Source organism: Pinus tabuliformis, chromosome 1_2 (assembly GCF_031772625.1).
Source record: "Pinus tabuliformis cultivar Carrire ecotype Pingquan chromosome 1_2, CPIR1, whole genome shotgun sequence".
NCBI classification, from domain to species: domain Eukaryota; kingdom Viridiplantae; phylum Streptophyta; class Pinopsida; order Pinales; family Pinaceae; genus Pinus; species Pinus tabuliformis.
The window spans coordinates 548110237-548254415 of NC_142298.1; positions in this window are offsets into that span (position 1 = coordinate 548110237).

The following is a 144179-nucleotide window of genomic DNA, read 5'->3' on the forward strand; positions in this document are numbered from 1 at the left end:
TAGAGAACAGAGGTTGCAAACTCTGCCTCTAGATTTACTAGCAACAACCCCAGCGACTTAATCAAGCGGGCCTGTTCGGCAACAAACAAAAGAACCTCCAGTAGTGATAAAGGATCATAAAAAGGAACAGGAGGAAAGGCAGAGGAAAGAGAAAGAGAAACAGAGGAAAGAACAAGAGGAACAACAGAGAAGAGAGCAAGAGGAAAGACAAAAGAAAGAACAAGAGGAACAGCTAAAGAAAGAGCAGGAAAAAGAACGGGAAGAGTCCCAAGCCGAAAAGGAGAAACAAACCACCACCGATGTCAATGTAGACACTAACATAGACCCCAAACTATTCCAGGAATGGCAACAGTTTCATTCCATCATCAGTGGATTGGAATGTTCAAAAGATGGGGACACTTCCAAGACAAATGATACGCAGGACATCACTTCACCTCCGGTTCTATGTGGAACCAGCGGCCCACCCATTTCTAAGGACGTTGAAGTAATACCAAAGGACCCCTCCAACCAAATCGTTCTTCAGGTAGAAGATATTCCTCCCCTAGATGTTTTCTACAGCCTAAGGCATAGAGCAGTTGTAAAACGATCAAGGAAAAGACGAAGGACTGATCAACCTTCTATCTTTCCAGAGCAAACAGTCACGGGTAATGTAGTATGGAAGGAGGAATTGGACCCCTCTGATGACCTAACAAAGCTGTCACAGTATGCAGGAGCCTATTCCGTAGCAACAATTGACAAGGCATCAGAGGTAAGTCTTCTACTGAAGACTAAAGACCAAGAAATTTTTGCAATACAGGAAGAATTGACCGAGACAAAGCAGAAGGCAGCACAAGTAGAGGAGCAGTTGCTGGTACAACAGCAAATGAATGATCAATTAACCCAACAATTGCAGGAAGAAAGGCAAAGGATTGACCAAAATGCAATCCAGAAACAAAAGGAATTGTCGGAAGCATTGACACAATTGAGAGCAGCAAGTGAACAAATGATGAAAACGAAAGATGAGCAAATCGCTCAATTGTCATCACAGCTTGAAATAATCAAAGGCGCTCCAAAGGTGGATGAGTTCAGAAAGGAAGCCTCACTAATAAACAATGCATTGATATCACAAATTAGGCTCCTTTGTCAACAACTCAATGAGGCAGAGTCATTGTGTGAGTTAACTACATCCATTAATCAGCAGGTAGAGAAGGCGAGGAATGAGTTAGACCAGGCTGACGAGATCATAAGTGGATATCTTGGCTGGCAAGATTCTGATGAAGGGAGAGAAGCAAATTTTCCCAAGATTTCAGAAACATATAAAAACATACTTTTTACAGAATGGCACACACAGGTAATGAAAGCAGAAAGGGTGGCTTCAAGGTGTAAATCAACCTCCAGCAACCTAGTTGATCTGGTTAACAACACTCTCTACTTGGCAAATATGATCTCCCAATGTACGCCAGGAAAGATAACAACAACAAACATGTTGGAGCAAACATGTTATCCTGACTTGGAGGAAAAGGGGAGATTAATCGCTTGCGTTAACATTTTGACCTTCGATGCATATTGGCTTTTCCTGATTAAGCCCCACACACAGAGAGTCGCCCTTAAGTGTTTGACAGATGCTATCGGGTGTATAATTCCCGACATTCAGGATGCCACCTATGCTGCCCAGCTCAGTTCGCTTCTCAACAAACCACCTGAAGTAGAGCCAATGCTTGCGACAAGTCAGCTCAGGTTTAAAGGCAAGCAGCCTACCTGATAAATTATGTCACCGATTGCCAGATCGCTCCAGGAAATAGGATCAATATTTATTGATGCCAATTATGTAGGATTTCTGTTTATTAGATATTTAGATTAGTTTATTATTTATAGACCCTTTCATTGTTTTGGAAAGGGTCGTAAAGTTTTGTAACAGACTTAATAGACTGAACTTTGCACTATTGTGCTTCAGTCGATATTCTTTTATGAAACTGGGCCAATTGTTCTTAATTTAACAAGGAAGCTTCTTTATGCAATTGTGCACTATTGTCGTTGTTGAGGATGTTTTTGCATTGAAGAAAGAACTACAAATAGCGATTGATATCCGGGAGCGTCAAGCAGCTCATATGGTATTTCTATCTATGTCTGAATTCATTCCTTTTATATGAATTGTTATGTGATTATTCTTGCTATTGTTGATTATATGCATGCGCTGTAATAGCAGATCTTTATTCATTCCACTATTGGATGTCTTACGATGTGCCTTTTCCTTTCAATCATGCATGTGACAATGATATAAATGATAAAGTGTGGTAATTTTGTTTTAATCGCTCTGTTTAACTATTTAGGCACAACAATATTGAATGAATTAATATCTATGCCTTAAAGATGGAGTCATCTATATGCATGTCTTTAGACACAGACCATCAAACGCTACGCTTTAAAGTTCAATGGGTCCCCGGGATAGATCATAGTTATTATATTCTTGCTGATAGTTTTAGTTATTCGCTCATCGCTAGCGTAGTTTATAATCACCCATCCATCCCATTTATCCACTTCTGGGAAACTGGTCCCATTATCCCCAGTCGGAGCCACTATTCCAAACGGAAAAGGAGCTGTACTAAGGTCCGGACCGGGTGGTTATCCCCGATGTTGTTGCAGCGATTTTCGAGGCATCAACATTTTTGGTGCTAGAAGGAGGGCCATCAACTGTGAATGGCACATAAGTCAAAACCTATAAGCCATTCTAAGAGTAATTCTCCCTCCGAATCCCCTAAATCTTCCCATTTGCATACTGGTTCGCCGGTACCCAAACAAGGAGAAGGGGAATCAACTACCACTGCTCAAACTCATCATACTCCAGAACAATTAAGTCTTGAATCACCTGAAGTCCAGTCCCTTATCCACAAACTTCAGAGCTTCTCGATTTCACCACAGAAATCTGAGGTATCACAAAGCAGTGCGACTTCGCAGTTCAATTTAACTCATCCTCTCACCAGACTTCAGAGCGAAAAACTCGGTATTGAACCCACTGAGTTCCCTTTACCCGAAAGGAAAAAGGCGAAGAAAATTACTGAAGGATCTGATAGTGAAGAGCTTTCATCCACGTCCTCCATTGCATCTTCCTCTCTGCAAAGTCAACCATCCACTTCCCCATTACATATTGTCATTCACCAGGGATTAGAAGCCTCAACATCCCAAACTACTCACTCCTCAGCATTAATTTCTTCCCATACATCTGGAATTCCAACAGTAGTATCAACCACTACTGCTATTATAATGGAAGACCCATGGACCAGGCCAGGTGCAGTCAACATGCCTGCACCATTGCATCCTTTACCAGATGCTCCTGAAAAATGGCTACCTAAATTTAACCCATATGATGGGACCCAGGCTGAAGAGCACATTAATAATTTTATGTTAGCAGTTAACTTGAAAGGAGTGACAGAACAAGATGTTGTTGTTAGACTCTTCCCTTACACCTTGCAAGGATCAGCAGGATCCTGGTATTTTTCCTTACCCTCTGGTTTAATTACCATTTGGAACACTTGCCAAGAGCAGTTTCTTACCAAATATGGAGATGATAGGTCCTTAGCTACTTTAATAAACGACCTCTCCAATCTGAGAATAGAGCATAGGGAACCAATAAAGGAATTTAACGCTAGATTTAATAAACTCCCGAATAAAATCCCTACAGCTTCCAAACCAAGTGAACAAATTCGAAGCGAATGGTATATTACCACCCTACCTGCCAATATAGCCATTTTTGTAGACAGGGCTGGCAAACCTACCTTAGCTGAAAACATGAGAGAAGCACTTGCTGTGGAAAAGCGTATCAATGCTCTAGAGAAGAAAGCTGCTTTGGAAGACAGAAAAGCCAAAAAAGTCTCATTTAAAGAAGATTCCAAGAAGAAAACCCCAAAAGACCCATATGACATGGAGGGTTTGCAAAAAGTCCTAAAAACTTTGTCTAACGAAATGGTTGAAATAAAGAAGCAGGTGGCCGAAACCTCAAACAAAAGACCATTTAGAACTTATAGGAAAACTGAAACAAAGCCACCGAATGTCATATCTAACGCAGATTCAGAGCAAGAAGAAGAGGAAGAGGAAACAACCTCACAAACTGATGCTGAAGAAGAAGTAGTTGAATGCCACAGAATGTGGGATTTTATACTCCCTAACTCTGATACCGATAACGAAGAAGAAGCCTTCCCGGTTACTACAAGAAGTAAAAGTACTTCTGAACCTGCCCAGGCAACTTCAAAGAAAAGGAGTGCAGCTGCTACCACAACAAAGGAAAAAGTTCCCCCAAAGAAATCACCTGTAGTAATTCCCCAAAACCAGCCTTCAACTTCTAATTCTCCTTCAACATCCAAAACATTAGTGGTATCCGATTCAATGGAATATAACATTGTTGATGACATGAAGAAAACTAAAGCAAACATAACTATGTTTGAACTTAGTAAATTAAAGCATCAAAAAAAATTACTTCTTAAAGAATTGAATGTTGTTCCCTCTACACCCCTTCCCAGTGCAAAAGCTGCTAATGATTCAGGCCAACCTCCTCCAGGTATGGTTGAAGTTACTGATTCAGTTCTAATCGGAGATAGCTCTAATTCTCATACTCCACCCTTCCTACTGAACTATGAGATTTATAACAGAAACCTGCACAACTGTTTAATTGACTCAGGGGCATCATCCAATATAATGCCAGCTTCAGTTTGCTCTAAACTGAACATTGAACCCCAGAAGTCTGCTATTCATATTGTACAGTTGGACAGGACCAAAGTGCAGGTTGTGGGAGAAATTAATTCCGTAACTATCAGGTTGTCTGCAGATCCTAGAGTTGTACAGAGGATTGACATCCTAATAGCCGATATACCTGAATTTTACGGTTTAATTTTGAGTATGGATTGGTCCGAAAAATTGCATGGGTATATCTCCACTGATTGGTCCCATATGTGGCTTCCCTACAAGGGCAAGCCAAACCAAATAAGGATCGATCGAGAGAAACACATGACCCACACAGTTACTGAATTTGAGCAAGAAAACCAACCTGTAGCATTCAACAACAACATTTTTGGGAATTATTCGTCAGAGTCATTTTTTGGCAAATTTGTTGCCCAACCATCTCCTTTTTCAGTCAATCATTTTACATCTCATATTGAAAAATTTTCACAAACTGATAAGTCTAGATGTTTTAATGATGCTGAGGAAAATGTAAATACTTTTGTTAATACCTCTTTATTTTGGTCTTTATATTTTGATGGCTCTAAGTCCAGCGAGGGCTCAGGAGCAGGTTGCATTCTGGTTAGTCCACAAGGAGAAAAGACAATGCTGTCTTGTAGGTTAGAATTTGAATGCACTAACAACACAGCCGAATATGAAGCTTTAGTCCAGGGATTATATAAAGCAATCAGCCTTAAAGTGCAATATCTAAAAGTATTCGGCGATTCGGAAATTATTGTTAAACAGGTGAGGAATGCAATTCATTGCCTTTCAAATCACCTCAAGCATTATCAATCACTAGTACAGGATCTTACCTCACACTTTTCAGCATTTAACATTTCCTCCATTCCTAGGTCGCAAAACTCGGCAGCCGACCTATTAGCCAATGTAGCTTCCAAGCTTCTACCTTCTGAAGACTACAGCCCTGATAGATTTTCTGTAGAATTACTTTTTAGGCCTTCAATTCCCGACAATGTCACTAATTTGAGAGTTTTTAACCATGATGAAGATATTTTACAATTTCTAATTTCTGAAAAGTCCTATGACGATCAAATTATTGAAGAAAATGACCATGATCTGCAAATGAAAGAAACACCTCAGGAAAATTCAATTCCTAAAACAGTGGTAAAGCTCGAAGATCTTTATGATATCAAAGACAAGTTTAAACATGTAGTTAATGCAAAGCTCCAAAGTTCTACCCTTAGGTTTGAATTGATAAATCTAGGTACTGACCATGCTCCTCAAAACATTAATTTAGGATTAGGACTTTCCTTGGAAGAGAAGGAGGCATTCATTAAACTGTTAAGAAAAAACAAATAGGTCTTTTCTTGGAAGTATGATGATTTGAAGACATATGATACATCCATTATCCAGCATACCATTCCTATGCTTCCTGATCAGAAACCAATTCAGCAGAAGTTAAGGAAAATACATCCAAATTTAGAGAGCCAGATAAAGTCGGAACTTAGAAAACTCTTGAAAGCCAAGATTATTTTTCCTGTCCGACACTCAAACTGGGTCTCTAATATGGTGCCAGTCAGAAAGAAAAATGGCGACATTCGAATTTGTATTGATTTCAAAAATTTAAACAAAGCAAGCTTGAAAGAAAACTTCCCATTACCAACTATGGAGCAAATACTCCAGTCAGTAGTAGGCTCTGAATTGATGTCCTTTCTTGATGGATTCTCAGGATATAACCAAGTTTTGGTTCATCCTGATGACCAACTTAAAACCACATCCAGAACAAAATGGGGAACATATGCGTATCAGAAAATGACTTTCGGACTTATAAATGCAGGGGCGACATTCCAGAGAGCTACGGATATAGCCTTTAGAGGGTTGATTAATAGAACATTAGTCGTCTATCTAGACGATATTACTGTATTCTCTAAGAAGAGGTATAGTCATTTGCATGATCTAAATCAAATCTTTCAGCGTTGCAAAAGATATGGTATTTCTCTTAACCCAAAGAAGTCTTTCTTTGCTCTTGATCAAGGAAAACTCTTAGGTTTTATTGTATCCAAAGATGGCATTTATATCGATCCTGATCGGATCAAGGAAATCTTTGAAATCCCTTTCCCACAAAATAAAAAGTCGATGCAGTCATTTTTAGGCCAAATCAATTTCGTTAAAAGATTTGTTCCTGATTTTTCTCAAATTATTTTACCACTTCAAACAATGATCAAGAAGAATTCAGTCTTCAAGTGGGGATCAGCAGAAAATCAAGCTTTTGATGTAATCAAACAATCAATAATCAATGCCCCAGCCTTGAATACTCCAAATTTTTCTAATCATTTCACATTGTATACAATTGCACCCGACGTATCTTATGATGCAGTACTCACGCAACTAAATGAACACAATTTGGAAGCACCCATTTCGTTCTTTAGCTCAAATCTTCAGGGTGCCGAATTAAATTACTCCGATGTAGAAAAACAAGCCTTTGCTGTATTTAAAGCAGTCAAACATTACAGACCCTTCCTTTTGAAAACCCATACAAAAGTGATAGTTCCTTTCCCGGCAGTTAGGCAACTATTAATCCAAAAAGAGCTGGGTGAAAAAAAGGCAAATTGGGTCACAGCGCTTCAAGAGTATGACTTAGAAATTAGGCCAGCAAAGATTGTTAGGGGTCAAGGTTTTTGCAGGATATTGGCAGGAGCATCAAACATTCCAGAATCAAGCGATACAGATCAAACTCAAGAAATCAATCTAATAAGTGTTACTGATTCTGGATCTCAATATGCAGATTTAATATTTTATTTAAAGAATGGTTATGCTCCACCAAATTTGTCTTACAAAAACAAAAGCGCCATTAGGTTAAAAGCGAAGAATTTTACAATTATTGATGACATGCTTTTTAGGCAGAATTATGATTCTATCTTGTTAAGATGCCTTGAGAAACCTGAAGCCCAAAAGGTTTTGCAGGAGTTACATGATGGACCAGCAGGAGGACATTTCGGAGCTGACACAACAGCTCACAAAATTATTCATGCTGGTTACTATTGGCCTACTTTGTTTAAAGATGCCCACGAGTATGTAAGGAAATGTCTCAATTGTCAAACTGCTAGTGGAAGACGACGTAAGTCAGCTTTCCCTCTGCAACCAATCAACATTGAACAACCATTTGAGCAATGGGGATTGGATATCATAGGGGAAATCACTCCATCGTCTTCAAAACAACATAAGTATATCCTTACTGCTACCGATTATTTTACTAAGTGGGTTGAGGCAATCCCTTTAAAGACAGAAAATTCTGAAACAATCATTGAATTCATAGATCAATTCATTATTACCAGGTTTGGTGTCCCAAACGCTCTTGTTTTTGATAATGCATCTTAATTTTCAGGGAATGATATGTTTGATTTCGATTTCAAAAGAGGATTTAAGTTAAAATATTCTGCTAATTATTATCCCCAAGGAAATGGTTTAGCGGAGTCCACTAATAAGAATCTGATTAAAATCATTAAGCGAACTATCGAACAAAATCAGAAAAATTGGCACAAATCCCTAGTGTTTGCATTATGGGCTGATAGGATAACATAGAAAGCCTCTATTGGAACTTCTCTGTTTAATCTTGTGTATGGAAAAGAAGCAGTACTGCCCACAAATCTTGTGCTTCCTTCTTTAGCACTAGTTCAATTCATTGAGGAAAATCCTTCCTCTTCTATTCAGCTTAGACATGACCAAATTCTAAAATTAGAAGAGGAAAGAGAAAAAGCCAAGGTTATCCACACCAAACATCAGCAAGTCATCAAAGCAGCTTTTGATTCAGTCTCATCCGGTTCAAAACAATTTCAATTCGGTGATTTAGCTGTGAAATGGGACAAAGCCCATGAGGACAAGGGTAAACACTCCAAGTTCCAGAAGTTGTGGCTTGGACCATTTCAGATCTGTGAAAAGATAGGCCATTCAACCTTTATATTGCAAGATTTATCAGGTTTGAGAGATTCTCTCCCTGTTAATGGCCTTATCTTGAAGAAATTCTTTAACTGAGGAGGTAACCCCTTCTCCATTCATTTCAGTAGGATTTTATAGTTTGTAGGATTTTTAGAAAATAAGGTTGTGAGATATCTTCCATTGACCTTTTGTTGTGTTTGAAAAGTTTTCCCACAGAACTAGTATGAACATTTTCTTTTAAATAATAGAACTTTTAACCAAAAAGGATAATTTCTGGGAAATTAGATATCATTATATTTTGAAATCACAATTCAAGTTTTGTCAACTCCTCTCAAAGCATAGAAATATTGTAAATCATTTTTTGTTTTCAAATTTGTCTCAAAAGGTAATCAATATCAAGATAGAAATCAATCCAATTTCAACATCTTCAACTCTTACCATGTCATCCATTTACTCTTAAGGAGAAGATTGTTCATCCCATTCACTAAAGTTTGTGATTTTTCAGAGTGTAATTCTAAAATATAAGATATTAAAGATAAGAGGTCTTATTACAAGCCTGCTTACCATGTTCATAGAGAAATAGTTTATCTGACATTACCAATACTGCAAACCAAAACAGGGTAATGTCTTGAAATTACAAGACAAGGGGTCTCATCATGAGCCAGCTTGTTCAGTTAGACTACTATCAGTGAATGGCATTGTCAATAGCTGGCCACCAAACCAGGACAATGGCTTTTTATCTTATCAACAACAGAAAAGGAAATGAAGTACAAAATATGAAAAGATATTTTGAATTCATTTTGTTAATCACACTCTTAATTGGATGGGACAATGGACAATCACATGGTTAAAAGGTATCCCTGTCGAAACTATAGATGTTTGCTGGCAGCAGAGGCTCTACCTATGACAGATGAGTTTACTATAAAAGCTGATTTGGAAAGATATTCTATTTTATCATTATAAACCAATAAAGGCCTATTTTGAACTTAAAATGTATTTATTTTCTTAAAAAAGAGGAAGTCAACAAAATAGTTTCATTTTCCTCAGAATACATAGAAATCTAGTTATATTAGAATTTTCCCCTTTGATTGAAACTCTATTTTTGAAAAAGCTTAAGTATTTCTATTATTTCCAGAGATAACTAGTTATTGGAGGTGAAGGGGGTAGTAGAAGAGGAGGAGGTTGAGGTGGCGGATGTGGAGGAGGGGGTGGAGGTTGAGGTGGTGTTGTGCTCTACAACAACCCCCCATTTCATATCATTTTTATTTATAAATATTAACATATGAAATGGGTCCCTTTAAATATTAATTGGTATCAATACTTTTATTGTTCAAAAACCGATAATCAAATCAATTCATTTTATAAAACCTTTTTGAAAAATCCATTTAAAGAAATAAGGCAAATCTTTGTCATTGCGATAAAGCGATCGCAAGATCGCATATCGCAATGACATCAGAAATATAAATAAGCGGCACATTGATTTCTGCCGATGCGATATCGCAATCGGCGATCGGCAAAACTCCATGCACATCTTAAAAGCGCCCCATGCCATTAGCCCCGATGCGATGCGAAATCGGCGATCAGATATCGGCGGTAATCCTCACTTAAGTCTTAATATGCTCAAAGCTTTTCCCCCGATGCGATGCAATCGGCAGTCGGCAATTGGCAATATCCAATGCACATCATTAAGGCGTGCAAGTCATACCCCCGATGCGATCCGATATCGCTATCGGATATTGGCGATACACTATATGTGCACTTTATAATCCTCATCCCCCGACGCGATGCGATAAAGTGTAGTTTTCAATAAAAAGCCGTTAAGTGATAGGATATCACAATTCATTCATATTTAAAGCTGGATCGGTTAAGCAGCCATTTACCTGCACTCAACCGCCAAAACGCCCACTGCACGCTTAAGTGAATCATTCAGCCGAATAACGATATAATGGGCATTTAAAGGATGACAGGTTTTTAAACGGCCAATTAATGAGATCATAATTCTTAAAAATCTTTCCATAGATTGTGTCTGCGCCCATTTTCTAAAGCTAAATCCCTTATTACGCACCTATGCTTACGTTCTTATCAATTGCTATTTTTCATTGCTATCTCTGTATTACGCACATTGGTCTCTCTATGCAGAATCTATCCGAAAGAGAAAACTCAAACAAGATGGGGAAGAAATCAAAGAAGACCGTAGGTGCCTCCACTACATCAGCAGTAGGTCAAGCTCTGGTGGACAAGAAAAAGGGCTTAATTTCTGATACTACATGCACGGGCCTCACCAGAGTCACTTGGCAAGGCACTTACAATTTGATTGAAGCCGAACAACCAAAAAAGACAGTAATAGAAGCTACTGCGGATCCTACTCGCAAGTCTGATTGCACTCTCAAAGATTTAGCCGACTCTTTCCTTCACAGAATAGCGGCTAGGGAGCAAATTTTCCCATACACAGATGTAGTGTGGTGGGCGATTCAAGAAATCCCAATTTTGGACAGAACTTTCAACACTAGAGATGGGAGAATCTTCGGATCGTTCAGGCCGGATGATCTAAGACAAATGTATCATTTGCCCGAGCCAGAGAAGATATATAATAAAGCATTCCTGGAGAAGTTTGCAAATGAAAATGAAGTTGAATCTGAACCCATATGGGATTGGAGACAAAATCCAGCCAAACACAAGCACGAATCTTCGGGTAAGTACTCAGTCGACTCTCTGGCTTCTCCTTATTGCTATGCGGGGATAATGATGTGTAGGTTATGGGGATTGCATGACTCTACTAATTCTACCATAGAGATGGTTCCTCTAATGGAGGCAGCTGTAAACGATATAATTATGGATTGGGCCACCATCCTTTCTGACAAATTAGCACAAGCTGTGCGTGACTTTAGACATCAGACTATCGTCACAGAAAGGAAAATTCCCCCATTTTATTACAGTGCATATAACTTAGATACACTATGTTTCAATTCTGAATTCCCTGTGCTCAGCTGGAGGTGGACGCCACAAGATCCCACGACCATCCACATATACCATCAGAAACTATGGAAGACCTCTTACAAGCACCATCTATACCAAGTCTGCAATGGCTTTATGGTGCCTATTTACTATTCTATTTTTGACAAACCCATTCCCAAGATTTCATATCAAGCTTTGTTTGATATAACAGCGGTAGCAAGTTGGTTTGGGGAGGAGAGATTTACCTACATAAGAGTTTTCGGTAGCCAAGCCGACCCACATGTTCTCCCTTTGTATATACCAGATAAGTTGCTAGCAAGAGAAATTGCCTATCAGATTATGGCCGAGAGTGTTACACAAACTCTCAAGAAAGAAAAGAAGAGGGGCTGGCCCTCTTTTCCTTTCAGGTGTGGTGTCTATGCTCTGCATGATCTCAAACATGCAGAAAAGGAAGCCACAAAGCTTCAATCTTTAACTCTGGCGACTATCCCAAACAGGCCATATGATCCAAGCAAAGTTGCCTACAATGCGCTAGAGCACGCCACATTAACAAAATTCGAGCACAAAGAAGATTGGTTTGACGAACTATTCGTTGCAGCCGAAACAATAGGTCAAGCTAAAGAACTTGCTCGATTGAGATATAATGATGAAGGGCTGACTGAGTTCAATAAGCTTAGAGAACAGAGGTTGCAAACTCTGCATCTAGATTTACTAGCAACAACCCCAGCAACTTCATCAAGCGGGCCTGTTCGGCAACAAACAAAAGAACCTCCAGTAGTGACAAAGGATCATAAAAAGGAACAGGAGGAAAGGCAGAGGAAAGAGCAAGAGAAACAGAGGAAAGAGCAAGAGGAACAACAGAGAAGAGAGCAAGAGGAAAGACAAAAGAAAGAACAAGAGAAACAGCTAAAGAAAGAGCAGGAAAAAGAACGGGAAGAGTCCCAAGCCGAAAAGGAGAAACAAACCACCACCGATGTCAATGTAGACACTACCATAGACCCCAAACTATTCCAGGAATGGCAACAGTTTCATTCCATCATCAGTGGATTGGAATGTTCAAAAGATGGGGACACTTCTAAGACAAATGATACGCAGGACATCACTTCACCTCCGGTTCTAAGTGGAACCAGCGGCCCACCCATTTCTAAGGACGTTGAAGTAATACCAAAGGACCGCTCCGACCAAATCATTCTTCAGGTAGAAGATATTCCTCCCCTGGATGTTTTCTATAGCCCAAGGCATAGAGCAGTTGTAAAACGATCAAGGAAAAGACGAAGGACTGATCAACCTTCTATCTTTCCAGAGCAAACAGTCACGGGTAATGTAGTGTGGAAGGAGGAATTGGACCCCTCCAATGACCTAACAAAGCTGTCACAGTATGCAGGAGCCTATTCCGCAGCAACAATCGACAAGGCATCGGAGGTAAGCCTTCTACTGAAGACTAAAGACCAAAAAATTTTTGCAATACAGGCAGAATTGACCGAGACAAAGCAGAAGGCAGCGCAAGCAGAGGAGCAGTTGCTGGTACAACAACAAATGAATGATCAATTAACCCAGCAATTGCAGGAAGAAAGGCAAAGGATTGACCAAAATGCAATCCAGAAACAAAGGGAATTGTCGGAAGCATTGGCACAATTGAGAGCAGCAAGTGAACAAATGATGAAAACAAAAGATGAGCAAATCGCTCAATTGCCATCGCAGCTTGAAATAATCAAAGGCGCTCCACAGGTGGATGAGTTCAGAAAGGAAGCCTCACTAATAAACAATGCATTGATATCACAAATTAGGCTCCTTTGTCAACAACTCACTGAGGCAGAGTCATTGTGTGAGTTAACTACATCCATTAATCAGCAGGTAGAGAAGGCCAGGAATGAGTTAGACCAGGCTGACGAGATCATAAGTGGATATCTTGACTGGAAAGATTCTGATCAAGGGAGAGAAGCAAATTTTCCCAAGATTTCAGAAACATATAAAGACATACTTTTTACAGAATGGCACACACAGGTAATGAAAGCAGAAAGGGCAGCTTCAAGGTGTAAATCAACCTCCAACCACCTAGTTGATCTGGTTAACAACACTCTCTACTTGGCAAATATGATCTCCCAATGTACGCCAGGAAAGATAACAACCACAAACATGTTGGAGCAAACTTGTTATCCTGACTTGGAGGAAAAGGGGAGATTAATCGCTTGCGTTAACAGTTTGACCTTCGATGCATATTGGCTTTTCCTGATTAAGCCCCACACACAGAGAGCCGCCCTTATGTGTTTGACAGATGCTATCGGGTGTATAATTCCCAACATTCAGGATGCCACCTATGCTGCCCAGCTCAGTTCGCTTCTCAACAAACCACCTGAAATAGAGCCAATGCTTGCGACAATTCAGCTCAGGTTTAAAGGCAAGCAGCCTACCTGATAAATTATGTCATCGATTGCCAGATCGCTCCAGGAAATAGGATCAATATTTATTGATGCCAATTATGTAGGATTTTTGTTTATTAGATATTTAGATTAGTTTAGTATTTATAGACCCTTTCATTGTTTTGGAAAGGGTCGTAAAGTTTTGTAACATACTTAATAGACTGAAGTTTGCACTATTGTGCTTCAGTCGATATTCTTTTATGAAACTGGGCCAATTGTTCTTAATTTAACAAGGAAGCTTCTTTATGCAATTGTGCACTATTGTCGTTGTTGAGGATGTTTTTGCGTTGAAGAAAGAACTACAAATAGCGATTCATATTCGGGAGCGTCAAGCAGCTCATATGGTATTTCTATCTATGTCTGAATTCATTCCTTTTATATGAATTGTTATATGATTATTCTTGCTATTGTTGATTATATGCATGCGCTGTAATAGCAGATCTTTATTCATTCCACTATTGGATGTTTTACGATGTGCCTTTTCCTTTCAATCATGCATGTGACAATGATATAAATGATAAAGTGTGGTAATTTTGTTTTAATCGCTCTGTTTAACTATTTAGGCACAACAATCTTGAATGAATTAATATCTATGCCTTAAAGATGGAGTCATCTATATGCCTGTCTTTAGACACAGACCATCAAACGCTACACTTTGAAGTTCAATGAGTCCCCGGGATAGATCATAGTTATTATATTCTTGCTGATAGTTTTAGTTATTCACTCGTCGCTAGCGTAGTTTATAATCACCCATCCATCCCATTTATCCGCTTTTGGGAAACTGGTCCCATTATCCCCAGTCAGAGCCACTATTCCAAACGGAAAAGGAGTTGTACTAAGGTCTGGACCGGGTGGTTATCCTCGATGTTGTTGCAGCGATTTTCGAGGCATCAACAGGTGGTAGAGGAGGAGTTGGAGGTGGAGGGATGTGGAGGAGGAAGAGGAGGAGGTGGAGGTGGAGGGATGAGGAGGAGGAAGAGGAGGAGGTGGAGGAGAAGGTGGTGGAGGAGATGGAGGTGCAGGAAAAGGAGGTGGTGGAGGAGGATGTGGAGGAGGATGAGGAGGAAGAGGAGGAGGAGGAGGAGGAGGGTGTGGAGGTCAAGGCTGTGGAGGGGATGGGTGAGGTGGAGGATGTGGTGGAGGAAGAGGAGGAGGAGGGGAGGTTGGAAGTTGAGGTGGTGGATGTTGAGGAGGGGGTGGAGGTTGAGGTGGTGGAGGAGGATGTGGAGGGTGAGGTGGAGGAGGAAGAGGAGGTGGAGGTGGAGGTTGATGTGCTGGAGGAAGAGGATGTGTAGGTAGAGGAAGAGGAGGAGGCAGAGGCAGAGGTGGAGGAGGTGGAGGTAAAGGAAGAGTAGGTGGTGGAGGAGCAGGAGGAGGATGTGGAGGAAGCAAAGGAGGAGGAGGAGGTGGTCGAGGAGGTGGAGGTGGAGGTGGAGGAAGAGGAGGAGGACAAGTAGGAGGAGGCATATGTAGAGTTGGTGGAGGAGGTGGAGGTGGAGGTGGCGGAACAGGAGGTGGTGGAAGAGTAGGTGGTAGAGGAGGATGTGGAGGAGTAGGAGGAGGGGGCGGAGGTGGAGGAGGAGAAGGTGGTCGAGGAGGTGGAGGAGGAGGAGGAGGTGGTGGTGGAGGTTGAGGTGGTCGATGTGGAGGAGGGGGTGGAGATTGAGGTGGAGTTGGTGGTGGAGGAGGAGGTGCTGGAGGTGGTGGTGCTGGAGGAGGAGGAGGAGGAGGTTGAGGAGGAGGAGGTGGTTGAGGATGATGTGGAAGTGGGGTTGGAGTTGGATGTGGAGGTGGTGGTTGGTGGGGTGGAGATGGTGGGGGACGGGGTGGAGGTTGAGGTTGTGGAGGTGGTGTAGAAGGTGGAGGTTGAGGTGGTTGAGGAGGAGGAGGTGGTGGAGGTAGAAGTGGAGGTGGTGAAGGAGGAGTAGGAGGAGTAGGTGGTAGAGGTGGATGTGGAGGAGGAGGATGAGGAGGATGTAGAGGAGGAGGACGAGGTGGTTGAGGAGGTGGAGGTAGAGGAGGAGCAGGAGGAGGGTTGAGGTCAAGGTTGTGGAGGAAGAGGAGGTTGTTTATTAAATATGAAGCCTTATGTCTTCCTTTTTTTGTTTACTTGAGAAACATAGGATATTAGGAATCATGTATGGCTTTGTTTATTCTTTTGGTATTCAACATATTTTGTGAAATTATTATTACTTTTTTTATATATCTAATAGTTTAAAGAAAAAAATTTAATTTCCAGTTCACTTTCTGGGATGAACGAAGATTCTTGGCTTTTTAGATAATCCAATATTTATCTTGTATTTTATTTTAAAATGTTTATCAAGAAAGGTAAATATGTTCTACTTGGGAAAGGCTAAAGGAGAAATACATGGAATTACTGGAGGTTGAGAGATTGTTCAGTGTATTATGATTTTTGAAGTTGAAATCCCTTGATGATACTTATTCTGTGACATGTTATACTAAGTAATGAACATTTTTCTTTGTGGGCTATATTCTTGAATTCGAAAATTATGGATTTATAGTGAGTTTGTCTTAATATATTTTTTTATCATATAGGAAATTAACTTTAATTACATATTTTGTTGTTTAGTCAATCTGGTTGCGCATTTTGTGTTATTTCAAAAAATTGTGTATTGATCTACAATTATTACAGTTTTGATTGTAGAAGAAAACACAATAGTTGCTATAATAGTTACACAAACGAAGGCATTGAGAAACTTATAGATGGTGTTGAATGCCCAAATCCTAAATATGTTGGTTTATTTGAAGGGGAGTAATTGGATAACTATTTTTCTATTAGAGAATCAATGCATAAGAAGGAAAAATCACTTGATATAGAGGTTCATTGAGGGAGAAATAACTTGATGTAAAGGTTCATTGAGGGAAAAATAATTAATGTATTTTAAGTTCTAATTCATATCAAATATTGAAGGAATTATACATCTTCATGATGTCATTGAATTAGAAAGCACAAATTAATTAAATGAAAACTATCCTTCACTTTACTTATTTATTGTTTACATTGAATTTCTACTTGCCATCAATATTTTCTAAATGTCTCGTATGAAATTTTATTAAGTATTAAAGAAATTTAACATCTCCTTGATATTAATGAGTGGAAAGAAAAAAATTTAACAAAGGAAAAAATATTTTAATTTCAAGTTTTTTCCCTTTATAAATGTTAAGTTGATATAAAATTCCCCCTAATTTGGGTGGCAATTGATGGTTGTCCTGAATGCATTTATCATCACCATGCATTCACACGGAAAGTGGCTCTCATCCAACTTTTATATGCCCACTTAGTATGCTAATCCATCGATTTTCATGATGCCTAATCCACTACTCCATATCCTATGTGTGATCTCCTTGTACTTAACAATAATGCCTCATTCACTTGCTTGGTGATGGAAATATTATGTATTTTTAAATATTTCTTGGCTCTTTTGTCACGCCACTTGTTCATGATTCGTCACTAAAACAATCATACTCTTATTTCCTTCCAAAAGAAAATCTACAATTCCCTCAATGATTCTAAATTCTGCTCCTCATTCTCCCACTTAATACTATGGTTCACAAGAGTAGATGTGTAAGCAATGGAGGCGATGGATGTGATCGTGAACGTCATCCCCATGCTGTAGATTTTGACGAAAAAATCTAATTTCCTCATTTCAAATATTCATGAAGGCATACCACACAATGTATCCTCCATGGAAGCTGATGAATTAAGGAACATAGGTGGCGGGCATTAGGCCTCAAAAGTTTACTAGCCAGACAATTATGGAAGAAACAACAAGCCAAAGAAGCTTCCATAAGGAAGGTTGTTAATTCTAATGTATTAATAGTCTCCACGAATCTCTATGGGACCTTATATACTCCTTCGACATCTCCTTGTCGCCTATCCCACTCTCCCATTCCCGCACTAGCTCCCAAGATGGCATAGACTCCCTTCCAATCTCACACACTTCCGTTGGGCCCTTCCCCTTCGATCATGATTGATGATATGCAACTGAAATGTCAAGTGAGTGGAGTAGCTAATAATGCACAACCACAACAAGCTTTGAGTTCTTATGGTTTTCTTATCGTTGAGGACGAGCTAGAGGATGCACTAGCACAATTGTGGCCCAATAGCACACTTGATGGCTCAAAAACCTCCAAAGGAAAGAAAAATGTTTGAAGCGTCTTTTTGAATGACTTGTATTCTTAGCCCTAAGGAAAATTCTCTCATGCTTTTTTTGTATTACGATAACCAGTTATGTATGCTACTAACTTTGGATTTGTCCATGAATAGATATTTCTTTCACCCTAGCTTTCAAGCAATGACCTATTGGTTTTCCCATGGTGGGAAGATGGTCTAAAATCTAGCTCCACAGAAGAACTGACAATATTATGGTTGTGTAAATTTTGTACATCATTTTTGCTAATTTGAAGTTCTTGACATTCTTACAAAAAAAGTGTATAAATTTTTTTTCTTTAAGGTTCACATTGAAATATTCTATATATTATCAACTTCAAAATATTATTTCTTAATATGTGTAGAGTAGATATTGAAATATACTAGTTGGAATGAATATTCAAATATTTTATCCAATTTCGGTACTGAAATAATTTTAAATAAATGAATTACACATCTTCCCAATATTGAAAAGAAAAAAGAAAACAATAATTTTTTTGAATTATTTTATATCTCTCAAATTGAAATAATATTATGTTAGTTATGATGGACATTAAAATATTTCTTTTATTTACTTATTATTTAATAATTCAAATGTCATCTCAATTTCATCTTTGCTAGTTAAAGAATTACATATCTTCATTGTACTAAAGAAATAAAAAGAAATTAGATATTTATTATCATTATTATTAATTTGATTTTTTTAATGTAAATTTTAATTATTTTCCTATATGACTAAGTTACAAAAAATAATTTATGTAACATAAAAACACTAAAATTAATTTTATGTTATAAATATTTTTTTATTGTTACGATTTTTGTGTGTACAAGAAACTAAATATAAGTAAACTTTAATTCATAAAACTATAAATAATAATTCACTATTCAACACTAAATACACATTTCAAACTTTCCCGATTATCATTTATCATTTTTAAGATAAAAAAAAATCATATCAAAATTTTGATTTTCTTAAAAAAATAATTTAAATTTAAAAATAAATATCATGTTAATAATATAAAATATTTAGGCCGATAGAACTTCCTATGCATCAACAATCATCAACACTTTTACCCTGCTCAAGATGTCGAAGGTATATATGTATTGTCCATTTTATTAATCTTGTATTGTTTCTTGGGAATGACTGAAGAATTATTTATAGGTGCTTTAACAGTTAATTGATGTGCAGAAGATGGTGTTTAAATCGACAATAGACGATAAGAAAAGCAAAATGAGGGCCATGAAGGCTGTTGTAGGGTCTGCAGGCATGGATAATCATTACCTTTATTGCATATATAGGCAAAATATTTTCCATCGATTTACTAGAGTTTTGATGTTTCATACTCCTTTACTAATGTTGTGATTGCTCTATTTGAGTGGACTCTATTGAAGTCAACAAGGAGGTAAAGATAACTGCTATGGGAGAAACATATCCTGTGTATCTTGCAAAAAAATTAAGGAAATTGGGCTACAAAGCAGATTGCTGAGCGTAGGTCCTGCAAAGGAGGAGAAAGAGGAGAAGGAGAATATACCTATTGTGTAGCATGTGAATCCCAGTTTAGGAGGTGGAGGAGGAGGGGTAGGGGGTTGGAGGTTGACGCAGATAAGGTGGTATGGGGGTTTGGAGGTTCAGGTGGTGGAGGAGGAGGAGGATGAGGAGGAAGCGGAGGAGGAGGTGGTGGACATGACGATGGAGGAGGAGGAGGAGTTTGTGGAGGTGGTGGGGGATGAGGTGGAGGTTTAGGTTTTGGAGGTTGTGGAGAAGTTGGAGGTGGAGGTGGAGGCGGTAGTGGAGGAGGAGATGAAGGTGGAGGTGGTGGAGGAGGTGTATATGAAGATTTAGGTGGAGGTGGAGGAGTAGGAGGACATGGTGGAGGTGGAGGTCGTCAAGGAGAAAATGGAGGCGGAGGTGGAGGAGGAGGAGGAAAAGGATATGGAGGTGGAGGCAAAGGTGGAGGAGGAGGTGGTGGAGGTGGAGGAAGAGTAGGTGGTGGAAGAGTAGGTAGAGAAGGAGGATGTGGTGGAGGAGGAGGAGGAGCAGTAGGAAGTGCAAGAGGAAGAGGAGATGGTTGAGGTGGTGGAGCGGGAGGAGGAAGAGGCAAAGGTGGTGGAGGTGGAGGAGAAGGAGGCAGAGGCAGAGGTGGTGGAATGGTAGGTAGTGGAGGAGGATGTGGACGAGGAGAAGGAGGAGGATGAGGGTGAAGTGGATGAGGGGGAGGAGGAGGTGGAGGAGGGGGAGAAGGGGGTGGAGGTAAAGGTTGTGGAGGTGGAGCTAGAGGAGGAGGACGAGGTGGAGGTGGAGGTGGAGATATGCAAGTTAATCTAAGATTCACGTCTTGAATACAAATATTATATTGCCAATATCTTCACTACAAGAGGAGTTGGTGGAGGTGGTGGGGGACGAGGTGGAGGTTTAGGTTGTGGAGGTTGTGGAGAAGGTGGAGGTGGTAGTGGAGGAGGAGGTGCTAGAGATGGAGGTGGAGGAGGTGGATATGGAGATGCAGGTGGATGTGGAGGAGTAGTAGGACGTGGTGGAGGTGGAGGTGGTTGAGGAGGAAATGGAGGTGGAGGTGGAGGTGGAGGATTAAAAGGAGGTGGAGGTGGAGGAAGAGTAGGTGGAAAAGGAGGATGTGGAGGAGGAGGAGGAGGCAGAGGCAGAGGTGGTGGAGGTGGAGGAGGAGGAGGTAGAGGCGGATGTATGTTTCAATCGTACATATATTGTAATTTATGGTTGTTACTAATCATAAAACTTGTGAACCAAATTTCCCTTTTAGATAACACTTATGCTTGGTTGATTAAGTTGTCCATATGATATTGTGCAGTGATTTGTTGAACATCTTTTGGTAAATTTTGTGGTTATAACATCTTTGTCATTGTAAAACGACACTCTTGGGTTGTAGTCACACACACTACAATCGTTGCACTGGGGGAATATGTATAAAGTGATGTTTTGATATATAGTCATCATTTCCCAAGTATCTCTAAGTTTTCTTTAGGAGTTGGTATGTGTCGTGAATGGTTCCATGTCAAAACTCAGCTTATTCACCCCTCACCTAATATTCTGGACTTAGAAAAATATTTGGCTTCAAAGTAAACTCATTAAGGTGAAGAGCACACAAGCACACTATGAAGCCTTGATGGGGAATCCTTCGTTATTTTGAAGAGCACCATGCACCCTCCAAGGGCACAAGACTCAAAATAATGGGTTTTCTACTCGAAATCTCAATAAAGCTTTGTATCCCACCTCTAAGATGAGGTAGCAAATGAGCCATAGAATGATTCTGTATATTTAATGAATTAAGGCCCATTCATCCTCCAATTGCCTTCCAACAAATTTTAATGTTGAATCTTGAATTTCAAATTGTTAATAATGTTAGAACTCTCTATGTTTAGAGTTATAGTATTTCTATTGAATTAATTCCCTTACCCTTTCCCGAAAATGTCTTCACAAATATTATTCATTAGAAACGAATGATACAAAACAATTTAACCTAACCTAAACAAAAGAAATGGTACGGTAAAGTCAAACAACTGTTGCAATAAATAAATTCATAGAAGTAAGATATAAGTTTTGCTTCTCTATTCCTAGAACTACAAATGAACTTCACTTCCAATACCAAGTTTGCAGGTAAATCACAAAAAAAAAGTGTGACAATCTACAAAGTTCCAAAAGATATTATCTTCATGGAATCTAATTCAAGGATATTTTACTAAGAACTCAACTCCTTGGGTCTATTTCAGACATAATGAAAATCAAAATATGGATCATGCATAGCCAAAGTTCTAAATATGTAACCATTTCATGCATTGCAAAATTTTCAGGAAAACTAATTTAGGGATATTTTAACCAAAATTCCTACTCTTTGGGTTATTTCAAACAACTAAAAATTAAAATAAGTACCATCAGGTAAGACATACTAAGGTAGTTTTGTTTTCATTAGTTTTTGCCTTGTTTTGAATTTCCCGTTGGGCATAACTAGAGGGCTCAACATGTAAACATTTCTTCTATTTTGCGAGAAAAAATATTTTGTTCTTGTTTCCAAAAGGGAGTATAGGTGCTAAGGAAAACAGCTCAAAAATAAAAAAAGAACCTAAAAGAAGATGATAAAGGATGCATCTAAAGATGCCGAGAACTACTTGTATAGACAATGCAAAAAGATATTTATGATTACCATACGTTGTAAGTAGAAGTAGTTGTTACAATTTAGAATAGGTTCTCTTCAACTAAGTGTCAAATTTAATGGTGAAATGACTAAACAAATAAAATCGAAAGATATACCATGTATGCAACTCTAGAGAAAACAAAATAACATTTTATCATTTTGCTTCATTGCAACACATTAACTTTTGAACATGACAAGATAACAAAATTCCAAATGAATGATTCCAAGTTATGCCATGTAAGGGATATATGTAGTCATGACATAGAAATGTTTGTTATAGGTAATCAATAATGAACGATAAAAGTTGTTGTGTTAAATTACTAAGCATTGTATTTTATCTACATAGTAAAAGGATTGAAATTATTTGTAATCTATCATGCCTCAATCTTGTAGAGTACCAACCTAATAGCATTTTATGCAATGATATTTGTTACTATGACTTTTTATAAATTATAAGAGAAATAATTAATTATTGAAAGATGTTGTGTTAGGCTAATAATGTAGCTTAGTTGTTCACTTTTGTTCAAAATTAGATACTCCAAATAGCATTTTGAATTAATGAATCTGCCAAAAAATAGGAAAATTCTATCAAACAAGACATTGACCACCATCCCCCCAAAAATAGGAAAATATTATCAAACAAGACATTGACCACCATCCAACATAGTCACGCATACACAGGGCTTGCCATTACGAAAACCGGATCTATCAAACAAGACATTGAGAACCATCCAACATGGCCACGCATACACAGGGCTTGCCATTACAAAAACTAGATCTATATCCACAATATATACGAACACCAACAATATTCCTATAGCCAACATAGCTCAATTCCTTGACATCAACGTCTACAACGAACATTGAGTATCATAATAGTTTGCATGAATATTAAATAGGAACATGCAATCAAGCAAATTCAATATGATTTTAATTTTAGTGCTTGTAAGGCTGATGGTGAAATACATACTCAAAGAAAACTATTAAGCACATATGATTGAATAAAAAATTGGGTAGGAAAAAAAATCATAAATTTCAAAAAGCCATATCAAATTGAGACATTGAGAATAGTAGCCATGCAAAAGTGCAAAAGCCCTGAAAGCTTGCTTTCCTACTAAAAGTTTGTTAAGCCTTCTGTAGTGTGCATATCTTATTAGGAAATTAAGCAAAAAAATAAAATGTTTCTCATTGGACTAACTATAAAAATAAAAAAACAGTGATAATTAAAAAATATAAATACTAAATAATAGTTAACTAATATATATATATATATATATATATATATATATATATATATATAGATAGATAGATAGATATATATATATATATATATATATATATATATATATATATATATATATATATACTTCTTTATTGGCAAGATGCGTGTTTGAGAATAGCATTAATGGAAAGAAAAAAACAAACAAAAAAAAGCACAAACCCATCATTTTCCAATATAGAAAGTGCAAGAAATGAAATTTAGAAAAGCAAAAGCATCAACCCATCCTTTTGCGAAAAAAGAGAAAAGCGCACGAATTGAGATTTAGAAAGAAAGAATGAACTCTTAATTGAATGGAAGAGAGAGCCGAGATTTTCTCAATGATTCTAGAGGAAGTATAAGTGGGAAAACTCCATAGTCATTGAAGGAAGTTGGGGAATTGAATTGAGTCTTATCATTTGTCAAGATCCTCCTCCTCTGTCCATATCTATATTTTTTATTTTTCATTGTTTTTTGAGAGACTGTATAATATGTCTCTCAACTTAAATTTATTAATACTTAAATAATTTTAGGCTAAAAATATATTCCGGCCACTCATTTAAGATGAGTTACTAGTTCGGCTTCCAGAACAAATATTTATATAATTTTTCCTTAGGTTCGGCTTCCAGAACAAGTATAAACTCATTTTTTCATATTAGTATAAAATCCATATTAGTATAAACTCATTTTTCCATGTTAGTATAAAATCCATTGAGACAAATTTCAACCAACCGACCTAGGATCGAAATCTGAACTAGAAGCCCGAGATCAGGAGACAATGCTTATTTTTTATGGAGCACAAGAACTATTCAATTAATTACTTGAACACTATCCTTCATTGTCATTTTCGATAGATTTCAAGGAAACTGCACTAGCTATATGGTGGCCCAGCATGTAAAACAACATTAATGTTTGGACCTCATCTCATCTCATCTCATCTTTGGAGGAGATAAACTTCCATCTTCATTTAAATAGTCTAGTTTCTAGTGAAGCCCAAAGGAGATCGAATCCTTCCTCCAGCTGTGCAACCCAGATTATTGAAATTTGACTGTATAGAAAAAAAAATCCCCTACGGACTAAGAGATTGTTCCATCGTTTCTATTTCTATTTCTGACAAAGAACTATTCAATTACTTGAATATTATCCTTCATTGCCATTTTCGATAGATTTCAAGGAAACTACACTAGCTGTATGGTGGCCCAGCATGTAAAACAATGACAATGTTTGGACCTCATCTCATCTCATCTTCGGAGGAGATAAGCTTCCATATTCATTTAAATCATCCAGTTTCTAGTGAAGCCCGTAGGAGATCGAATCCTTCCTCTAGCTGTGGAACCCAGATTTTCGCAATTTGACTGTATAGGAAAAAAAAATCCCCTACAAACTAAGAGATTGTTCCACTGTTTCTATTTCTTACCAAGGGATCAAGTTCAGCCAAATCTAACATCACCCAAATAAGGGTAGTCAAATTGAAAGCAATCCATCAATGCCACAAAATCTTTACTATCTAACCAAACAAATAATGGGTCTGTTCATCCTTTTTCAAATCACATTTGGGCCCATTTGTTTTATCTATAAAGGATTTTTGTGTGAGATTTCCTTCCCTTGAGGGGGTTAGAAAGAGGACTCAGAGGGATACTGCCGGACATAATTTCAGAACTTGGAGACCTGAAATTACCAAGTTATAGTTGTTTGAAGATCAAGTTCCTAAAATCATGAAAAGGCGATATGGGGAAATTTGATGGAAAGGATCCGGTAAATTGGATACTACAGATTGTGCAATATTCTGATATTCATGAGGTTCAACTATTAAAAAACGTACATCTTGCATTTTTATATTTAGAACCAAATAAATTTTTATGGTATAAAGTGATTTGTTCTCGTAAAGTACTTGTTACTTGTCAATTTTCACAGAAGAGATGATAGCACATTATGAGAATAAAAAGAGCAACACCTTCTTTAGCCAATTGATAAATCTCGAACAAAAGGGTTCAATGGTAGAGCACATTGAGGACTTTCAAAAATTAAATTTAAGGGTAAATGATACTCCAGAGAAGAAAAGGATTGATGTCTTCATCGGGACTTTAAAGGATAACATTCAACATGAGGTTCGTCTATGGGAACCTGATTCATTGGAGAAGGAATTCACGTTGGCAAGAAAAATTGAAAGTGAAATTATGGAAATAAGGAATCCCACCACTCAAGAAGTGAAAGATGACATCGAGAAAGAAGAAATGAAACTGACCATATCTTGTAATGCATTGGCCGGAATTACCACTCCTCAAACTATCAAGATAGAAGGACATATCAAGAAAAAAATGTTCAAGAAGTGAAAGATCACGTCGAGCATCAAGAAATGAATCCAACCATATATTTTAATGAATTGGAAGAAATTATGACTCCCCAAACTCTCAAGATAGAAGGACATATCAAGAAGAAAAAGATTCAAGCAATGAAATATCACATCGAGCATCAACAACAATTTATCCAACTTTTAAAGGATAATGCCACTTTGGTGCAAAATCGAATGAAAACTAGGCATATCAAAATCACAGTGAAAGAAGTTTTGATGTAGGAGATTGGGTATTTTTACGACTACATCTCAAGCAAGCTATTTATGAGAAGGAAATGTTGGCAAGACTACATGCACTTAAGAAATGGCAACCTTACCTAATGGGAAGACATGTCAAGGTAAAAATGGTTCATGATAGTCTAAAATACTTTTTAGAACAAATTAGAAGAATAGAAAAATGGGTCACAAATATGTTGGGTTATGACTTTGAAATTATCTACAAAAAAGGGAAGCAAAATATTGTTGCAGATGCACTCTTAAGAAAGGATGAGGATGTGGAAGCATTGTTTTGTATTATTTCTATTATCCAACCATATTGGATAAATGAAGCAAGGGATGAATGGAAGAAGGATGAAGAAGTGTGGCCACTCATTCAAAAGTTGCAGAAGATCCCAGTTCAAACAATATTGCCAGAACTTGACGAGTAAGGAAAAATCATATTGGAGCTTGGGAAGTCACAAAAACAAGAACCCGACAGCTACGAAATCGATTAATTTCAGAGTATCTCATCAAGTGGAAGAACTTACCCGTTGAAGATTCCACATGAGAGGACAAGAATTTTATACAGAAACATCAAGAACTACTCAAGCGTTGAGGACAACACTTTTTGAAGGAGAGGGGCATGTTAGGTCCCTATACGACTATTGTAACACCTTATTGTTATTAGTAAAACTCACTTATTATATCATTGTGCCCATTTAATCCCCATATTGTTATCATTGTTCCCCATAGAAGCCCACTATTGTTATTATTGTGCCCTTACATTATTATTGTTATGTCGGCGCTGATTATATTATGACCCCTTAGACTCCTATATATAGAAAGGAGGTGTTGTCATTTGTATCATCGAAGAATTGTTCATTTGTGTAATGTAAAGGAGGTTTCCCTCTCGAAGAGGCTGAATTCTAAGCCATTGATCTATCTTTTCTATCTTTTTGTGAGCTGGTTTCATAACATTTTGACCATAAAAATTCCTAGTCTTTCGCCAATAGCCCGGATAAAGGAGAGGCTAACTTGCTGACATCTTTTATAAATCTATGATAGTATCCAACTAAACCTAGAAAGCTTCTAACATCTATCTATTTTTGCAGAGGTGGGACCCTCTGGATGATGGCTATATTATTTGGGTCCACCTGCAGTCCTCTCTGGGATATTGAATGACCTAGAACAGTCCCTACCATCATTAAGAACTCACATTTTTCGAGACTAAGGGACAGGTTCATTTCAATGCATTTGTTTAGCACCTTTCCCAAGTTGGACAGAGCCTCCTGGAAGTCACACCCATAGCGTGTAAAATCATCCATATAAATTTCTAATGCATCATGGACTAGCTCGACAAAGATACTCAGGGCTGCCCTCCGGAAAGTGGCAAGGGCATTGCATAGACCAAAAGGAAGGACCCTATAAGAAAAAATACCCCAAGGATAGGTGAAGGTGGTTTTATACTAGTCCTCTGGGCTAATATGGATATGATTGTACCCACTAAACCCATCTAGGAAAGAGACAAAAATTCCTTTCCATGCCATCTAGCACTTGGTTAATTAAAGGAAGAGGGAAATGGTCATTTTTTGTTGCTTTGTTTAACTCTCTATAATAAAAAAAAATCCTCCACTTCCCATTTTTCTTTGGAGCCAACACCAAAGGAGAAACCCACTCACTATTTGAGATAGGGTAAGTGAATCCTACATCCAGCGGCTTTTGCAGTTTCCCTTTAACTATATCCTTAAGAGTTGGATTCATTCTCCTTTTGGGTTGTCCAACTTGTTTGCAACCTTCTTAGATATAAATCTGGTCAGTATACACCGAGGGGTGTACTCCCTTCATTTCCTTGTAACTCCAAGCAAAGGCATCCAAATGTTCCCTTAGCATGTTCCATAATCTTTCTTCTTGGTGTACAAAAAGAGAGGGGTTGATTTTCAAAGTTCTTTTAGGGAAAAATTCTATTGTTCTGACATGGGCACAGTTTGAATCAACTAAGCATAGTTAATCTAATGGTTACTCTTGGTTTCCTTTACTACTTCCTCTAAGGACAAGGTGTCGGGAGTTGGACTTTGGAGTATGTGTTCAATCAGATCATCTTCATCTGGTTGTCCTCCTCCCATGGCTATTTCTAAGGTATAGAGTTGGGCTTAGTAGATTTCATCTTCTTCCTCCTCTTCTAGCCATAAAGGTAATTCATGTTGTAGAGATGGTTGAGCAAGAGGTTAAAAGACTAACTACTTGGATATATGCCCATTTTTTATAGTCATATTTCCAACCTTGCAGTCGATGTAGGCATCGACAGTGCCTAATCGAGGCCTCCAAAGTATGAGAGCATAACCAGTAAGCTTGGCCTTAGGTTGGAGAACTAGGAAGTCTACAGGGTACTCCCAAGAGACAATGGAGACCATCACATCCTCAACAATCCCCTCAGAGGTTACTATGGAACGGTCTGCAAGTTGCAAGGCTATTCTGGTCTTTTTTAATGAACCCTGGAGATTGAGAATGAGCATGGTGTCCTTAGTCAATACATTTATGGTAGCCCCAAGATCAATCAAAGTGTGTGGTACAATGGTGCCATTGATGTGCACATCTACTACAGGGCTTCCAAGGTCCAAATACTTTGGGCAAATTACTTGCCGACCATTAAGTCAGACAATTGTCCAATGACATTAATGGTAGGGGTGTCTCTTTTTCTCCTCCCTGGATGTTTGAAACACTTCTCTTTAATCAACTTATTGGAAATGGGTACATCCTTAATGGCTTGGAGAAGTGGAATTTTGACACATAGATTTTCAATTCACCGAGAAGTTCATTCTCTTTTTGGGTAGGTTTTATTGGATGAGTCAATCTCTCAGGAAATGGTGGTGGATTCAACCTAGGCATGCTTTCCTCTCTTTCCTCCTCACTCTCCCTAGGTGGAGGTGGAGATTGGTTGTTCGGGAGTACTGTCCAAGATCTTAGGTTGATTTCTTGAATCTCTACACCATAAGTATGATAAGATGTCTCTCCACTATACACTTGTTGTGCCTGTATATTGTTCGGGTTTAGATTTAGCTAGGTAGGAATATTTGGTTGTTTGGGTGGAGCAGGGTGTAAAAGTTGTGGTTGAGTAGGAGGTGAAGGAAATAAACCTGGAGCATTGTTATAAGGGGGCCTCCACCCCTCAGGAGGTGCATTTCACTAAGGCTGTGTCAGAGTATATGGCTAAAATGATTGGCTGGTTGGCTGGGAATGGTACTGTGGTGAAAAAGACCAAGGAGGAGGTGTAGACCACGAGGGATGAGCAGGGGGGCCTAGTGGGCTCTAGTATTGCAGCAATAATGCTGCAACTCTTGGAACTCCATTCTTTAATTTTATCAACCCGGTAGTTCTTAACAAACTTGGAAGCGATGGTGCTGTATGCACAAGTACTAGCTCTTGCCACAACTGTCACTTGGTCAGCTGGCACAAGTCCGCTAGGGGCTTAAGCCAACTTCTATGAGCTCTTAGAAGAAGCTTTTTAACTGATGGATCAAATTTAACTCAAAGGAAGCTAATCTACTTGCGGAAAGAAACTAAAAGCCAAAAAGAAGCGCAAACCCTAGCAAACCCTAATTCTACCAGCTAGTCCTACTGGCGCAAAGGAGCGAATGCAAACTACGGAAAGAGATGCCATTACTTCTATGAAGGTAAAATACATGTTTCTACACTGCCTCTAGCTGAAGAAAACATCTTTTTGTATTTTTCACTGTTATTAGAATTATCATGCATGTGCTTTTAACTGGATTTTCACTGTGCAGGGGTGGATCAAGGAGGGGAAATTCTTGGAAAAGGTTGGGATGGTACAGAGAGGGCCTAAGGGGTCCCTAACACCCTTCCAGAGAGTTTCATAGAGTTTGGCTATCAGGAAACCTCATTCGTGAGCTTCTATAGGAAGCCTGCAGGGGTTCTACAGGATGTTCTGTAATTTTTCTACAGGATGTTTAAAAATTGGATTTTGGAGGATGGGTGAGTGAGGTAAGGTGCATGAATTGATAGGGAGGCAGGGTAGGGGCCTGAAATGACCCAAAGACTAATGGATAGAATTGAGGAGAAGGTGTAGATGGCTGGACTTGTTCCAAGAAGACTGAAGTAATGCTGCACAAAAGGTAGGGTTGTGAGGGCAGTATGGCAACGTGAGGCAAGAAACCAAGTTAGGAGATGGAGAAGATGGGTTTGAGGGAGTTTGGGTAGACAGAGAAGTGGTACAGGTGCTCTTTAATATCCCTGCACCCGCATCAGTAAATAAACATCAAGATCCAATAACTGTAACCAAGCAAATTCTTAACAATTACTTGAAATTCTTAATGATCTAGCGGAAGCAAAGTGCATATAAAGCTTCGGAGGTAAAATTATCAAAATTACCGATCAAACACCTGATGAAAAACGCGGACTACAGAACCCCAACTTTATATTTCTGATCACAAACGAGACCCATTTAGAAACTGTCGAAACTCCGCTCCCTCTGTCCCAGCCCCATGACGCTTGATCCATGGAACACACAAATCCCGTGGAACTGCAGGATTCGAACCCGTGCTTCATGGAAAGGAAATCGTCAAAAGGTTTCTCTATGTTGCAGTGCCAGTTGGGCTCATAGTCTGCAAAAATCATGACCATCGTATGAAAGGCCTCGAGACTCCATGCGAGACTGTAGAGCACAAAATGCTTGAGCTGCCATCGTCCGAATTCTCCCATCCATTTTTGAAGTGAGAGTTCATTTTTTTTGGTTCTTTTAAATTTCAATTCTGGCTTTTCTCCTTTCTGGAAAAGGATGGGTTGATGCTTTTGCTTTTCTCAAATTTCTATTCTTGTGCTTTCTATTTTTGAAAAAGGATGCCACGTAAATGTTTTTGCTGCCAAGTTCATACTTTAATTTCTATTTTTGTGCTTTCTATTTTTGAAAAAAGATGCCACGTAAATGTTTTTGCTGCCAGGTTCATACTTTTTCCGTCCACGTTGGGCTAATTCTTTTGTTGTGAGGTTCATTTTGTTGCCATGCTTTAGGGCTTTAATTTATATTTCGTTTTATTTATTTATTTATTTATTTATTTGCAATTTATAATTCAGCGTTCATCTAATTTTTATTTTAAAATTTTATTTATTTTTGGGATGTTTGCAGTAGGGTGTTGAAAGACTTTAGGATCCAAGAGTTTGATGGATATGTTATGTTATTTGTTTTTTATTTATTTAATACTTGTTATATGAAATTTTTTGGATATTAATATTATTTTTTATTTAAAATTGCAAAGCAATATGTATTTAGAGTAAGCGTCTTGACAAATTTGCAAAACCGATTTTAATAAGTTTTAAAAAGGGCAAGTGGAAAATTGTGTGTGTGCAAATCTTTACAATGAGGAGTGTCCTCCTTGATATATCAGAATATAGGAATTAGTGTAGCCATATAAATGAAATGGCTAGCAAACTCAAATGAACATCAAAACATTCACCTCTCGATATATTTCACATAGCCAAGCCATAAAAATTTCTATTTATTACTGGAGTAGGATTCTTGTCCATTTTACTTTTCTAGGAAATAAACTTACTAAGGGCTTTTAGAAATGTAACTGAATATTGTTTATCAATCCTAATGTAGTTGGATTTGAGATCTAACATGACATATGAGGGGGTTGGGTGGATGGGAATTTTTTAAACCAATTTGTGTCAACTCAACTCTAATGTAGTTGGATTTGAGATCTAACAACATATGAGGGGCTTGTGTTGATGGGAATATTTTAAACCAATTTGTGTCAACAACAAGTCAGATATATATTTCTATGAATTATTATTTAGTATTTACATTTCGTCTACTCTTCCATTGTTATAGTTAGCCTAGTGAAAAACATTTTTTTATGCTTAATTTGCTAACAAGATGTAGCACTGTACAGGACTTGAACATTTTTAGCATGCCAACTTTCCCTCTTTTGCATGGCTACTATTCTCAACGTCCCATTTTGATATGGCTTCTTGAAACTTATGTTTTTTTCATACCCACATTTTAATTTGGTCTTAGGTATGTTCTTAATAGTTTTATGAAAGTATGCATTTCACCATGAACATTACACGTACTTAAATTAAAATCGGATTGAATTAACTTGATTGCATGTTCCTATTTAATATTCATGCAAACTACTTGATTGCATGCTCCTATTTAATATTCATGCAAACTGGTGTGGTAATCAATGGTCATTGTAGACATTGATGTTCAACCTTTAAACCCGGTATTCGAAATGCACTTTATTTACAGTTCTAGGGATAAAGAAGTAAATGGCATCTCTTACTTTTTTGAATTTCTTCATTGCCACTATTGTTCAACTATATCACACCAATATCTCTCTCCTCTCTCTCTCTCTCTCTCTCTCTCTCTCTCTATATATATATATATATATATATATATACGATTTTTTTTTTGAGGTTAGGTTTGTTTTGTATCATTAGTTTCTAACAAGTAGATATTTGTGAAGACATTTTCTAGAAATAGTTAGGGAATTAATTAATTCACTAGAAATACTATAACTCTAAATGTAGAGAGTTATAACATTATTGACTATGTGAAAGTCAAGATTGAAAAGTAAAATTTGTTAGAAAGCAATTGCAGCGTGGATGGGCTTTAATTGATCAAATTTACAAAATCATTTTATGCCTTATTTTCTACCTCATCTTACAAGTGGGATACAAAGATTATTGAGATTTGGAGTAGAAAAACCATTATTTTGAGTTGGAGAGCTCATACACCATTGATAATGGGAGGGAAAATATCTGACATGATGGTATACATCTTTCTTGGTGATGTTTAATCTTTCTAGCAAGCAAGTAGAGGATGGTTGTTTCGTAGGTTATTATAACATCTAAAATGAATCAACTCTTCACTTGGTTTTGTGTCTGAGGGATAAAAATCCATATCATGGTCAAAACTACAAGTTACTCTTGAGGGTTAGAGGTTAGATACCTTTAACAAAGTTCAAGCCACAGTTCAATACAAGGAAACATTTTCTTGAGATCGTAAAAGATTGATATTTGTTAGAAAGAAGTGAGAAGATGATAGCATTGTGGCCAATTATAAAATTTATAAGAATCTATACTACTTCTTTTCCTTAATCTTCAAGGAGGTAAGAGGGACAACAATATTTAATTTATTGCATTCTCTTGCAAAGACATGAATCCTTTGTAAGCAGCAACATATAGTAACTGTTGGCTAGAACATGAACTCAACCTTCAATAAACCAGGACATGGACTTCAAATCAGTCCTGAGCTAGATATTCAAAGACATAACTCATCCCTGAAACATGGCCTTCAAACATCAGAGAGTGTCCTCTGAAACTCAACCTTCAAACCACATAACTCATCCCCTAAAACTCGGCTTTCGAAATGAAAGTATTCATCCCTAAAAAACATAAAGCAAACATACAAAAAGTTCTGCCCAAGGAAAAATCCAAAAATCCTTCAAAATATTTGCCAAAGATCTTCCATAGAAAACTACTTCAACACAGATGCACTTCACTTCTTCTTAGTTCGTGAGGTATGAAATTCAGACCTTCTCCCTAGCTCTACTAAAACTAGAACCAAACTATTGAGTCGAGTGGTTAGAGAAGCTCATTTTCACACCTATTTATTTTGTGTAATTCCTATTTCATTTGGACAACCTTTGACATCAACAACAACCATTTTCATCACTCACCACTTCTAAGTTAAGAAAATGAAGAATCTTATGTTCTACATGCGTTGTGATGTCCATATGAGTGAGCCGGTAATAGGTCTAGTTTTATGGTGATTGGCTTGCAAATACCCATTAGATGAAATTTCAAATGTCAGTGGAATGAGATTATCCTTGTTCATGTTCCAATTTTCTCTCTCCCATTTGATTACTGCCATTTGATGGGATTACATTTGTTATAATTCTGGACCCCATTACAAGCAAATTTTCTGCCATAACACTGATACCAATATTCTTCGTCATGATTTGGCCTTGCTTTCCTCCATCCCAAGTTACCAAACCCTATATTCAATACGATGTTCATATCATCTAACCTCATATCGAACTCATGGATTCCATGCTGAAGAAAAGAAAAATCCTTTGTCATATGTGCATTGTAACCTAAAGGTATAATTCACTGGACGAAACCAACACATTGATCTGAAGAAAAGAAGAAAATAAGCATTAATGGGAGAGATATTGGCCTCTAAAGGTTGGGAGAAGAAACTATGGTGATGTGAAGCATTTGATCTTAAAATGAAACATGGTCCTAGAAAGTAAGGCCTCAAAATAAAGCAGTCATGTCCAGTGATTCCCAACAGCGTAAGGCCCACCACCCTTGTTGCTATGCTACTTCTTGATGCCATTGATCCTACTCCAAAATTTTACACCCCTTGGGTTTAAGCTCATTTGTGAGAAATTCCTAGTGGTGGTGATAATATATTTTTCCTTCTCTTTTTCGCTCCACACATCCTTGGCTACCACCCTTAAATGTTAATCAGGTGCTCAATATTTAGCTAAAAAATCAAAATTCTCATAATGGCTCAAAACCTCAATGACCACGCCCGTCTCAGAAAAATGATATGAACGCAACTCGTTTAACTGAAAATCGAGTTCGTATGAGGAAGATATCGCGTTTTGTCCGCTTTTCCAAATAGAAGAAATTTAAAAAAAATGCACAGTCAACAGTCTGTACTGCTGACGTGGCAAGTGACTGTGAAAGGTCAACATTGGTCAACAATCCAATTAGGCTTTGACAAGTGTCATATTTTGGTTGGTTATCAGATGTGGTGACATGGCATGATTTGTTTGGTTAATGGAGGACCAATGAGGAGGGGACAAGTGGCAAGCCTAGAGGTCACCACATGTCCCTCCCCAAAGGTCAGTTCAGTGTGCAGTGAAAAAAATTTTGTGGCATTCCAGGGGGTCGAACACGGGACCTGTACCAAATGACTGCAACACATTTCCATTACACCACCGCATTAAAACTTAACCATTATGTTTACTGCACCTATTTCAAGTTTAATGTAAATAAAGTTGGGGGTTAGGAGGGCCAGCCCGTAGGCCGACCCTCCCATCTGAATGCTTTGGTGGTGGTTACAGTTATATGTATTCAATGGTCACCATAAAATGTGCCACATAAACCATAACCATTAGAATTATGCCATTGCATGTGTCTACCTCCAAGGACACCACCGGAGTTAATAGTTAGTAAAACTACGGTTTGTTTTAATCACGTTTAGTGGTTAATGAAGCGTGTTTTAAAATTAATTAATTCCAGTTTAACTTGCCGAAAATACTTGTAGACCTCCAAAATTGGTGCTAACTCAAGTTTTAGTGGAGTTAACTGGATTTCCTCCAGTTTTAGAGGAGTTTTCCTAGGGAAAACTATTTTTACCACAACTGGAGCAAAATTTGACCAAATTGAGCTCAAGAAATGTGTTCCTAGCTAATTTGAGCATTCTGAACACATTGAAGAAGGTTTAAGGAGCCGTAGAGCTTTGTAAACAACATTTTTTTTCCATATTAAGCTAATGCAGAGGCCCAGGCCATGGAAGTTGGACCAAGGAGATGTAGCCCAGGATGGGTGAAATCCTTCATCGAAACAATGTGTTAAGAGTTCATGTTGATGGTTTAATGTACTTTTCATTTATTTTTTTCAACACTTGTTTTTAATGCGATTTGTCTCATGTATTTCACATAAAACTTGATAAAATTTACATGTTTCCAATCAAGAACACCATAACAGAACCATACACATGAAGCAATTGAAAAGAATTTGTTTATAATTCTGAAATTGAAATTAGCACAACAAAACTAACATTTAACAATAGATCAAGTAGCTCAACAAGTCGAGTTTAGAGAGTGGCAGAATGTGAAAAACTATCAACTTCCAATTTGAAAATGCAATCATTGAAATCACAGTGAACTAAGTGGAATATTCAAAAATCATGAGAACTTAGTCAATTATGACTACCCCTCATGGAAATGGTCATAGATGAATTATTTACTTAATGTAGTTGAATCCCAAAAAATGATATCTAATATAATGCACTGCGAAAACCCCTCAATACTTAAATAGCTCAATATTCTAAATAATAGTTTTGAAAGACTTTGGATTCATGTAGAATGTCTTTATAGGATAAAAAATGACAATATACAGGTAGGTCGATATAAAATTTATGAGATAGGAAAGTTGAAACACTACCCACAATATAATTTTCCAACTACAATAGTTTTTTTAACCATGGTAGTATACCTTCTCTATAAATAATTTAAACTCAAGATGATGTTCTTGTAGAGAATGTTCAGTAATGTTACTTGGAAAATATTTCTTACATTGAAATCAATCCACTAGACTTTTCAACGACCAATCATTTACATGAGTCCATAAACAAAGATATCATAAATTAGGTAACTCACAACAGTTGTAATAGCCAAAGAATATACTTATATAAAAGACACCATAGATTCTTAGCGTAACATAATCAAATTAGAAACATGAACATGTTGACAGGTATGCTATTTTTTGAACTTAATTAAAAAGAAAAATATGTATCATTTAAAATATAAAATAAACTTTACATGAATTTTATAGTATGTAATTGTGGTTTTCCAAAAGGAAAATGACACATGTATTCCATGTGAAAATGCATATCAGTGGATTCCAAAAATAAGTTCATAAGTTTCGTTCATAACACTACCAACTTCCCCCGATGGGGGTGCACATGCATTGGTACAAATGGCATGAGATCGGCCATCCAGGCTTGCCTCCCCTCCATGCGAATATTAACGTTGCGGTGATGACAAGACCTGATACTTACTCCTCCAGCATGACACTCCTCCTCAAGCGCTCTAAGGATAAATGTGAACCTTTGTACATGAGTTGCCTCAATTCGACAATTTGGGCAATGAGTTTGGGTGGTAAGGAGTTTGATAACGATCGGGTTTGTCTTTATGGTGCCTCACTGGGGCTCTCGCCTTGGGTGAGGAAGGAAAAAGACACTTGTAGTAGCTTGAAGTGGTTCGACATCAGTCTCCTGGTCTGTCCTTGGAACCATGGTACAGAAACAATCACGGTCTGGTTCTTCTCCCTCAATTCTATTGGAAACAAATCCTTTTCATCACTCTACTAGCTCCTGGACCCTCTCCCGCTTGAGCGGACCACCACAGGTCTTTATAGGTGTGTGGATTTTTATTTGGCATTCTGTATTTTATGCTTTGAGGTCGGGTCTCGCCTTTGGCCCGAATGACATTTCAGTCTCTTGACCAGCATTTGGGGGTGGGCTTTATGTTCATGTGTGCCATTGGGGTGGTGTCTCAGAATTATTTTACTCTGGAACCTATGTTGGGCAAACTGGAGCCCTTCTCACCTTCCTCGTAGTACTATAAGGATAGTGGCTCATCCCTTCTCAGGTCTATGGGTCTGGAGTATATTGCCTCCCTTGCAGGTATTCGACAACTTTCTTTGCAGGCTCCCCCTGTTGTTAGCTGCCACCATCCGTGCATATAGAAATGTTATGCCAACGGGGCCTCCCTCCCCACGAGTGGGGGAAGCACACCCAGGCAGGGAACCCTATACTAGGCCATCACTTATCCTCAGCTACCTCTTCTAGTTGGGAAATAAAGCATGTTGAGGCTCTTTCCCCAACTAATTCGATAGGCCTCCTAGTATCTCATGCCTCTATGAAATCGACCGCAGAGCAACTGCAACACATAAAAATTGACATTGACATTCTCCGCGACCACAGGTACAAAGACTGCAATGAAAAATTTGCCTATCTCAATGACATTCAATACAGCTAGAATACCATTCCAGAGTAGTTGGACAACCTCCTGCATAGCTAGTGTCACACAAACAACCATCTCTGTAGCTTAAACGTACGGGTGGAACATATTGACTTCCACATTCATAACAGTGTTACAAAAGAACAGATTATTTTATTAAGTGTTTATAAAAATAATTTAATAAAGTGTTATAAATCCTAAACCCTAAACCCTAACTATTTTATAACATTTTAACAAGCATTTTGTAACTTTAATTTAAGTGTTTATGAAAAGAATTCATTAAAGTGTTATAAACCTCTAAAACCTAAACCATAAATGCTAAACCCTAAACCTCAAACCCCCAACCATAAACTCTAAACACTAATCATTCTATAACCTTTTAAAAAGTGCTTTGTAACTTTTATTTAAGTGTTTATAAAAAGAATTTATTAAAGTTTTATAAACCCTAAACTATAAAACCTATGTACTTTATAACATTTTAAAGGGCATTTTGTAACTTTTATTTATTTGTTTGTTAAAAACATTTACTAAAGTGTTATAAACCCTCAACTGTAAACCTTAAACTCTAGGCATTTTATAACATGTTAAAGTTTATTTGTAACAGTTATTTAAGTGTTTATTAAAATAATTTACTAAAGTGTTATAAACCTTAAATCCTAAGCCCTAAACCTCGAACCCTAAACCCTAAACCATAAACCCTAAATTTTTTATAACATTTTTAAAAGCGTTTTGTAATTTTTATTTAAGTGTTTATTAAAAGGATTTTCTAAAGTGTTATAAACCCTAAAACATAAACCCTAAGAGAGAGGGATAGGGGAAGAGAGTTAGAGAGAGAGAGATATAGGGAGGGGGGAGATCTAGAGAGAGAGAGAGAGAGGAGGAGGGAGAGTGAGAGAGAGTGGGTAAGAGAGAGGGGGGGAGAGGGAGACAGTAGGGAGGATAAGGAGAGGGAGAGGGGGAGGGAGAGAGGAACAAATAGAGATATGTGGGTGCAGAGAGGGGGAGCGGGAGCATGAAGGGGAGAGAGCGAGAGAGGGGGAGGGGAAGAGGGACCAAGAGAGAGACAGGGAGAGGAGGAGAGAGAGTGTGAGAGGGAGAGGAGCAGAGAGAGAGAGAGGGGAGTGGGAGAGGAAGAGAGTGGGATAGGGATAGAGAGAGGGAGAGGCAAGGGGAGAGGGAGGAGGAGGCAGAGGAGGAAAGGGAAGGAGAGGGTGATGGGAAGAGGGAGATGGAGAGGGAGGTAGAAAAGAGGAGAGAGAGAGAGAGAGAGTGGGTTAGGGGGAGAGAGAAGGAGAGTGGGAGAGGGAAAGAGAGGGAGGGAGAAAGAAGAGGGGGGGAGGGAGAGGGGGAGAGAGAGAGGGTGTGAGATAGAGGGAGGGGGTGAGAGAGAGAGAGAGAGAGAGAGATATGAGGGGGAGAGAGGAGGATAGGGAGAGGGAGTGGGGAAGAGGGGAGGGGAGAGGGGAAGGGAGAGGGGCAGAGGGAGAGATAGGTGGGGGAAGAGAGGGGGAGAGGGAGAGTGGAGCATGAGTGGGAGGTGGAGAGAGTGAGATAGGGGGATGGGGAGAGGGAGAGAGAGGGAGAGAGAGAAGGAGAGGTAGAGAGGAGAGGGAGAGTAGGAGACAGAGTCGAAGAGGGTAGCGTGGGGTGAATATAGTGAGAGAGGGGGTGAGGGAGATGGAGTGAGAGGGAGAGGGAGACGGGGAGGGAGAGGAGGAAAGAGTATGATAGGGGGAGGGGGAGAGGGATAGTGATTGAAATAGCTGGAGAGCAGAGGGAGGTAGGAGAGGAAGAGAGAGAGAGACAAAGGGAGTGGGAGTAGGAGGGGGAGAGAGAGGAAGGGAGCGAGAGGGAGATGGAGAGAGGGAGAGAGAGCGAGAGAGGGAGAGAGAGGGTCGAGGGGGATGCATAGGTTGAGAGAGATGGAAAGGAGAAGATGGTGGGAGTGGGGGAAGGCGAGACGACGAGAGAGGGGGAGAGGTAGAGAGAGAAGAAGAGGAAGTGAGAGGAAGAGAGAGAGTGAGAGAGAGGAGGGAGGGTGGATAGGGAGAGAGATGGAGAGAGGGATAGAGCAGGGAGGGAGGAGATTGATAGAGAGGGAGAGGGAGAGAGAAAGAGATAGGTAGATGGGGGGAGAGAGAGAGAGAGAGAGAGAGAGAGAGAGAGAGAGAGAGAGAGAGGGAGGGAGAGGGAGAGAGGCAAAGGGGGTTGGAGAGGGGGAGAGAGAGTTAAAGAGTGCGATGGGGAGAGAGAGGGAGAGATAGAGGTTGAGGGAGGTGGGGAGAGACAGAGCTAGAGATAGAGGGGGATGGGAGAGAGAGCAAGAGGGGTATGGAGAGAGCGGAGAGGGACAAAGAGGGAGAGGGAGGGGCAGGAGGAGAGATAAGGGGAGAGAGAGGGAGAGGGAGAGGGAGAGTGGTGAGGGAGAGAGACGAAGAAGGAGGGGGAGGAGGAGAGAGAGAGAGAGATAAGGGGAGAGAGAGGGAGAGGGAGGGGGAGGAGGAGAGAGAGATATATATAAGGGGAGAGAGAGGGAGAGGGGGGAGAGAGGGGGGAGGAGAGAGAGAGAAAGAGGGGGGAGAGAGTGGCAGAGGGAGAGGGGGAGTGGCAGAGGGAGAGGGGGAGTGGGAGAAGGAGGGAAAGAGAGCTGGAGAGGGGAAAGGGGACAGGGGGAGGCAGAGAGAGAGAGGAGGAGAAGGGCGAAGAGAGGCATAAAGGGAGAGAGAGATAAAGAGAGAGAGGAGGAGGATGAGGAGAGAGAGAGTGGGGGAGAGAGAGGATGATAGGGAAAGGTGGAGGGAGAGGGGTAGAGAGGGAGATGGTGAAGGGATAGAGGGGAAGGTAGGATTGGGAGAGTGTGAGCTAGAGAGGGAGGGGGAGAGAGCGATAAGGGGAGAGAGAGAGGGGAGGCAGAGGCAGTGAGAGACCAAGAGAGAGATTGGGAGAGAGGGAGGGGTTGGGGAGTATAATGGGAGAGGGGGAGATGGAGACAGAGAGAGAGAGGGAGATGGAGGGAGAGGGGGAATGAGATGAGGAGAAGGCAAGAGATGGAGACAGAGAGAGAGAGAGGGTGGAAAGGGGAGAGGGAAGGAGATAATGAGAGGAGAATGGGAGAGAGAGAAAGCAGGTGGGAGGGGGAGTGGGGGGGAGCGAGCTAGAGGGAGAGGGGGAGAGGGAGGGAGAGAGGGAGTGAGATGGAGGGAGTGGGATAGAGAGAGAGAGAGGTGGGGTAAGTGAGGGGGAGGAAGAGAGTGGGAGAGAGAAGGGGGTGAGAAAGAGAGAGAGGGAGAGAGAGAGAGAGAGATAGTTGGAGAGGGAGACGGAAAGGGGAGGAGAGCAAGAGAGGGGGAGTGGGAGAGGGAGATGGAAAGGGGAGGAGAGCAAGAGAGGGGGAGTGGGAGAGGGAGAGGGAGAGAGACAGGGAGAGGGAGGAAGAGCATGGGAGGTGTAGGGAGAGAGAGAGAGAGAGATAATGTGTGTGTGTGTGTGTGTTGGGTCCCTATAATCCTAGTGATTACCCCATTAATATTGTAGTTGTATCCCTTATTAATATTTTTGTTCCCTTATTGTCCCCATATTGTTATTACTATGACCCATAGAATCCCTCTATTGTTATTTTTGTGGCTTTATATTATTATTGTTAGGTCGGATGGGTTATATTGTAACTCCTTAAACTCCTATATATAGAAAGGAGGTTTTGTTATTTGAATCATTCAATAATTGTAATGTAAAGGAGGTTTCCCCCTCGAAGAGGCTGAATTGTAAGGTGTGGATCTCTCTTTTCTATCTTTTTGTGAGCTGCTTTCATAACATTTGGTATCAGAGCTTTGGATTCTAGGGTTTCGCTCCTCCAAACAGGTCATCGTGGAATTTTTGCTATAACTTTTTTTCTGCGATGTTTCAGAAGATTAAAAAAAAAAAACCATTTGAGAAGAAATGGTGTTAAATTTTGGATCCAAATTTCAGAGCTTTTCGTATTATATTTGCGGAGATATGATCTAAGGAATTTGGTCTTTTTGCAGACTCCTGAATTACATTCCAAACAGGTAACCTGGGGAAAATCATCATAACTTTCTCTTTGAATATCGGATTAAAATTTCATAAGAAGGTATAGAAAGAGGATGCACTATAGCTTCTTGTATATCTTTTTTAGATCCTAGTCTTCCACAATGTATAAGGTTCACACCACAACAATTGGAAGAAAAAAGTAAAGAAGGACTTTGTTACAGTTGTGATAGAAAATACACTAAATGTCATAAGTGTGCTGAGAAGAAATTATTCTACATAGATTGTGAAGAGGAAGAAGAAAAGGAGCAAGAAAGGTCAAAAGAAGAGGATATACTCTAGGAACAAAGCCTAGATAAAGAAGAAATGAATCTGACCATATCTTGTAATCCATTGGCGAGAATTACCACTCCTCAAACCATCGAGATATAAGGAAAAATCAAGAAGAAAAAGGTAATAGTGTTGATTGATTCAAGAGGTACCCACAATTTTATTCACTGTAATGTAGAAAAAGAAATTAATTTCTTCTTATATCCAGCACCAAAGTGTCAAGTGATGGTTGCAAACGGAGGAACAATAAATTTCTCTAGAAAGTGCCATAATATCAAGCTATCCATGGGAGAATATGTATTGACTAGCCCAATGCTTTCCACTGCAATGGGAGGTGTTGATGTTGTACTAGGAGTCCAATGGCTACAATCCTTGGGTACAATAGCTTTTAATTTTCAAGAAATTTTCATGAAATTTTCTCTGGAAGGAAAGGAATTTAAACTAAGGGGTATTTCAGGGTTTAGGGCTTAGTGTTTGAGATTTATAACACTTTAGTAAATTTTTTTAATAGGAATTTTAAAAAAGTTACAAAGCCCTTGTTAAAATGTTATAAAATGTTTAGGGTTTGGGGTTTAGGCTTTAAAATGTTATAAAATTCTTAGGGTTTAGGGTTTAGGGTTTATAAAACATGAGTAAATTCTTTTAATAAAAACTTTAAAAAAATGTAACAAAAAACTTGGTAAAATGTTATAAAATACTTAGTGTTTAGAGTTTAGGGTTTCATGTTTGGGGTTTAAAATGTTATAAAATGCTTATGGTTTAGGCTTTAGGGTTTAGGATTTATAACACTATAGTAAATTATTTTAAGAAAAGCTTAAAAAAGATATAAAAATCTTCTTAAAATTTCACTAAATGCTTAGGGATTAGGGTTTAAAATTTTGTAAAATTATTAAACCCTTTTGTTTGAGACTTGTCAATTGGCTAAAAAAGGTGTTGCTTTTTGTATCCTCATAATGTGCTATCAATTCTTCCGTAAAAATTGCCCAAGTGATAATTTGTCTACCCGAGCAAAGCCATTTATACCTCACAAACTGATTTGGTTCCAAATATAAAGTTGCAATATGTACCTTTTGTGTGTTTTTCACATTATTGAGATTGAAAAATTGCTCCATCTGTAATATACATGTTGCGGGATCCTTGCCATCAAACTTCCTCATATTGATTTTTGGAATATGGTAAGTCTTTGATCCCACATTAGAGTCTATGAAATCATGATCATTTTTTTTTTGCATCATGAGTTTCCTTTAAAACCTTTTCATCATTAGTAAGTATTTCTTGTAGAAACTTTGTCAAATTTGTCTTCAAATCTTCCATGCCTGTTTTCAAATCTGTCTTCAAATCTGCCATGTCTCTCTTCAAATCTGTCTTCAAATCTATCTTCAAATCATCCATATTAGCTTCCATGCCCTTTATCTTAGATTCCATTCCATTTGTCTTAGCTTTTGTTAGCTTTTGTGAGCGTGACATTTTTTGCACTTGTTCTTGTAATTTTGATATATCATGTAGCATTTCTTCCTCTTCTTCATGAGTCATGCTAGGGCTTTCAGGTTTCTTACTAGGTGTTTGCATTTTCTTTGATCGGGGCATCCGCTACTGATAATAATGCTCTACTATTCCCTTTGAATTCCTTCAAAATAAATTTTCAAACCAATCTTAAGCAAAAATTTAAAAGAATCTACACACCTTTTTTCACTTTGTAGGAGCTCAATATTACCTCTGATGAATCTCTGTAATTTTGGATCATCCAATTCTTAAATTGTGACCTGTATTAGCCCTCTGTGTCCTCTTTCCAATGCCACCAGTCTGATCCCAATTGGATTCTCCAAGGAAGAGTTATGACAAATCTCCCATAGTGACCTGATTATAGACTAGTTTAGTAGAGCAAACTTTTACGATGTGCCACGTGTCCTTGTTTCAACCTTTGGCTCTGAAAAATATATACAAGAAACTACAGTCTGTCCTCTTTCTGTACCTTCTTACAAAATTTCAATCCGATGCTCAGAGAGAAAGTTATGAGAATTTTCCCTAGGTCACTTGTTTGGAATGAAATTCAAGAGTCTGCAAAAAGACCAACTTCCTCAGCTCATATCTCAACAAATATAGTGCGAAAAGATCTGAAATTCAGACGCAAGATTCGATGTGATTTTATCAAATGGGTTTTTTTTTTTCAGCTTCTGAAACATCACAGAAAAAAAGTTATAGCGAAAATTCCACGATGACCTGTTTGGAGCAGCAAAACCCTAGAATCCAAAGCTCTGATACCAAATGTTATGAAACCAGCTCAAGAAAAGATAGAAAAGATAGATCAACTCCTTAGAATTCAGCGTCTTCGAGGGGGCAACCTCCTTTACATTACATAAATGAACAATTCTTGGACGATTCAAATGACAAAACCTCCTTTCTATATATAGGAGTCTAAGGAGTCACATTATAACCCAGCCGACCTAACAATAATAATATAAAGCCACAAAAATAACAATAGAGGGATTCTATGGGGCACAATAATAAAAATATGGGGATAATAGGAGCACAACAATATTAATAAGGGGTGCAACTATAATATTAATGGGGTAATCACTAGTATTATAGGGACCCAACATCTTGCCTTAGCTCAAACTATGGAATTTTGCCAAAAAAACAAGGAGACTTAATATTAATAGATCAATTTATTCATGAAAACGTTTGATCCAATTGATATTTTCTTATATAATAATGTAGTGATTGATTCATGTTCATTTTCTTGAAATTTTATATTTTAAAGTGGATAAATATGTTTATTTTTAAATATGTATTATGATCATTTGCATTAAAAATTAAAAAAACTCCTCTTTGCTTCAAGATTCCAATCTCTACTAATAGGGTCAACCACGTGAAGGTGGAAACCTACATGCCCCAAAAACGTTTCATTTTTGATATGGGGTCTTTTAGATATCAACATGCGAAGATGATTTAATATGTTAATTGATTAATGATGTTAATGGATATTTTTCAATATATTGATTTAATATGTTAAATTATTAATGATTTTAATGGATATTTATTAAAAAATACTAATTTATCAACATTAATGCAAATAAATTATCATAAAATTTTGCATTAATCACATTATGTTGTGGTAGTAATATTTATTAAAAATAGGTATTATATTGATTTAATATGTTAAATGATTAATGATGTTAATGGATATTTTTTAAAAACATATCAATTTATTAACATCAATAAAAATAAATTATGATAAATTTTTGCCTTAGTCACATTATTATTGTTATGGTATTAATATTTATTAAAAATAGCTACTAATTACGTTTTTTTATCTTAAAATGTTATGTTATCAAAATATTTATGTTTTGTTGAAAATGTTAAATTAACTTATTAACCTTATATATATATATATATATATATATATATATATATATATATATATATATATATATATATATATATATATATATATATATATATATATATATTAACTGGTAGTTAAAAAAGAAAAAAGAAAAAATACAAATCTCATTATAATTAAAACTCAATATAATAAATAAATATTAAAATATTGTACAATAAAAAGATAAGACTTAATTAAAGATATATAAAATACACACATTCAAGTTTATAATTAAATTCATGGCTAATACAAATCAACATAACAAACACAAGCATTCATTGACAAAACACTTTGTAAACATACTTAATCAATTTCAAATAAACAAAGATACAATATACAATTTCAAATGCAATGGAATATAAAATTTGAACACACAACATATAAAACCTACTATGCACTATTTACACTATAAAATTAATTGCAATCACAATTCAATACAACAAACAGTATTACAATTTCAAGTCACCTACAATACAAATATTCATAAATAAGCGCACACACACATACACATATATATCCAATTTCAAATAAAGAAACATACAAAGCACAAGTCAAAATAAACAAACATACAATATACAAATTCAACTAAACACACAACATACAATTGTAATAGTGTGTTTGTTTGTTGTATTGAATTGTGATTGTAATTAATTTTCTAGTGTAAATAGTGAGTAGGTTTTTACTTTGTATATTGTGCGTTTGCTTATTTAATATTGCAATGGCATGTTTGAGTGTTTGTATTTGTATTGACTTGAAATTGTATGATATGTGTTTCCTTATTCGGAACTTTATATTATTTGTATTTTTATTTGTATTTGTATTTTGTGTTTGATATTTTAAAATTTAAAATGGTATATTTGCTTATTTAAATTTGTATTGTAGGTGTTGTCTGAAATTGCATATACATGCCAGAATATGTTTGTCGAATGTTTGTATGTGTAGGTGGCTTTGTGAATGTTTGTAAATGTATGTCTTTAAATTTTATATTCCATTTCATTTGAAATTATATATTGTATTTTTGTTTATTTGAAATTGATTAAGTATGTTGACTAAGTGTTTTGTCAATGAATGATTGTGTTTGTTATGCTGATTTGTATTAGACACCAGTTTTATTGTAAACTTGAATGTGTGTATTTTATATAGATTTAATTAAGTCTTATATTTTTATTGTATAATACTTTAATGTTTATTTATTATATTGAGTTTCAATTATAATGACATTTGTATTTTTTCTTTTTATTTTTTAATTGTATTTGGTTAAAATAAAAAAAAGTGCCCACACACACACATAGATATCAAATTTCAAATAAAGAAACATACAGTGTACCAGTCAAAATAAACAAAAATACAATATAAAAATTCAACTAAACACACAACATACAATTGTAATACTATGTTTGTTTGCTGTATTGAATTGTGATTGTAATTAATTTTGTAGCTGTAAATAGTGTGTAGGTTTTTACTTTGTATATTGTGTGTTTGCTTATTTAATGTTGCAATGGCATGTTTGAGTGTTTGTCTTTGTATTTACTTGAAATTGTATGATATGTGTTTCCTTATTTGGAATTGTATATTATGTGTTTTTGTATTTGAAATTGTATTTTGTGTTTGATATTTAAAATTTTAAAATTGTATATTTGCTTATTTAAATTTGTATTCTAGGTGTTTCCTAAAATTGCATAAACATGCGAGAATATGTGTTGTCAAATGTTTGTATGTGTAGGGGGCTTTGTCAATGTTTGTGAATGTATATGTTTAAATTTTATATTCCCTTGCATTTGAAATTGTATATTTTATCTTTGTTTATTTCAAATTGATTAAGTTTGTTTACCAAGTGTTTTGTCAATGAATTCTTGTGTTTGTTATGTTGATTTGCATTAGGCATGAATTTTATTATAAACTTGAACATGTGTATTTTATATAGATTTAATTAAGTCTTATATTTTTTGTGTATAATATTTTAATGTTTGTTTATTATAATGAGTTTTAATTATAATTAGATTTGTATTTTTTCTTTTTATTTTTTAATTGTGTTTGGTTAAAATAAATAAACACACACACACATATATATCCAATTTCAAATAAAGAAACATACAAAGTACAAGTTAAAATAAAAAAACATACAATATACAAATTCAACTAAACGCACAACATACAATTTCATGTCAATAAAAGAAAACACTAAAATATTCTTATGAAACTTTAAAGAAAAGTAAATTCGTAATATAAAAATTATAATCTACATTATACATGCGCATTCAAATTCATAATTCAATACAACAAACACATGATTACAATTTCAAATTACATACAGATATTTGTAAATAAACATTCATACAACCATTCACGTATATATGCAATTTCAATAAAATAAACATACAAAATACAAGTTTAAATAGGCAAACACAGAATATACAATTTCATGTCCAAATACAAAAGCAAATAATCATTGTCAAAACCACTCATATATAAGCAATTTCAAACGAGAAAACACACACTTCAACTAAACACACCGTCAAAACCAGTGACATATACATACAATTCAAGTAAACACAAGCTTACAGAATTTGAATTCAAAATATCAAACATAAATACATAAAACATTTGCAAAATCACAAACATATATATACAAATTCAAATAATGTTACATGCAATTCAAGTAAACACAAGCTTAGACAATTTGAATTCAAAATATCAAACATAAATACATAAAACATTTCCAAAATCACAAACATATATATACAAATTCAAATAATGTTATCACTCTCAACATTTAGAGTTATAATATTTCCAGTGAATTAATTAATTCCCTAACACTTTCTAGAAAATCGCTTCACAAATATCTACTCATTAGCAACTAATGATACAAAAAAAACCTAACCTCAACAAAATAAATAAAAATTGGTATGATATAGTCAAACAATATTGGCAGTAAAGAAATTCAAAAAGATAAGAGATACCTTTTTCCTTCTCTATCCCTAGAACTATAAATAAACTTCATTTCAAATACCAAGTCTGAAGGTTAATAAGAAAAAAGGTGTGACAATCTAAAAAAGTTCGCGAAGACTAACTCAAATATATTTTACTAAAATCTGGTACTCCTCTGGGTTGTTTGAAACACAATGAAAATTAAAAGTGGTACCATAAGTAATGCATACCTAGATATCTGTTTTTCTTAGTTTTGAATTTTCCATCATGCATAGCCAAAGTGCTAAATATGTAACCATTTCTAGTATTGCGAAATTTTCATGAAAACTAAGTTAAGTATTTTGTGGTGAAAATTTCTACTCTTCAGGCGAATAAAAATTAAAATAAGTACCATAATGTAAGACATGCTAAGGTGATTTTTTTATTACTTTTGTGGCAATTTCAAACAACTAAAAATTGAAATAAGTAGCATAATGTAAGACATACTGAGGTGGATTTTATTTGTTATTTTTCACTTGTTTTGAATTTCCCATTGAGCATAGATGAAGGGCTAAGCATGAAATATCATTTCTTTTATTTTCAAAGAACAAAATATTTTGCTCTTGTTTTGAAAAAAGAGCATATTTGCTGAGGAAAACCACTCAATAATAAAAAAGAACCTAAAAGAAGAAAAGAAAGGATGCATCTAAGGATGCTAACAACTAATTGTGAAAACACCACAAAAAGATATGTATGATTACCACACCTTGTAAGTAAAAGTAATTGTGAGAAATTGAAATAGAATCTCTTCAACTGAATGTCAAATTGGATGTTGAAATGATTAAAAGAAATGAAACCCAAATGATATACCAAGTTTGCAGCTCTTGTTGAGACAACAAGGAAGAAAATTTTATCATAATGCTTAAATGCAACACATTAACTCATTTTATCATAATGCTTCAATGCAACACATTAACTCATTTTATGATAATGCTTCAATGCAACACATTAACTCATTTTATCATAATGCTTCGATGCATCACATTAACTCAATTAATCATAATGCTTCAATGCAACACATTAACTATTGAAGATGACAACATAACAAAATTCTAGGTTTTTCCATGCAAGGGAAATATGTAGTCATGACATGGAAATTTTTATTACGGGTAATCAATGATCAAAGATAAAAGTTGAACTAACTTATAACACTATGTAGCAAATTGTGTGAAATTACCAAACATTGCACTTTATCTACATAGTAAAAGGTTTGAAATTATTTGTAATCTATCATGCCTCAATATTGCATGGTATCAACCTAATAACACTGTATGAAGGATATTTGTTACCATGGCTTTTTGTAAATTATAAGGGAAATCGTTAATTATTGAAAGATGTTGCTTCAAGCTGATAATGTAGCTTAGTTGTTCATTTTAATTCAAACAACTAGAATCGAATAAATGAATCCCAAAAAATGAGGAAAATACTAACAAACAAGACAACTTCATCAATCACCAAAAACGTATCGAGAATATATACCTAAACCAACATTCTTCCTATAACCAACTGAGCTCATTTCCTTAATATCAAGGTCTACAATGAGCATTGACTACCACAATAGTTTTCATGAATATTAAATAGGAAAACACAATCAGGTTAATTCAATTGGCTTTTAATTTAAGCATGTGTAATGTTCACGGTGAAATGCATAACCTGAGAAAACTATTAAACACATACCTAAGATGGAATCAAAGTGTGTGTAGGAAAAAAAAATCATAAATTTCAAAAAGCCAAGCCATATCAAGTTGGGACATTGAGAATAGTAGTCATGCAAAAGAGGGAAAGCTCACCTGCTAAAAAAATGTTCAAGTCTTCTACAGTGTGCACATCTTGTTAGGAAATTAAGCACAAAAAAATGTTTTTCACTCGGCTAACTACAAAAATGGAAGAGTAGTGATAGTTGAGAAATGTAAATACTAAATAATAATTCATAGAAATATATATCTGACTTGCAGTTTACACAAATTGGTTTAAAAAAATCCCATTCACCCAAGTGCCTCATAGGTCGTTAAATCTCAAAAATCTCAAATCCATCTACGTTAGGGTTGATAAACGATATTCAGTTACATTTCTAAAAGCACTACGTAAGTTTCTTTCTTAAACAAGTAAAATGGACAAGAATCCTATTCCAATAATAAATATAATTTTTTTATGGAAGACAATTTTTTTTTAGTTTTAAATACAAATTTAATTAGGAGTTTTAAGATGTTCATGATGTTTTTTTGGCTTGGCTATGTGAAATATATCATGACATGTGTGCTTTGATGTTCATTTGAGTTTGCTAGCCATTTCATTTATATGGCTATACTAATTCCTATATTCCTATCAAGACCAAAGACCCTATCAAGACCAAAGTGCATGATTCATTATAAAGATTCGCACACGCGCAAATCCACTTGCCCTTTTTAAAACTTATTAAAAACATTTTTGCATATTTATCAAGATACTTACCCTACATACATATTGCTTTACAATTTTAAATAAAATATTATATTAATATCCATTAAATTTCATATAACAACTATTAAATAAAATAAAAAATAAATAACATAATATATCTCTCAAACTCTCCAATCTTGAAGCCTTCCCACACCGTCATTCAAACATCCAAAAAATTAAATAAAATGTAAAAATGAAAATAAATAAAAACTGAATTATAAATTGCACATCCATATAATAATGAGTAACGAAAAAAACAAAAACATGAATTGAAGCCCTATTGCATCAGCGTGAAGGCAAAAGGCATGAACCTGCCAACAAAAGCATCTGCGCAACGTGGACAGAAAAAACATGAACATGGCAACAAAAGCACCAGCGTGGACGGGAAAAACATGAACATGGCAACAAAAGCATCAGCCTGCACGGAAAAAATTATGAACGTGGCAACAAAAGTATCTGGGTGGACGAAGGAAGCATGAACCTCGCAACAAAAGCATCAACGGAAAAAGCATGAACCTGGAAACAAAAGCATCAGGTTGGATCGAAGAAGCATGAACCTGGTAACAAAAGCATCAGCGCAACGGAAAAAACATGAACATGGCAACAAAAACATCAGCGTGGACGGAAAAATCATGAACCTGGTAACAACAGCATCAGGGTGGACGGAGAAAGCATAAACGTGGCAACAAAAGCATCAGTGTGGACGGAAAAAGCATGAACCTAAACGGGAAAAGCGTGATCCTGGCAACAAAAGCATTTACGTGGCATCCTTTTCAAAAATAAAAAGCACAAGAATAGAAATTTAAAAAAAAAAAAGCATCAACCCATTCTTTCCAAAATAGAGAAAAGCATGATTCTCGAACAAAAAAGCATTTACATGGCATCTTTTTCAAAAATAGAAAGCACAAGAATTAAAAAAAAAAGTGAAAAAGGGCATCAGCCCATTTTTTCCAAAATAGAGAGAAGCGCCATAATTGAAATTTAAAAAAACAAAAAAAACATGAACCCTTGATTTAGAGGCCGTAAAACACTCTTATAGCCGATTTAGAGGCCGTAAAACACTCTTATAGTCATTGAAGGGAGGGAGTTGGGGAATCCCTATATTAAGCTTTTATCGTTTTTTCTCTTATCTCTGGTAAGCTTGTGTCAATGCCCTTTGTGTTTTGGCTCTATTCTGTATCGACGTTAAGTAGGAGTCGTTTGTGTTTTGGCTCTATTCTGTATCGATGTTGAGGAGGAGGAGGAGGAGGAGGTTCTCTTATCTCTGGTAAGCTTGTGTCAGTGCTGTTTGTGTTTTGGCTCTATTCTGTATCGATGTTGAGGAGGAGGTTGAGGAGGAGGAGGAGGAGGAGGAGGTTGAGGTTTAGTTTATCATTTTTTCTCTTATCTCTGGTAAGCCTATGTCAGTGTCGTTTGTGTTTTGGTTCTATTCTGTATCGATGTTTAGGTCTGGGATAGTTTGTGTTTTGGCTCTATTCTGTATCGATGTTTAGGTCTGGGACAGTTGGGGGGAGGAGGAGGAGGAGGGGGAGGAAGAGGAGGAGGAGGAGGCGGGGGAGGAGGAGGGGGAGGAAGAGGAGGAGGAGGAGGCGAGGGAGGAGGAGGAGGAGGAGTAGTTTGTGTTTTGGCTCTATTCTGTATCGATGTTTAGGTCTGGTATAGTTGGGAGGAGGAGGAGGAGGAGGAGTAGTAGTAGTAGTTATATCTCAAAAATGGTATGGATCAAATTCAACTTTATTTGGTTTCATTTCAGTGTCTATTAGGTTCATCTCTACTAATTCCATTTCGTAATATTTTATTTTTGTTAGTTGCATTATAAATTATTTGGATGAATGAAAGGTTCACGTTGCAAGGAAATGAATCAAAGAAGAAAATACGAAGTTTCCTAGCCTATCTAGATTTGAGTTAAGTTGTTTAACAATTTTTGGGCTAATACAAATCAAATATATCTCAGAAATGGTATGGATCAAATTCAACTCTATTTGGTTTCATTTCAGTGTTTATTAGGTTCATCTCTACTAATTCCATTTCGTAACATTGTATTTTTGTTAGTTGCATTGTAAATTATTTGGATGAATGAAAGGTTCACGTTGCAAGGAAATGAATCAAAGAAGAAAATACGAAGTTGCCTAGCCTATCTAGCTAAAGAAATGAAATCGAATCCCAATGCCTATCTATCCTTTTGATTAGTTTAAACATAGTACTTTAGCAATTTTAATATTGAATTTAAGCCTCTCCTTCCTTATCAATAATTTCTAGTTTTGCTTCATTCTTTCAATTGGCCTTTGTATGCATGTTTCTAGCTCTAGCTTGACCAATTTATCTTATCCCCTAGGAATTCAAGCATCATTAGCTCTGTATTGTTTTCTTGTATAACGCCTCTTCTTCTTTATTAGATTAACCCATCGTTGTGTAGTGCGTTCTTTGTTCCTTTAACCTATGGCTTGGTTGTTTGTTTTTCCGTTTTTCTTGGTAACGTGTTCTGTCATGTGCATCACCATGGATTTAAGGCTATTTCCTCCTCGTGCTATGTGCATCAACCATGGATTTAAGGCTCTATTTCCTCAATAATTTTACCCTTGTGCCGACTGTATCAAGCATGGATTTAAGGCTGTGTTTCCTCAATAATTTTATGAGTCATGGATTTAAGGTTCTGTTTCCTCCTCGGATGTTTCCCACATACCATTTCTATTAAATTGAATGAAATTTTCATTTAGGGCTCTATTTCCTCCTCAATAATTTTACCCGTCATAGATTTAAGGCTCTTTTTCCTCCTCAATAATTTTACGAGCCATGGATTTAAGGCTTTGTTTCCTCCTCACATGTGTCCACAATACGAATGATTTTTCATTTAAAGCTATGTTTCCTCCCCCCATAATTTTAACCATACCATTTCTATCCACCTGTGTACGAACGCATGTCTTTGGATTCAGATTCAACTTAACTACCTGTGTACGCATGTCTCTTTGTATTGTGTTGTGTGTCAATTAAACCTACCCACCAATGAATTTATTGGCTGCTCAAACTCAGTAATGGAACCAACTTCCTGCTTCTATCATCTCAAGCATCTCGAAGTTACCCTTCCTTTCTTTTGACAGGTTTATTAAACCTTCCAATTAATATATATATAATATCCATTTTAAAATTAATAATATACATACATAAAGCTCAGCTCTGCTCTGTGAGTTACTGGTTTATTCTAACTTGTATTCAGTTCAATTCAACTCTTTTCATCAATGGAATTCTTAGTTATATATGTATAGCCGTTCGACTTCTTTGGGGATTCTACCATTCCTATCATTTTTTCGGGGAGATAGTTTAAGCCACATAAACTGGAATAGCACATTGCATACATTTTAAAAATTAAATTAATTATATCATTAATTACAATATATAATTGTAATTTATACTATATATATTTTTATTTAAATTATGTTTATTATTTTTTGAGTTATTTCATGAATAACAATATTTGTTTATTTATTTATGATGTGTATATTATTGCAGGTTTGTTTCTAGGAATGACTCATAAATAACTCTTTTACATATATATATTTTTACTTAAATTATGTTTATTACTTTTTGGATTATTTCATGAATAAAATATTTGTTTATTTATTTATGATGTGTATAATATTGTAGACCTAGGAATAAGAAGGTAAATTTGTTTTCATTATTTATATATATGATATAAATCATTATTACTTTTATATGGAAATAAATTGTTATTTTGTTTATATTATTTATAGATGTGATATAAATGATTATTACTTTTATATAAAAAATAAACTGATAATTTTGTTTTAATTATTATATATGCAATGTAAATGATTATTATTTTTATATAAAAAATAATTTGATAATTTTCCATATATCTTGTTAAAAGTATACATTTTTGTCTAATATTTATGTGGTATTATATACATATTTATTTAAACGAAGGACTTCACCTTTAGTTTTTCTATTATTTATGTGGTATTGCATGCAAATTTATATCATTTACTTACATGAAGGACTTCACCTTCTAGTTTTGCTGAAAAGGTTTTTCCCAAAGTAAATATTGATATAGTTATATATTATTCTTTTCTCAAATATTGTAAGAGAATTATGCACACAATTATTAATAAAGTTATTTTTTATGGAAGGGGTTAAAAATAGTCCTTCCAAGTGCTCAAGGAGGATGGGGCCCATTCTTCTTTGAGTAGTGTAGTATTTCTTGTTTGTGTTGACTGTATTTCTTTAAACTCATATGCATCACAACACATTTTTTTAAAATGCATTTACTTTACAACACTTATATTTGAATCATGTCATCTTACAATTAAATGATCATCCATTCATATTATAACACTTATCGCAATTGAATTTAAGCCAAAGCTCACTTACATTTAAAAATGTTTAATGTTTTTTACACAAATACAAATTATGCAATCTTCCACAATGCATTGAAACGCCCAAAATATCTCTCTAATTAACAAGACCTTCATATTGGATTTTTTTTTTGGCCCTTTTCTATTTCATTGGTTTCTAAAGCTTTTTATATTATATTATTTTAAATATTTATATAATTAGATAAGAGTATACACATATAATTTAGCTTCTTATACATGGTTAAATTCTGAATAGTAGGATACATATTTAGTTATTCGAATTTCTATATATATGTTTGTGATTTTAAAAATGTTTATGTATTTATGTTGATATTTTGAATTCAAATTGTGTACCATCTTTGTTTATTTATTTGAAATGGTCAAATCATGTGTTTAGTTGAATTGCATGTATATGTGAGTGGTTTTGACCATGTGTTTAGTTGAATTGCATGTATATGTGAGTGGTTTTTACCATGTGTTTGGTTGAATTGCATGTATATGTCAGTGGTTTTCACTATGTATTTAGTTGAATTGTGTGTTTGTTTGTTCGAAATTGCTTATATATGACTCGTTTTGACAATGATTATTTTTTTTGTATTTGGACACGAAATTGTATATTCTGTGTTTGCTTATTTGAACTTGTATTTTGTATGTTTATATGATTGAAATTGCATATATACATCAATGGTTGTATGAATGTTTATTTATGGATATAATTTAATTTGAAATTGTAATTATGTGTTTGTTGTTTTGAACTATGAATTTCAATGTGTATGTATAATGTAGATTTTAATTTGTATATTATGAGTTTACTTTTCTTTAAAGTTGCATAATCATATTTTAGTGTTTTCTTTTATTGACGTGAATTTGTATGTTGTGTGTTTAGTTGAATTTGTATATTGTATGTTTATTTATTTCAACTTCTACTTTGTATGTTTATTTATCTGAAATTGGATATGTGTGTGTGTGTGGGGCGCGTGCTTATTTATGATATTTGTATTCTATGTGACTTGAAATTGTAATAGTGTGTTTTTTGTATTGAATTGTGATTGTAATTAATTTTCTAGCTTAAATAGTGAGTAGCTTTTTACTCTGTATATTGTGCATTTGCTTATTTAATGTTGCAATGGCATGCTTGAGTGTTTGTCTTTGTATGACTTGAAATTGTATGATGTGTCTTTCTTATTTGGAATTGTATATTATGTGTTTTTCTATTTGAATTTGTATTTTGTGTTTGATATTTAAAAATCTAAAATTTTATATTTGCTTATTTAAATTTGTATCCTAGGTGTCGTCTGAAATTGCATATACATGTGAGAATATGTTTTTTCAAATGTTTGTATGTGTAGGTGGCTTTGCAAATGTTTGTGAAGGTATGTGTTTAAATTTTATATTCCATTGCATTTGAAGTTGTATATTGTATCTTTGTTTATTTGAAATTAATCAAGTATGTTTACTATGTGTTTTGTCAATGAACTCTTGTGTTTGTTATGTTGATTTGTATTAGGCATGAATTTTATTATAAACTTCAACGTGTGTATTTTATATAGATTTAATTAAGCATTATCGTTTTATTTTATAATATTTTAATGTTTATTTATTATATCGAGTTTTAATTATAATGAGATTTGTATTTTTTCTTTTTCTTTTTTAATTGTATATAATTAAAATATATTTCTATCATTTTGAAAATGTATAAATTTAATTAAAAACCACAATATAAATACTAATCTTATTTAATAATTTTATTTTATTTTTAAATCATATTTTCAACAATATTATTATTATTATTATTATTATTTTTTTCCTCGCAGTCACCATTTTCCATCTAAATATTAATAAGTTAATTTGAATATTTGCAACAAAACATAAATATTTTGATAACATAACATTTTAAGATAAAGACACGTAATTAGTAACTATTTTTAATAAATATTACTACCACAACAATAATAATGTGATTAATGAAAAATTTTATTATAATTTATCTTCATTAATGTTAATAAATTAATATGTTTTTAAAAAATATCGATTAATATCATTAATCATTTAACATATTAAATCAATATAAGAACTATAATTAATAAATATTACTACCACACCAATAATAATTTGATTGATACAATTTTATAAGAATTTATTTTCATTAATGTTAATAAGTTAGTATGTTTTTAAAAAATACCCATTAACATCATTAATCATTTAACATATTAAATAAATATAATTAAATCATCTCCACATCTTGATATGTAAAAGAGCCCATATACAATGAACTGTTTTTGGGGCATATAAGTTTCCACCTTCACGTGGTTGACCCTATTAGTATAGATTATAATTTCGATGAAAAGAGGAGCTTCTTTATTTTTTAATGAAAATTAGCATAACACATATTTAAAAATAAACATATTTAGCCATTTTAAAATAGAACATTTCAAACAAATGAACATGAATCAATCACTACATTATTCTATACGAAAATATTAATTCAATCGAAACTTTTCATGAATAAATTGACCTATTAATATACTAAAGTCTTATAAAGTCTAAACCTTAAACCTGAAAACCTAAACCTTAAACCCTAAACATGAAGCATTTTACGACATTCTAAAAAGAGATTTGTAAGTGTTATTTAAGTGTTTATTAAAATAATTTACTAAAGTGTTATAAACCCTAAACCCTACACCCCAAACCGTAAATCCTAAACCCTAAACCCTAAGCATTTTATAACATTTTAAAAAACATTTTGTAACTTTTATTTAAGTTTTTTATAAACCCTAAAACCTAAACTATAAACCATAAACTCTTTGACCTAAACTAAAACCCCAAACCCTAAAACCTAAATCCTAAACCCCAAACCCTAAACCCTAAGCCCTAAACCCTGAGCCCTAAATCCACTCTATCTCTACTTCTCTCTCTCCCTCTCCCCACCCCCCTCTCTTTCTCTCTCCCCCTCCCTCTCGCACTCCCCTCTCCCTCTCCCCCTCTCTTCCCCCACCTATCTATCTCTCTGCCCCTCTCCCTTCCCCTCTTTCCCACTCCCTCTCCCTATCCTCCTCTCTCCCCCTCATATCTCTCTATCTCTCTTTGTCTCTCTCTCTCTCACACACACCCTCTCGTTGTCTCACACCCTCTCCCTCTCCCTCTCCCCCTCCCCCTCTCTTCTTTATCCCTCCCTCTCTTTCCCTCTCCCCCTCTACTTCTCTCTCCACCTAACTCTCTCTCTCTCTCTCTCTCTCTCTCTCTCTCTCCTGTTATCTCCCTCCCACTCCTTCTCCCTCTGCCCATTTCCCTCTCCTTCCCTTTCCTCCTCTGCCTCGTCCACCTCTTGCACTGTTTCTCCTCCTCTCCCCGTCTCTCTCTCTCTCCCTACCCCTCCCCCTCTCTCACTCTCTCCCCTTCATTCTCCCGCTCCCCCTCTTTGCACCCATATATCTCTCTTTCTTCCTCTCTTCCTCCCTCTCCCTCTCCTTATCCTCCCTACTTTCTCCCTCTCTCCCCTTCTCTCTCTCACCCCCTCTCTCTCACTCTCCCTTCTCCTCTCTCTCTAGATCTCCCCCCCTCTCCCTCTATCTCTCTCTCTAACTCTCTTCCCCTCTCCCTCTGCCCCCCACTCTCTTCCTCTCCCTCTCTCTCTCTCTCTCTCTCTCTCTCTCTCTCTCTCTCTCTCTCTCTCTCTCTCTCTCTCTCTCTTACCCCCTCTATCTCTCTTTTCTCACTGCTCTTCCGCTCTCTCTCTCTCTCCCGCCCCACACTCTCATTATCTCTCTCACTCTAATTATCACCATCATATCATCAAACAATCTAAAGCATGCCATTTAGCAAAAAAAAACATCTTATCAATTAGAAATCAATAATCATCGTATTATCTAAGAAATCCAATCACTATATCATCTAACAAACAATAAAACAAATACATACATAAACATATACACGTTAAATGTGAAAATAAACATATACACATTAATGTGCAAAAAATGTCAACATAGTATTATCTTTCAATGCAATCTTATTATCCAATTAGCAAAAGCATAACCATCATGTCACATAAACAAACAAAAAATACTTTTATTTAAAAAAGCACATAAAGTACACCAAGATATACATATCATTACAAATAAAAAACAATGTCTATACATAAATATCGGTGTGATGTCATCTAACAAATATATCATATTATAAAAAATACAATTTATGGGTACATTGAAAAAAACAATTAAGCCTCTTTTCACATTTAAATAATCAAACACATCCATTTCACATATCTTATAAAAATAAAGTAGTTCTACTCATGAATAAATTATTTTATATCATCCAATTTCCAAATATAAATAATTACATATATATCCTTTTACATTATAAACAATCAGTCAAAAATTAAAAATTTCAGTTCACAAAAATACTCCTTTCATTATTATATAATTTCAAATCAATAAATAAATATACAAACACAAATATAACTAAACAATTCAAATATTATTTTATTGGGCAAGTAAAAAAAATGTTGGAGCAATAATCTTGCATGGATTTGGTGGCATGGGAAAGACTACCATTGTGGATGCTGGGTTTGCATACCTGTTTGATGCAAACAGAAAAGGATGTAAATTTTCTTTTGTTAAATTGTTTGACAATAGAGCATCAACTCTTATATATATATATATATATATATATATATATATAACAATTTAACAAAAGAGAAAAATCAATTAGGAGAGAGGCACCACAGAACATAATGTTAATGAAGGTTGATGTTGCCATTCTATTGAACAATTTTTCTTTCATTCTAGTATTGGTGTTTTTTTCTCACTAATAAGAAAGATGAAAATACAACAACAATACATAAATTCCTTATCATCACAGCAATTACTATAAATTATAAATTATTTGAATAAATTGCGATACAAGAAAATAAAGAAAAGCATGTCAATTTGAACATTATTTTCATTAAAAAAAGTAGGCAAACACATTTAAGATAAACTGGACATTGATTTTATAAGAGATAGATGAATCCACTGGATCAAAGAAATTTCTTCTCCAAAAAAACCCTCCCAATGGTATCTTCGACCATTATTGCAATCTTCTGTCATGGATATCAGGTGAGACGACCCAATAGTGAGACTGTTAGTCCCCGTTTCTCTTGAAGGATCGAGGGACACAGAGGATTTGGGATTTAATTTTAAAAACAAAGAAAATCGGAGCAAAAACCCATTGCATTTCAATTTTAAAAGAAGATAATAAGTGCTAAAAAAGAAGACAGAATGAAGCTATGTCAATGAAATTAAGTGATTATCTGTAACCTATATTCAGAGTGATTGAATACAAAGAGTTGGAAAATAAATTTACCAGATCCAAGCCAAACGATATGATGGAGGATGCGTCCCTCCCTTGGCTTTCAAGTTCAACAGATTCAAAAAAATTTGATTGAGTGGAGGGAGTCCATCGAAATCAAAATCCAATCTGAAATCCCTCTCCCATCTTCAATGTGACCCATTTTACGATTCCCAGTGCCCACCGCACAGATACCTCTAGCAGATGAGTTCACAACAACATGGACCGTAGGCTCTGAGGAATTGCTTGTCTAGAAAAATGCTTCCAGTGGCCACTGTTGGCATATTCTAAGATGGTCATCTCCCAGATCCAACAGTGAGATTGGCAGGAGGCAGAGGATCTATGACAAGCTGAGGGATTGCAAATGGAAGTTATGACTCTGTGGAGTCAATTGGGTTTTGTTGATTACTAGCTGCATAGCCATCTGCACATAATATTTTTGTAGAAGAGGCACAATATTTTTCAATTTCCGTCTCTAAGAACATAACATTAGAGATTTCTTCATCTTTTGAAAGCCATTAGTACGGCCAACACCACCCAGCACAATTTTCTTAAATATCCATTCCCAAAACCTTGTGGACATTTATGCACCTTTTCAAATGAATTAAGTAATCAGTATGGTGTAACATCCCATACCCAATTCTCATCGCTGTTTTGACTTGATCCAGACTTTTTTTTATACTTCACCTTTTGCTCCAAGCTGCTTTTTAATGATGAACTGCACCTATTGAGAAAGAAATCAGGGTCAGAAATGGAACTCAACTCAAAGATTCATATGCATGAGAATCCTAGTCATTAAACACATTTCCCCGGAGTCAGAAGGCTGTTCAAATTTCCCACATAGACATCGTTCAATACTCCTCCCAAAATCTGCAGGTGGTGCCAATTGTTACTAACCCAGAGGTAAAATCATGTCATGGGAACTTGGATCCATGACAGGCTGAGGATCCTTTCTCTCGATCTCATTTCGATTTCTGTGGAATGATGGATCATCTATGTAGATGATCTTATTTAAAAAATACAAGAAAACAACTAGACACATAAAAAAACACTTTAATTCACTTTACAGAAATCGAGCTATGTTAATGAAATTTCCAAAATTAAATCAATTTCTCTCTCATTCATTCAGGTCTACCAGAATCATTTACGCGTCATGGAGAGTCGAATGCCTCAAATAAGCTACAAGGGATGAACTCAAAGGTTGATAGTCGAGAGGTATGGAAAACAAACATTAATGGTTGTCATATAGGGGTTTTTGTGAGTGGTGGATTTGAGAAAATTGTTGAGAATCCAAATTCCAGGCCATTCTGTGTGATGGAGAGTAGAATGCCTCAGACAAGCTACAATGGATTAACTCAAACGTTGACAATTGAGAGGTATAGTACGCAGACATTAATGGTTGCCATATAGGAGTTTTTGTGAGTGGTGGATTTGAGAAAATTGTTGAGAATCTAGATTCCAAACCATAGTTCTAAGCTTTTTGTTCACATCTTCCTCTTTTATTTATCATTTGTATTCATTCCCATATAAATGCACCCCACAGAAACATCATCTATTTCAAAACTACATAAAAAGGAAGAGCTAATCATAGTTTACTGCAAAAAAGTGTGAGATGCTTTTCTTGAAATTTTCGTAGAAACAGTTGGGTTTTCTTTTCAAGAAATGATTTCCAAGAAATTCTCTACACAACCATGTCATCGGTGCAAATTTGGAAGGTTCAGACTTGAATTTTAATTTTTGGTAAATAGTACTTTCTGTAATCTTGGGCACGCATTTTCTGTAATATTGGCCACGCATTTTCTGTAATCTTTGCCCATGCCTTTTCTAGTCCACTGCTTCTGGCGATTAGCCATTCAATTAATATTGCATGGTTAACTGGAGAAGCATTGATCATAGAGAGACAACTCGTTATATTTTTCTATATCTCGTTGTTATATTTTTCTATTTCTCTGTTAACGCATTCGATATAATTGACGTTTTTTTGGCTGCAGAATTTAATTAATAGTACATGTTAACATCAGAAGCAGTAATTATAGATAGACAAAGCTCGTTATATTTTTCTATTTCTCTCTTAATTCATTTAATATAATTGATCGTCTTTATTTAGCTTCAATATCAATATAATCAAATTACTCTATTTATGTTTTATTAATTTTTCAATTGAAAATCGAAAGATTTTTTTATTGGAAGTTATATTTTACACAAAAAGATACTTTATGTAATATAGCTTAGTGTAAGTTCTTTTTGGTTCTGTTCTTTCTACTATCAACCATTAATATTTCTTCAAAGTTACTATAAATGACAGAAAAGAGCTAGTTATATTTCTCTATTTCTTCCATTTTTATGTATTCAATAATATATATATTGCATATTTTCATTTAGGTTTCAGCGTATTTTTTATATGTCTTTATTTAGGTTTCAATAGTAATAGATTTACTCTTAAGTTTGATATGCATTTTTTAATTTGAAAATCACAAGTTTTTTATATCAAATTATATGTATACTCTTTCAAAAGTGATTGGTAACTCAAAGTTAAGATGAAGTCAAACTTAATTAGATCGATAAACATGTTTCTTCTAAAATAGAATAGGGATTCCAAAAATTTAATTTAATTATTAATTATTATTAGATTTATGTTAGTACCATTAAATATTCGATGACTTTTTTAGTGGTATAAGCAAATCAAGGACTCAGATTTATGTGCAAGGTAGTTATGCTCTTTTTGTCATTTTAATGAAATTGATTAATTAACAAAATATCATATGAGCAAGTTTCATATTTAATGAGTTAGAAGCCATGACTTTGGCCCATGGTATTTAGCATTCCCTATTTATAGAGTAAGAAACTCCATAATAAAGTTTATATAAATATTCATTGATAAAAATCTTCTTCTATGCTTTAAATAAATATATCATTAACCTATAATAATAATAATACTAATAATAATAATAATAAAATAGTTAATTTCATAATTTTTTAAATCTTACCAACGTGAAATGTATTAACATTCACTAGTCATTTAACTAATATAATTGTGCTATTACCTAAATTTCTATTAAAAATGTGTTATTTTTTTTTATATTGATAATTGAAATACATTTTAAATATTTTAAAGCTACATTAATACTAAAGGTTTTAAATATTTGAAAATACATTTTATAGTGAATTACTACAACATTTACCACTTTTTGTTAATAATATGGAGAGTGAAATAATTTATCTTATTTTGGTTATTCGATTTGTGTGTTTAAATTTTTTTTAGTATAGTCTTCTCAAATAACATGCACACTTTTCTTTGTATGGTTTAAAGTGTACAAAGAATTTTGTTTTTTTTGCTTCTTACGTTGCCTTGCTATTTTTTTGTTGTAGTTTTTAGATATATTTTGTTAGTTTTTTTTAGTTTTTATACAATATTGAAAAACTAAAATTTTATCCTAGAAACAAGAAAAAAAATTCTTAGTTTAGAGAATGTATTCCTTAATAATTGTTCTCCCTTGTTGTCTCAACAAGAGCTCAATACTTGGTATATCCTTTGGGTTTTTTTTTTAATCACTTCACCATCCAATTGCCATTTAGTTGAAGAGAATCTATTCCAATTTGTCACAATTACTTTTACTTACAAGGTATAGTAATCATACATATATTTTTGTGTTGTCATCACACTTAGTTGTTACCATATTTACATGCATCCTTTATTTTCTTGTTTTAGGTTCTTTTTTATTATTGACTGGTTTCCCTTAGCAGTCTATTCTCCTTTTTCAAAACATGAACAAAATATGCTTTTCTTTGAAAAATAGAAGAAATGATTACATGCTTAGCCATTCAAATGGGAAATTCAAAACTAATAAAAAAAGTCACCTTAGTATGTCTTACCTTATGGTATTTATCTTAATTTATAATTGTTTGAAATACAAACAAACAAATCAAAAAACCCACCTTACTATGTCTTACCATATGGTACTTATTTTGATTTGTAATTGTTTTTAATAGCCCAAAGAGTAGGAATTTACAGTAAAATATCCTTAACTTAGTTTTCGTGAAATTTTTTGAATACTAGAAATGGTTACATATTTAGCTCTTTGGCTATACATGATGGAAAATTCAAAAGTAAGAAAAACATATATCTTGGTATGTCTTACTCGATGGTACCCATTTCAATTCTCATTGTGTTTGAAACAGCCCCGAGGAGTACTAGTTTTTAGTCAAATATCTTTGAGTTAGTTTCTGCGAACTTAATATCTTTTGGAACTTTGTAGATTGTCACACCTTTTTTTTTAGATTTACCTTCAAAGCCAATATTCGAAATGAATTTTATCTGTAGTTCTAGGGATAGAGAAGGAGAAGATATATCTCTCTCCCCTCTCCCTCGTGATCCCCATCCCCCTCACTCTAGCTATCTCTCTCTCTCCCTCCCTCACCCTCTCTCTCTCCCTCCCTCTCCACCTCTCCTATCTTTCTCCCCCTCTTCCTCCCCTATCCCCAAACCTCTCTCCCTCTCACTCCCACTCTCCCTCCCCCTCTCTACTCTCTCATACTCCCTCCCTCCATATCGCCCTCTCTCTCTCTCTCTCTCTCTCTCTCTCTCTCTCTCTCTCTCTCTCTCCACCTCTCCCTCTCTCTCTCTCCCCCTCTCTCCCTCTCCCCCTCTCCCTCTCTCCTCTCTCCCAAGATCTCCCTTCCTCTCCCTCTCTCTCTACCACTCCCTATCCCCCTCTCATGTCATTTCTCCTTCCCCTTCCCCCACCCTCTCCCTCTCTCCATATCGCTCCCCCTTTCCATACCACCACCACACTCTCTCTCTCTCACACACACACATTATCTCTATCGCTCTCATTATCTCTCTCTCTCTCTCTCTCTCTCTCTCTCTCTCCCCCTACCCCTCCCCCTCCTCTTATTCCCTCTCTCTGTCTCTCTCCCTATCACTCTCACACTCCCCCTCTCTTGCTCACTTCCCCTTCCCATCTACCTCTCCAACTATCTCTCCCTCGCTCCCTCTCCATCTCTCTATCTCTCTCCCTCTCACTCTCTCCCCCTATCTCTCTCCCATTCTCTCCCTTCCCCTCACTTACCCCACCTCTCTCTCTCTCTCTATCCCACGCCCTCCATCTCGCACCTCCCTTTATCTCCCCTTCTCCCTCCCCCTCTACCTCCCTCCCACTCCCCCTCTCTCTCTAGCTCCTTCCTTCCTACTCCCCCTCCCACCCGCTCTCTCTCTCTCTCCCTCTCCCTCTCCCTCTCCCCCTCCCTATCGCTCTCCCCTTACTATCTCCCTCTCTCACCCTCTCTATCTCTATCTACATCTCCTACCTTCTCCTAATCTAATTCCCCCTCTCCCTCCCTCTCCCTCTCTCTCTCTGTCTCCATCTCCCCCCTCTCCCATTCTGCTTCACCACCCCTCCCTCTCTCTAAATCTCTCTCTCGATCTCTCTCTACCTCCGCCTCCCCCCCTTCTCTCTCCCTCCCCCTCTCCCCCTCTCTCACTCTCTCCCCCTCGCGTTCCAGCTCGTGCTCTCCCAATCCTACATTTCCCCACCCCCTCTCTCCCCCCACCTATATCCCTCTCTACTCCTCTCCCTCCCACTCTCCCTATCATCGTTTCTCTCCCCCCTCTTCATCTCCTACTCATCCTCCTCTCTCTCTCTATCTCTCTCTCCCTTTATGCCTCTCTCTCTCTCCCCCTCTCCTCCTCTCTCTCTCTGACTTTCCCTCTCCCCTATCCATCTCCCTTCCCCTCCTTCTCCCACTCCCCCTCTCCATCTCCCACTCGCTCCCCCCTCTTTCTCTCTCTCTCTCCTCCTCCCCCTCCCTCTCCCTCTCTCTCTCTCTCCTCCTCCCCCTCCCTCTCCCTCTCTCTCCCTCATCGCTCTCTCGCTACCCCCTCACTCTCTCCCCCATCCCCCTCTATATCTATCTCTCTCTGTCCCTGCCTCCCTCAACCTCTGTCCCTCTATCTCTCTCCCCATCTCCCTCTTGCTCTCTCTCTCCCGCTCTCCAACCCCCTTTCGCTCTCTCTCTCTCCCTCCCTCTCTCTCTCTCTCCCCCTATCCCTCTACATATTTCTTTCTTTCTCCCTCTCCCTCTCTCTATCTCTCGATCTCCTCTTTCCCTCCTCTATCCTTATCTCCATCTATCTCCCTCTCCACCCTCCCTTCTCTCTCTCGCTGTCTCTCTTCCTCTCACTTCCTCTTCTTCTCCCTATACCTCTCCCCCTCTCCCGTCATCTCGGCTTCCCCCACTCCCACCCTCTCCCCCTCTCCATCTATCTCAACCTAACCCTTCCTGCCCACCCTCTCTCTCCCTCTCTCCCTCTCTCACTCTACCTCTCGCTCCCTTCCTCACTCTCTCCCTCCTACCCCCACTCCCTTTGTCTCTCTCTATCCCTCTCCTCCATCCCTCCGCTCTCCCATTATTTCCCCCACTATCCCTCTCCCCCTCCCCCTATCATACTCCCTCCTCCTCTCCCTCCCACTTTCCATCCTCCTCCCCCTCTCCTCCCTCTCCCTCTCTCACCATATCCCTCTCCCCCTCTCTCGCTCTCTTCACCCCACACTATCCTCTTCGACTTTGTCTCCCACTCTCTCTCTATCCTCTACCTCTCCTTCTCCCTCTCCCTCTCTCCCCCTCCCGCTTGTGCTCCCCTCTCCCTCTCCCCCTCTCTTCTCCCACCTATCTCTCTCCCTTCCCCTCTCCCTTCCCCTCTTACCCACTCCCTCTCCCTATCCTCCTCTCTCCCACTCATATCTCTCTCTCTCTCTCCCCCCTGTTATCTGCCTCCCTCTCCCTCTTCCTCTACCCATCACCCTCTCCTTCCCTTGCCTCCTCCTCTTTCCCCTTCCCTCCCCCACCCTCCCCCACCCTCTCCCCCACCCTCTCCCCTTCATGCTCCCACTCCCCCTCTCTGCACCAACATACTCCCCCACCCTCTCCCCTTCATGCTCCCACTCCCCCTCTCTACACCAACATATATCTCTATGTGCCTCTCTCCCTCCCCCTCTCCCTCTCCTTATCCTCCCCACTGTCTCCCTCTCCCCCTTCTCTCTCTCACCCCCCTATCTCACTCTCCCTCCTCTCTCTCTCTAGATTTGCATGCAATACCACATTTAAATATTATAGAAAAATTGCATATTTTTCATAAAATATAAAAAATTTTATCAATTTCTTTTTTATATAAAAATAATAATCCTTTCCAAATTATATATTTCAAAAATGAAAATAAATTTTACCTTTCTTCGCACGTTTCCTAAAAACATATGTAAAACCGTTATATCTGAACCATTTGCAAGAACAAACCTACCATATAACATATAAATATAAGGAAAAAAATGTGAAGGAGTTATTTCTGAATCATTTGCATAAACAAACTTACAACATAGCATATAAATATATAACATATAAATATAAGAAAAAAAATACACATAATAAAACGCACGATAGGTTTCTCCACCCAATGTCCGAAAGTAAAAGTAACAGAGAGATAAATATCATTTTATCTGGCTTTAACTATCTCCCGGAAAAGCATGGCAATCTGAACATTATTTTCATTAAAAAAAGTAGGCAAACACATTTAAGATAAAATGGACATTGATTTTATAGGAAACAGATGAATCCACTGGATCAAAGAAATTTCTTCTCTAGAAAAAACCTCCCAATGGTATCTTCGACCATTGTTGGAATCTTCTGTCATGGAGATCAGATGAGATGGTCCAATAGCGAGACTGTTAGTCCCCGTTTCTCTCAAAAGATCCATGGACACAGAGGATTTGGGATTTAATTTTAAAAACGAAGAAAATCGGAGAAAAAAACCATTGCATTTCAATTTTAAAAGAAGAAAATAAGTGCTAAAAAAAAGGCAGAATGAAGCTATGTCAATGAAATTAAGTGATTATCTGTAACCTATATTCAGAGTGACTGAATACAAAGAGTTGGAAAACAAATTTACCAGATCCAAGCCAAACGATATGATGGAGGATGCGTCCCTCCCTTGGCTTTCAAATTCGACAGATTCAAAAAATTCAGATTGAGTGGAGGGAGTCCACCGAAATCAAAATCAAATCTGAAAGCCTCTCCCATCTTCAATGTGACCCAGTTTACCACTCCCAGTGCCCACCGCGCAGATACCTCTAGCAGATGAGTTCACAACAACATGGACCACAGGCTCTGAGGAATTGCTTGTCTAGAAAAATGCTTCCAGTGGCCATGGTTGGCATCTTCTAAGATGGTCATCTCCCAGATCCAACGGTGAGATTGGCAGGAGGTAGAGGATCTATGACAGGCTGAGGGATTGCAAATGGAAGTTATGACTCCATGGAGTCAATTGGGTTTTGTTGATTACTAGCTGCATAACCATCTGCACATAATATTTTTGTGGAAGAGGCACAATATTTTTCAATTTCCGTCTCTCAGAACATAACATTAGAGATTTCTTCATCTTTTGAAAGCCATTAGTATGGTCAACACCACCCAGCACAATTTTCTTAAATATCCATTCCCAAAACACCACCCATCACAATTTTCTTAAATATCCATTCCCAAAACCTTGTGGACATTTATGCACCTTTTCAAAAGAATTAAGTAATCAGTATGGTGTAACATCCCATACCCAATTCGCATCATTGTTTTGACTTGATCCAGACTTTTTTTTATACTTCACCTTTTGCTCCAAGCTGCTTTTTAATGGTGAATTGCACCTGTCGAGAAAGAAATCACGGTCAGAAATGGAACTCAACTCAAAGATTCATATGCATGAGAAGCCTAATCATTAAACACATTGCCCCAGATTCAGAAGGCGGTACAAATTGTCCACATAGGCATCATTCAATACTCCTCCCAAAATCTACAGGTGGTGCCAATTGTTACTAACCCGGAGGTAAAATCATGGTGCCAATTGTTACTAACCCAGAGGTAAAATCATGTCCATGGAACCTGGACCCATGACAGGCTGAGGATCCTTTCTCTCGATCTCATTTCGATTTCTGTGGAATGATGGATCCTATATGCAGACGATCTTATTAAAAAATACAAGAAAAAAACTAGACACATAGAAAAAACACTTTAATTCACTTTACAGAAATCTAGCTATGTTAATGAAATTTCCAAAATTAAATCAATTTCTCTCTCATTCATTTAGGTCTACCAGAATCATTTACGCGTCATGGAGAGTCGAATGCCTCAGATAAGCTACAAGGGATGAACTCAAAGGTTGATAGTCGAGAGGTATGGAAAACAAACATTAATGGTTGTCATATAGGGGTTTTTGTGAGTGGTGGATTTGAGAAAATTGTTGAGAATCCAGATTCCAGGCCATTCTGTGTGATGGAGAGTAGAATGCCTCAGACAAGCTACAAGGGATTAACTCAAACGTTGACAGTCGAGAGGTATAGTACACAGACATTAATGGTTGCCATATAGGAGTTTTTGTGAGTGGTGGATTTGAGAAAATTGTTGAGAATCCAGATTCCAAACCATAGTTCTAAGCTTTTTGTTCACATCTTCCTCTTCTATTTATCATCTGTATTCATTCCCATATAAATGCACCCCACAACAACATCATCTATTTCAAAACGACATAAAAATTCCAAGCAATCACTCGTGTATGTCAAAAAGGCTGTGATCCGTTAAAGGAAGAGCTAATCATAGTTTACTGCAAAGAAGTGTGATATGCTTTTCTTGAAATTTTCTTAGAAACAGTTGGGTTTTCCTTTCAAGAAATGCTTTCCAAGAAATTGTCTACACAACCACGTCATCGGTGCAAATTTGGAATGTTCAGACTTGAATTTTAATTTTTGGTAAATAGTACTTTCTGTAATCTTGGCCACGCATTTTCTGTAATCTTTGCCCACGCCTTTTCTAGTCCACTGCTTCTGGCGATTAGCCATTCAATTAATATTACATGGTTAACTGGAGAAGCATTGATCATAGAGAGACAGCTCGTTATACTTTTCTATATCTCATTGTTATATTTTTCTATTTCTCTCTTAATGCATTCGATATAATTGACGTTTTTTTGGCTGCAGAATTTAATTAATACTACATGTTAACATCAGAAGCAGTAATTGTAGATAGACAAAGCTCGTTATATTTTTCTATTTCTCTCTTAATTCATTCAATATAATTGATCGTCTTTATTTAGCTTCAATATCATATAATCAAATTACTCTCTTTAAGTTTTATTAATTTTTCAATTGAAAATCGAAAGATTTTTTTATTGGAAGTTATATTTTACACAAATAGATACTTTATGTAATATAGCTTAGTGTAAGTTCTTTTTGGTTCTGTTCTTTCTACTATCAACCATTAATATTTCTTCAAAGTTACTATAAATGACGGAAAAGAGCTAGTTATATTTCTCTATTTCTTCCATTTTTATGTATTCAATAATATATATATATATATATATATATATATATATATATATATATATATTGCATATTTTCATTTAGGTTTCAGCGTATTTTTTATATGTCTTTATTTAGGTTTCAATAGTAATAGATTTACTCTTAAGTTTGATATGCATTTTTTAATTTGAAAATCACAAGTTTTTTATATCAAATTATATGTATACTCTTTCAAAAGTGATTGGTAACTCAAAGTTAAGATGAAGTCAAACTTAATTAGATCGATAAACATGTTTCTTCTAAAATAGAATAGGGATTCCAAAAATTTAATTTAATTATTAATTATTATTAGATTTATGTTAGTACCATTAAATATTCGATGAACTTTTTAGTGGTATAAGCAAATCAAGGACTCAGATTTATGTGCAAGGTAGTTATGCTCTTTTTGTCATTTTAATGAAATTGATTAATTAACAAAATATGATATGAGCAAGTTTCATATTTAATGAGTTCAGAAGCCATGACTTTGGCCCATGGTATTTAGCATTCCCTATTTATAGAGTAAGAAACTCCATAATAAAGTTTATATAAATATTCATTGACAAAAATCTTCTTCTATTCTTTAAATAAATATATCATTAACCTATAATAATAATAATACTAATACTAATAACAATAAAATAGTTAGTTTCATAATTTTTTAAATCTTACCAAAGTGAAATGTATTAACATTCACTAGTCATTTAACTAATATAATTGTGCTATTACCTAAATTTCTATTAAAAATGTGTTATTTTTTTTTATATTGATAATTGAAATACATTTTAAATATTTTAAAGCTACATTAATACTAAAGGTTTTAAATATTTGAAAATACATTTTATAGTGAATTACTACAGCGTTTACCACTTTTTGTTAATGATATGGAGAGTGAAATAATTTATCTTATTTTGGTTATTCGATTTGTGTGTTTAAATTTTTTTTAGTATAGTCTTCTCAAATAACATGCACACTTTTCTTTGTATGGTTTAAAGTGTAGAAAGAATTTTGTTTTTTTTTTCTTCTTACTTTGCCTTGCTATTTTTTTATTGTAGTTTTTAGATATATTTTGTTAGTTTTTTTAGTTTTTATACAATATTGAAAAACTAAAAGTTTATAGAAAATTCTTAGTTTAGAGAATGTATTCCCTAATATTTGTTCTCCCTTGTTGTCTCAACAAGAGCTCCATACTTGGTATATCATTTGGGTTTTTTTTTTAATCACTTCACCATCCAATTGCCATTGCGTTGAAGAGAATCTATTCCAATTTGTCACAATTACTTTTACTTACAAGGTATGGTAATCATACATATATTTTTGTTGTCATCACACTTAGTTGTTACCATATTTAGATGCATCCTTTCTTTTCTTCTTTTAGGTTCTTTTTTATTATTGATTGGTTTCCCTTAGCAGTCTATGCTCCTTTTTCAAAACATGAAATGCTTTTCTTTGAAAAATAGAAGAAATGATTACATGCTTAGCCCTTCAAACGGGAAATTCAAAACTAATAAAAAAAGTCACCTTAGTATGTCTTACCTTATGGTATTTATTTTAATTTATAATTGTTTGAAATACAAACAAAACAAATCAAAAAACCCACCTTAGTATGTCTTACCATATGGTACTTATTTTGATTTGTAATTGTTTTTAATAGTCCAAAGAGTAGGAATTTACAGTAAAATATCCTTAACTTAGTTTTCGTGAAATTTTTTCAATACTAGAAATGGTTACATATTTAGCTCTTTGGCTATACATGATGGAAAATTCACAAGTAATAAAAACATATATCTTGGTATGTCTTACTCAATGGTACCCATTTCAATTCTCATTGTGTTTGAAACAGCCCTGAGGAGTACTAGTTTTTAGTCAAATATCTTTGAGTTAGTTTCTGCGAACTTAATATCTTTTGGAACTTTGTAGATTGTCACACCTTTTTTTTTAGATTTACCTTCAAAGCCGATATTCGAAATGAAGTTTATCTGTAGTTCTAGGGATAGAGAAGGAGAAGATATATCTCTCTCCCCTCTCCCTCGTGATCCCCATCCCCCTCACTCTAGCTATCTCTCTCTCTCCCTCCCTCACCCTCTCTCTCTCCCTCCCTCTCCACCTCTCCTATCTTTCTCCCCCTCTTCCTCCCCTATCCCCAAACCTCTCACCCTCTCACTCCCACTCTCCCTCCCCCTCTCTACTCTCTCACACTCCCTCCCTCCATATCGCCCTCTCTCTCTCTCTCTCTCTCTCTCTCTCTCTCTCCCTCTCTCTCTCTCTCTCTCTCTCTCTCTCTCCTTCTCTCTCTCCCCCCGCTCTCCCTCTCTCTCTCTCTCTCCCCTCTCTCCCTCTTCCCCTCTCCCTCTCTCCTCTCTCCCGAGCTCTCCCTTCCTCTCCCTCTCTCTCTACCACTCCCTATCCCCCTCTCATGTCATTTATCCTTCCCCTTCCCCCACCCTCTCCCTCTCTCCATATCGCTCCCCCTTTCCATACCACCACCACACTCTCTCTCTCTCTCACACACACATACTCACACACACATTATCTCTATCGCTCTCATTATCTCTCTCTCTCTCTCTCTCTCTCTCTCTACCCCTCCCCCTCCTCTTATTCCCTCTCTCTGTCTCTCTCCCTATCACTCTCACACTCCCCCTCTCTTGCTCACTTCCCCTTCCCATCTCCCTCTCCAACTATCTCTCCCTCGCTCCCTCTCCATCTCTCTATCTCTCTCCCTCTCACTCTCTCCCACTCTCTCCCTCCCCCTCACTTACCCCACCTCTCTCTCTCTCTATCCCACTCCCTCCATCTCGCCCCTCCCTCTATCTCCCCTTCTCCCTCCCCCTCTACCTCCCTCCCACTCCCCCTCTCTCTCTAGCTCCTTCCCTCCTACTCCCCCTCCCACCCGCTCTCTCTCTCTCTCTCCCTCTCCCTCTCCCTCTCCCTCTCACTATCCCCTTTCTATCTCCCTCTCTCACCCTCTCTATCTCTATCTGCATCTCCTACCTTCTCCTAATCTAATTCCCCCTCTCCCTCCCTCTCCCTCTCTCTATCTATCTCCATCTCCCCCCTCTCCCATTCTACTTCACCACCCCTCCATCTCTCCAAATCTCTCTCTCGATCTCTCTCTACCTCCGCATCCCCCCCTTCTCTCTCTCGCTCTCCCTCTCCCCCTCTCTCGCTCTCTCCCCCTCCCGTTCCAGATCGTGCTCTCCCAATCCTACATTTCCCCACCCCCTCTCTCCCCCCACCTATATCCCTCTCTACTCCTCTCCCTCCCACTCTCCTTATCATCCTTTCTCTCCCCCCTCTCTCTCTCCTACTCCTCCTCCTCTTTCTCTCTATCTCTCTCTCCCTTTATGTCTCTCTCTCTCTGCCTTTCCCTCTCCATCTCCCTTGTTGTCTCAACAAGAGCTCCATACTTGGTATATCCTTTGGGTTTTTTTTTAATCACTTCACCATCCAATTGCCATTGAGTTGAAGAGAATCTATTCCAATTTGTCACAATTACTTTTACTTACAAGGTATGGTAATCATACATATCTTTTTGTGTTGTCATCACACTTAGTTGTTACCATATTTAGATGCATCCTTTATTTTCTTCTTTTAGGTTCTTTTTTATTATTGACTGGTTTCCCTTAGCAGTCTATGCTCCTTTTTCAAAACATGAACAAAATATGTTTTTCTTTGAAAAATAGAAGAAATGATTACATGCTTAGCCCTTCAAATGGGAAATTCAAAACTAATAAAAAAAGTCACCTTAGTATGTCTTACCTTATGGTATTTATTTTAATTTATAATTGTTTGAAATACAAACAAAACAAATCAAAAAACCCACCTTAGTATGTCTTACCATATGGTACTTATTTTGATTTGTAATTGTTTTTAATAGCCCAAAGAGTAGGAATTTACAGTAAAATATCCTTAACTTAGTTTTCGTGAAATTTTTTCAATACTAGAAATGGTTACATATTTAGCTCTTTGGCTATAAATGATGGAAAATTCAAAAGTAAGAAAAACATATATCTTGGTATGTCTTACTCCATGGTACCCATTTCAATTCTCATTGTGTTTGAAACAGCCCCGAGGAGTACTAGTTTTTAGTCAAATATCTTTGAGTTAGTTTCTGCGAACTTAATATCTTTTGGAACTTTGTAGATTGTCACACTTTTTTTTTAGATTTACCTTCAAAGCCAATATTTGAAATGAAGTTTATCTATAGTTCTAGGGATACAGAAGGAGAAGATATATCTCTCTACCCTCTCCCTCGTGATCCCCATCCCCCTCACTCTAGCTATCTCTCTCTCTCCTTCCCTCACCCTCTCTCTCTCCCTCCCTCTCCACCTCTCCTTTCTTTCTCCCCCTCTTCCTCCCCTATCCCCAAACCTTTCTCCCTCTCACTCCCACTCTCCCTCCCCCTCTCTACTCTCTCATACTCCCTCCCTCCATATCGCCCTCTCTCTCTCTCTCTCTCTCTCTCTCCCTCTCTCTCCCTCTCTCCTTCTCTCTCTCCCCCCCTCTCCCTCTCTCTCTATCCCCCTCTCCCTCTCTCCTCTCTCCCGAGCTCTCCCTTCCTCTCCCTCTCTCTCTACCACTCCCTATCCCCCTCTCATGTCATTTCTCCTTCCCCTTCCCCACCCTCTCCCTTTCTCCATATCGCTCCCCCTTTCCATACCACCACCACACTCTCTCTCTCTCGCACACACACATACTCACACACACATTATCTCTATCGCTCTCATTATCTCTCTCTCTCTCTCTCTCCCTCTACCCCTCCCCCTCCTCTTATTCCCTCTCTCTGTCTCTCTCCCTATCACTCTCACACTCCCCCTCTCTTGCTCACTTCCCCTTCCCATCTCCCTCTCCAACTATCTCTCCCTCGCTCCCTCTCCATCTCTCTATCTCTCTCCCTCTCACTCTCTGCCCCTATCTCTCTCCCACCCTCTCCCTTCCACTCACTTACCCCGCCTCTCTCTCTCTCTCTCTATCCCACTCCCTTCATCTCGCCCCTCCCTCTATCTCCCCTTCTCACTCCCCCTCTCTCTCTAGCTCTTTCCTTCCTACTCCCTCTCCCACCCGCTCTCTCTCTCTCTCCCTCTCCCTCTCCCTCTCCCTCTCCCCTTGCTGTCTCCCTCTCTCACCCTCTCTATCTCTATCTGCATCTCCTACCTTCTCCTAATCTAATTCCCGCTCTCCCTCCCTCTCCCTCTCTCTCTCTGTCTCCATCTTCCCCCTCTCCCATTCTACTTCACCACCCCTCCCTCTCTCAAAATCCCTCTCTCGATCTCTCTCTACCTCCGCCTCCCCCCTTCTCTCTCTCCCTCCCCCTCTGCCCCTCTCTCGCTCTCTCCCCCCCGTTCCAGCTCGTGCTCTGCCAATCCTACATTTCCCCACCCCCTCTCTCCCCCACCTATATCCCTCTCTACTCCTCTCCCTCCCACTCTCCCTATCATCGTTTCTCTCCCCCCTCTCCCTCTCCTACTCCTCCTCCTCTCTCTCTCTATCTCTCTCTCCCCCTCTCCTCCTCTCTCTCTGCCTTTCCCTCTCCCCTCTCCATCTCTCTTCCCCTCCTTCTCCCACTCCCCCTCTCCATCTCCCACTCGCTCCCCCCTCTTTCTCTCTCTCTCTCCTCCTCCCGCTCCCTCTCCCTCTCTCTCCCTCATCGCTTTATCCCTACCCCCCTCATTCTCTCCCCCATCCCCCTCTATATCTAGCTCTCTCTGTCCCTGCCTCCCTCAACCTCTCTCTCTCTCTATCTCTCTCCCCATCTCCCAATTGCTCTCTGTCTCCCCCTCTCCAACCCCCTTTCGCTCTCTCTCTCTCCCTCCCTCTCTCTCTCTCCCCCTATCCCTCTACCTATCTCTTTCTTTCTCCCTCTCCCTCTCTCTATCTCTCGATCTCCTCTTTCCCTCCTCTATCCTTATCTCCATCTATCTCCCTCTCCACCCTCCCTTCTCTCTCTCGCTGTCTCTCTTCCTCTCACTTCCTCTTCTTCTCCCTCTACCTCTCCCCCTCTCCTGTCGTCTCGCCTTCCCCCACTCCCACCCTCTCCCCCTCTCCATCTATCTCAACCTAACCCTTCCCGCCCACCCTCTCTCTACCTCTCTCTCCCTCTCTCACTCTACCTCTCGCTCCCTTCCTCACTCTCCCCCTCCTACCCCCACTCCCTTTGTCTCTCTCTCTCCCTCTCCTCCCTCCCTCCGCTCTCCCATTATTTCCCCCACTATCCCTCTCCCCCTCCCCCTATCATACTCCCTCCTCCTCTCCCTCCCACTTTCCATCCTCCTCCCCCTCTCCTCCCTCTCCCTCTCTCACCATATCCCTCTCCCCCTCTCTCGCTCTCTTCACCCCACACTATCCTCTTCGACTTTGTCTCCCACTCTCTCTCTCTCCTCTACCTCTCCTTCTCCCTCTCCCTCTCTCCCCCTCCCACTTGTGCTCCCCTCTCCCTCTCCCCCTCTCTTCTCCCACCTATCTCTCTCCCTTCCCCTCTCCATTCCCCTCTTACCCACTCCCTCTCCCTATCCTCCTCTCTCCCACTCATATCTCTCTCTCTCTCTCCCCTGTTATCTGCCTCCCTCTCCCTCTCCCTCTGCCCATCAACCTCTCCTTCCCTTGCCTCCTCCTCCCCCTCCGCCACCATCCCCCACCCTCTCCCCTTCATGCTCCCACTCCCCCTCTCTACACCAACATATCTCTCTATGTGCCTCTCTCCCTCCCCCTCTCCCTCTCCTTATCCTCCCCACTGTCTCCCTCTCCCCCTTCTCTCTCTCACCCCCTCTCTCACTCTCACTCTCCCTCCTCTCTCTCACTAAATCTGCATACAATACCACATTGAAATATTAGAGAAAAATTACATATTTTTAATAAAATATAAATTTTTTTATCAATTTTTTTTTTATATAAAAATAATTATCCTTTCTAAATTATATATTTCAAAAATGAAAACAAATTTTACCTTTCTTCGCACGTTTCCTAAAAACATATGTAAAACCGTTATATCTGAACCATTTGCAAGAACAAACCTACCATATAACATATAAATATAAGGAAAAAAATGCGAAGCAATTATTTATGAATCATTTGCATAAACAAACTTACAACATAGCATATAAATATATAACATATAAATATAAGAAAAAAAATACACATAATAAAACGCACGATAGGTTTCTCCACCCAATGTCCGAAAGTAAAAGTAACAGAGAGATAAATATCATTTTATCTCGCTTTAACTATCTCCCGGAAAAGCCTGTACGAATGGTAGAGGGCCGCCGTTTCAAATCTACGAGGAGGAATTGAATTGAATCCCAAAGAAGGCAAATGTAATGTAACTGATTCGGAAGATTGAAGCGAAAGAGGGCTATATATAACGGAGGATTCCCAATTGACACGAAATTGATTTTAAAGGATTGAAGTGAAAGATGGCTATATATAACGGAGAGTTCCAATTGACGCGAAAGAGCTGAGTTGATTTGGATTATTTTTAATTTAATTGAATAAACCAATGATAGATTAATAAAGAGCAACTCACATAGTAGTACGTATTATTAATTTGAAAACCTATATTACATATATAACTGAGAATTGCGAGTTGACGCGAAAGAGCTGAGCTGGATTGTATTATGCTTAATTTAAAAGTTGAAAAAACCAGTGATGATCACTGATAAGAAAGAGTCAGAACCTCTGTCTTAAATCCATGGAAGATGCACACGAAGGCACAAGGATAATAGATATTATTAAGAAGGAAACAGAGGCCTAAATCCATGATCCATGACTGATGCACACAGCACAAGGGAAATAGAAATTACTAAGGAGGAAATGGACGCTTAAATCCATGGCTGATGCACAAGAGTAATAGAAATTATTGTGGAAGAAACATAGACTTAAATCCATAGCTGATGTAGAAGGGTAAAATTATTGAGGAGGAAACAGAAGCTTAAATCCATGGTTGATGCACTATGGGTTAAACTATTTATAGAAGAAAACCACAAAATTGATACACAACACATTAAACCACAAAAGTTATAGAAGAAAACCACAAACTAAACTAATACACAACACATTAAACCCAAATACAAAACCTAGTCCCAATGGTGCTTGAATTCGTAAGGGATAAATTGGTTAAGCTAGAGCCAAAAACGTGTACACAGGGGGATTGGGGCAAGGAAGGAAATATGAAATGTAATAGAAATTATTGACGAGGAGGAAGCAGAGCGTTAAATTTAATATAAAAATCGTTAAAGCACCCTGTTTAAACTAATTAGAATGAGAGATACTAATACAGGGCCATCTCTAAATACCTGAAATTGGGATTTCATTTCATTTCTTTACCGAGGTACGCTTTGAACAGAAGCAATGTCAACTACCTCTTTCGTTCATTTCCCCGCAACGTAAGCACCAAACAATTTACAAGCCAATGAAATGGAATTATTTCAGCAGACTAGAGTAGAGATGAACATAAATACTGAAATTAAATAAAATTTGATTCATACCATTTCTAAGAAAATACAAGGCCGAAGGAATCGAGGCCACTATGTACAGATATCTCCAGCTGCCAGAAAAGTAGGAGAGAGCTGGAAGCAGAGCTATGCCGAGGGAAAAGAAATACAAAGTCGACATGCCAACTCGTCCTCTCTTAGACGGCCCGACGGGTTCAGCTGCCAAAACGAAGGACGACAGCCCAACGCAGCCAGTGCTAATTCCCGTCAATAAACGGAGAATCAAATAAACCCAGAAATTGGGCGAGAAGGCCGTCAAGAAACCGAGGATGGCGTTGCAAACCAAACTCAGCACTCCCTTCCCTCCCAACGAAGAATCAGACAATTGCCCCCGCATCAGTAAATAAACGTAAGTAAATTCTTAATGATCTAGCGGCAGCAAAGTGCATATTCGGAGGTAAAATTATCAAAATTACCGATCAAACACCTGATGAAAAACGCGGACTGCAGAACCACAACTTTATATTTCTGATAACAAACGAAACCCATTCAGAAACCGTCGAAACTCTGCTCCCTCCGTCCCAGCCCCATGACGCCCGATCCATGGAACACACAGATCCCGTGGAACTGCAGGATTCGAACCCTTGCTTCATGGAAAGGAAATCGTCAAAAAGTTTCTCTATGTTGCAGTGCCAGTTGGGCTCATAGCCTGCAAAAATCATGACCATCGTATGAAAGGCCTCGAGATTCCATGCCAGACTGTAGAGCACAAAATGGTTGAGCTGCCATCGTCCGAATTCTCCCGTACATTTTTGAATTGAGAGTTCATTAATTTTTGGTTCTTTTAAATTTCAATTCTGGCTTTTCTCCTTTTTGGAAAAGGATGGGTTGATGCTTTTGCTTTTTTCCAAATTTCTATTCTTGTGCTTTCTATTTTTGAGAAAAGATGCCACGTAAATGTTTTTGCTGCGAGGTTCATATTTTAATTTCTATTCTTGTGCCTATTTTTGAAAAAAGATGCCACGTAGATGTTTTTTCTGCCAGGTTCATATTTTTTCCGTCCACGTTGGACTAATTCTTTTGTTGTGAGGTTCATTTTATTGTCTGAAGGGAAATATCAAACGCACATCTTGCCAACAGGGCTTTAATTTATATTTTGTTTTTATTGATTTATTGACAATTTATAATTTATAATTCAGTGTTCATCTAATTTTTATTTTAAAATTTTATTTATTTTTCGGATGTTTGCACTAGGGTGTTGAAAGACTTTAGGATCCAAGAGTTTGATGGATATGTTATGTTATTTGTTTTTCTTTTTAATTTAATACTTGTTATATGAAATTTTTTGGATATTAATATTATTTTTTATTTAAAATTGCAAAGCAATATGTATTTAGAGTAAGTGTCTTGACAAATTTGCAAAACCGATTTTAATAAGTTTTAAAAAGGGCAAGTGGAAAATTGTGTGCGTGCAAATCTTTACAATGAGGAGTGTCCTCCTTGATATATAAGAATATAGGAATTAGTGTAGCCATATAAATGAAATGGCTAGCAAACTCAAATGAACATCAAAACACTCACCTCTCGATATATTTCACATAGCCAAGCCAAAAAAAATCATGAACATCTCAAAACTCATAATTAAATTTGTATTTAAAACTCATACTTAATTTGTGTCTTCCATAAAAAATTTCTATTTATTACTGGAGTAGGATTCTTGTCCATTTTACTTTTCTAGGAAATAAACTTACTAAGGGCTTTTAGAAATGTAACTGAATATTGTTTATCAATCGTAATGTAGTTGGATTTGAGATCTAACAGCATATGAGGGACTTGCTTGGATGGGAATACTTTAAACCAATTTGTGTCAACAACAAGTCAGATACATATTTCTATGACTTATTATTTAGTATTTACATTTCGTCTACTCTTCCATTGTTATAGTTAGCCTAGTCAAAAACATTTTTTTATGCTTAATTTGCTAACAAGATGTAGCACTGTACAGGACTTGAACATTTTTTAGCATGCCAACTTTCCCTCTTTTGCATGGCTACTATTCTCAACGTCCCATTTTGATATGGCTTCTGGAAACTTATGTTTTTTTTCATACCCACATTTTAATTTTGTCTTAGGTATGTTCTTAATAGTTTTATGAAAGTATGCATTTCACCATGAACATTACACGTACTTAAATTAAAATCGGATTGAATTAACTTGATTGCATGTTCCTATTTAATATTCATGCAAACTACTTGATTGCATGTTCCTATTTAATATTCATGCAAACTAGTGTGGTACTCAATGGTCATTGTAGACATTGATGTTCAACCTTTAAACTCGGTATTCGAAATGCACTTTATTTACAGTTCTAGGGATAAAGAAGTAAATGGCATCTCTTACCTTTTTGAATTTCTTCATTGCCACTATTGTTCGACTATATCACACCAATCTCTCTCTCTCTCTCTCTCTCTCTCTCTCTCTATATATATATATATATATATATATATATATAGACTATATCATACGATTTTTTTTTTGAGGTTAGGTTTGTTCTGTATCATTAGTTTCTAACAAGTAGATATTTGTGAAGACATTTTCTAGAAATAGTTAGGGAATTAATTAATTCACTAGAAATACTATAACTCTAAATGTAGAGAGTTATAACATTATTGACTATGTGAAAGTCAAGATTCAACAGTAAAATATGTTAGAAGGAAATTGCAGCGTGCATGGGCTTTAATTGATCAAATTTACAAAATCATTTTATGCCTTATTTTCTACCTCATATTACAAGTGGGATACAAAGATTATTGAGATTTGGAGTAGAAAAACCATTGTTTTGAGTTGGAGAGCTCATACACCATTGATAATGGGAGGGAAAATATCTGACACGATGGTATACTTCTTTCTTGGTGACGTTTAATCTTTCTAGCAAGCAAGTAGAGGATGGTTGTTTCGTAGGTTATTATAACATCTAAAATGGATCAACTCTTCACTTGGTTTTCTGTCTGAGGGATAAAAATCCATATCATGGTCAAAACTACAAGTTACTCTTGAGGGTTAGAGGTTAGATACCTTTAACAAAGTTCAAGCCACAGTTCAATACAAGGAAACATTTTCTTGAGATCGTAAAAGATTGATATTTGTTAGAAAGAAGTGAGAAGATGTTAGCATTGTGGCCAATTATAAAATTTATAAGAATCTATACTACTTCTTTTCCTTAATCTTCAAGGAGGTAAGAGGGACAACAATATTTAATTTATTGCATTCTCTTGCGAAGACATGAATCCTTTGTAAGCAGCAACATATAGTAACTGTTGGCTAGAACATGAACACAACCTTCAATAAACCAGGACATGGACTTCAAATCAGTCCTAAGCTAGATATTCAAAGACATAACTCATCCCTGAAACATGGCCTTCAAACATCAGAGCATGTCCTCTGAAACTCAGCCTTCAAACCACATAACTCATACCCTTAAACTCAGCTTTCGAAATGAAAGTATTCATCCCTAAAAAACATAAATCAAACATACAAAATGTTCTGCCCAAGGAAAAATACAAAAATCCTTCAAAATATTTGCCAAACATCTTCCATAGAAAACTACTTCAACACAGATGCACTTCACTTCTTCTTAGTTCATGAGGTATGAACTTCAGACCTTCTCCCTGGCTCTACTAAAACTAGAACCAAATTATTGAGTCGAGTGGTTAGAGAAGCTCATTTTCACACCTATTTATTTAGTGTTTAGATTTTGTGTTAGGGTTGACTTGTCGACTAGTCGGGATGACTTGTTCAACTCGCATAACATATAGTGAGTATCAAAAAATTCATTTATCCTCAAATTTTAGGAGTTATAAGGAGTTCCATATATAATTGGAAAGGTCTTGGAAAAAACTTTCTAAACATATATCTTATGCTCCCATTTGAGCTGGGTATTTGGAGAAAATTAACCTTTGAAGATAGAGTACCTAATCAGTTGGGTCATATTGAAAAATATTTTATATCTCCTCATTCCTATGCAATTAGAGGGAGTTCCATATACCGTTGGAAAAGTAGCATAATATATTATTTGACTATGTAATTCCTATTTCATTTGGACAACCTTTGACATCAACAACAACCATTTTCATCACTCACCACTTCTAAGTTAATAAAATGAAAAATCTTATGTTCTACATGCATTGTGATGTCCATATGAGTGCGCCAGTAATAGGTCTAGTTTTATGGTGATTAGCTTGCAAATACCCATTAGATGAAATTTGAAATGTCAGTGGAATGAGATTATCCTTGTTCATGTTCCAATTTTCTCTCTTCCATTTGATTACTGCCATTTGATGGGGATTACATTTGTTATAATTCTGGACCCCATTACAAGCAAATTGTCTGCCATAACACTGATACCAATATTCTTCGTCATGATTTGGCCTTACTTTCCTCCATCCCAAGTTACCAAACCCTATATTCAATACGATGTTCATATCATCTAACCTCATATCGAACTCATGGATTCCATGCTGAAGAAAAGAAAAATCCTTTGTCATATGTGCATTGTAACCTAAAGGTATAATTCAGTGGAGGAAACCAACACATTGATCTGAAGAAAAGAAGAAAATAAGCATGAATGGGAGAGATATTGGCCTCTAAAGGTTGGGAGAAGAAACTATGGTGATGTGAAGCATTTGATCTTAAAATGAAACATGGTCCTAGAAAGTAAGGACTCAAAATAAAGCAGTCATGTACAGTGATTCCCAACAGCTTAAGGCCCACCACCCTTGTTGCTATGCTACTTCTTGATGCCATTGATCCTACTCCAAAATTTCACACCCCTTGGGTTTAAGCTCATTTGTGAGAAATTCCTAGTGGTGGTGATAATATATTTTTCCTTCTCTTTTTCGCTCCATGCATCCTTGGCTACCACCCTTAAATGTTAATCAGGTGCTGAATATTTAGCTAGAAAATCAAAATTCTCATAATGGCTCAAAACCTCAATGACCGCGCCCATCTCGGAAAAAGGATATGAACACAACTCGTTTAATTGAAAATCGAGTTCGTATGAGGAAGATATCGCGTTTTGTCCACTTTTCCAAACAGAAGAAATTTAAAAAAAATGCACAGTCAACAGTCTGTACTGCTGACGTGGCAAGTGACTATGAAAGGTCAACATTAGTCAACAATCCAATTAGGCTTTGGCAAGTGTCATATTTTGGTTGGTTATCAGATGTGGTGACGTGGTATGATTTGTTTGGTTAATGGAGGACCAATGAGGAGGGGACAAGTGGCAAGCCTAGAGATCACCACATGTCCCTCCCCAAAGGTCAGTTCAGTGTGCAGTGCAAAAAAATTTGTGGCATTCCAGGGGGTCGAACACAGGACCTGTACCAAATGACTGCAACACATTTCCATTATACCACCGCATTACAACTTAACCGTTATGTTTACTGCACCTATTTCAAGTTTAATGTAAATAAAGTTGGGGGTTAGGAGGGCCAGCCTGCAGGCCGACCCTCCCATCTGAATGCTTTGGTGGTGGTTACGGTTATATGTATTCAACGGTCACCATAAAATGTGCCACATAAACCATAACCATTAGAATTATGCCATTGCATGTGTCTACCTCCAAGAACACCACCGGAGTTAACAGTTAGTAAAACTATGGTTTGCATTAATCACGTTTAGTGGTTAATTAAGCGTGTTTTAAAATTAATTAATTCCAGTTTAACTTGCCGAAAATACTTGTAGACCTCCAGAATTGGTGCTAACTCAAGTTTTAGTGGAGTTAACTGGATTTCCTCCAGTTTTAGAGGAGTTTTCCTAGGGAAAACTATTTTTACCACAACTGGAGCAAAATTTGACCAAATTGAGCTCAAGAAATGTGTTCCTAGCTAATTTGAGCATTCTGAATACATTGAAGAAGGTTTAAGGAGCCGTGGAGCTTTGTAAACAACATTTTTTTCCATATTTAGCTAATGCAGAGGCCCAGGCCATGGAAGTTGGACCAAGGAGATGTAGCCCAGGATGGGTGAAATCCTTCATCGAAACAATGTGTTAAGTGTTCATGTTGATGGTTTACTGTACTTTTCATTGATTTTTTTCAACACTTGTTTTTAATGTGATTTGTCTCATGTATTTCACATAAAACTTGATAAAATTTACATGTTTCCAATCAAGAACACCATAACAGAACCATACACATGAAGCAATTGAAAAGAATTTCTTTATAATTCTGAAATTGAAATTAGCACAACAAAACTAACATTTAACAATAGATCAAGTAGCTCAACAATTCGTGTTTAGAGAGTGGGAGAATATGAAAAACTATCAACTTCCAATTTGAAAATGCAATCATTGAAATCACAGTGAACTAAGTGGAATATTCAAAAATCATGAGAACTTAGTCAATTATGACTACCCCTCATGGAAATGGTCATAGATGAATGATTTACTTAATGTAGTTGAATCCCAAAAAACGATATCTAATATAATGCACTGCGAAAACCCCTCAATACTTGAATAGCTCAATACTCTAAATTAATACTTTTGAAAGACTTTGGATTCATGTAGAATGTCTTTATAGGATAAAAAACGACAATATACGGGTAGGTCGATATAAAATTTATGAGATAGGAAAGTTGAAACACTACCCACAATATAATTTTCCAACTACAACAGTTTTTTTAACCATGGTAGTATACCTTCTCTATAAATAATTTAAACTCAAGATGACGTTCTTGTAGAGAATGTTCAGTAACATTACTTGGAAAATATTTCTTACATTGAAATCAATCCACTAGACTTTGCAGCGACCAATCATTTACATGAGTCCATAAACAAAGATATCATAAATTAGGTAACTCACAACAGTTGTAATAGCCAAAGAATATACTTATCTAAAAGACACCATAGATTCTTAGCGTACCATAATCAAATTAGAAACATGAACATGTTGACAGGTATGCTATTTTCTGAACTTAATTAAAAAGAAAAATATGTATCATTTAAAATATAAAATGAACTTTACATGAATTTTATAGTATGTAATTGTGGTTTTCCAAAAGGAAAATGACACATGTATTCCATGTAAAAATGCATATCAGTGGATTCCAAAAATAAGTTCATAAGTTCCGTTCATAACACTACCAACTTCCCCCGATGGGGGTGCACATGCATTGGTACAAATGGCATGAGATCGGCCATCCAGGCTTGCCTCCCCTCCATGCGAATATTAACGTTGCGGTGATGACAAGACCCGATACTTACTCCTCCAGCATGACACTCCTCCTCAAGCGCTCTAAGGATAAATGTGAACCTTTGTACATGATTTGCCTCAATTCGACAATTTGGGAAATGAGTTTGGGTGGTAAGGAGTTTGATAACGATCAGGTTTGTCTTTATGGTGCCTCACTGGGGCTTTGGCCTTGGGTGAGGAAGGAAAAAGACACTTGTAGTAGCTTGAAGTGGTTCGACGTCAGTCTCCTGGTCTGTCCTTGGGACCATGGTACAAAGACAATCACGATCTGGTTCTTCTCCCTCACTTCTATTGGCAACAAATCCTTTTCATCACTCTGCTAGCTCCTGGACCCTCTCCTGCTTGAGCGGACAACCACAGGTCTTTACAGGTGTGTGGATTTTTATTTGGCATTCGATATTTTATGCTTTGAGGTCGGGTCTCGCCTTCGGCCCGAATGACATTTCAGTCTCTTGACCAGCATTTGGGGGTGGGGTTTATGTTCATGTGCGCGGTTGGGGTGGTGTCTCAGAATTATTTTACTCTGGAACCTATGTTGGGAAAATTGGAGCCCTTCTCACCTTCCTGGTAGTACTATAAGGATAGTGGCTCATCCCTTCTCAGGTCTATGGGTCTGGAGTATATTTCCTCCCCTGCAGGTATTCGACAACTTTCTTTGCAGGCTCGCCCTGTTTTTAGCTGCCACCATCCGTGCATAGAGAAATGTTATGCCAACGGGGCCTCCCTCCCCATGAGTGGGGGAAGCACGCCCAGGCAGGGCACCCTATACTAGGCCATCACTCGTCCTCAGCTACCTCTTCTAGTCGGGGAATAAAGTATGTTGAGGCTCTTTCCCCAACTAATTCCATAGGCCTCCTAGTATCTCATGCCTCTATGAAATCGACCGCTGAGCAACTGCAACACATAAAAATTGACATTGACAGTCTCCGCGACCATAGGTACAAAGGATGCAATGAAAATTTTTCCTATCTCAATGACATTCAATACAGCCAGAATACAATTCTAGAGTAGTTGGACAACCTCCTGCATAGCTAGTGTCACACAAACAACCATCTCTGTAGCTTAAGGTACAGGTGGAACATATTGACTTCCACATTCATAACAGTGTTACAAAAGAATGGATTATTTTATTAAGTGTTTATAAAAATAATTTAATAAAGTGTTATAAATCCTAAACCCTAAACCCTAACTATTTTATAACATTTTAACAAGCATTTTGTAACTTTAATTTAAGTGTTTATGAAAGGAATTCATTAAAGTGTTATAAACCTCTAAAACCTAAACCATAAATGCTAAACCCTAAACCTCAAATCCCCAACCATAAACTCTAAACACTAATAATTCTATAACCTTTTAAGAAGTGCTTTATAACTTTTATTTAGTGTTTATAAAAAGAATTTATTAAAGTGTTATAAACCCTAAACCGTAAAACCTATGTACTTTATAACATTTTAAAGGGCATTTTGTAACTTTTATTTATTTGTTTGTTAAAAACATTTACTAAAGTGTTATAAACCCTCAACTGTAAACCTTAAACTCTAGGCATTTTATAACATGTTAAAATTTATTTTTAACGGTTATTTAAGTGTTTATTAAAATAATTTACTAAAGTGTTATAACCTTAAATCCTAAGCCCTAAACCTCGAACCCTAAACCCTAAACCATAAACCCTAAATTTTTTATAACATTTTTAAAAGAGTTTTGTAATTTTTATTTAAGTATTTATTAAAAGGATTTTCTAAAGTGTTATAAACCCTAAAACATAAACCCTAAGAGAGAGGGATAGGGGAAGAGAGTTAGAGAGAGAGAGAGATATAGGGAGGGGGGAGATCTAGAGAGAGAGAGAGAGAGAGGAGGAGGGAGATTGAGAGAGAGTGGGTAAGAGAGAGGGGGGAGAGGGAGTCAATAGGGAGGATAAGGAGAGGGAGAGGGGGAGGGAGAGAGGAACAAATAGAGATATGTGGGTGCAGAGAGGGAGAGCAGAAGCATGAAGGGCAGAGAGCGAGAGAGGGGGAGGGGAAGAGGGACCAAGAGAGAGACAGGGAGAGGAGGAGAGAGAGTGTGAGAGGGAGAGGAGCAGAGAGAGAGAGGGGGAATCAGAGAGGAAGAGAGTGGGATAGGGATAGAGAGAGGGAGAGGCAAGGGGAGAGGGAGGAGGAGGCAAAGGAGGAAAGGGAAGGAGAGGGAGGTAGAAAACAGGAGAGAGAGAGAGAGAGAGAGAGAGTGGGTTAGGGGGAGAGAGAAGGAGAGGGGGAGAGGGAAAGAGAGGGAGGGAGAAAGAAGAGAGGGGGAGGGAGAGGGGGAGAGAGAGAGGGTGTGAGATAGAGGGAGCGGGCGAGAGAGAGAGAGAGAGAGAGATATGATGGGGAGAGAGGAGGATAGGGAGAGGGAGTGGGGAAGAGGGGTAGGGAGAGGGGCAAAGGGAGATATAGGTGGGGCAAGAGAGGGGAAGAGGGAGAGGGGAGCATGAGCGGGAAGGGGAGAGAGAGAGATAGGGGGATCGGGAGAGGGAGAGAGAGAGAGAGAGAGAAGGAGAGGTAGAGGGGAGAGAGAGAGTGGGAGACAGAGTCGAAGAGGGTAGCGTGGGGTGAATATAGTGAGAGAGGGGGAGAGGGAGATGGAGAGAGAGGGAGAGGGAGACGGGGAGGGAGAGGAGGAAAGAGTATGATAGGGGGAGGGGGAGAGGGATAGTGAGGGAAATAGTGGGAGAGCGAAGGGAGGTAGGAGAGGAAGAGAGAGAGAGACAAAGGGAATGGAGGTAGGAGGGGGAGAGAGAGGAGGGGAGCGAGAGCGAGATGGAGAGAGAGCGAGAGAGCAAGAGAGAGGTTTGGGGGGGATGCATAGGTTGAGAGAGATGGAAAGGAGAAGATGGTGGGAGTGGGGGAAGGCGAGATGACGAGAGATGGGGAGAGGTAGAGGGAGAAGAAGAGGAAGTGAGAGTAAGAGAGAGAGTGAGAGAGAGGAGGGAGGGTGGATAGGGAGAGAGATGGAGAGAGGGATAGAGCAGGGAGGGAGGAGATTGATAGAGAGGGAGAGGGAGAGAGAAAGAGATAGGTAGATGGGGGGAGAGAGAGAGAGAGGGAGAGAGAGAGAGAGAGAGGAGGGAAAATGAGTGAGAGAGGGAGGGAGAGGTAGAGAGGCAAAGGGGGTTGGAGAGGGGGAGAGAGAGTTAAAGACTGAGATGGGGAGAGAGAGGGAGAGATAGAGGTTGAGGGAGGTGGGGAGAGAGAGAGCTAGAGTTATAGGGGGATGTGAGAGAGAGCGACAGGGGAGAGAGAGATGTAAGGGGAGAGAGAGAGAGAGAGAGGGAGGGGGAGGAGGAGAGAGAGATATATAAGGGGAGAGAGAGGAAGAGGGGGGGAGAGAGAGGGGGAGGAGAGAGAGAGAAAGAGGGGGGAGAGAGTGGGAGAGGGAGAGGGGGAGTGGCAGAGGGAGAGGGGGAGTGGGAGAAGGAGGGGAAGAGAGTTGGAGAGGGGAAAGGGGAGAGGGGGAGGTAGAGAGAGAGAGGAGGAGAAGGGCGGAGAGAGGCATAAAGGGAGAGAGAGATAAAGAGAGAGAGGAGGAGGATGAGGAGAGAGAGAGTGGTGGAGAGAGAGGATGATAGGGAAAGGGGGAGGGAGAGGAGTAGAGAGGGAGATAGGTGGGGGGAGAGAGGGGAAGGGGGAGAGTAGGATTGGCAGAGTGCGAGCTAGAGAGGGAGGGGGAGAGAGCGATAAGGGGAGAGAGATAGGCGAGGCAGAGGCAGTGAGAGACCAAGAGAGAGATTCAGAGAGAGGGAGGGGTGGTGGAGCAGAATGGGAGAGTGGGAGATGGAGACAGAGAGAGAGAGGGAGAGGGAGGGAGAGGGGGAATGAGATGAGGAGAAGGAAAGAGATGGAGACAAAGAGAGAGAGGGTGAGAGTGGGAGAGGGAAGAAGATAATGAGAGGAGAAGGGGAGAGAGAGAGAGCAGGTGGGAGGGGGAGTGGGGGGGAGCGGGCTAGAGGGAGAGGGGGAGAGGGAGGGAGAGAGGGAGGGAGAAGGGGAGAGAGAGGGAGGGAGTGAGATGGAGGGAGTGGGATAGAGAGAGAGAGAGGTGGGGTAAGTGAGGGGGAGGGAGAGAGTGGGAGAGAGAAGGGGGTGAGAGAGAGAGGGAGAGAGAGAGAGAGATAGTTGGAGAGGGAGACGGAAAGGGGAGGAGAGAAAGAGAGGGGGAGTGGGAGAAGGAGAGGGAGAGAGACAGGGAGAGGGAGAGGGAGAGAGACAGGGAGAGGGAGGAAGAGCAGGGGACATGTAGGGAAAGAGAGAGAGAGAGAGAGAGATAATTTGTGTGCGTGTGTTGGGTCCCTATAATACTAGTGATTACCCCATTAATATTGTAGTTGTATCCCTTATTAATATTTTTGTGCCCTTATTGTCCCCATATTGTTATTACTATGCCCCATAGAATCCCTCTATTGTTATTTTTGTGGCTTTATATTATTATTGTTAGGTCGGCTCGGTTATATTGTGACTCCTTAAACTCCTATATATAGAAAGGAGGTTTTGTCATTTGAATCATTCAATAATTCTAATGTAAAGGAGGTTTCCCCCTCGAAGAGGCTGAATTATAAGGTGTGGATCTCTCTTTTCTATCTTTTTGTGAGCTGGTTTCATAACATTTGGTATCAGAGCTTTGGATTCTAGGGTTTCGCTCCTCCAAACAGGTCATCGTGGAATTTTTGCTATAACTTTTTTCTGCGATGTTTCAGAAGCTTAAAAAAAAATCATTTGAGAAGAAATGGTGCTAAATTTTGGGTCCAAATTTCAGAGCTTTTCGCATTATATTTGCGGAGATATGATCTAAGGAATTTGGTATTTTTGTAGACTCCTGAATTTCATTCCAAATAGGTGACCTGGGGAAAATCATCATAACTTTCTCTTTTAATTTCGGATTGAAATTTTGTAAGAAGGTACAGAAAGAGGATGGACTGTAGCTTCTTGTATATCTTGTTTAGATCCAAAGGTCGAAACAGCGACTCGTGGCATATCGTACAAGTTCGCTCTACTGAACTAGTCTATAATCAGGTCATCTTGGGAGATTGTGCATAAATATTCCTTGGAGAATCGAACTTGGAGCAGTCTGGTGGCATTGGAAATAGGACACAGAGGGCTACTACAGGTTGCAATTTTAGAACTGGATGATCTGAAATTGTAGAGATATGTCAGATTCAATATCGAGCTTCTACAAAGTGAAAAAAGGTGTGTAGTTTTTTTTAAATTTTTGCATAAACTTGGTTTGAAAAATTAGTTTGAATCTGTATTTGATGCCCCAAGGAAAGAAAGTGCAAACACTTAGTAAGCAACCTAAAATCTCTAGCATGACTTATGAATAAGAGGAATAAATGCAACATGATATATCAAAATTACGAGACCAAGTGCAACAAGTGTCACTTGCACCAAAAACAACAGAATCTAAGATGGATGGTTTAAGGAAAGATGTAGAAGCTAAGATGGATGGTTTAAAGAAAGGTGTAGAAGCTAAGATGGATTGTTTAAAGAAATGTGTAGAAGCTAAGATCGATGGCATGGAAGCTAAGATGAATGGCATGGATGCTAAAATTCATGGCATGGATGACAAGATGGAAGAATTGAAGGTAAATATGAATAAGTTGCTACAAGAAATGGTCACTAATGGTGAAAGGGTAGTAAAGGAAACTCATGATGAGAACAAAAGAAATGTTAATCATGATTCCATAGACTCTAATGTTGGATCGAAGACGCACCATATTCCAAAAATTGTTATGAGGAAGTTTGATGGCAAGGATCCCGCAACATGGATATTACAGATGGAGCAATTTTTCGATCTCAATAATGTGAAAAACACTCAAAATGTACGTATTGCAACTTTATATTTGGAACCAAATCAGTTTGTATGGTATCAATGGCTTTGCTCTCGTAAACAAATTATCACTTGGGCAATTTTTACAGAAGAATTGATAGCACATTATGAGGATACACAAAGCAACACTTTTTTTAGCCAATTGATAAGTCTCAAACAAAAGTCTTCAATAATGGAGCACATTCAGGAGTTCCAAAAATTGAACATAAGGGTAAAAGATATTCCAAAGGAGCATAGGATTGATGTGTTCATAGGTACTTTAAAGGATACTATCCAACATGATGTTCGCCTTTGGGAACCTGATTCATTAGAGAAGGCATTCAGGTTAGCAAGAAAAATGGAAAGAAAAATTATGGCAACCAAGAAGCATACGACTCACAACTATAAAGATGGAAGTGTTGTTTCCCCTAGTCTTCCACAATGTATAAGGTTCACACCACAACAATTGGAAGAATAAAGTGCAGAAGGACTTTGTTACAGTTGTGATAGAAAATACACTAAAGGTCATAAGTGTGCTGAGAAGAAATTATTCTACATAGATTGTGAAGAGGAAGAAGAAAAGGAGCAAGAAAGGTCAAAAGAAGAGGATATACTCTAGGAAAAAAGCCTAGATAAACAAGAAATGAATCTGACCATATCTTGTAATGCATTGGCGAGAATTACCACTCCTCAAACCATCGAGATAGAAGGAAAAATCAAGAAGAAAAAGGTAATAGTGTTGATTGATTCAGGAGGTACCCACAATTTTATTCATTGTAAGGTAGCAAAAGAAATTAATTGCTTCTTATATCCAGCACCAGGGTGTCAAGTGATGGTTGCAAACGGAGGAACAATAAATTGCTCTAGAAAGTGCCATAATATCAAGCTATACATGGGAGAATATGTATTGACTAGCCCAATGCTTTCCACTGCAACAGGAGGTGTTAATGTTGTACTAGGAGTCCAATGGCTACAATCCTTGGGTACAATAGCTTTTAATTTTCAAGAACTTTTCATGAAATTTTCTCTGGAAGGAAAGGAAGTTGAATTAAGGTGTATTTCAGGGTTTAGGGCTTAGTGTTTGAGATTTATAGCACTTTAGTAAATTCTTTTAATAGCAACTTTAAAAAAGTTACAAAGCGCTTGTTAAAATGTTATAGAATATTTAGGGTTTAGGCTTTAGCCTTTAAAATGTTATAAAATGCTTAGGTTTTAGGGTTTAGGGTTTATAAAACATGAGTAAATTCTTTTAATGAAAACTTTAAAATAATGTAACAAAACACTTGATAAAATGTTATAAAATGCTTAGTGTTTAGAGTTTAGGGTTTCAGGTTTGGGGTTTAAAATGTTATAAAATGCTTATGGTTTAGGGTTTATGGTTTAGGATTTATAACACTTTAGTAAATTATTTTAAGAAAAGCTTAAAAAGATATAAAAATATTCTTAAAATTTCACTAAATGCTTAGGGCTTAAGGTTTAAAATTTTGTAAAATTATTGAACCCTTTTGTTTGAGACTTGTCAATTGGCTAAAAAAGGTGTTGCTTTTTGTATCCTCATAATGTGCTATCAATTCTTCCGTAAAAATTTCCCAAGTGATAATTTGTCTATGAGAGTAAAGCCATTGATACCTCACAAACTGATTTGGTTCCAAATATAAAGTTGCAATATGTACCTTTTGTGTGTTTTGCACATTATTGAGATTGAAAAATTGCTCCATCTGTAATATCCATGTTGCGGGATCCTTGCCATCAAAGTTCCTCATATTTATTTTTTGAATATGGTAAGTCTTTGGTCCCACATTAGAGTCTATGAAATCATGATCATTTTTTTTTTTCGCATCATGAGTTTCCTTTACAACCTTTTCATCATTAGTAAGTATTTCTTGTAGAAACTTTGTCAAATTTGTCTTCAAATCTTCCATGCCTGTTTTCAAATCTGTCTTCAAATCTGCCATGTTTCTCTTCAAATCTATCTTCAAATCTATCTTCAAATCATCCATCTTAGCTTCCATGCCATTTATCTTAGATTCCACGCCATTTGTCTAAGCTTTTGTTAGCTTTTGTGAGCGTGACATTTTTTGCACTTGTTCTTGTAATTTTGATATATCATGTAGCATTTCTTCCTCTTCTTCATGAGTCAAGCTAGGGCTTTCAGGTTTCTTACTAGGTGTATGCATTTTCTTTGATCGGGGCATCCGTTACTGATAACAATGCTCTACTATGCCCTTTGAATTCCTTCAAAATAAATTTTCAAACCAATCTTAAGCAAAAATTTAAAAGAATCTACACACCTTTTTTCACTTTGTAGGAGCTCGATATTACCTCTGATGTATCTCTGCAATTTTGGATCATCCAATTCTTAAATTGTGACCTGTATTATCCCTCTGTGTCCTCTTTCCAATGCCACCAATATGATCCCAATTGGATTCTCCAAGGAAGAGCTATGTCAAATCTCCCATAGTGACCTGATTATAGACTAGTTTAGTAGAGCAAACGTTTACGATGTGCCACTTGTCCTTGTTTCAACCTTTGGCTCTGAAAAATATATACAAGAAAGTACGTTATGTCCTCTTTCTGTACCTTCTTACAAAATTTCAATCCGATGCTCAGAGAGAAAGTTATCACAATTTTCCCTAGGTCACTTGTTTGGAATGAAATTCAAGAGTCTGCAAAAATACCAACTTCCTCAGCTCATATCTCAACAAATATTGTGCGAAAAGATCTGAAATTTGGAAGCAAGATTCGATGTGATTTCTTCTAAAATGGGTTTTTTTTTCAGCTTCTGAAACATCACAGAGAAAAAGTTATAGCGAAAATTCCACGATGACCTGTTTGGAGCAGCAAAACCCTAGAATCCAAAGCTCTGATACCAAATGTTATGAAACCAGCTCAAGAAAAGATAGAAAAGATAGATCAACGCCTTAGAATTCAGCGTCTTCAAGGGGGCAACCTCCTTTACATTACATAAATGAACAATTCTTGGATGATTCAAATGACAAAACCTCCTTTCTATATATAGGAGTCTAAGGAGTCACAGTATAACCCAGCCGACCTAACAATAATAATATAAAGCCACAAAAATAAAAATAGAGGGATTATATGGCGCACAATAATAAAAATATGGGGATAATAGGAGCACAACAATATTAATAAGGGGTGCAACTACAATATTAATGGGGTAATCACTAGTATTATAGGGACCCAACATCTTGCCTTAGCTCAAACTATGGAATTTTGCCAAACAAACAAGGAGACTTAATATTAATAGATCAATTTATTCATGAAAACGTTTGATTCAATTAATATTTTCTTATATAATAATGTAGTGATTAATTCATGTTCATTTGCTTGAAATGTTATATTTTAAAGTGGATAAATATGTTTATTTTTAAATATGTATTATGATCATTTGCATTAAAAATTAAAAAAACTCCTCTTTGCTTCAAGATTCCAATCTCTACTAATAGGGTCAACCACGTGAAGGTGGAAACCTACATGCCCCAAAAACTTTTCATTTTTGATATGGGGTCTTTTACATATCAACATGCGAAGATGATTTAATATGTTAATTGATTAATGATGTTAATGGATATTTTTCAATATATTGATTTAATATGTTAAATTATTAATGATTTTAATGGATATTTACTAAAAACATATTAATTTATCAACATTAATGCAAATAAATTATCATAAAATTTTGCATTAATCACATTATGTTGTGGTAGTAATATTTATTAAAAATAGGTATTATATTGATTTAATATGTTAAATGATTAATGATGTTAATGGATATTTTTTAAAAACATATCAATTTATTAACATCAATAAAAATAAATTATGATAAATTTTTTCCTTAGTCACATTATTATTGTTATGGTATTAATATTTATTAAAAATAGCTACTAATTATGCATTTTTATCTTAAAATGTTATGTTATCAAAATATTTATGTTTTGTTGAAAATGTTAAAATTAACTTATTAACCTTATATATATATATATATATATATATATATATATATATATATATATATATATATATATATATATATATATATATATATATATATATATATATATATATATATATATATATATATACTGGTTAAGATATAAATATATCTTAATCAGCTAAAAAAGAAAAAAGAAAAAATACAAATCTCATTATAATTAAAACTCAATATAATAAATAAATATTAAAATATTATACAATAAAAAGATAAGACTTAATTAAAGATATATAAAATAGACACATTCAAGTTTATAATTAAATTCATGGCTAATACAAATCAACATAACAAACACAAGCATTCATTGACAAAACACTTTGTAAACATACTTAATCAATTTCAAATAAACAAAGATACAATATACAATTTCAAATGCAATGGAATATAAAATTTGAACACACAACATATAAAACCTACTATGCACTATTTACACTATAAAATTAATTGCAATCACAATTCAATACAACAAACAGTATTACAATTTCAAGTCACCTACAATACAAATATTCACAAATAAGTGCACACACACACATACACATATATATCCAATTTCAAATAAAGAAACATACAAAGCACAAGTCAAAATAAACAAACATACAATATACAAATTCAACTAAACACACAACATACAATTGTAATAGTGTGTTTGTTTGTTGTATTGAATTGTGATTGTAATTAATTTTCTAGTGTAAATAGTGAGTAGGTTTTTACTTTGTATATTGTGCATTTGCTTATTTAATATTGCAATGGCATGTTTGAGTGTTTGTATTTGTATTGACTTGAAATTGTATGATATGTGTTTCCTTATTCGGAACTTTATATTATTTGTATTTTTATTTGTATTTGTATTTTGTGTTTGATATTTTAAAATTTAAAATCGTATATTTGCTTATTTAAATTTTTATTGTAGGTGTTGTCTGAAATTGCATATACATGCCAGAATATGTTTGTCGAATGTTTGTATGTGTAGGTGGCTTTGTGAATGTTTGTAAATGTATGTCTTTAAATTTTATATTCCATTTCATTTGAAATTGTATATTGTATTTTTGTTTATTTGAAATTGATTAAGTATGTTGACTAAGTGTTTTGTCAATGAATGATTGTGTTTGTTATGCTGATTTGTATTAGACATCAGTTTTATTGTAAACTTGAATGTGTGTATTTGATATAGATTTAATTAAGTCTTATATTTTTATTGTATAATACTTTAATGTTTATTTATTATATTGAGTTTCAATTATAATGACATTTGTATTTTTTTTTTTTCTTTTTTAATTGTATTTGGTTAAAATAAAAAAAAGTGCCCACATACACACATAGATATCAAATTTGAAATAAAGAAACATACAATGTACTAGTCAAAATAAACAAAAGTACAATATAAAAATTCAACTAAACACACAACATACAATTGTAATACTGTGTTTGTTTGTTGTATTGAATTGTGATTGTAATTAATTTTGTAGCTGTAAATAGTGTGTAGGTTTTTACTTTGTATATTGTGTGTTTGCTTATTGAATGTTGCAATGGCATGTTTGAGTGTTTGTCTTTGTATTGACTTGAAATTGTATGATATGTGTTTCCTTATTTGGAATTGTATATTATGTGTTTTTGTATTTGAAATTGTATTTTGTGTTTGATATTTAAAATTTTAAAATTGTATATTTGCTTATTTAAATTTGTATTCTAGGTGTTTCCTAAAATTGCATAAACATGCGAGAATATGTTTTGTCAAATGTTTGTATGTGTAGGTGGCTTTGTCAATGTTTGTGAATGTATATGTTTAAATTTTATATTCCGTTGCATTTGAAATTGTATATTTTATCTTTGTTTATTTCAAATTGATTAAGAATGTTTATCAAGTGTTTTGTCAATGAATGCTTGTGTTTGTTATGTTGATTTGCATTAGGCATGAATTTTATTATAAACTTGAACATGTGTATTTTATATAGATTTAATTAAGTCTTATATTTTTAGTGTATAATATTTTAATGTTTATTTATTATAATGAGTTTTAATTATAATTAGATTTGTATCTTTTCTTTTTATTTTTTAATTGTATTTGGTTAAAATAAATAAACACACACACATATATATCCAATTTCAAATAAAGAAACATACAAAGTACAAGTTAAAATAAACAAACATACAGTATACAAATTCAACTAAACACACAACATAGAATTTCATGTCAATAAAAGAAAACACTAAAATATTCTTATGAAACTTTAAAGAAAAGTGGATTCGTAATATACAAATTAAAATCTACATTATACATGCGCATTCAAATTCATAATTCAATACAACAAACACATGATTACAGTTTCGAATTACCTACAGATATTTGTAAATAAACATTCATACAACCATTCACGTATATATGCAATTTCAATAAAATAAACATACAAAATACAAGTTTAAATAGGCAAACACAGAATATACAATTTCATGTCAAAATACAAAAGCAAATAATCATTGTCAAAACCACTCATATATAAGCAATTTCAAATGAGCAAACACACACTTCAACTAAACACATCATCAAAACCAGTGACATATACATACAATTCAAGTAAACACAAGCTTACAGAATTTGAATTCAAAATATCAAACATAAATACATAAACCATTTGCAAAATCACAAACATATATATATATACAAATTCAAATAATGTTATCACTCTCAACATTTAGAGTTATAATATTTCCAGTGAATTAATTAATTTCCTAACACTTTCTAGAAAATCGCTTCACAAATATCTACTCATTAGCAACTAATGATACAAAAAAAACCTAACCTCAACAAAATAAATAAAAATTGGTATGATATAGTCAAACAATATTGGCAGTAAAGAAATTCAGAAAGGTAAGAGATACCTTTTTCCTTCTCTATCCCTAGAACTGTAAATAAACTTCATTTCAAATACCAAGTTTGAAGGTTAATAAAAAAAAAGGTGTGACAATCTAAAAAAGTTCCAAAATATATTAAGTTCGCGAAGACTAACTCAAATATATTTTACTAAAATCTGGTACTCCTCTGGGTTGTTTGAAACACAATGAAAATTAAAAGTGGTACCATAAGTAATGCATACCTAGATATCTGTTTTTCTTAGTTTTGAATTTTCCATCATGCATAGCCAAAGTGCTAAATATGTAACCATTTCTAGTATTGCGAAATTTTCATGAAAACTAAGTTAAGTATTTTGTGGTGAAAATTTCTACTCTTCAGGCGAATAAAAATTAAAATAAGTACCATAATGTAAGACATGCTAAGGTGATTTTTTTATTACTTTTGTGGCAATTTCAAACAACTAAAAATTGAAATAAGTAGCATAATGTAAGACATACTGAGGTGGATTTTATTTGTTATTTTTCACTTGTTTTGAATTTCCCATTGAGCATAGATGAAGGGCTAAGCATGAAATATCATTTCTTTTATTTTCAAAGAACAAAATATTTTGCTCTTGTTTTGAAAAAAGAGCATATCTGCTGAGGAAAACCACTCAATAATAAAAAAGAACCTAAAAGAAGAAAAGAAAGGATGCATCTAAGGATGCTAACAACTAATTGTGAAAACACCACAAAAAGATATGTATGATTACCACACCTTGTAAGTAAAAGTAATTGTGAGAAATTGAAATAGAATCTCTGCAACTGAATGTCAAATTGGATGGTGAAATGATTAAAAGAAATGAAACCCAAATGATATACCAAGCTTGCAGCTCTTGCTGAGACAACAAGGAAGAACATTTTATCATAATGCTTAAATGCAACACATTAACTCATTTTATGATAATGCTTCAATGCAACACATTAACTCATTTTATGATAATGCTTCAATGCAACACATTAACTCATTTTATCATAATGCTTCGATGCAACACATTAACTCAATTAATCATAATGCTTCAATGCAACACATTAACTATTGAAGATGACAACATAACAAAATTCTAGGTTTTTCCATGCAAGGGAAATATGTAGTCATGACATGGAAATTTTTATTACGGGTAATCAATGATCAAAGATAAAAGTTGAACTAACTTATAACACTATGTAGCAAATTGTGTGAAATTACCAAACATTGCACTTTATCTACATTGTAAAAGGTTTGAAATTATTTGTAATCTATCATGCCTCAATATTGCATGGTATCAACCTAATAACACTGTATGAAGGATATTTTTTACCATGGCCTTTTGTAAATTATAAAGGAAATCGTTAATTATTGAAAGATGTTGCTTCAAGCTGATAATGTAGCTTAGTTGTTCATTTTAATTCAAACAACTAGAATCGAATAAATGAATCCCAAAAAATGAGGAAAATACTAACAAACAAGACAACTTCATCAATCACCAAAAACGTATCGAGAATATATACCTAAACCAGCATTCTTCCTATAACCAACTGAGCTCATTTCCTTAATATCAAGGTCTACAATGAGCATTGACTACCACAATAGTTTTCATGAATATTAAATAGGAAAACACAATCAGGTTAATTCAATTGGCTTTTAATTTAAGCATGTGTAATGTTCACGGTGAAATGCATAACCTGAGAAAACTATTAAACACATATGGAAGATGGAATCAAAATGTGGGTAGGAAAAAAAAAATCATAAATTTCAAAAAGCCAAGCCATATCAAGTTGGGACATTGAGAATAGTAGTCATGCAAAAGAGGGAAAGCTCACCTGCTAAAAAAATGTTCAAGTCTTCTACAGTGTGCACATCTTGTTAGGAAATTAAGCACAAAAAAATGTTTTTCACTCGGCTAACTACAAAAATGGAAGAGTAGTGATAGTTGAGAAATGTAAATACTAAATAATAATTCATAGAAATATATATCTGACTTGCAGTTTACACAAATTGGTTTAAAAAAATCCCATTCACCCAAGTGCCTCATAGGCCGTTAAATCTCAAAAATCTCAAATCCATCTACGTTAGGATTGATAAACAATATTCAGTTACATTTCCAAAAGCACTACGTAAGTTTCTTTCTTAAATAAGTAAAATGGAAAAGAATCCTATTCCAATAAGAAATATAAATTTTTTATGGAAGACAATTTTTTTTTGAGTTTTAAATACAAATTTAATTAGGAGTTTTAAGATGTTCATGATGTTTTTTTGGCTTGGCTATGTGAAATATATGATGACATGTGTGCTTTGATGTTCATTTGAGTTTTCTAGCCATGTCATTTATATGGCTATACTAATTCCTATATTCCTATCAAGACCAAAGACCCTATCAAGACCAAAGTGCACGATTCACTATAAAGATTCGCACACGCGCAAATCCACTTGCCCTTTTTAAAACTTATTAAAAACATTTTTGCATATTTATCAAGATACTTACCCTACATGCATATTGCTTTACAATTTTAAATAAAATATTATATTAATATCCATTAAATTTCATATAACAACTATTAAATAAAATAAAAAATAAATAACATAATATATCTCTCAAACTCTCCAATCTTGAAGCCTTCCCACACCCTATTTCAAACATCCAAAAAATTAAATAAAATGTAAAAATGAAAAATAAATAAAAACTGAATTATAAATTGCACATCCATATAATAATGAGTAACGAAAAAAACAAAAACATGAATTGAAGCCCTATTGCATCAGCGTGAAGGCAAAAAGCATGAACCTGCCAACAATAGCATCTGCGCAACGTGGACAGAAAAAACATGAACATGGCAACAAAAGCACCAGCGTGGACGGGAAGAACATGAACATGGCAACAAAAGCATCAGCCTGCACGGAAAAATTATGAACGTGGCAACAAAAGTATCTGGGTGGACGAAGGAAGCATGAACCTCGCAACAAAAGCATCAACGCGGATGGAAAAAGCATCAACGTGGATGGAAAAAGCATGAAACAGGCAACAAAAGCATTAGCCCAACCTAGATCGAAGAAGCATGAACCTAGTAACAAAAGCATCAGCGCAACGGAAAAAACATGAACATGGCAACAAAAACATCAGTGTGGACGAAAAAATCATGAACCTGGTAACAACAGCATCAGGGTGGACGGAGAAAGCATAAACGTGGCAACAAAAGCATCAGTGTGGACGGAAAAAGCATGAACCTAGACGGGAAAAGCGTGATCCTGGCAACAAAAGCATTTACGTGGCATCCTTTTCAAAAATAAAAAGCACAAGAATAGAAATTAAAAAAAAAAAAGCATCAACCCATTCTTTCCAAAATAGAGAAAAGCATGATTCTGGCAACAAAAGCATTTACGTAGCATCTTTTTCAAAAATAGAAAGCACAAGAATTAAAAAAAAAAATTGAAAAAGGGCATCAGCCCATTTTTTCCAAAATAGAGAGAAGCGCCATAATTGAAATTTAAAAAAAACAAAAAAACCATGAACCCTCGATTTAGAGGCTGTAAAACACTCTTATAGCCAATTTAGAGGCCGTAAAACACTCTTATAGTCATTGAAGGGAGGGAGTTGGGGAATCCCTATATTAAGTCTTTATCGTTTTTTCTCTTACCTCTGGTAAGCTTGTGTCAGTGCCCTTTGTGTTTTGGCTCTATTCTGTATCGATGTTAAGGAGGAGCCGTTTGTGTTTTGGCTCTATTATGTATCGATGTTGAGGAGGAGGAGGAGGAGGAGGTTCTCTTATCTCTGGTAAGCTTGTGTCAGTGTTGTTTTTGTTTTGGCTCTATTCTGTATCGATGTTGAGGAGGAGGAGGAGGAGGAGGAGGTTGAGGTTTAGTTTATCATTTTTCTCTTATCTCTGGTAAGCCTGTGTCAGTGTCGTTTGTGTTTTGGCTCTATTCTGTATCGATGTTTAGGTCTGGGATAGTTTGTGTTTTGGATCTATTCTGTATCGATGTTTAGGTCTAGGACAGTTGGGGGGAGGAGGAGGAGGGGGAGGAGGAGGAGGAGGAGGAGGCGGGGGAGGAGGAGGAGGAGGAGTAGTTTGTGTTTTGGCTCTATTCTGTATCGATGTTTAGGTCTGGTACAGTTGGGAGGAGGAGGAGGAGGAGGAGGAGTAGTAGTAGTTATATCTCAGAAATGGTATGGATCAAATTCAACTTTATTTGGTTTCATTTCAGTATTTATTAGGTTCATCTCTACTAATTCCATTTCGTAATATTTTATTTTTGTTAGTTGCATTGTAAATTATTTGGATGAATGAAAGGTTCACGTTGCAAGGAAATGAATCAAAGAAGAAAATACGAAGTTTCCTAGCCTATCTAGATTTGAGTTAAGTTGTTTAATAGTTTTTGGGCTGATACAAATCAATTATATCTCAGAAATGGTATGGATCAAATTCAACTATATTTGGTTTCTTTTTAGTGTTTATTAGGTTCCTCTCTACTAATTCCATTTCGTAACATTGTATTTTTGTTAGTTGCATTGTAAATTATTTGGATGAATGAAAGGTTCACGTTGCAAGGAAATGAATCAAAGAAGAAAATACGAAGTTGCCTAGCCTATCTAGCTAAAGAAATGAAATCGAATCCCAATGCCTATCTATCCTTTTGATTAGTTTAAACATAGTACTTTATCCATTTTTATATTGAATTTAAGCCTCTCCTTCCTCATCAATAATTTCTAGTTTTGCTTCATTCTTTCAATTGGCCTTTGTATGCATGTTTCTAGCTCTAGCTTGACCAATTTATCTTATCCCCTAGGAATTCAAGCATCATTGGCTCTGTATTGTTTTCTTGTATAACCGCTCTTATTCTTTATTAGATTAACCCATCGTTGTGTCGTGCGTCCTTTGTTCCTTTAACCTGTGGCTTGGTTGTTTGTTTTTCCGTTTTTCTCGGTAACGTGTTCTGTCATGTGCATCACCATGGATTTCAGGCTATTTCCTCCTCGTGCTATGTGCATCAACCATGGATTTAAGGCTCTATTTCCTCAATAATTTTACCCTTGTGCTGATTGTATCAAGAATGGATTTAAGGCTGTGTTTCCTCAATAATTTTATGAGTCATGGATTTAAGGTTCTGTTTCCTCCTCGGATGTTTCCCACGTACCATTTCTATTAAATTGAATGAAATTTTCATTTAGGGATCTATTTCCTCCTCAATAATTTTACCCGGTAGTGGGCTCCAGTATTGTAGCAATAATGCTACAACTCCTGGAGCTTCCTTGTCTAATTTTATCAACCCGGTAGTTCGTAACAAACTTGGAAGCGACGGTGTTGTATGCACAAGTACTAGCTCTTGTCGCAGCTGTCACTTGGTCAGCTGGCACAAGTCCGCTAGGGATCAAGCCAACTTCTATATGTTCTCAGAAGAAGCTTTCTAAATGATGAACGAAGGCTATCTCAAAGGAAATTAACCTACTTTGCAAGAATGAACTGAAAGCCAACCAAACTTGGAAACCCTAGTAAACCCTAATCTGACTAGCTTAATCCTTATGATGCAATGGTGGGAATGAAACTTCTAGAAATGATGCCATTACTTCTAGTGAGATGATATGCATGAATTTAAACTATTTCCATTGAAGAGAACATGTTTTTGTATTTTTTCTCAAGTGGGTGGAGTTAGATGATTGTGCTTCTTACTGGGTCTTGACTGTGCAGGGGTAGTTCAAAGGGGGAGGAAGGCTTGGGAATGGTCAGGAGGACTCTGAGAGGTTCTAGGGGATCCCTCACATAATTCCACAGAAGTCCACAACGTTTGGGTGCTTGGCAACCGTGTTTGCAGGCTTCTACAGGATGTCTGTAGGGGATCCTACAGGAAACTCAGGATTTCTACAGGAAGTCTGCTAACTTCTACAGGATGTCCTAGAGTCGGAGTTTTGGGTGATGGAGGAGTGAAGGAGCTGTATGGATGGATGGGTAAAATGAAAGAGGAGATTTAGTTAGCCTATGGACAGAGAGATGAGATGGAGAGAGAGTGGATAGAGCTGGTTGGTCGATAGAAGGGTAGAGGTAATGGAAGGTGGAAAAGTTGAGGCAACGTGGATAATAGAAGGGTTGGAAGGCAACTGAGCTGAACAGAGGATGAGTAGGTGGCTTAAGCATGGTTTATAAGAATAAGAACACGATGAAGTGGTGTTGCGCAGTGTAAATGAAACAAATCACCCTTATCTTGCATGTAAACGAAAGTTCACCAACCTATTCTAACTGTTTTATTAGGAATCAAAGAACAACAATGTAAGTTGAAGGGAATTCGTGCATGATGCTGAACCAAAGAGTCATTACTCAAGATATAATCATATGAACAATTCTTCAATCGAAAACATTACATCAATACTTGCATGCATATGTTAAAACAATGTTTTTGGCAGCTGGCACAGTCCACACTTCCGGTCCCCAAACAGAGGTGAAAGTGACCATGCACTCAACCTTTTTGAACTCAACGTAACTTCAATCTCCCTATGCTAGTTCTAAACTACTGAAACAACTGCGTTCATGAAACTAACCTACATAACCAAACCGAAACAGTCAACTCAGCAAACTGTATTTTTCAAGTGCATGTAAAGGAAAGAAATGCAATGATAAAAGAAAGACAAGTAACAATACAAGGAAAAGGAGGTCTATTGCTCTCAGGTTGGGCCCTAACCTGAGAGATATAGTTCCCCTAAGAATTTAGAATCGAATCCAAATCTGCCTGCCTTTTATTAAAAGATCATAATCATGAGTCTAACAACATGCCAAAATTGGCTTACAAAGAGCAAAAATAGAGCTACAGCTCGTAATCCAAAATCTAAAACAAAACTTCAAGAGTCTCATCGAAGGCTACAACCTCAATATTTATACATGATGAGGGCCAAGATGGCCTCCTCAATTAGTGGAGCTTGGCTGTCCAACTGAAAGTAAACTGCTTTTCCTATAGAATCCGTTGGCTGCCTTCTAGCTCGGTGGTGATAGCTGTTGGAGCTCGGAGTTGGGGTGGAGATCACGAGGGAGGTCATTCAAGGCTGTGGACAACCTCCGTATAAACCCGCAATGCCACCTTGGCTGTCTCCTTGTCTTCATTTGCGTGGTCTTTGCTCCATTTAATGTCAAAAAAACCTGAAATCATCATGTATTAGCCACATATGCATAATGACTGCCCTTCTTCCTACAAATAACACGAATATACTAAGAAATGATGCATAAGTGATAAAAAATGAAGGGTTCAGCAAGGTAAGTAGGCCAAATGAGCCCAAATTGTTACCAAAATTTGGCGCTCATCATCACCCCCCAGCTAAAATATTTTCTCATCCTTGAGCAATTTTGCTTTGGCTCCTTGTCCTTGGCCGGGAACTAGGCTCCAGAATACGCTCTTTCTTTCCTACTCTTGGTGGCTCTGCCTGTTCTGCCCTTGGTGGTGATGGGGGTGCCGCTCCTTCCCCCTTCCTTGTTTCCCTGACCTTGAGCCGGGCTTTTGAAGCCGATTGGTCTAAAATTCCTTTCCAAGTAGCTATTTTTGGGCTCCCCCTCTCGTAGGTGACCGATATCTTCGAGGGGGACTTCTCACTGGGTGAAGTAGGGGCATCCCCTATAGTGATTTGGCTGCTAGATGGAGGCTGTAGCTTGCCCGTCTTTATTCTCACACTTCTTCGAGCTTTAAAGTATAGAGGGGTCTCCCTCTTTCTCTTCTCCTTTGGCTTAGGAGGTGTGCTGAGGCCGGCCAGCACAGCTGCTGCCTCCCTTTCACGAATGTCAGCTTTCTTCTCCTTGGGTTTCACTTTTTCAGGGCTTCCTGTAGAAGACCCTGTTTTAGTCAATTTCGGGCTTCCTGTAGAAGACCCTTTTTCAGTAATTTTCGGGCTTCCTGTAGAAGTCAGTTTCGGCTTTCCTGTAGAAGCCGGTTTCGGCTTTCCTGTAGAAACAGGCGTCGCCGCCTTAGTTTGCTTTGCTGCATGAGTTTTGCTTTTTGACTTAGTTGTGGTCGCTGTCGAGGCACTCTTGCTGATGTGGACCTTCTCAGCCTTGTCAACTCTACCTTGCAACCTTTTCTCTCTTGTTGTCAAGATGGGTGTGTCATCTTTCTCCTTGTCATCCTTTTTCCCTTGTTTCTTCTCTTGCTTTTTCTTCTGCTCTGTGGTCGGGGTCTTTTGGCCTTTTTCCTTCTTTACTGCGGGCACGGCCTCTTGCTCCTCACTGCTAGAAGAATCGAGCTCTTCGGTTAGCATCTTTATATCCCCGTCCTTTGTCAAATTCGTGAAGGCTTCCCATGAGAGAGGAACCTTGAACGTGTGGAGCGCATCCTCCAGAAGGAGTTTGATCAGTCCATGGTGGGCTACCTAGTCTGGTGTGCCTTCTTTTAACTTGGTTGCACACACAATCAGAGACTGTAGTAGAAAGTAAGGGAGACTAAGCTTGTTTTCTACAGATAGATCCATCCGGTGCCGCAATTCAGTGAGTAGCCGAAAGTGGTACCAGTATACAATGCTAAAACGGCCTTCACAGGTGATGTAATTCATAATTTGCAGGCTCACTTCATTCCATGGTGGCAGTAAACTGGTTCTACGAACCCCATTTTTGTCTTCTGAAAAGTCCTCCTCTGGTGGAAAGAATTCTTTCTTAGCTTGTTGGCTCAATTTCCTTTCTTCTTTATCCCATGGTAATCCCATTGGGAGCTCTGTAACTTGGCTGATGAATTGTGGGGTGAGTTTGAGGCTCAGACCCCTGAAGGTAACGGTGGCCAACGTTTTAGATTTTGGCCTCAGAGCTTGCAAAAACTCTTCTGCCACTTCATCGTCATAGCCTTGTAATTTGTCACAGAAGGATATCCATTGTGCTCGTGTGAAGAGCTCCACCACCTCAGGATTTTCTCTTAACTTCGCTGAATCAGTGGGCTCCCTTCTGATGAACCCACCTGGCATGGTGAAAAACTGCTGCGTTAGCTGGAGGTGGCAAATGCGGAAGGAATTTTGTCTACTTGGACAAAGCGTAGGATTACGCCTCTGTCATGCACATAATTCACACAGATTATCCCCTGAGAACCTTTAACACGGCCAACTACACTGTCATCCTGTAGGATGACAGTTCATGCACGACAGACAACAATTGCAACAATTTTCTACGACCAGACTGTAGACGACGATTCAACCACCTTCAAAAACCAATTTCATGGAGAGTTCAGGCTTACCTTTTTAATCCGCCACCTTTTGACGTGAGGAACCCGACTTCCTGTAGAAACAGCTTTCCTATAGGAGCAGTGCGTGATTTCCAGGGGATACTGCAGTGGGTCTGCGCTCTTGGTGTTGTTTCACAGGCGTTCTGATGGCCAAAGACTCGGAGTATCGAACTGTGGAGGGATCTGGATGATCACTCGAGTCTCAAACGGTGAATGATAAATGCATGGGGGTGATAATCTAGCCAATTAGATTTGAATCGGCGGAATCCGTGGCGCGGGGGGGAGCTGTCCCTGCCGGACCGTTGGGCGACGTCACACCATCATTCTTCTGCAAGTTCCCTTACTGCCGCATCATTCCCCGTAGATCCGCCATCGCCATTCTCGTTAGAACTCATTTCTTCCCGAGTGGATGGTTCTCACGTGTCCACTGCCCGTTTTTTCCACGACCACCATTCACACATCCGGCTCAACCAGCTAACTGGTCGACGTGGCCAATCGATTGACCATACAAACGCTCAACCCATCCATTTCACACTTGCAAACATTTTCAAAGTAAAATTCATGCAATTCGACGGAAGAAAGGGTCGAGACAGTTACCTGTGCGACCGCAACACGATTGTTTAGGCTCTTGGACGACGATGAGTGGATTTATTTGCTGCTAGTGGATTTGCACGGGCCCGGAGGTTCATATTCACAGGTCGCTGATGATGGATTTGATACTTCAGCTGCATGCGCCCACGTCTTCATTGTATATGGTGTGCACTCTAGCGGGCTTAACTGTTACGGGACTCCTACAGGATGTCCTGTAACAGTTTCTTCCTCCTCGGGTGCATGCTGCACGACGAAGGCAATGGTCCCACGATCACGCTCACAAAGCTCATGGATGGCTGGGATGGATATGGTATGACATCTCAGCGTTTTTTCATCTTAAAAATTGCTTTCTCTTGATAACTCAATGATCTGCTTTGATGGTGCAGGTAACTTTGTTGCATGTCGACAGGGATGGTAGAAAGAGGTGACAACAGTGTATAAGGGTGCCAACAGTAGCTTGCATGCATCCAAAGCGACCCTTGGTCGTTAGATCTCCTCATAAAATGAATTCAGGGCCGTCTCGAACTTCTACAGGAAGTTTCCCGTAGAAATACAGATCGTCCTGTAGAAAAGTTGTGTTTCCTGTAGAAAGTCTGCACCTTCCTGTAGAAAGTCTGCATCTTCTTGTAGAAGACTCAAGCCATGATGAAATTGTGCACATACCTTGGAGGAAATGAGTATTCTTGGAGGAGGTGCTGGTGAGGTCTCCTGGCAGCATGATAAGGATCTTTGGCTTTGCGTTAAGACCTCCTCTCCTTCATAGAACACCTGCAACCTGCATGCATTTTCACATTATAAACTTGATGTCCCTATCTTTTTGCTTATTGTTTTTTTTTTTTTTTTTTTTTTTTTCTTTTTTTGAAAGATAACAAGGGCGCCTCAATGAGATTTTCACCCTTGCCATCTGCCTTAAGCGCCTCAGAGAGATTTTCACTCAAGGATCTTTTCAAATCTCTTTTTTTTTTGAAAGACAATAGGGGCGCCTCAATGAGGTTTTCACCCCTACCAACTACCTTGGGAGCCTCAGAAAGGTTTTCACCCAAGGATCTTTATTATTATTATTATTATTATTTTTCTTTTTTCTTTTTTTAGATCTTTCAGGGTATGCCCAAGGCAGAGGCAGAACCCTTCTCTATGACCAACACTGATTTCTCCATAGTGTTGATGAACTCTTGTCTTGAGAGAGGCTTCCTGTAGATCTTCAAGCGATGCCCATTGACAAGCATGGGGATGGCTTCCTCATCAATGGTTCGAATAAGAACAGATTCATTGTCATGGCATTTTTCCACTGCATATGGTCCTAGCCATCTGGTTCTCAGCTTCCCCTTGAAATCTTTGTATCTAGAGTCATACAACAAGGCCCAATCTCCCGGCTGGAATTTCTTGTCATGGAGGTGTTGGTCATGCCACACCTTTCTCTGAAGTTGAACCACTTCTGAGCGAAGGAGGGCCTGCATCTGGTGCTCGTCCAGTCCATTCATCTGCAATAACCTTTCTTGTTGTGCATGGCTGAGATCTAGATCTAGCTGAGCTGCCATCCTCAAAGTGTTGTATTCAAACTCAATGGACAACAAAGCTTTCTTCCCATAGACCAGCTCATAAGGTGTGAAGCCGGTGGTGGTCTTCCAGGTGGTGTTGTAAGCCCATGTGGCCTCAACCAGGCGATCTACCCAATCTTTCCTACTGCTGCTCACCACCTTAGTCAAAATCCCTTCCAATGCTCTGTTGGTGACTTCCACTTACCCATTTGCCTATGGATGATACGGGGTGGAAGTCCTATGCTTGATTTTGTGGTGAGCTAGCAGGTCTTCAATCAAGTTGGATGTGAACTGGCTCCCTTGATCGGTGACCAGCTCTCTTGGGTAGCCAAATTTGTAGAAGATGTTCTCCCTTAAGAACTCAGCCACCTTTTCTTCTGTTGCTGCATTGATTGCTTTAGTCTCTGCCCACTTTGTCAGGTAGTCAGTGCACACAATGATGTAAGACCTTTGCCTCGAAGGAGGGTTGATTGGACCCACAAAATCCATACCCCACTTCTCAAATGGCTCAAGAGTCACTTGAGGTTGGAGAGGCATCTCATCTCTTGGAGTCAGTTTCCCCATTCTTTGGCATCAGTCACATTGGCTGATATATCTTCTGACATCTTGATGAAGTGTGGGCCAATAGTAGCCTGCTTGCAGGATTTTGAAGGTCGTCCTCTTTGCTGCAAAATGTCCTCCACAAGGCCAATCATGACAGGTGAGGATGATATCAAAGACTTCCTCCTCCCTTACACAACGCCTTAAGATCTGATCAGGGCCAAGATTGAACAGATTGCCCCCGATCCAAGTAAATGAGGCACTTTTTCTGATGGTTGTGCTCTTCTCTCTTGAAGATAGGTGCGGAGGGAACTGTGCTGAAACAAGGTAGTTTGCTATATCAGCAAACGATGGAGAGAGTACTGAGATAGCAAACAGATGTTCATCGGGCATCTGGTCATCCACTGTTCCATCCTCATCTGCAGACAAATCCAATCTAGATAAAAAGTCAGCAACAACATTTTCTCTACCTGGTTTGTCAACAATCGTCAAATCAAACTGCTGCAACAAAAGTAACCATCCAATAATACGAGCATTCACATCTGGTTTATTTATTAAATATCTAATTGCAGCATGATCTGTATGTACAAAGGTTTGATAGCCAGTGATATAATGTCGGAACTTGTTCAATGCATGGACCACAGCCAAAAATTCTTTCTCGGTTACAGTGTAATTGAGTTCGGCTTTGGACAAGTTTTTGCTAACAAAGTAAATGGCATATGGAAGCTTTTGTTCAACTTGTCCTAAAGCTGCCCCTATGGCTTTGTTTGAGGCATCAGTGTGGATGTGGAAAGGTAGGGCCCAGTTTGGACCTCTCAAGATTGGGGTTGACACCAGCTTGTCCTTTAATTCATTCAAAGCCCTCTGACAATCGTCAGTCCATTTAAACTCCACATCTTTTGCCAACAGACCAAACAATAGCAAGGCTAGCTTGCTGAAGTCTTTAATGAATCTTTGGTAATACCCTGCTAATCCTAAGAAACTCCGGACATCCCTTACCTTTTGGGGAGGTGGAACCTTCTTGATGAGAGCAATTTTGTTAGGATCCACTTGTAACCCTTGGCAAGAAATGGTATGGCCTAGCACAGTCCCTTCAGTCATCAGGAATTCACATTTTTCAGGACTAAGGGATAGGTTCATCTCAATGCATTTGTTTAGGACCTTTCCCAGATGGGACAATGCTTCCTGGAAGTTCGAACCATAAGGAGTGAAGTCATCGATATAGATTTCCACCGCATCATCGACCAACTCCGAGAAGATGCTCAAGACAGCTCTCTGGAAGGTAGCAGGAGCATTGCATAGCCCAAAGGGAAGGCCTTTGTAGGCAAAGGTACCCCAAGGACAAGTGAAGGTGGTCTTATCTTGGTCTTCCGGGCTGATTTGGATTTGGTTGTACCCGTTAAACCCATCCAGGAAAGAGAAGAAATTCTTTCCTGCCAGTCCATCCAACACTTGATCTATGAAAGGTAGAGGGAAATGGTCTTTCTTGGTAGCTTTGTTCAGTTCTCGGTAGTCCACACAGATTCTCCACTTCCCATTTTTCTTGGGAACCAACACCAGAGGGGACACCCATTCACTATCTGAGATGGGGTAAATGAATCCGGCATCCAACAGTTTTTGCAATTCTTCCTTGACAATGTCCTTAAGGGCTGGATTCATTCTCCTATGAGGTTGCCTAACCGGTTTACAACCCTCTTTGATGTATATGTTATGGGTACAGACCGAGGGATGGACTCCTTTCATCTCCTTATAGCTCCAAGCAAAAGCATCTAGGTGACTGGCCAACAAGCTACACAGCTCCTTTTCCTGGGAAGGAGATAGGGAGGAGCTGATCTTTAACGTTCTCTCAGGGCTGAAATCCACATTCTTGACTCTGGGAGTGACAGGGTTGGTGGCACAAAGGTCCACTAAGGTGCTGGCTTGGGCGTCCTACACCAATTTCTCTAAGGGTAGTGCACTGGAAGGTGGATTCTGGATCAAAGTCTCAATCAATTCATCCTCGGTTGGGGGGTCTCTTCTAGTGGTATCTAGGGTGCACAAAGGTGCTGAGTACACCTCATCCTCTTCTCCTTCCTCCAACCATAGTGGTAAGTCATGCTCTAAGGAGGGTTGGGCAGGAGGATATAGGACTAGCTGCTTGGACATAGGACCATTTTTGATGGTCATGTTTCCTGCACGGCAACTGATGTAAGCATCTGCAGTGGCTAACCAAGGCCTTCCCAAAATAAGAGGATATCCAGTAAGCTTTACCTTGGGTTGCAAAACCAAGAAATCTGCAGGGTTGTCCCAAGTGTCGACAGAGACCAAGACATCCTCCACAATCCCTTCGGGAGTCACAGTGGAGCGATCTGCTAGTTGCAGTACTGTCGAGGTCTTCCTCAAGGAACCCTGAAGATTGAGTTTGAGCATGGTATCCCTAGTCATCACATTAATGGCAGCCCCCAGATCAATCAAGGTGTGAGGTATGATGGTGCCATTGATGTGGACATCTACTACAGGACTCCCAGGATCTAGGTACTTTGGGCAGATGACCTGTCCTAACATAAAGTCAAACAGTTGCCCTAAGACATTGATGGTTGAAGCATCTCTCTTTCGCCTGCCTGGGTGTTTAAAACACTTTTCCTTAACCAGTTTGTTGTATATTGGCACATCCTTGATGTCTTGGAGAAGTGGTATTTTCACACACAACTGCTTGAGCTCTACCAGAAGCTCATCCTCCTCTGGGTTGGGTTGTGTGGTGGCTGTTAGTCTCTCAGGAAAGGGTGGAATAACCTTTGGTTCACTTTCCTGTTTTTCCTCCTCGTCCTCTCGGGGAGGAGGTTGGCGATCCGGAAGAGTCTTTCCAGATCGAAGATTGATCTCCTGGATCTCCACAGCATAGGTAGGAAATGATGTTTCCCCAGTGTATACCTGTTGGGCCTGTCTATTGTTGGGGTTCGAGTTCGGTTGAGTAGGCATTTGAGGTTGCCTTGGAGGAGCAGGAGGTAATGGTTGAGGTTGAACTGGTGGTGGAGGCAAAATGGCGGGAGGAGTGTTGTACTGGGGCCTCCACCCCGACTGAGGTGCATTCCACTGAGGCTGTGACTAGGCATGTGAATGATATGAATGAGTAGTGGGTTGAGTAGGGTACTGAGGTGGATAAGACCATGGAGGAGGCATAGACCAGGAAGGATGAGCAGGGGGACCCCAGGAAGGCATAGGAGTCGATTGGTTGGGGCTGTAATAAGCTTGAGGTGCCCCTTGCATCCCTTGCTGGTAAGGTCTAGGTCCTTGTGGTCTCCTTTGGTTGAGGAAATAGAGAGGTTCAGTGGGAGCTTATGTCCCTTGATACATAGCTTTAAGTCCAGGTAAGGTTGGGCATTGATTTGTAGGATGGTCCTCCTCACAAACGAAGCACACTTCAACCGAATGCAATGGGCATTCGTTCTTAGGGTGTCTCCTTGTACATCTAGGGCAGAAGATAGCCAAGGCCCTCTCAGCTTCTTCCTTCTTCTGCTGGATCCTGAATGTGTCCAGTTGCATGGCAATGGTCTGTCTCACCTCACTCTTAAGATCTTCTAATTGATTTGCAAACTCATGCTTGGAGAAAGGAATACCAGCTAAGAGAAGGTTTCCTCTACCTCGTTTCCGGGCTGCCCTAGAGTTGTTTCTGAACACAGTCTTGATGTCCTCATAAGGCAGCTGGTAAATATCTCCCCCAGCTAACATGTGAAGGGTATCTAAAAGGTCTTCAGGGACTCCTCGAAGCAGGACCAACTTGAGGGATTCAGGGTCAAGTGTGCACCTAGCCCGCTTATAGCTAAGTTGGAACCTCTCCTCATAATCCTCTAAGGACTCATCATTTCCCATGGTCATCCGAAAGATTTCTCCCTTGGTTTCCTTAGACCTACAGTAGTCCCGGTACTTGGTATTGAAAGCTTGCTGCATCTGAGCCCAAGTGGTGATACTATTCCCGGGTAAGCCCATGAACCAGCGTAATGCTGCATCCTTAAGAGTGGAAGGGAAGAGTTTCAGCTTCTGCTCATCTTCAGTATAGTCATAGGTTCTACAAAGTAAAACAAACTCAAACAGGAAAGTGTCAGGATCTTCAGTAGTCAGTCCATGGAAGTGAGGCAGAGCGGAGGGATTAATGTTCTTCATTTTCATATCTCCATTGGTTTCTCGGATGGGAAAGGCACCTTTTATTCTCTCATCTTCTCTTCTATTGTCAGCCATAGCTTCAGATGGGATGGTCTCTAATTCTTCTTCTGCTATAGGATCTTCGTATATCTCAGGAGGTTCACCTATAGGTTCTTCTGGATCACTGTCACCGAAGAAGAGTGAAGGGTGACTTAGTGATGTGGTGGGGGTGTTGGGTAGGAATTTGCCTGTTTTATCTCGGTTCCTACGAGGCATGAAATGGAAAGACTTTTTGATTGCTTTTGTTTTTTTTCTTCGGTACCTGCAAAACTGAAACAGATTGATCTACAACTAACTATCTTGTTGAAATAAAAATGCAGAATTGAAATGAAAGCAGGAAAGGACTAATCTACTTTGCTCAAATGGAATTGCAGGAATGGAAATGCTAGTCTATGCTTGCAGAATTGAAAGGCTAATCTATGCTTGCAAAATTGAAATTGCGGAATTGAAATGCTAATCTATGAAAGCAGGAAATGTCTATGCTACTTTTGCAGAATGAAAATGAAATAAACTACTTGGCAGAAGGCAAGAGTAAGAAAACATAAGAAAAGCAACAATTACTAATACTCTGACGCTTCCCCGGCAACGACGCCAAAAAGATGGTGGGCTCCAGTATTGTAGCAATAATGCTACAACTCCTGGAGCTTCCTTCTCTAATTTTATCAACCCGGTAGTTCGTAAAAAACTTGGAAGCGACTGTGCTGTATGCACAAGTACTAGCTCTTGTCGCAGCTGTCACTTGGTCAGCTGGCACAAGTCCGATAGGGCTCAAGCCAACTTCTATATGTTCTCAGAAGAAGCTTTCTAAATGATGAACGAAGGCTATCTCAAAGGAAATTAACCTACTTTGCAAGAATGAACTGAAAGCCAACCAAACATGGAAACCCTAGTAAACCCTAATCTGACTAGCTTAATCCTTATGATGCAATGGTGGGAATGCAACTTCTAGAAATGATGCCATTACTTCTAGTGAGATGAGATGCATGAATTTAAACTATTTCCATTGAAGAGAACATGTTTTTGTATTTTTGCTCAAGTGGGTGGAGTTATTATGATTGTGCTTCTTACTGGGTCTTGACTGTGCAGGGGTAGTTCAAAGGGGGAGGAAGGCTTGGGAACGGTCAGGAGGACTCTGAGAGGTTCCAGGGGATCCCTCACATAATTCCATAGAAGTCCACAACGTTTGGGTGCTTGGCAACCGTGTTTGCAGGCTTCTACAGGATGTCTGCAGGGGATCCTACAAGAAACTCGGGATTTCTACAGGAAGTCTGCTAACTTCTACAGGATGTCCTACAGTCGGAGTTTTGGGTGACGGAGGAGTGAAGGAGCTGTATGGATGGATGGGTAAAATGAAAGAGGAACTTTAGTTGGCCTATGGACAGAGAGATGAGATGGAGAGAGAGAGGATAGAGCTGGTTGGTCGATAGAAGGGTAGAGGTAATGGAAGGCGGAAAAGTTGAGGCAACGTAGATAATAGAAGGGTTGGAAGGAAATTGAGTTGAACAGAGGATGAGTAGGTGGCTTAAGCATGGTTTAGAAGAATAAGAATATGATGAAGTGGTGCTGCGCAGTGTAAATGAAACAAATCACCCTTATCTTGCATGTAAAGAAAGTTCACCAACCTATTCTAACTGGTTTATTAGGAATCAAAGAACAGCAATGTAAGTTGAAGGGAATTCGTGCATGATGCTGAACCAAAGAGTCATTACTCAAGATATAATCGTATGAACAATTCTCCAATCGAAAACATTACATCAATACTTGCATGCATATGTTAAAATAGTGTTTTTAGTAGTTGGCACGGTCCACACTTCCGGTCCCCAAACAGAGGTGAAAGTGAGCATGCATTCAACCTTTTTGAACTCAACGTAACTTCAATCTCCCTACGCTAGTTCTAAACTACTGAAACAACTGCATTCATGAAACTAACCTACATAACCAAACCGAAACAGTCAACTTAGCAAACTGTATTTTTCAAGTGCATGTAAAGGAAAGAAATGCAATGATAAAAGAAAGACAAGTAACAATACAAGGAAAAGGAGGTCTATTGCTCTCAGGTTGGGCCCTAACCTGAGAGCTATAGCTCCCCTAAGAATTCAGAATCGAATCCAAATCTGCCTGCCTTTTATTAAAAGATCATAATCATGAGTCTAACAACATGCCAAAATTGGCTTACAAAGAGCAAAAACAGAGTTATAGCTCGTAATCCAAAATCTACAACAAAAGTTCAAGAGTCTCATCGAAGGCTACAGCCTCAATATTTATACATGATGAGGGTCAATCTGGCCTCCTCAATTAGTGGAGCTTGGCTGTCCAACTGAAAGTAAACTGCTGTTCCTGTAGAATCCGTTGGCTGCCTTCTAGCTTGATGGTGATAGCTGTTGGAGCTCGGAGTTGGGGTGGAGATCACAAGGGAGGTCATTCAAGGCTGTGGACAACCTCCCTATAAACCCGCAATGCCACCTTGGCTGTCTCCTTGTCTTCATTTGCGTGGTCTTTGCTCCATTTAATGTCAAAAAACCTGAAATCATCATCTATTAGCCACATAGGCATAATGACTGCCCTTCTTCCTACAAATAACACGAATATACTAAGAAATGATGCATAAGTGATAAAAAATGAAGGGTTGAGCAAGGTAAGTAGGCCAAATGAGCCCAAATTGTTACCAAAATTTGGGGCTCATCACCCGGCATAGATTTAAGGCTCTTTTTCCTCCTCAATAATTTTACGAGCCATGGATTTAAGGCTTTGTTTCCTCCTCACATGTGTCCACAATATGAATGATTTTTCATTTAAAGCTATGTTTCCTCCCCCCATAATTTTAACCATACCATTTCTATCCACCTGTGTACGAACACATGTCTTTGGATTCAGATTCAACTTAACTACCTGTGTACACATGTCTCTTTGTATTGTGTTGTGTGTCAATTAAACCTACCCACCAATGAATTTATTGGCTGCTCAAACTCAGTAATGGAACCAACTTCCTGCTTCTATCATCTCAAGCATCTCGAAGTTACCCTTAATTTCTTTTGATAGGTTTATTAAACCTTCCAATTAATATATATAATATCCATTTTAAAATTAATAATATACATACGTACAGCTCAGCTCTATTATGTGAGTTACTAGTTTATTCAACTCTTTTGCGTCAATGGAATTCTTAGTTATATATGTATAGCCGTTCGACTTCTTTGGGATTCTACCATTCCTATCATTTTTTCGGGGAGATAGTTTAAGCCACATAAACTGGAATAGCCTTTTACATCTGTCATTTTATATTTTTCACATAGGTGCGGTAAAAACATTCCATACATTTTAAAAATTAAATTAATTATATCATTAATTACAATATATAATTGTAATTTATACTATATATATTTTTATTTAAATTATGTTTATTATTTTTTGAGTTATTTCATGAATAACAATATTTGTTTATTTATTTATGATGTGTATATTATTGCAGGTTTGTTTCTAGGAATGACTCATAAATAACTCTTTTACATATATATATATATATATATATATATATATATATATATATATATATATATACTTAATTATGTTTATTACTTTTTGGATTATTTCATAAATAAAATATTTGTTTATTTATTTATGATGTGTATAATATTGTAGACCTAGGAATAACTGTTTACATATTCGGTTAGGAAAAGTGAGAAAGAAGGTAAATTTGTTTTCATTATTTATATATATGATATAAATCATTATTACTTTTATATGAAAATAAATTGATAATTTTGTTTCTATTATTTATAGATGTGATATAAATGATTATTACTTTTATATAAAAAATAAACTGATAATTTTGTTTTAATTATTATATATGCAATGTAAATGATTATTATTTTTATATAAAAAATAATTTGATAATTTTCCATATATCTTGTTAAAAGTATACATTTTTGTCTAATATTTATGTGGTATTACATACAGATTTATTTGAACGAAGGACTTCACCTTTAGTTTTTCTATTATTTATGTGGTATTGCAAGCAAATTTATATCATTTACTTACATGAAGGACTTCACCTTCTAATTTTGCTGAAAAGGTTTTTCCCAAAGTAAATATTGATATAGCTATATATTATTCTTTTCTCAAATATTGTAAGAGAATTATGCACACAATAATTAATAAAGTTTTTTTTTATGGAAGGGGTTAAAAATAGTCCTTCCAAATGCTCAAGGAGGATGGGGCCATTCTTCTTTGAGTAGTGTAGTATTTCTTGTTTGTGTTGACTGTATTTCTTTAAACTCATATGCATCACAACACATTTTTTTAAAATGCATTTACTTTACAACACTTATATTTGAATCATGTCATCTTACAATTAAATGATCATCCATTCATATTATAACACCTATCACAATTGAATTTAAGCCAAAGCTCATTTACATTTAAAAATGTTTAATGTTTTTTACACGAATACAAATTATGCAATCTTCCACAATGCATTGAAACGCCCAAAGTATCTCTCTAATTAACAAGACCTTCATATTGGATTTTTTTTTTTTTTGGCCCTTTTCTATTTCATTGGTTTCTAAAGATTTTTATATTATATTATTTTAAATATTTATATAATTAGATAAGAGTATACACATATAATTTAGCTTCTTATACATAGTGGGTTAAATTCTGAATAGTAGGATACATATTTAGTTATTCGAATTTCTATATATATGTTTGTGATTTTAAAAATGTTTATGTATTTATGTTGATATTTTGAATTCAAATTGTGTACCATCTTTTTTTATTTATTTGAAATTGTCAAATCGTGTGTTTAGTTGAATTGCATGTATATGTGAGTGGTTTTGACCATGTGTTTAGTTGAATTGCATGTATATGTGAGTGGTTTTTACCATGTGTTTGGTTGAATTGCATGTATATGTGAGTGGTTTTCACTATGTATTTAGTTGAATTGTGTGTTTGTTTGTTCGAAATTGCTTATATATGACTCGTTTTGACAATGATTTTTTTTTTGTATTTGGACACGAAATTGTATATTCTGTGTTTGCTTATTTGAACTTGTATTTTGTATGTTTATATGATTGAAATTTCATATATACATCAATGGTTGTATGAATGTTTATTTATGGATATAATTTAATTTGAAATTGTAATTATATGTTTGTTGTTTTGAACTATGAATTTCAATGTGTATGTATAATGTAGATTTTAATTTGTATATTATGAGTTTACTTTTGTTTAAAGTTGCATAATCATATTTTAGTGTTTTCTTTTATTGACGTGAATTTGTATGTTGTGTGTTTAGTTGAATTTGTATATTGTATGTTTATTTATTTCAACTTCTACTTTGTATGTTTATTTATCTGAAATTGGATATGTGTGTGTGTGTGGGGCGCCTGCTTATTTATGAATATTTGTATTCTATGTGACTTGAAATTGTAATAGTGTGTTTGTTGTATTGAATTGTGCTTGTAATTAATTTTCTAGCTTAAATAGTGAGTATCTTTTTACTTTGTATATTGTGCATTTGCTTATTTAATGTTGCAATGGCATGCTTGAGTGTTTGTCTTTGTATGACTTGAAATTGTATGATGTGTCTTTCTTATTTGGAATTGTATATTATGTGTTTTTCTATTTGAATTTGTATTTTGTGTTTGATATTTAAAAATCTAAAATTTTATACTTGCTTATTTAAATTTGTATTCTAGGTGTTGTCTGAAATTGCATATACATGTGAGAATATGTTTTGTCAAATGTTTGTATGTGTAGGTGGCTTTGCGAATGTTTGTGAATGTATGTGTTTAAATTTTATATTCCATTGCATTTGAAATTGTATATTGTATCTTTGTTTATTTGAAATTAATTAAGTATGTTTACTATGTGTTTTGTCAATGAACTCTTGTGTTTGTTATGTTGATTTGTATTAGGCATGAATTTTATTATAAACTTCAACGTGTGTATTTTATATAGATTTAATTAAGCATTATCGTTTTATTTTATAATATTTTAATGTTTATTTATTATATTTGTATTTTTTTTCTCTTTTAATTGTATATAATTAAAATATATTTCTAATATTTTGAAAATGTCTAAATTTAATTAAAAACCACAATATAAATACTAATCTTATTTAATAATTTTATTTTATTTTTAAATCATATTTTCAACAATATTATTATTATTATTATTATTTTTTTCCTTGCATTCACCATTTTCCATCTAGATATTGATAAGTTAATATGAATATTTGCAACAAAACATAAATATTTTGATAACATAACATTTTAAGATAAAGAAACATAATTAGTAACTATTTTTAATAAATATTACTACCACAGCAATAATAATGTGATTAATGAAAATTTTTATTATAATTTATTTTCATTAATGTTAATAAATTAATATGTTTTTAAAAAATATCGATTAATATCATTAATCATTTAACATATTAAATCAATATAAGAACTATAATTAATAAATATTACTACCACACCAATAATAATTTGATTGATACAATTTTATAAGAATTTATTTTCATTAATGTTAATAAGTTAGTATGTTTTTAAAAAATACCCATTAACATCATTAATCATTTAACATATTAAATCAATATAATTAAATCATCTCCACATGTTGATATGTAAAAGAGCCCATATACAATGAAAAGTTTTTGGGGCATATAAGTTTCCACCTTCACGTGGTTGACCCTATTAGTAGAGATTATAATCTCGATGAAAAGAGGAGCTTCTTTATTTTTTAATGAAAATTAGCATAACACATATTTAAAAATAAACATATTTAGCCATTTTAAAATAGAACATTTCAAACAAATGAACATGAATCAATCACTACATTATTCTATACGAAAATATTAATTCAATAGAAACTTTTCATGAATAAATTGACCTACTAATATACTAAAGTCCTATAAAGTCTAAACCTTAAACCTGAAAACCTAAACCTTAAACCCCAAACACGAAGCATTTTACGACATTCTAAAAAGAGATTTGTAAGTGTTATTTAAGTGTTTATTAAAATAATTTACTAAAGTGTTATAAACCCTAAACCCTAAACCCTACACCCTAAACAGTAAATCCTAAACCCTAAACCCTAAGCATTTTATAACATTTTAAAAAACATTTTGTAACTTTTATTTAAGTTTTTTATAAACCCTAAAACCTAAACTATAAACCATAAACTCTTTGACCTAAACTAAAACCCCAAACCCTAAAACCTAAATCCTAAACCCCAAACCCTAAACCCTAAGCCCTAAACCCTGAGCCCTAAATCCACTCTATCTCTACTTCTCTCTCTCCCTCTCCCCACCCCCCTCTCTTTCTCTCTCCCCCTCCCTCTCGCACTCCCCTCTCCCTCTCCCCCTCTCTTCCCCCACCTATCTATCTCTCTGCCCCTCTCCCTTCCCCTCTTTCCCACTCCCTCTCCCTATCCTCCTCTCTCCCCCTCATATCTCTCTATCTCTCTTTGTCTCCCTCTCTCTCTCACACCCTCCCGTTGTCTCACACCCTCTCTCTCTCCCCCTCCCCCTCTCTTCTTTCTCGCTCCCTCTCTTTCCCTCTCCCCCTCTACTTCTCTCTCCACCTAACCCACTCTCTCTCTCTCTCTCTCTCTCTCTCTCTCTCTCTCTCTCTCTCTCTCCTGTCTATCTCCCTCCACTCCCTCTCCCTCCCTCTCCTTCCTTTCCTCTCCTTCCTTCCTCATCAGCCTCGTCCACCTCTTGCACTGTTTCTCCTCCTCTCCCTATCTCTCTCTCTCTCCCCCTACCCCTCCCCCTCTCCCACTCTCTCCCATTCATTCTCCCGCTCCCCCTCTTTGCACCCACATATCTCTATTTCTTCCTCTCTTCCTCCCTCTCCCTCTCCTTATCCTCCCTACTGTCTCCCTCTCTCCCCTTCTCTCTCTCACCCCCTCTCTCTCACTCTCCCTTCTCCTCTCTCTCTAGATCTCCCCCCCTCTCCCTCTATCTCTCTCTCTAACTCTCTTCCCCTCTCCCTCTGCCCCCCACTCTCTTCTCTCTCCTCTCCCCCCCTTTTCCTCTCTCTCTCTCTCTCTCTCTCTCTCTCTCTCTCTCTCTCTCTCTCTCTCTCTCTCTCTCTCTCTCTCTCTCTCTCTCTCTCTATCTCTCTCTCTCCCCCCTCTCTACCCCCTCTATCTCTCTTTTCTCACCGCTCTTCCGCTCTCTCTCTCTCTCCCGCCCCACACTCTCATTATCTCTCTCACTCTAATTATCATCATCATATCATCGAACAATCTAAAGCATGCCATTTAGCAAACAAAAACATCTTATCAATTAGAAATCAATAATCATCGTATTATCTAAGAAATCCAATCACTATATCATCTAACAAACAATAAAACAAATACATACATAAACATATACACGTTAAATGTGAAAATAAACATATACACATTAACCGTGCAAAAAATGTCAACATAGTATTATCTTTCAATGCAATCCTATTATCCAATTAGCAAAAGCATAACCATCATATCACATAAACAAACAAAAAATACTTTTATTTAAAAAATCACATAAAGTACACCAAGATATACATATCATTACAAATAAAAAACAATGTCTATACATAGATATCGGTGTGATTTCATCTAACAAATATATCATATTATAAAAAATACAATTTATGGGTACATTGAAAAAAAACAATTAAGCCTCTTTTCACATTTAAATAATCAAACACATCCATTTCACATATCTTATAAAAATAAAACAGTTCTACTCATGAATAAATTATTTTATATCATCCAATTTCCAAATATAAATAATTACATATATATCATTTTACATTATAAACAATCAGTCAAAAATTAAAAATTTCAGTTCACAAAAATACTCCTTTCATTATTATACAATTTCAAATCAATAAATAAATATACAAACACAAATATAACTAAACAATTCAAATATTATTTTATTGGGCAAGTAAAAAAAATGTTGGAGCAATAATCTTGCATGGATTTGGTGGCATGGAAAAGACTACCATTGTGGATTTGGGATTTAATTTTAAAAACGAAGAAATTCAGAGCAAAAACCCATTGCACTCCAATTTTAAAAGAAGAAAATAAGTGCTAAAAAAGAAGACAGAATGAAGCTATGTCAATGAACTTAAGTGATTATCTGTAACCTATATTCAGAGTGATTGAATACAAAGAGTTGGATAATAAATTTACCAGATCCAAGCCAAACGATATGATGGAGGATGCGTCCCTCCCTTGGCTTTCAAATTCGACAGATTCAAAAAAAATTGATTGAGTGGAGGGAGTCCATCGAAATCAAAATCCAATCTAAAAGCCCTCTCCCATCTTCAATGTGACCCATTTCACCACTCCCAGTGCCCACCGCGCAGATACCTCTAGCAGATGAGTTCACAACAACATGGACCGCAGGCTCTGAGGAATTGCTTGTCTAGAAAAATGCTTCCAGTGGCCACTGTTGGCATCTTCTAAGATGGTCATCTCCTAGATCCAACGGTGAGATTGGAAGGAGGCAGAGGATCTATGACAAGCTGAGGGATTGCGAATGGAAGTTATGACTCTGTCGAGTCAATTGGGTTTTGTTGATTACTAGTTGCATAGCCATCTGCACATAATATTGTTGTGGAGAAGGCACAATATTTTTCAATTTCCATCTCTCGAACATAAAATTGTGGAGATTTCGTCATCTTTTGAAAGCCATTAGTAAGGTCAACACCACCCAGCACAGTCTTCTTAAATCTCCATTCCCAAAACCTTGTGGACATTTATGCACCTTTTCAAAAGAATTAAGTAATCAGTATGGTGTAACATCCCATACCCAATTCTCATCGCTTTTTTTACTTGATCCAGAATTTTTTTTATACTTCACCTTTTGCTCCAAGCTATTTTTTAATGGTGAACTGCACCTGTCGAGAAAGAAATCAGGGTCAGAAATGGAACTCAACTCAAAGATTCATATGCATGAGAAGCCTAATCATTAAACACATTGCCCCATAGTCAGAAGGCGGTTCAAATTGCCCACATAGACATCGTTCAATACTCCTCCCAAAATCTGCAGGTGGTGCCAATTGTTACTAACCCAGAGGTAAAATCATGTCCATGGAACCTGGATCCATGACAGGCTGAGGATCCTTTCTCTCGATCTCATTTCGATTTCTGTGGAATGATGGATCATCTATGTAGATGATTTTATTAAAAAAATACAAGAAAACAACTAGACACATAAAAAAAACACTTTAATTCACTTTACAGAAATCGAGCTATGTTAATGAAATTTCCAAAATTAAATCAATTTCTCTCTCATTCATTCAGGTCTACCAGAATCATTTACGCGTCATGGAGAGTCGAATGCCCGAGATAAGATACAAGGGATGAACTCAAAGGTTGATAGTCGAGAGGTATGGAAAACAAACATTAATGGTTGTCATATAGGGGTTTTTGTGAGTGGTGGATTTGAGAAAATTGTTGAGAATCCAGATTCCAGGCCATTCTGTGTGATGGAGAGTAGAATGCCTCAGACAAGCTACAAGGGATTAACTCAAACATTGACAGTTGAGAGGTATAGTACACAGACATTAATGGTTGCCATATAGGAGTTTTTGTGAGTGGTGGATTTGAGAAAATTGTTGAGAATCCAGATTCCAAACCATAGTTCTAAGCTTTTTGTTCACATATTCCTCTTCTATTTATCATCTGTATTCATTCCCATATAAATGCACCCCACAACAACATCATCTATTTCAAAACGACATAAAAATTCCAAGCAATCACTCGTGTATGTCAAAAAGGCTGTGATCCGTTAAAGGAAGAGCTAATCATAGTTTACTGCAAAAAAGTGTGAGATGCTTTTCTTGAAATTTTCGTAGAAAATCTTGGCCACGCATTTTCTGTAATCTCGGCCACGCATTTTCTAAAATCTTTACCCACGCCTTTTCTAGTCCACTGCTTCTGGCGATTAGCCATTCAATTAATATTACATGGTTAACTGGAGAAGCATTGATCATAGAGAGAAACCTCGTTATATTTTTCTATATCTCGTTGTTATATTTTTCTATTTCTCTCTTAATTCATTCAATATAATTGATCGTCTTTATTTAGCTTCAATATCATATAATCAAATTAATCTATTTAAGTTTTATTAATTTTTCAATTGAAAATTGAAAGATTTTTTTATTGGAAGTTATATTTTACACAAAAAGATACTTTATGTAATATAGCTTAGTGTAAGTTCTTTTTGGTTCTGTTCTTTCTACTATCAACCATTAATCTTTTTTCAAAGTTACTATAAATGACGGAAAAGAGCTAGTTATATTTCTCTACTTCTTCCATTTTTATATATTCACTTAATTAGATTGATAAACATGTTTCTTCTAAAATAGAATATGGATTCCAAAAATTTAATTTAATTATTAATTATTATTAGATTTATGTTAGTACCATTAAATATTCGATGACTTTTTTAGTGGTATAAGCAAATCAAGGACTCAGATTTATGTGCAAGGTAGTTATGTTCTTTTTGTCATTTTAATGAAATTGATTAATTAACAAAATATCATATGAGCAAGTTTCATATTTAATGAGTTCAGAAGCCATGACTTTGGCCCATGGTATTTAGCATTCCCTATTTATAGAGTAAGAAACTCCATAATAAAGTTTATATAAATATTCATTGATAAAAATCTTCTTCTATGCTTTAAATAAATATATCATTAACCTATAATAATAATAATACTAATACTAATAATAATAAAATAGTTAATTTCATAATTTTTTAAATCTTACCAACGTGAAATGTATTAACATTCACTAGTCATTTAACTAATATAATTGTGCTATTACCTAAATGTCTAACTAAAATGTGTTATTTGTTTTTATATTGATAATTGAAATACATTTGAAATATTTTAAAGCTACATTAATACTAAAGGTTTTAAATATTTGAAAATACATTTTATAGTGAATTACTACAGCGTTTACCACTTTTTGTTAACTATATGGAGAGTGAAATAATTTATCTTATTTTGGTTATTTGATTTGTGTGTTTAAATTTTTTTTAGTATAGTCTTCTCAAATAACATGCACACTTTTCTTTGTATGGTTTAAAGTGTACAAAGAATTTTGTTTTTTTTTGCTTCTTACTTTGCCTTGCTATTTTTTTGTTGTAGTTTTTAGATATATTTTGTTAGTTTTTTTTAGTTTTTATACAATATTGAAAAACTAAAAGTTTATCCTAGAAACGAGAAAGAAAATTCTTAGTTTAGAGAATGTATTCCTTAATAATTGTTCTCCCTTGTTGTCTCAACAAGAGCTCCATACTTGGTATATCCTTTGGGTTTTTTTTTAATCACTTCACCATCCAATTGCCATTGAGTTGAAGAGAATCTATTCCAATTTGTCACAATTACTTTTACTTACAAGGTATGGTAATCATACATATCCTTTTGTGTTGTCATCTCACTTAGTTGTTACCATATTTAGATGCATCCTTTCTTTTCTTCTTTTAGGTTCTTTTTTATTATTGACTGGTTTCCCTTAGCAGTCTATGCTCCTTTTTCAAAACATGAACAAAATATGCTTTTCTTTGAAAAATAGAAGAAATGATTACATGCTTAGCCCTTCAAATGGGAAATTCAAAACTAATAAAAAAAGTCACCTTAGTATGTCTTACCTTATGGTATTTATCTTAATTTATAATTGTTTGAAATACAAACAAACAAATCAAAAAACCCACCTTGGTATGTCTTGCCATATGGTACTTATTTTGATTTTTAATTGTTTTTAATAGCCCAAAGAGTAGGAATTTACAGTAAAATATCCTTAACTTAGTTTTCGTGAAATTTTTTCAATACTAGAAATGGTTACATATTTAGCTCTTTGGCTATACATGATGGAAAATTCAAAAGTAAGAAAAACATATATCTTGGTATGTCTTACTCCATGGTACCCATTTCAATTCTCATTGTGTTTGAAACAGCCCCGAGGAGTACTAGTTTTTAGTCAAATATCTTTGAGTTAGTTTCTGCGAACTTAATATCTTTGGAATTTTGTAGATTGTCACACCTTTTTTTTTAGATTTACCTTCGAAGCCAATATTCGAAATGAAATTTATCTGTAGTTCTAGGGATACAGAAGGAGAAGATATATCTCTCTCCCCTCTCCCTCGTGATCCCCATCCCCCTCACTCTAGCAATCTCTCTCTCTCCCTCCGTCACCCTCTCTCTCTCCCTCCCTCTCCACCTCTCCTATCTTTCTCCCCCTCTTCCTCCCCTATCCCCAAACCTCTCTCCCTCTCACTCCCACTCTCCCTCCCCCTCTCTACTCTCTCATACTCCCTCCCTCCATATCGCCCTCTCTCTCTCCCCCCCCCTCCCTCTCTCTCTCTCCTCTCCCCCCCCCCCCTCTCTCTCTCTCTCCCCCTCTCTCCCCTCTCCCTCTCTCCTCTCTCCCTCTCTCTCCCTTCCTCTCCCTCTCTCTCTACCACTCCCTATCCCCCTCTCATGTCATTTCTCCTTCCCCTTCCCCACCCTCTCCCTCTCTCCATATCGCTCCCCCTTTCCATACCACCACCACACTCTCTCTCTCGCACACACACATTATCTCTATCGCTCTCTCTCTCTCTCTCTCTCTCTCTCTCTCTCTCTCTCCCTACCCCTCCCCCTCCTCTTATTCCCTCTCTCTGTCTCTCTCCCTATCACTCTCACACTCCCCCTCTCTTGCTCACTTCCCCTTCCCATCTCCCTCTCCAACTATCTCTCCCTCGCTCCCTCTCCATCTCTCTATCTCTCTCCCTCTCACTCTCTCCCCCTATCTCTCTCCCACTCTCTCCCTCCCCCTCACTTACCCCACCTCTCTCTCTCTCTCTCTATCCCACTCCCTCCATCTCGCCCCTCCCTCTATCTCCCCTTCTCCCTCCCCCTCTACCTCCCTCCCACTCCCCCTCTCTCTCTCTAGCTCCTTCCTTCTTACTCCCCCTCCCACCCGCTCTCTCTCTCTCTCTCTCTCTCTCCCTCTCCCTCTCCCTCTCGCTCTCCCCTTGCTATATCCCTCTCTCACCCTCTCTATCTCTATTTGCATCTCCTACCTTCTCCTAATCTAATTCCCCCTCTCCCTCCCTCTCCCTCTCTCTCTCTGTCTCCATCTCCCCCCTCTCCCATTCTACTTCACCACCCCTCCCTCTCTCTAAATCTCTCTCTCGATCTCTCTCTACCTCCGCCTCCCCCCCTTCTCTCTCTCCCTCCCCCTCTCCCCCTCTCTCGCTCTCTCCCCCTCTCGCTCCAGCTCGTGCTCTCCCAATCCTACATTTCCCCACCCCCTCTCTCCCCCCACCTATATCCCTCTCTACTCCTCTCCCTCCCCCTCTCCCTATCATCCTTTCTCTCCCCCCTCTCTCTCTCCTACTCCTCCTCCTCTCTCTCTCTCTCTCTCTCCCCCTTTATGCCTCTCTCTCTCTCCCCCTCTCCTCCTCTCTCTCTCTGCCTTTCCCTCTCCCCTCTCCATCTCTCTTCCCCTCCTTCTCCCACTCCCCCTCTCCATCTCCCACTCGCTCCCCTATCTTTCTCTCTCTCTCTCTCCTCCTCCCCCCCTCCCCCTCCCTCTCTCTCTCTCCTCCTCCCCCTCCCTCTCCCTCTCTCTCCCTCATCGCTCTCTCCCTACCCCCCTCGCTCTCTCCCCCATCCCCCTCTATATCTAGCTCTCTCTGTCCCTGCCTCCCTCAACCTCTCTCTCTCTATCTCTCTCCCCATCTCCCTCTTGCTCTCTCTCTCCCCCTCTCCAACCCCCTTTCGCTCTCTCTCTCTCCCTCCCTCTCTCTCTCTCTCCCCCTATCCCTCTACCTATCTCTTTCTTTCTCCCTCTCCCTCTCTCTATCTCTCGATCTCCTCTTTCCCTCCTCTATCCTTATCTCCATCTATCTCCCTCTCCACCCTCCCTTCTCTCTCTCGCTGTCTCTCTTCCTCTCACTTCCTCTTCTTCTCCCTCTACCTCTCCCCCTCTCCCGTCATCTCGCCTTCCCCCACTCCCCCCTCTCCATCTACCTCAACCTAACCCTTCCCACCCACCCTCTCTCTCACTCTACCTCTCGCTCCCTTCCTCACTCTCCCCCTCTTACCCCCACTCCCTTTGTCTCTCTCTCTCCCTCTCCTCTCTCCCTCCGCTCTCCCATTATTTCCCCCACTATCCCTCTCCCCCTCCCCCTATCATACTCCCTCCTCCTCTCCCTCCCACTTTCCATCCTCCTCCCCCTCTCCTCCCTCTCCCTCTCTCACCATATCCCTCTCCCCCTCTCTCGCTCTCTTCACCCCACACTATCCTCTTCGACTTTGTCTCCCGCTCTCTCTCTCTCCTCTACCTCTCCTTCTCCCTCTCCCTCTCTCTCTCCCTCTCTCCCCCTCCCGCTTGTGCTCCCCTCTCCCTCTCCCCCTCTCTTCTCCCACCTATCTCTCTCCCTTCCCCTCTCCATTCCCCTCTTACCCACTCCCTCTCCCTATCCTCCTCCCTCCCACTCATATCTCTCTCTCTCTCTCCCCTGTTATCTGCCTCCCTCTCCCTCTCCCTCTGCCCATCACCCTCTCCTTCCCTTGCCTCCTCCTCCCTCTCCCTCTCTCTCTCCCTATCCCGCTATCTTCCTCTCTTGCTCCCCCTCTCCCTCTCGCACTCTCGCTCCCTCTCCCCCACCCTCTCCCTCGCTCTCTTCCCTTCATGCTCCCACTCCCCCTCTCTGCACCAACATATCTCTCTATGTGCCTCTCTCCCTCCCCCTCTCCCTCTCCTTATCCTCCCCACTGTCTCCCTCTCCCCCTTCTCTCTCTCTCACCCCCCTCTCTCACTCTCCCTCCTCCTCTCTCTCTCTAGATCTGCATGCAATACCACATATAGATATTAGAGAAAAAGTGCATATTTTTAATAAAATATAAAAAAAATTATCAATTTTATTTTTATATAAAAATAATAATCCTTTCTCAATTATATATTTCAAAAATGAAAACAAATTTTACCTTTCTTCGCACATTTCCTAAAAACATATGTAAAACCGTTATATCTGAACCATTTGCAAGAACAAACCTACCATATAACATATAAATATAAGGAAAAAAATGTGAGGGAGTTATTTCTGAATCATTTGCATAAACAAACTTACAACATAGCATATAAATATATAACATATAAATATAAGAAAAAAAATACACATAATAAAACGCACGATAGGTTTCTCCACCCAATGTCCGAAAGTAAAAGTAACAGAGATAAATATCATTTTATCTGGCTTTAACTATCTCCCGGAAAAGCCTATACGAATGGTAGAGGGCCGCCGTTTCAAATCTACGCGGACTAGCTAACACTGGAGGAGGAAGATAAAGTTGCTGGACTTGATGGGGGCGTTGAATTGAATCCTAAAGAAGGCAAATGTAATGTAACTGATTATGAGGATTGAAGGGAAAGAGGGCTAGGGCTATACAGAACACAGAATTTCCAATTGACGTGAAAGAGCTGAGTTGCAACGTAATGTAACTGATTCGGGATTCGGGAGGGCTATATATAACGGAGAATTCCCAATTGACACGAAATTGATTTTAGAGAATTGAAGTGAAAGATGGCTATATATAACGGAGAATTCCAATTGACGCGAAAGAGCTGAGTTGATTTGGATTATTTTTAATTTAAAAGTTGAATAGATAAATAAAGAACAACTCACATAGTAGTACGTATTATTAATTTGAAAACCTATATTACATATATAACTTAGAATTGCGAGTTGACGCGAAAGAGATGAGCATGATTGGATTATTATTAATTTAAAAGTTGAAAATACCAGTGATGATCACTGATAAGAAAGAGTCAGAGCCTCTGCCTTGTATCCATGGAAGATGCACACGACGGCACAATGATAATAGATATTATTAAGAAGGAAACAGAGGCCTAAATCCATGATCCATGGTTGATGCACATAGTACAAGGGAAATAGAAATTACTGAGCAGAAAATAAAGGCTTAAATTCATGGTTGATGCACACAGCACAAGGGAAATAGAAATTATTAAGAGGAAATATTTTAAACCAATTTGTGTCAACAACAAGTCAGATATATATTTTTATGAATTATTATTTAATACTTACATTTCGTCTACTCTTCCGTTGTTATAGTTAGCCTAGTGAAAAACATTTTTTTATGCTTAATTTGCTAACAAGATGTAGCACTGTACAGGACTTGAACATTTTTTAGCATGCCAACTTTCCCTCTTTTGCATGGCTACTATTCTCAATGTCCCATTTTGATATGGCTTGTTGAAACTTATGTTTTTTTTCATACCCATATTTTAATTTGGTCTTAGGTATGTTCTTAATAGTTTTATGAAAGTATGCATTTCACCATGAACATTACACGTACTTAAATTAAAATCGGATTGAATTAACTTGATTGCATGTTCCTATTTAATATTCCTGCAAACTAGTGTGGTAATCAATGGTCGTTGTAGACATTGATGTTCAACCTTTAAACCCGGTATTCGAAATGCACTTTATTTACAGTTCTAGGGATAAAGAAGTAAATGGCATCTCTTACCTTTTTGAATTTCTTCATTGCCACTATTGTTCGACTATATCACACCAATCTCTCTCTCTCTCTCTCTCTCTCTCTCTCTCTCTCTATATATATATATATATATATATATATATATATATATATATATATATATATCATACGATTTTTTTTTTGAGGTTAGGTTTGTTCTGTATCATTAGTTCCTAACATTTGTGAAGACATTTTCTAGAAATACGTAGGGAATTAATTAATTCACTAGAAGTAATATAACTCTAAATGTAGAGAGTTATAACATTATTGACTATGTGAAAGTCAAGATTCAACAGTAAAATTTGTTAGAAAGCAATTGCAGCATGGATGGGCTTTAATTGATCAAATTTACAAAATCATTTTATGCCTTATTTTCTACCTCATCTTACAAGTGGGATACAAAGATTATTGAGATTTGGAGTATAAAAACCATTATTTTGAGTTGGAGAGCTCATACACCATTGGTAATGGAAGAGAAAACATCTGACACGATGGTATACATCTTTCTTGGTGATGTTTAATCTTTCTAGCAAGGAAGTAGAGGATGGTTGTTTCTTAGGTTATTATAACATCTAAAATGAATCAACTCTTCACTTGGTTTTGTGTCTGAGGGATAAAAATCCATATCATGGTCAAAACTACAAGTTACTCTTGAGGGTTAGAGGATAGATACCTTTAACAAAGTTCAAGCCACAGTTCAATACAAGGAAACATTTTTTTGAGATCGTAAAAGATTGATATTTGTTAGAAATAAGTGAGAAGATGATAGCATTGTGGCTAATTATAAAATTTATAAGAATTTATACTACTTCTTTTCCTTAATCTTCAAGGAGCTAAGAGGGAAAACAATATTTAATTTATTGCATTCTCTTGCGAAGACATGAATCCTTTCTGAGCAGCAACATATAGTAACTGTTGGCTAGAACATGAACTCAACCTTCAATAAACCAGGACATGGACTTCAAATCAGGCCTGAGATAGATATTCAAAGACATAACTCTTCCCTGAAACATGGCCTTCAAACATCAGAGCATGTCCTCTGAAACTCAGCCTTCAAACCACATAACTCATCCCCTTAAACTCAGCTTTCGAAATGAAAGTATTCATCCCTAAAAAACATAAATCAAACATACAAAAAGTTCTGCCCAAGGAAAAGTCCAAAAATCCTTCAAAATATTTGCCAAAGACATTCCATAGAAAACTACTTCAACACAGATGCACTTCACTTCTTCTTAGTTCATGAGGTATGAACTTCAGACCTTCTCCCTGGCTCTACTAAAACTAGAACCAAATTATTGAGTCGAGTGGTTAGAGAAGCTCATTTTCACACCTATTTATTTTGTGTTAGGGTTGACTTGTCCACTAGTTGGGATGACTTGTTCAACTGGCATAACATATAGTGAGTATCAAAAAATTCATTTATCCTCAAATTTTAGGAGTTATAAGGAGTGCCATATATAATTGGAAAGGTCTTGGAAAAAACTTTCTAACCATATATCTTATGCTCCCATTTGAGCTGGGTATTTGGAGAAAATTAACCTTTGAAGATAGAGTACCTAATCAGTTGGGTCATATTGAAAAATATTTGATATCTCCTCATTCCTATGGAATTAGAGGGAGTTCCATATACCGTTGGAAAAGTATCATAATATCTTATTTGACTATGTAATTCCTATTTCATTTGGACAACCTTTGACATCAACAACAACCATTTTCATCACTCACCACTTCTAAGTTAAGAAAATGAAGAATCGTATATTCTACATGCGTTGTGATGTCCATATGAGTGAGTCGGTAATAGGTCTAGTTTTATGGTGATTGGCTTGCAAATACCCATTAGATGAAATTTCAAATGTCAATGGAACGAGATTATCCTTGTTCATGTTCCAATTTTCTCTCTTCCATTTGATTACTTCCATTTGATGGGGATTACATTTGTTATAATTCTCGACCCCTTTACAAGCAAATTGTCTGCCATAACACTGATACCAATATTCTTCGTCATGATTTGGCCTTGCTTTCCTCCATCCCAAGTTACCAAACCCTATATTAAATACGATGTTCATATCATCTAACCTCATATCGAACTCATGGATTCCATGCTGAAGAAAAGAAAAATCCTTTGTCATATGTGCATTGTAACCTAAAGGTATAATTCAGTGGAGGAAACCAACACATTGATCTGAAGAAAAGAAGAAAATAAGCATGAATGGGAGAGATATTGGCCTCTAAAGGTTGGGAGAAGCAACTATGGTGATGTGAAGCATTTGATCTTAAATTGAAACATGGGCCTAGAAAGTAAGGCCTCAAAATAAAGCAGTCATGTCCAGTGATTCCCAACAGCGTAAGGCCCACCACCCTTGTTGCTATGCTACTTCTTGATGCCATTGATCCTACTCCAAAATTTTACACCCCTTGGGTTCAAGCTCATTTGTGAGAAATTCGTAGTGGTGGTGATAAGATATTTTTCCTTCTCTTTTTCGCTCCACGCATCCTTGGCTACCACCCTTAAATGTTAATCAGGTGCTAAATATTTAGCTAAAAAATCAAAATTCTCATAATGGCTCAAAACCTCAATGACCGCGCCCATTGGTGGGCTCCAGTATTGTAGCAATAATGCTACAACTCCTGGAGCTTCCTTCTCTAATTTTATCAACCTGGTAGTTCGTAGCAAACTTGGAAGCGACGGTGCTGTATGCACAAGTACTAGCTCTTGTCGCAGCTGTCACTTGCTCAGCTGACACAAGTCCGCTAGGGCTCAAGCGAACTTCTATATGTTCTCATCAGAATCTTTTTAAGTGATGAACGAAAGCTATATCAAAGTAAATTAACCTACTTTGCAAGAATGAAATAAAAGGCAACAAAACATGGAAACCCTAGTAAACCCTAATTTGACCAGCTTAATCCTTACGATGCAATGGTGGGAATGCAACCTCTAAAAATGATGCCGTTACTTCTAGTGAGATGAGATGCATGGGTCTAAACTGCTTTCATCTGAAGAGAACATGTTTTTGTATTTTTTCTCAAGTGGTTGGAATTATTATGCCTGTGCTTCTCACTGGGTCTTGACTGTGCAGGGGTAGATCAAGGGGAGGAAGGCTTGGAAAAGGTCAGGAGGACTCTGAGAGGGTCTAGGGGACCCCTAACATCATTCCACAGAAGTTCACAACGTTCAGATTCCTGGCAACCGTGTTTGCAAGCTTCTACAGGATGTCTGCAGGGGATCCTACAGGAAGTTCAGGATTTCTACAGGAAGTCTGCTAACTTCTACAGGATGTTCTGCAATCAGAGTTTTGGGTGATAGAGGAGTGAATGAGCTATATGGGTAGGTAGGGAGGATGAAAGTGGAGCTTGTGATGGATTATGGACAGAGAGATGAGATGGATAGGGTGTGTGTAAAGCTGGTTGGTCGATAGGAGGGTAGAGGCAATGGAAGGCCAAAAAGATAAAACAACGGGGATAATGGAAGAGTTGGTGGGTGAATGATCTAGCTGGGAGGTAAGTAGATGGATTAGGCACGGCGGAGAAGAATAAGGGAATGGTAGAGTGGTGTTGCGCAGTGTAAATGAAACAAATCACCTCTGTCTTGAATATAACCGAAATGTCATCAACCTACTCTAACTGTTTTATTAGAAACCAAAGAACATCAACGTAAGTTAAAGGGAAATAGTGCATGGTGCTGAAACAAAGAGTTATTCCACAAGATCTAAATGCATGGACACTTCTACAACTGAAAATATTACATTAAAGCTTGCATGCACATGTAAAACTGTGTTTTTGGTGGGTGGCATGGGCTGCAATCCCAATATCTAAACAGAGGTGGAAGTGAGTGTGGAATCAACCCTTTTTTGGAGCTCTGATCACTCTAATCTCCTTACTCTAATCTAAACTACTGAAATAAACTTTGTTCATAACACTAACCTATGTAACGACACCAGGAAATCCGAATCAACAAATTGTGTTTCCAAGTGCATGTAAAGGACAAGAAATATAATGCTGAAAGAAAGACAAGTAACAATACAAAGAAAGGAGTCATATTGCTCTCAGGTTGGGCCCAAACCTGAGAGCTATAGCTCCTCTAAGAACTCAGAATTGAACTCAAATCATCCTGCCTTTTATTAAAAGATCATAGTCGAAAGTCTAACAACATGCCAAAAATGGCTTACAAAGAGCAAAACAGAGTTGTAGCTCGTACTTCAGAATTTGCAACAAAGGTTCAGAAGTCTTTTATCGAAGGCTACGGCCTCAATATTTATACATTATGAGGGCCAAGCTGGCCTCCTAAATTAGTGGGGCTTGGCTGACCAACTAAAAGTAAACTGTTGTTCCTTTAGAATCCGTTGGCTGCCTTCTAGCTCGGTGGTGATAGCTGTTGGAGGTTGGAGTTGGGGTGGAGATCACGAGGAAGGTCATTCAAGGCTGTGGACAACCTTCCTACAAAACCGCAATGCCACCTTGGCTGTCTCCTTGCCTTCATCTGCGTGGTTTTGCTCCATTTAATGTCAAAAAACCTGAAATAAACATGTATTAGCCACCTAGGCATAGCGACTGCCCTCCTTCCTACAAATAACATGAATATACTAAGAAATGATGCATAAGTGATGAAAAATGAAGGGTTGAGCAAGGTAAGTAGGCCAAATGAGCCCTAAGAAATGATGCATAAGTGATGAAAAATGAAGGGTTGAGCAAGGTAAGTAAGCCAAATGAGCCTAAAATGTTACAGAAATTTGGAGCTCATCATCACCCCCCAGCTAAAATATTTGCTCATCCTTGAGCAACTAGTCCAACTCCTCATCCTTCATTGCCTTTACTGCCACCCTTACATGCCAAGCCTCTGTAGTACTGTCCTCCTTGCTGATATGAAAACCAGCCTTTCTATTCACCTCTTCCCACTGTTCATTATCATCCTTCTCTGTGCTGCCCTCCATTAACCCTAGCAGCAGTGGTGGGCTTAGTTTGAGGCCAATCCAGCTGGCCTGGAGGTTTTGCATGGATTTCTTATAGAGGGCCACCCGTACTAGAGCTTCCCTCATCCGAGTTGGGGTATGATACTCTGATTTTTAGACTGTGGGCCAATGTATTCCATCGGTGGGTGCAAGCTTGGATAGCGTTGTCTCCTAACAGTCTCTCCATGTCCTCAAAATGCGCTATGGCTTGGGCTTGCTGATCCATATATCTCAATGAAGCTTGAGGATCGGTAGACAAGTGCTGGTGTGCTGAGATAAGTGCAACTGGATCCCTTGGTTCTGCTCGCATTAGCAATGGCTCATTCAACTCCCGGTTCATGACCGCTTTGGCTTCTGCTACTCTTTTGTCCTCATGGTTCAACCATGAGGCAAACACCATTAATTGCATATCTCCTAAGGTCGTATTGGGATCCCATGAAATTACATTAGGCAGGGCCAAATTATGGAGGTAGAACTCCGCTAATTTGGCCTTATCCTCTGATGAACTAGTACTACATACTTCAGTGAATTGCTGCGGGTCTTGGAGCTGAGAGATACCTCTTTGCGCCAAGGTATTGATTTGAAATTGCAGCCATTGGTCTTTCAGGTACAGGCCATAGGATTTGGCCGGCTGTCTGCATTGTATAGCATCCATGGCCCAACTGGCCATGCAGGCCAATTGTGCCTCTTTCTACTGCAGCTGTTGTCTGAGAGCTTACAGCTCAATTTGTGCTTGATGTTCTGCGTCATGTAGATGTGTGGTTGGGTCCCCAAGACTGGTTTGTAGTTCCTTTTTGCCTTACTGTTTTGCTGTGGTGTCATTGGAGGGTGTACCTCTTCCAGTCCTCAGCTCCTATAGCTGCAATCTAAGCTTTTCGTTTTCTTCCTGTAGGAACACTCTTTGGCAATTTGCCACGTGTTTAGCCATGGCTAATTCACTCCTGGCCTCCTTAATTTGCTCTTGCAAGGGGCCTATGTCCGCCACACCCTTTGACTTGGCTATTTTCATCCATGTGTGCGTACGTACTCTCTCTTCCTCCAATGCAAAGAACAGTGGCACAGTGAATTTCTGAGGTATAATTTTGCCAGCCTCTAAGAAGTTGTAATATGAACTCAGACTCGGCTGAGGGCTAGGCTCTGGAATGTGCTCTTTTTCTACTTCTCTTGGTGGCTCTACTTCACCCTCCCTCGGTGGTGATAAGGGTGCTTCTCCTTCCATTGTCTCTGTTTCTTTAATCCTGGCTAAGGTTTCCTTTAGAGCATCCTCAGCACCCTGTAGCCGAGCTTTTGAGGCCAATTGGTCTAACCTTTCTTTCTAAGTAGTTTTCTTCGGGGTCCCCCTCTCATAGGTGACTGATATCCGTGAGGGGGACCTCTCCTTGGGCGAAGTAGGGGCATCATCTATAGTGATTGGGCTGCTGGACGGAGGCTGTGGCTTGCCCGTCTTTATTCTCACACTTTTGCTAGCTTTAAAATATAGAGGGGTCTCCCTCTTTCTCTTCTCCTTGGGCTTAGGAGGTGTGTTGAGGGCGGCCAGCACAGCTGCTACCTCCCTTGCAAGAATGTCAGCATTCTTCTCCCTGGGTTTCACTTTTTCATGGCTTCCTGTAGAAGACCATGGTTTAGTTAATTTCAGGCTTCCTGTAGAAGGCCCTTTTTCAGCTGATTTCGGGCTTCCTGTAGAAGCCGGTTTTGGTTTTCCTGTAGAGACAGGTGGCACCACTTTAGATTGCTTTGCTGAGGGTGTTTTACTTTTTGACTTGGTTGCGGCTGCTGATGAGGTGCCTTTGCTGGTGTGGACCTGCTCAGCCTTGTCCACTCTGCTTTGTAATCTTTTCTCTCTTGACGTCAACATGGGTGTGTCATCCTTCTCTTTGGCACCCTTTTTCTCTTGTTTCTTCTCTTGCTTTTTCTTCTGCTCCGTGTTCGTGGTCTTCTGGCCTTTTTCTTTCTTCCCTGCGGGCACTGACTCCTTCTCCTCACTGCTAGATGAACCGAGCTCTTCGGTCAACATCTTTATGTCACCATCCTTGGTCAAATTTCTGAAGGCTTCCCATGAGAGAGGAACCTTGTATGTGTGGAGTGCATCCTCCACGAGGAGTTTAATGAGTCCATGGTGTGATACCTAGTCTGGTGTGCCTTCTTTCAGCTTGGTGGCACATTCAATCATAGACTGTAGTAGAAAGTAGGGGATACTCAGTTTTTTTTCTACAGGTAGGTCCATCTGGTGCCTTAATTCCGTGAGTAACCGAAAATGGTACCCATATACAATGCTAAAACGACCTTCGCACGTGATGTACTTCATAATCTGGAGGCTAACTCCACTCCACAGTGGCAGTAAGCTGGTTCTACGAACCCCATTTTTATCTTCTGAGAATTCCTCCTCTGGTGGAAAGAATTATTTCTTAGCCTTCTGGCCCAACTTCCTCTCTTCTTTATCCAATGGTAATCCCATTGGGAGCTCAGTAACTCAGCTGATGAATTGTGGGGTGAGTCTGAGACTCAAACCCCTGAAATTAACGGTGGCCAGTGTTTTGGATTTCGGCTTCAGAGCTTGCAAAAACTCCTCTGCCACCTCATCGTCATAGCCCTGCAACTTGTCGCAGAATGACATCCTTTGCACTTGCGTGAATAGCTCCACCACCTCAGGATTCTCTCTTAACTTTGTTGAATCGGTTGGTTACCTTCTGATTAACCCACCCGGCATGGTGAAAAACTGTTGCGTTAGCTGGAGGTGGTGAATGCGAAAGAAAATTGGCCTACTGGGACAGAGCGTAGAATTACGCCTCTGTCATGCACATAATTCACGAAACTTATCTCCCGAGGACCTTAACAGAGCTTAGTTATATTGACATCCTGTAGGACGACAATTCATGCAACGACAAACAATACTTGCAAATTTTTTTTTACGAACAAACTGTAGACGTCGATTCTGCCACCCTCAAAACCAATTGCGTGGAAGGTTTCAGGCTTACCTTTTTAATCCACCACCTTTTGACTTGAGGAACCCAATTTCCTATAGAAACAGCTTTCCTGTAGAAGCAGCGCACGGATTCTGGAGGATACTGCAGTGGGTCTGCGCTCTTGGTGCTGCTTAATAGACGTTTGAATGGATGAAGACTTGGAGTGTCGAGCTTCAGAGGAATTCGGATGCTCACTCGACTTTCAAATGGCTAATGATAAATGCATGGGGTGGCAATCTAGCCAATTAGATTTGAATCTGGCGGAATCCGTGGCACGAGGGTGAGCTGTCCCTGCCGGACCGTTGGACGACGTTACACCATCATTCTTCTGCAAGTTCCCTTACTACCGCATCATTCCACGTAGATCCGCCACCAGAATTTCTGTTACAACTCATTTCTCCCCGACTGGATGGCTCTCACGTGTGTACTGCCCGTTCCTTTTGCCACGACCACCGTTTACCATCCGACTAGACCATATAACTGGTCGATGTGGCCAGTCGATTGGCCATACAACCGCTCAACCCATTCACTTCACACTTGCAAACATTTTCAAAGTAAAATTCATGCAATTCGACTGAAGAAAGGGTCGAGGCACTTACCTGTGCGGCCGCCACTCGATTTCTCAGGCTCTTGGACGACGATGACTCGATTTGTTTGCTGCTGCTTGATTGCACAGGCCCGGAGGTTCCTATTCACAGGCCACTGACGATGAATCTTATGATTCGACTGTGTGTGCCTGCGTTATCCTTGCATGTTGCAAGCGCTTGAATGGTGTACACTCTAGCTGGCTTAACTGCTACGGGACTCCTGTAGGATGACCTGTAGCAGTTTTTCCTCCCCGGGTGCATGCTGTATGATAAAGACAGTGGCCTCACGATCACGCTCACAAAGCTCATGGATAGCTGGGATGGATATGGTATGGCATCTCGGCGTTTTTTCATTAAAAAAAATTGATTTCTCTTGATAACGCAATGATCTACTTTGAATGTGCAGGTATCTTCATTGCATGTCGACAGGGGTGGTAGAAAGAGGTGACAACAGTGTGTGAAGGAGAAAATGGTAGCTTGCATGCGTCCATACCGGACCTTAGTCATTAGATCTCCTCATACAATCAGCTCTGGGTCATCCAAAACTTCTACAGGAAGTTTCCTATAGAAATACAGAACTTCCTATAGAAAGTCTGTACTTCCTGTAGAAAGTCTGTAACTTCCTGTAGCAGACTAAGCTATGATGAAATCATGCCCATACCTTGGAGAAGATGAGTATTCTTGGAGGAGGTGCTGGTGAGGTCCCCTGGCAGCATGATAAGGATCCTTGACTTTGAGTTGAGAGACCTCCTCTCCTTCATAGAACACCTACAACCTGCATGCATTTCCACATTATAAACTTGTTGTCCCTGTCTTTTTTTTGCTTATTGTTTTTTTTTTTCTTTTTTTTTTTAAAGATAGCAGGGACACCTCAATGAGATTTTCACCCTTGCCATCTGCCTCAAGTGCCTCAGAGAGGTTTTCACTCAAGGATCTTTTTTCAAATCTCCTTTTTTTTTTTTGAAAGACAATTGGGGTGCCTCAATGAGGTTTTCACCCCTACCACCTGCCTTGGGAGCCTCAGAAAGGTTTTCACCCAGGGATATTTATTATTATTATTATTATTATTAATTTTTTTTATTTTTTTAGATCTTTCAGGGTATGCCCAAAGCAGAGGCATAACCCTTCTCTATGACCAGCACTGACTTCTCCACAGTTTTGATGAACTCTTGTCTTGAGAGAGATTTCTTGTAGATCTTCAGTCGATGCCCATTGACAAGCATGGGGATGGCTTCCTCATCAATGGTCCGAATAAGAACAGATCCATTGTCATGACATTTTTCCACTGCATAGGGCCCCAGCCATCTGGTTCTCGGCTTTAACTTGAAATCTTTGTGCCTGGAGTCATACAACAGCGCCCAATCTCCTAGCTGGAATTGCTTGTCATTGAGGTGTTGGTCATGCCACACCTTTCTCTGAAGTTGAACCACTTCTGAGTGAAGGAGGGCCTACATTCGGTGCTCGTCCAGTCCATTCAGTTGCAATAACCTTTCTTGTTGTGCATGGCTAAGATCTAGGTCCAGCTGAGCTGCCATCCTCAAAGTGTTGTATTCAAATTCAATGGACAGCAAAGCTTTCTTCCCATAAACCAGCTTATAAGTTGTGAAGCCGGTTGTGGTCTTCCAGGTGGTGTTGTAAGCCCATGTGGCCTCAACCAGGCGATCTGCCCAATCTTTCCTACTGCTGCTCACCACCTTAGTCAAAATCCCTTCCAATGCACTGTTGGTGACTTCCACTTGCCCATTTTCCTGTGGATGATAGGGGGTGGAAGTCCTATGCTTTATTTTGTGATTAGCTAGTAGGTCTTCAATTAAGTTGGATTTGAATTGGCTTCCTTGATTGGTGACTAGCTCTCTTGGGTAGCCAAATTTGTAGAAGATGTTCTCTCTTAAGAACTCAGCCACCTTTTCTTCTGTTTCTGATTTGATTGCCTTAGTTTCTGCCCACTTTGTCAGGTAGTCAGTGCACACAATGATGTAAGACCTTTGCCTCAAAGGGGGGTTGATTGGACCCACAAAGTCCATACCCCACCTCTCAAATGGCTCAATAGTCACTTGAGGTTGGAGAGGCATCTCATCCCTTTGAGTCGGTTTCCCCATTCTTTGGCATCGGTCACATTGGCTGATATACCTTCTGACATCTTGATGAAGTGTGGGCCAGTAGTAGCCTGCCTGTAGGATTTTGAAGGTAGTCCTCTTTGCTACAAAATGTCCTCCACAAGGCCCATCATGACAGGTGAGGAGGATATCAAAGACTTCCTCCTCCCTCACACAACGCCTTAAGATCTGATCAGGGCCAAGCTTGAATAGGTTGCCCCCGATGCAAGTAAATGGGGAACTTTTTCTGATGATTATGCTCTTTTCTCTTGAAGATAGGTGCGGAGGGAACTGAGCTGAAACAAGGTAGTTTGCTATATCAGTAAACCATGGAGAGAGTACTGAGATAGCAAACAGATGTTCATTGAGCATTTGGTCGTCCGCTGTTCCATCCTCATCTACAAACAAGCCCAGTCTAGATAAAAAGTCAGCAACAACATTTTCTTTACCTGGTTTGTCAACAATGGTCAAATCAAACTGCTGCGACAAAAGTAACCATCTAATAATACGAGCATTCACATCTGGTTTA